This window comes from Thermobia domestica, chromosome 1, assembly GCF_964235325.1.
Source record: "Thermobia domestica chromosome 1, izTheDome1.hap1.1, whole genome shotgun sequence".
Classification (NCBI taxonomy): Eukaryota; Metazoa; Arthropoda; class Insecta; order Zygentoma; family Lepismatidae; genus Thermobia; species Thermobia domestica.
Genome location: NC_137454.1, coordinates 143,315,349 through 143,459,527, shown reverse-complemented (window position 1 = coordinate 143,459,527; position 144,179 = coordinate 143,315,349). Strand labels below are relative to the sequence as shown.

At 35.6% G+C, this 144,179-nt stretch overlaps 1 protein-coding gene across 1 annotated transcript; it reads left to right on the top strand.

Moving 5' to 3' along the window:
• The first annotated feature begins 72,463 nt into the window (after nucleotides 1-72,463).
• Nucleotides 72,464-137,478, top strand: LOC145666011 (uncharacterized). Its single transcript, XM_081733128.1, has 2 exons — nucleotides 72,464-73,839; nucleotides 137,307-137,478. Exons 1-2 carry the CDS (start codon nucleotides 72,464-72,466, stop codon nucleotides 137,476-137,478), a joined length of 1,548 nt encoding a protein of 515 aa, XP_081589254.1.
• Nucleotides 137,479-144,179: the final 6,701 nt, after the last annotated feature.

Genomic DNA, 144,179 nt, shown 5'->3' with positions numbered 1-144,179 from the left:
AATAACACGAATTCCCTGTTTTTAGTCGACATTTAATTTCTTCGTGAATATGATTTTCATCTGTTAATATTGATCCTAGATATTTGAAAGTATCCACTTTATCAAAAGTATTATTTAATATTTTAACACATACATAATTTGTCGTATTACGGTCCCGACGCACTTCCATGTATTTAGTTTTCTCTGCATTTACTTCTAAACCCATGTCCATGCAAGCGCGTCTAATAAGACCTCTGCATTTCTTTCTATTTTTCTCCTATAATCCCCTACTAAATTTACATAATCAGCGTACGCATAACCTGGTGAACACCGTTCAGCTCTAGGCCCTGGTTGCTATCTTTGATTTTCCTTATAGCGTATTCCAGGACAAAGTTGAATAATAATGGCGACAACGCATCTTCTTGTTTCAGGCCATTCTTAACGTGAAAGCTCGTGGCCAAAAATTTTCCTACCCGGACTTTACTTTGGAATTCATTTAAACATGCCTTAATTGATCTAATTAGCTTTTTCGGTATTCCAAATTCTGTAAGAACGTTGTACAATGTTTCTCTCCTAACCGAGTTATAAGCCTTTCTAAAATCAATAAATAGTTGATGTACCGGACTACTGTATTCCCACTTTTTTTCGCGTATTTGGCAAATGGTAAATATTTGGTCGATAGTTGATCGATTTCGTCTAAATCCACACTGATAATCTCGAATAATTTCATCTGCGTATGGGGTTAATCTTGCTAATAGAATGTTTGAAAGGATTTTATAGGATGTTAACAGAAGAGAGATGCCTCGATAATTATTACAGTCAGTTTTGTCGCCTTTCTTGTGGATTGGAACAATGATTGATTCTTCCCACTCTTGTGACAATTCTTCCTTGTTGTAGATAAGGAGAATGAGTTTGTGTATCTTGTTCCACAATTTTTTGCCTCCAGCTAAAATTAACTCAGCCGGAATTTCGTTTACACCCGAGATTTGTGTTTCTTTAATTTCTTTATAGCGATTTTTACTTCTATTCGATTGGGTTCTGGAATATATGGTTCTGCGGTGTGTATCTTCCTTTCTCCACGCACATTAGTTTTTGGCTGCGTGTTAAGCAAATCGTCAAAGAAATCTTTCCATCTATTTAAAATGTTATCTGTATCAGTGAGAACTCTTCCATCAGCTTTCTTTCATATATAAGAACGAGGTTGATAGCCTTTCTTAAATTCGTTGATCCCTTTATACATGTCCCGAATGTTTTTATTTTTACTATTATCTTCAAGTTCCTAAGTTTTAGCTTTCAAAATATCGCGTTTCTTTGTTCTAAAAGTTTTGGAAGTTCCTCGCCTGATGTCTACGAAATTTTGTGTAGTTATTTCATTCGGATTTTGTAGCCAACGTAATTTTGCCTGTTTTCTCTTCTCTGCTAGTTCGAACCATGGTTTGTTCCTACGTATTTCCGCGTGTCCCAATTTTTCTTTTGAAAGAGAATGGTTCGTAAGCAAAGAAAAGAATTCAATTGCTGGAATATTTTTCTCTATAATCTTAAGGTTACATCTATTAAGTAAAGAGTATGACATGCGTCAGATTTCTGAAACGATTTCTGTAATGTTGTTGAGATTATAATCATTTTGCTCAAAGAGTATTGTTGCGTCATACATAATTGATATTTTTTCTTCATAGTTTTGGGGAAGTCGTCATTTATATTATTATATTACTATAAAACAATTTTAACGTGGATCTTTGTGGATGCCTAATTAGAAACATACCAATTATAAATATGCATGTATTCAGATTTCAGAATGTTTTCACGGCAGTGATTTGTAATACTGATATGTACTACTACTTCATCTACGTCACCTAATATATAATATACTCTACAACAGTTGATCAGATTCATCTACCGTAATATGAGTTTCATCTCCTTTATCTAGAATAAGCCTGAAATCTGCCCACCTTCCAATGTTGAAGACAACCAATGGCGTATTTAGGATTTTCTTTCGAGGGCTACGCCCAACACAAGGAAGAAAGTGGGCAATTGCCCACCTGAGTTTGAGAATTAAATATATTTTAATTTATGCATAAATTGAAGTTATAATGAAGAAGAATTACATATCGATAAATCCTATCTGATATGATACAAAAATTTAGAAGTGAATCTAACCCTTTATTCTATTCATACAAGAAAAAGAAAACATCCTCTTGGCCGTCCTAATTTCCCGGGCTAATTATTCCCCCGTTTTGATTTTCTTTAATTCAAACATTTCCTTCTTTTAAAAATAACTAAACGATATAATTGTTCCTTTGTTGTAATAACTAAAGTCCTGTCATGTGATATCCGCGCATGTTGGTGTGGAACATCAGTTTCGCTTATCAACTCCTTTTAGTTTTGGTATTACTGATGACGGCCAACTTGAATCACAACTGACAACGGTCGATAAAGTATGATAGGCGAAACGAAAGTAGTAACGTCAAGAAAAATAAACAGAAAAATAGGAAGAATGACAGAAAGAACAATTAAGTACCCAGTTCTTATATGGAATGAAATTTGACAAATACAGTATTATTTCTGAACAAAAAGCATAAGAAAATGGAAAGTCAATGACATTCTTAGAAATGGTAAGAAGGATTATTGTTGTACGTGGAATGCGTAAAACTAACAAATTATTTCGAGTGGAGAATGAGCCTGATAGCCTCCTAAATACGTCACTGAAGACAATTGTGCTCCCCTGATCCTTCACAGCATTGTTTTTCAACTTCATAAATATTTTGAACATCGCTTATATATATATATATATATATATATATATATATATATATATATATATATATATATATATATATATATATATATGGGAACGTCTTACCCGTCCCCCCCAATGTTGAAGACAGATTTGCGTCTATGATTAATACTAGCAGTCAAACCCGTGTTCCCCGCACCGAAGACGCGTACGCTAACTTTATAGCCGCAAGGGAGTTCAACGACATCACACTCTTGTTTTTATTAATATATATTCTTTCATTTCTTTTCACTCTCTCACTCAGTGTTTCTTTTTTAAAGAATTAATTTACTTTAATATATTGCTCTGGAGAAGCAAAATATTTCTTAACCTGTTCGCTGCCACTTGACGCCATATAGCATCATTCATACCTATTGCTGTGTCCCATTGACGCCATTTGGCGTCAAGAGGTAGTTCTCACTGTAGACATTCTCTGTAAAGTGGCACCCAGGTATTAGAAGTCTGCACGGGCTCAAGCCGAGCCCGCGGGCTTACACCCGACCCGGCCCACAGGCCGGACTCGGTTCTACAAAAAATATATCACCTCGTGCCCGGGCCTTATACTTTTTAAATATACAACTAAATTTCTCGGGCCTTTTCGGGAATAACTTTGTAAATTCTGTACAACGATATTTATTGGACCGTCTTTTCTGGAGAACGTTTAAAACACAACTGCAAAATTAAACTTCTAATTGCTGTAAATAAAAATACAATTTTGCGTTAATTATTAAGTTTCTGTAATTCGGGCTTATTTCGGGCTCATTTGGTTATCACGCGAGCTCGGGTCTAAATTCTAAAACATATTTCGGACTCACATTGTAATTTCACGGGCCGGGTAGGGCCCGGGCTAAAAATTCCGGCTCGCGCAGACCTCTAGCAGGTATATAGCTTTTATTCTCTGGTGGCACACATGGTTTGCTTGGTGATTGTCTTTAATGTGCTTGATTTCCACTAGATGTAGCTAGTGTGTGCAAAAGGTTAAATGTTGGAAGATTGTAAGTGGCACATTGGATTGGGGTACTGAAATCAAGGTGGTAGCGAAAGAGTTAAAATTCCTTAAAATTTGAAAGTTAAAAATATTACCTAATAAACACCACGTTCCGAATTCTGTTGATTATACCTTTCAGTTTTACCTACTATCGTCTAGTTTTACCTACTTTCGTTTTCAAGTTCTTTTTCTTATAGAAAAAAATGTCTTTTCCTTCTGATTCCTACTAAGTTCGTAATTACGTGTCATCAAACTATTAGTGCCCTTGTTCATGGGTTTGATTCCCGGTTAGAACACTGAATATTTGTAAGTCAACTTCGGAACTATCTGAATTAAGATGTGAAAGGTTTTGTTTTTAAAAAAATCAGTAATAATAAATATTGAATCCAATCAGATGACCACATAACAGCCAAATAAGAACAAACCGTAAACAGGCCATCAGGCTGTAGTGCAGTATATTTTTTCAGCAATGAATATCATTAGAACACAAATATACCTCCTGCATGTACAGGGAACTTCTCTCATACTTTGTTAACTTTATTCTTAATTACAAATAATAAAGACTAAAAATAGCACTCAAAGGATAATTAAACGGCAGCACTTTTCTGAAAGGTAGGGAATAACTAATACTGTACTTACCCGAATACAAAACGAGATTTGTTTTTCAAACCAGTCATTCGAAAAATAAGGGATCATCCTACATTCCCAAATTAAACTTCGGTAATTGAGGTCAATCTTTTCAAGATGTGTAGCAGCTTATACCGAACGTTAACATTTTTTTCTCATTGCTGTTTTAATTTTTAATTCAAACGTTGCATTTTCCTCATTGTTACCACAAAAATGCATGTACAGTAAACTTCCGTTTTTGTTTTTGTTTACTTTACCGGTATTTGTTCTATTATTACCAGAGGTAAAAATGGAATTGAAAAGATAAGAGGAACGCATGACATCACGCCGTCCTCCGTGCTTACTTTTGCCCATTGTAATTTTTTAGGATGTGGAGGGATGCCGTAGATATTTTCTGTAAGTGGGGTAACGGCGTCTCTCCGCGTTCCCCTCACTTTTACCCCTGATTATTACCTTAATTTAGGCAACAATTAATTAGCATAAATTTACAATATGTAATTTTCTAAACGTATCTTAAGATTTCTTATAGACCCCTACCAATGAAACAATTTGTAGTTTTGATTATTATGAAAGCCATTAAAAATAAGAAAATTGTCAAGAAGCCTACTTGAACTACAGGATCCTTTATGGGGCGTTTACCCTTAGTCGATTTAGTCGCACGACTAAATCGACTCGCTGCATTTGCCACTAAATCGAAGCAACTAGGCCGAATCAGATTGACGGATGTGTTCAATTATTTCAACCACAGAAAATAGAACGTCTTTTAATTCAGTTGCCAGTCGATTAGTCGCCTTCGATCAACAAGCGATTAAGTTGAAGTCCCGTTTACACGGTCGATTAAGTTGAAAGTGACGTCAATTCAACTGAATCGAACGCAAATCGACTAAGTGTAAACGCCCCATTACAGTCAGGTAAATATGGTATGTTAAGTTTATTATTATCACAGCAATTTCCTCGATCACAATCAGTGTTTTTTTTATATAGAAAAATTGTTGCGGGGAGTACACTTAGTATTCAAAAGGGCACATATTCACACGCTACTATTCATTTTCACACGCTACTATTCTATTTATTATAGACATATTATTTTTTTCTATTCCTGGGGATGGGAGTCAGAGCTCCTGAGGGGCAATGGCATCCAAAAACATATCTGGAAGGAACATTGATCACGATTATAACAAAACCTTACCTACCCTTACAAATAACTTGTTGTACCAAGCAAGTAACTTTCTCGAATAACATAGAATAGTAACGCCTATCAATCTAAGGAATGCCTTGTAACAGATCACTTTGACCGTGTTACATTGCTGTGTGTATTGTGTTAATTTTGTTTAAAATTGTGTTTTGTTCTGTTCCTTATTACCATTATTCTTATTCTTATTAAGTTTGGTTGTACTAATTCTGATCTGCACCGGTGATTTAATGTGCAGATAAATAGAAAGTCGGAACACTTTATGGAGTTGACTTGTCCATAAAAGTTGAAGTCGACTGCAAAATATATTAATACTTCTATTGCAAATAAGAGGAAGAAAAGAGTAATTTATCTTTATAAATGATATTTATTATCCGTTGTACTATTATTATTGATGTTATATAAAACCTGAAGAAAATAAATCAGATATCTAGTTATCTAATAAGTTTGAGGAGAAGAGAAGTAACTGTAATCTATTTCATTCTAATAATTTAGGTAAAGGAAGAAGAAAAGATTTAATAATAAATATAATTTAGAAGAAAAAAATAATATAAATATTGTATTATCGCCTAGCAACGCTTGAGTGAAGTTCTATTTTGTATTCGAAATTAATGATATAATTTGAGACACTTGAGTCAGATTTCCGATGTACCTACCAGGCTCCAGGTATTGGTATAAAGGCAATATCTGCTAGAATTTAACAACAGATAAAGGTCAGTAAATTAAATTTATAAATTTGGAGGAAGTTTTCGAGACACCAGATTGTTGAAGATTTTTTCTTCGGGCTTCTTATTGTAACAAGTTCCGGGGACAGGAATAAGAGAACGCATTGCTAAATTGGACTTCTTAAGTTATCTATAGTGATTTGGTTTGACAGCATAATGGACAGCTTAAATATAATGCATCAGTAAACGTTTAAAGCATCATGTACTAAGGACTTTATCGTGGGGAATGACGTAACAGGCCACCTATGCAAATTCTTTAAATTAACCAATGATTTTTTTTTAAGATTTGTAGATCATAGCGATGAAAATTCACAGTTGCATTCCTTTTAGCAAATTATTATCGAGAAATATATACGTATAAAATTAACTTCTCCTATTTTAGAACATATTACATTCTTAATATTCACACTGTAATACACTGAAATATATTGCACAAAAGGCTGATCACGCTTGTATAAATAAATTTACTATACTTTGAAATGTTGATAGTGTGGAATGCATATGTAATTCTTGTTTCCTTTGGTTGTTACGATGTTATAAAGACAGACTGTCATTATAAAAGCTATAGAGATATTCACCAAATTATGTAAGCATGTCGATTATTGCAAGAACTATAAAAATGTTTCACTTTCTCATTTTTTAAAAAAAAAAATCAAATAAAGGCGATAAGAGGTCAGCTAATGTTTATTTATGATTTTCTATATTGAAGCTAAATGTCAATGACTTTTACAGAATCTAAATAATACAATATAACAAGGCTTCGTATATGGGAGCGCCATTTGAGACAGCGTCCTGGGTATTTTCTGACTTTATTTCTTAACTGAGGTTTTCCTTTTCTATTTATCCGAAAGGAGTCAATATACGAAAGGAGACGGTTTGGGTCATTGGATTCCATAACTCCATAGTTCAAAATTTATATTACAACAGTATCCCTAGTTGTTGAAAGCTTGTAATATCATTATTTAAATAGTAATAATAAGCTAATTTTAGTATCCCGCTTTATTAGTCACGATCTGTTTTTTTTCTTTGTAAAGTTATTGTTTCTTTTTCTCTGGTTATAAAAAGTAGCAAAAGTAGTAATAACAATCTCGAATGAATTTTTTTATATTTTGTTTCATTGGCGACCACAGCTGTAGGATTTTGTTTTAGATGGTCGTGACCTGTAGCGAAGCCTTGTTTTCCTTAATTGATATTATTTGGGAATAATAAAGCAGATTATAGAATTTGCGTAGGTACTATGTAGACTCCCACGGTGAATCCGAAGTACATGATGCTAATTTATGAAATATGAATACGATGAAAAGATTTGTTGATCTTGAAGTGGACAATATTGATCCCGACGTCAGCAATTGTTGTAGAAAGAAAAAAAACTAAGGGTTACACACAACTTGTGAATTGTGTGCAATGTGTTAGATGGTATCATACGAGGTGTATGAGGTTATTACCAACCACAATTGACAAAATAGTTCGGGAAGAAAAAGACTGGTTTTGCCCACAATGTTGTGCGTTGGAAATAGATGATGATGTGGCTATCGAACGGGGAATGTTAGGTGAAGGTGAAGACGGAAGCGATTCAACGACAGCGGAAAACAATAGTAATGGTAACGTTCCACAGGAACAAAGTGATAGTACCGCTGATAAACATATAACTGAGGCGCGAGTGGAACCCGGATATGAGCTGCTGCGTATTCTAATGTTGGAGTTAACCGATAAGTTCACAGATAAGATCTCAGAGATGAAAAATGAATTAGCGGGTAGTATGTCCGAAATGGAAAATAAATTTGTAAATAATATGTCGGATATGAAAAGTGAATTATCGGGTACTATGTCCGAAATGGAAAATAAATTTGTAAATAATATGTCGGGTATGAAGAGTGAATTGTCCGGTAATATATCTGAAATGGAAAAAAAGTTTGTAAATAATATATCCGAGATGAAGGATGAGCTTACTAACTATTTTAGTAGTAAATTGTCATCCGAAATGGAACTGTTAAACGATAGGTTTAGTTCGTTAACAGTAGATATCTCTAATGTTAAGGCGGAGATTAAGTCTTTGCAAGAGACTACTGATATGCGAATTAATGTAGTTACAGCAGATGTAGGTGAACTTAAATCTAATTATACACGAGATCTAAAAGCTGTGCAGGAAGCAACTGTGAATGTTCAAGAAACGGTAGGTGAAATAACGCGAAAGGTAGAAACAATCGATGTTGAATGTCGCGAGCGCAATAAAACTTTGGAAGAAAAGATGAATGAGAGATTTATTGATATTCAAAGAACAAATGAAAATTTAATTCGTGAAAATGTGAAGAGAATTGAACAAGATTTGCATCAACAATTAAATGAAAAGTTGTTGCATCATGAAAGAGAAGATTCTGAAAACTTCCCACCCAACCAGGTACATTCTAGGAACGTGCCATTTAAGTTCCATATGTACCGTTTACGTACCTGGTACTTGAAAAATGTACATTTCATATGCATAGCACGTGTCGCTAGGTACGTGCCTTTCGAGGAATTTCTGACACTTGAAAGGTACTTTTACATGCTTCACTGGAATGTGAGGAATGTGAATGGCACATACCCCATGTACCATGGCATGGTTGTGCGTAAGTTTCGTATTGCGACTAGGGTTGCCAATTTAGCCACTTTGTGACGAGATCTGGCCATTTTGAGAACGTCGTTAGTCACATAATTTCCAAAGAGCCAATAGTGGCTTTTTAGCCATATGCTTTTCACTTCTATAGCCACTTTCTGAGTTTAGCCACATTGTAATATATTGTGTGTGTCATTTTGCAATTTTCTGACGTTTGATGCGTTCTCTAGGTTGTAACATTCTAAACCCCACTGGCAGAATTGTCCGCATAAAATTAGCATTGATGGTTATATTGTGACGTTACACAGCAGAGAATTAGTTCAAAACCTGTACGTTAAAACTAGACGTTAAATAAAATTTTCGGGAAGACGTAAGTGTAAGTATAAACTAACTCCTTAAAGAAATTCAGCCTGATAATATAGACATCCTTCAGGAAATGGTTATCCTTCCTTTTCCATTATTATTTGGCTATGAAACAAATGCCGGAGACATATACAACCGCTATATACAACAGTGTGGTGTTGGAATGTGTAATGATTAAGATGTGATGTTTTATTTTATTTTTTTGAAAGTTCAACACTTCCAATGTACCCGTAAAAATGTACTAAAGAAATAGTGCCCATGTTTTTTAAATATTCAATTAGAACTGGACAATCTACATGAAATTTGCAATCGATCAGTGAAAACGTCATCTTTCTAGAGCCTGTAGTTTCTGAGATCTCATTGTCGAGAAACATATATGTGTATTTTAAAAGAGCTCCAAAGATGGCAGCACAATTCATTTGCATGTATTTCGGAGAAGGCTTACTAAAGGCAAAGGCCTTTGAACAATAATTTAAAAGGATAAACTTTGTGACAAATATTTATTTCAGTAATTTATTTAAACTACACTCTTTTAAAAATATTTGTCTTTGTTATAAACGTGAAATCACAAATAACCGTAAATCAAAGGTTTGAATGCTAAGATTATAGGTTAGAGCTCGGTCGCTCGTAAATGTTACTGTAGTATTTTACTAGATAGTTAAATTGCCACACAGATGCCGGAGGAGGGCATATATTTTCAGAGTTAGTTGCTTGGCTTTTTTTAAAAGTACAAGCTTCTAAATTCGAACGTAAAAATGAAGCGTTAAGGTTTTAGTATTTAAGTACTCGCACCCCCAGTTGCATAGCACTGCCCTAAGGAACATTTCTGACATGCCTAGTACATTCCTGGCACATGCTAATGCCAAGTAAATGTGTCAAGTACATACACGGTACGTGATATACACATAATAGATACATTCCTCGGTATGTGTCATGCACGTACTTTTGGGCGGAAGTAACCTTATTCCTTACATGTGTATTTCACATGATTGCTCTATTCACGTACCTATCATGTACATTCCAATGTATCTCGAGGAACATTCTTTACACATGATCAGTATGTACTTGTGTTGGGTGGGTTAGGTAAGGACGTAAGTAACATAGAAAAAAGAAAAAGAGTAGAAAAGTTTAAGAATACAGATGAAAGAGTTTTCAAGACTATTCCTAGGAATCTAGGTGAGGTTAGAGTAACTGGATCTAGTTCTAATATGAAACCAAATGAAAGTGGAATTGAGTCCCAGATACCTATAAGGGGAAAAGAAAATGTGTCAGATACTGATACAGATATGGAATTAGAGACTAGAGTTAAAGAAATATACTCTGCTTCTAATTCGGAGAGTGAAGATATTAGATTAAATTTTGATGGCAGTAGAAAAAAGGATACTAAGAGTAATGAAAAAATATACAAAATTAATACTTCGAAGCGATGTAGCTGTAGTAGGGATGACTTTGATGAGCGAACTGGAAGTGAAATACAAACTAAATTAGGTGATAATGGATTAATAGGTATTAGGAATGTTACTATTTCTCCAGAACGAGATTTAATTACTAGTAATATGCAACCGAGATCTTATTTCAGAGATTTGAAGAATTTCCCTCGATTTAGTGGAAGGATGACGGAAGCAAGAAATTTTCTCGAAGATTTGTTACAAACCATGGACATGTTCAATTTACATGATAAGGAAAAATTGTTTATAGTATCCAAATGTCTGGAAAAGTCAGCCAAATCATGGTACAGAAGTGTTGTGGACCAAATTCAAACTTTTGAAAATTTTGTAACTGTTCAAGGCACAATACGTATCCCCTAGAATAGAGAGGGCCCAAAAGAGAAAATTATACTCACTTCGTTATGATAAGACTAAATACTCTTCGTTGTTGGATTTCGTATGGGACATAATTGATAATTACCACTCTATAGTCAGTTCTCCATGTGACCAAGAATTAAAGGATCTCATTATAGACTGCCTACCGACCGAAGAGGCTAGAATTTTAAAGTTGGGATCAATCAACACCATACAGGAATTGACGCTACGTTTAGCGGATTTGGAATGTCATCCAACGAATGTGAATGATAGCCCTATAGGGAATAGATTCCAGGGAAAACGACCGAATATAAGACAAATAAGGCTTGATCAAGCGAAAAGAACGAAGATTGATCATTCGGTGCAGACTGAGCCCGTTTCGGAAGTAAATGGGAATAGAAAAAATATTTTCCCAGAGAGTAGATTGCCACAATGGAGTGAAGGAATCAATAATAGAAATAATAATGGAAGAAGACAACCGATAAACAACAGAGGATGGAGTAGTAGGGGCTGGATACAAAATAATAATTATAGCAGAAGAAATTCATCCGAAGCTACAGTGATCACAGACTATGGAAGAGGTTTACCTCCACCTCTACCTCCTCCTTTGTATGTCCCCAAAGGAGCGTATAACCCCTATATTCCGATTACTGTGTGCGCTTCAACTCCGCAACTTACTCCAATGAACAATCCTGTAATGACATCAGTGACATCGGTGCTGAATCCTCCGTATTCCATAGTAGGAGTAACGCCAATAGGATTAAATTATACTCCTACTAACAAAGGTTTTGCATCCGATAACTATTCGGAAAACTTACCAAGCAGTCACCCTTAAGGGGAGATAATGGTGTCTGCTCATTAGGTTTTCTCTCCTCAGCCGAATCAAAATTAGATGATAATGATGAAACTAAAGCAATAAAATTCTATGCACGTTTTGTGTTACGAGAGGAGACTGAGGATAAAAATTATAATATGTATGAAATATTTTCTGCGCCAACAATCGATTGTGAAATAGGAGGGCAACAGATAAATTGTGTGTTAGATACAGGCGCTGAAGTAAATTTGTTAAATTATAAAGTATGGAAGAATATTCAAGAAATTTTCCCATCTGCTAAGTTAAAACAGGTACCAACTTTCAATTTAAAAGCATTTGCAGGAAAGGATCAATTTAATGTGAAGGGTTTTCAAACCTTAACACTGAAGATACAGAACAATTTATTTGATGTACCAATTTTTGTTAAGGACATGACAGCTGATTTATTATTGGGATCCCCATTTTTCATAAAATTTGATACCAAGTTAGACAGCGAAAAGAAGAAAATATACTTGAGAGATAACAACGGAGAAGATATAGTTATAGATATCGTTTATCCTAAAGTATTATCTATAAAACTGAACAAAAATTGTGAAATTAATGAGGTGTGCGGGGATCATCCTGCAGAGAATGGAGAAATATCGGAAATCGAAATACGAAATTACGTAAAGGAACGGGACGATCTAGATGATGATATAAAAGATAAATTATTAACTCTTTTGTTGAAGTACAAACACCTTTTCAGTGAGTATCCAAGATTAATCAAGTGTGAACCATATAAGATCGAACTAGTAGACCGAGAACCTGTAATAGGGAAGTTGTACCCCATACCGCAATCTATGAGAGAAGACTTTCAAAAGGAATTAGAAAAGTGGATTAGACTGGGAATTGCAGAAGAACGGTCAAGTGCATATCGGAACCCAGTTCACTGTGTTCGAAAAACGTCTGGTGGAGTTAGGCCAGTTATAGATCTGCGACTTCTAAATAAAAAAGTCATCACGCCAAAGACTCAGGTAGAACCCATTGGAGAAATTCTAAATAGAATTTCAGGTGCTAAGATATTTGGTTCTATGGACGCTACCATGGGATATTATGGAATTCAATTACATCCAGATTATTACGAATGTACAAGCTTTGTATATTTAGGCCGACAGTTCGTCTTTTGCCGGCTACCCATGGGTTTAAAGTTGTCGCCTTCGATTTTCCAAAATGTGATGAACAGCTATTTTGGTTTGGACACCAGAGAGTTCATTGTAGTTTACCTAGATGATCTAATGTGTTTTAGTTCAAATATGGAAGATCATTTTGTTCATCTGGAGAAAACGTTCAAAATTTTAACAGCGGGAAACTTTTCGTTAAACTTTAAGAAGTGTCATTTTCTTCAATCAGAAATTTTATTTCTGGGACATGTGGTTAATGGTCAAACAATCAAACCTAATCCAAAACATAACGAAGCTATCCGTTACTTTCCAGTTCCGAAGACCAAAAGAAAATTAAAATCATTTCTTGGAATCCTATCGTGGAGACGAAAGTTCATCCCGGATTTTGCAGCGTTAACCGGACCATTCTATAATATGTTGAAAAAAGATGTAAAGTTCCAACTTAGTCCAGAACTTCTAGAACTGTTTGAGAATCTCAAATTATTGTTATGTGAACCTCCTGCATTGAGTCAGCCAAATTTTGAAAAGATATTTCATCTGTTTTCGGATGCGACTTTTGAAAATTTAGCTGGGTATCCATCACAATATGATGACGAAAATGAAGAATTTCTGGTCATTGGTTATGCCAGTAGAAGACTAAAATCCTATGAGATAACATATTCCATTTTTCAGTTAGAATTGGCAGCAGTATTATTTCTCTGTGAACATTTTTCATACTATATTTTAGGTAGACACACGGTGGTTCATTGCGATAATAAGGCTGTCACCTATGCGTTCACACTGCTAAATTTAGATGCAAGGACAACTAGACTTCTGTTAAAACTTCAGAGGTTCGATCTCTCGTTCGAGCATATAAAGGGCACAGAAAACAAAATTGCTGATATTTTGAGCAGGAATGCCCCCGAAATACCTGAAGAGGAAGTTACTTGTCAAATTAATTTTATTATGAACGATGACTGGCTAAGTCAAGAGGAGCTTAGGAAGAATCAGAATAATGATAATTATTGTAAGAAATTAGTTGATAAGTTAAAATCCGATCCCAACGAGAATAATGTTCGATTATATAATGATTTTCTCTTTGTGAAAGATAGAAAATACAATAATAAATGGTTGTTAGTAATTCCAGAAAATCTTATTAATAAGGTAGTACAAACAGTACATGAGACTGGCCATTTTGGAGTGAGTAAATGTTTATCAGCCGTAAGAAAATTATTTTTCTGGAAGAAGCAGAAACAGTCTTTCATGAAACACATCAAAAATTGTGATATATGCGCCAAAACTAAATTCACTAACCGGGTCATTGCAAGAGAGGATATTCACATTGACGCAGGTAAACCTCACCAGAAATTATGCATCGATTTGGTAGGGAAGTTACCCTGTAGCTATGGATATTATTACATTTTATCAATAGTAGATGTATATACACGTTTTGTCTGCTACTTCCCACTGAAATCGGCTACCTCATCTGAGATTATCAAAACGTTAGAGAAAGAATATTTCTGTCTTCTCCCATATCCTACATACATTATATCTGATAAAGGATCTCAGTTCGTTTCGAAACTGTGGAGACTATTCTGTGACAAACGTAATATTAAACACATAATGACCACTCCGTAAAACCCAAAAGCAAATGGTATAGTGGAGCGTACGCATAAAGAGCTAAACAGAATTATCCGGTTGATGTGTCATAATAACCATACTAAATGGAAGGATAGCTTGAAGCTCGCCCAAGATTTGATTAACCACTCGTACAATAGTAGCAGAGGATGTACCCCGGCAGAATTGTTTCTTTCATATTCAAATAGCGACAAATTTAAGGAGAATATTCCTTGGCCACCTGAGGAAAGCAAAATAGATATGAAGAATCAATACCTACAGATCGAACCTAGAACCTCAACTAAACGGTTGAAAAGAAGTGGAAAGAAACCACACTCTGTGATTACAATCAGCGAAGGAAATTTGGTAATGGTAAAAACGTATCCATTATCTGACGCTTACAACAAAATAATTCATAAATATCTGCCCACGTATACTGGACCCTATATAGTGACCAAAGTTAACCACAATAATGTGGAACTTAAAGATTTAAAAGGTAAAGAAGTACCGAAACAAAATTTTACGAACATTAAGTTATTTGATTGTTCAGAAGAAAAGCGAGAAGAGTTACTGAAAGATTTTAAGTAAAAAAAATTAATTTTAAATAATTTTTTTTCAGGTGCCCGGGAAAAATGTAACAGATCACTTTGACCGTGTTACATTGCTGTGTGTATTGTGTTAATTTTGTTTAAAATTGTGTTTTGTTCTGTTCCTTATTACCATTATTCTTATTCTTATTAAGTTTGGTTGTACTAATTCTGATCTGCACCGGTGATTTAATGTGCAGATAAATAGAAAGTCGGAACACTTTATGGAGTTGACTTGTCCATAAAAGTTGAAGTCGACTGCAAAATATATTAATACTTCTATTGCAAATAAGAGGAAGAAAAGAGTAATTTATCTTTATAAATGATATTTATTATCCGTTGTACTATTATTATTGATGTTATATAAAACCTGAAGAAAATAAATCAGATATCTAGTTATCTAATAAGTTTGAGGAGAAGAGAAGTAACTGTAATCTATTTCATTCTAATAATTTAGGTAAAGGAAGAAGAAAAGATTTAATAATAAATATAATTTAGAAGAAAAAAATAATATAAATATTGTATTATCGCCTAGCAACGCTTGAGTGAAGTTCTATTTTGTATTCGAAATTAATGATATAATTTGAGACACTTGAGTCAGATTTCCGATGTACCTACCAGGCTCCAGGTATTGGTATAAAGGCAATATCTGCTAGAATTTAACAACAGATAAAGGTCAGTAAATTAAATTTATAAATTTGGAGGAAGTTTTCGAGACACCAGATTGTTGAAGATTTTTTCTTCGGGCTTCTTATTGTAACAAGTTCCGGGGACAGGAATAAGAGAACGCATTGCTAAATTGGACTTCTTAAGTTATCTATAGTGATTTGGTATGACAGCATAATGGACAGCTTAAATATGCATCAGTAAACGTTTATAGCATCATGTACTAAGGACTTTATCGTGGGGAATGACGTAACAGGCCACCTATGCAAATTCTTTAAATTAACCAATGATTTTTTTAAGATTTGTAGATCATAGCGATGAAAATTCACAGTTGCATTCCTTTTAGCAAATTATTATCGAGAAATATATACGTATAAAATTAACTTCTCCTATTTTAGAACATATTACATTCTTAATATTCACACTGTAATACACTGAAATATATTGCACAAAAGGCTGATCACGCTTGTATAAATAAATTTACTATACTTTGAAATGTTGATAGTGTGGAATGCATATGTAATTCTTGTTTCCTTTGGTTGTTACGATGTTATAAAGACAGACTGCCATTATAAAAGCTATAGAGATATTCACCAAATTATGTAAGCATGTCGATTATTGCAAGAACTATAAAAATGTTTCACTTTCTCATTTTTTTAGAAAAAATCAAATAAAGGCGATAAGAGGTCAGCTAATGTTTATTTATGATTTTCTATATTGAAGCTAAATGTCAATGACTTTTACAGAATCTAAATAATACAATATAACAAGGCTTCGTATATGGGAGCGCCATTTGAGACAGCGTCCTGGGTATTTTCTGACTTTATTTCTTAACTGAGGTTTTCCTTTTCTATTTATCCGAAAGGAGTCAATATACGAAAGGAGACGGTTTGGGTCATTGGATTCCATAACTCCATAGTTCAAAATTTATATTACAACAGTATCCCTAGTTGTTGAAAGCTTGTAATATCATTATTTAAATAGTAATAATAAGCTAATTTTAGTATCCCGCTTTATTAGTCACGATCTGTTTTTTTTCTTTGTAAAGTTATTGTTTCTTTTTCTCTGGTTATAAAAAGTAGCAAAAGTAGTAATAACAATCTCGAATGAATTTTTTTATATTTTGTTTCAGCCTATCCTAATTTCTTCTAAATACTATTCTGCAATATGTCACTAGCTCGTTGCCACATTCAGCTATGCACGCTTTCTTTAACGTTGTAGTTTTCTCGTACCCATCCAGTACCTTAAGCCTATTTATTATACATCATAAAATATTTCCATTAAAGTTTGTATCAAACTTTTCTTTTATTGTAATTTGTAAAATAAGTTGGCTAGAACTTTTGCACGTGCTATAAACGATCAAGTGTAAAGAGTTCCTTGCTCATTTGTTTCTATTTCTTCATTCAATTGTTAGTTTGCTTCAACGTATGTCTTTGTTTTATGGTTGCACATGCTGGCGTAGCTATAGTGAATAAGAATAAGGTTTTAGAAATGAACGAAATTAGTAGCTAAGGTCCCGCTGATGACTTCTGATCGCAGGCACACGAAGCTGTTTTCAACGTTATATTCCTAATTAACTGTGGTTATACGTAAACCTTAGTTGCTCACAATTCTGTATCATTTCAGTCCTATACTACTAATTATTATTCGCAGGTAATTTAGTGAACAAGAAAGAAAGCATAGAAATAAAAAGTAACATGAATCTCTTTATTTGTTAATCTGATGCTTAAATTTCGTCTACTTTTGTTAATTTTCCCGTAAATTTTGAAATTTTGGGAGGCGGTCAAGATCTGCACGGGCTCGGGCCTGCAAAGCATATGCGGGCCCGGGCCGAACTCGGGCCATAGATTTTTAAATATACAGCCATATTTCCTCGGCCTTTTTGGGCCTAACTTTATAAATATACTGCACAATGATATTTATTGGACGTTCATTATGGAGAGCATTTAAAGCACAGCTGCAAAATTAAACCTCTAATTACTGTAAATAAAAATACAATGTGCATTAATTATTAACTTTCTGTAATTCGATCTTATTTCGGGCTCACTTGATTATCACATAAGTTCGGGCCGAGCTTGGGCCTAAATGCTAAAACATATTTCGGACTCGGGTTGGGCCTCACATTATGAATTCACGGGGCAGGCCGGGCCCGGGCTAAAAATTTCGGCCCGTGCAGACCTCTAATCTGCTGTACTTAGCCCTAATACTCTTTAGTTTTATGGTTATGTAAAAGAGAATGTTGCTTGCATGCATCAACAAGAATTTCAACCGCTTCCCGCGTCCACACCATACTCAATTTTAGTGCCATTTCTCAGTTTTTTTGATTTTCCTTTGTTTTCCTTGATGCAATATTGGATAGCAATAGAACAAATTTTATTTAAGAATAATTACAACATACGTTGTAAGCAGCCCAAAAATTGCTTACAACTTGGGACCATTAACTTCAAATTTAACTTTGATGAAATATTTGATGGAATATTTGATTATTTATTTATTTATTTAACAATCACCAGATACAGCTCAGAGGCCATTTTACTGGATATCCAACAACAACAACAATAACAATGGAAAGGATTTGGGAAGGTATCGGCCAGGGCCTGTTTAGTAGGTACCATCCCGGCATTTGCCTGGTAGGACTGAGGGAAACCCTGGAAAACCTCAATCAGGATGGTCGGCAGCGGGATTCGAACCCACGACCTCCCGAATGCGAAGCCAACGCTCTACCACTTGAGCTACTTCGCTCGGTAAACAGGCGTATGTATGTATGTATTATGTATAACAGGCATTAGACAAACATTACACAAAGAATTTTCTGAATAATTACATCACAATATCAAGTTAATAGGTTAATCCCTACCTAGTTGAATCGAACGCGAGTTTGTATTTTTCGACTAAACATGTTTTTCTGTGTATTATCTATTCGTACATCCACCGTAACTTCCGTAAAATCTTCCATTTTAATTAAACCTGCCGTGTGTTTACTTTCAATCTCAATAAATAAGTGTATTACTTATGGTTCAATTTCATATTTAATAAGGGAATAAAATCAACTCCAAGAGGACATTTACGTATATGTAATGTCACAAAATTTACTGCAATAACTTCCGTAAACAATATGAGATATTGACGTCGTATAGTGTACTGTTCTACAGCGATTCTCAATCATTAAACCGGTAAAGAACAAGAATGTGCATTTACCTCACAAAAAAAGTTAAACGAAACACCTTTCATAAAAATTCTCCGATTTTAATTAAAAATAAGAATTTTTGGGAATTTTTAAAAATTAACCTCCTTCCTTTCGCTTTGGGTTGAAATCAGTCAAGGAAGAGATTTCTATATAATCAGTTTAAAAAAAAAGAAAAGAAAAGAAAAAACTGTAACTTTCTTTAATGCTATCCGGTTTTCATGAAAAGTAGTGTGTGCTTTCTTCGTGTCTTCTTATGTGTTCTATTCCTTGGGGTTGAAATAAATCAGGAACAAGAAGATGAATATTTCCCCCAAATTTAAGAAAGTGTCTCCGTGTAAATTTCGCTTTACAAATCCCAGTCTTCATTAAATATGACATACTAAGTTTTCTTTCGTGATTAAGAATTATTCCTGGTTGTGGTTAAATGCGGTCAAGAGTATAAGTTGTAAAATCTTCCCCTCACCAAGCTTAAAGGGAAAAATTTTCGCCTCTGTTGTAAACGGCACTTTTATTGATTTAATTAATTTCTTTATTACATCCCTTTTGGCTTGCTGAAAAAAAGAATCCAATCTAATTTCATAATGAAAACAAAAGTAAATATTAAAGCAATAGAAGTTAATTACACTTTGTGCTATTGCAAATTGTCACCTCAAGGGAAACAAATTTATGGAAATGAAGCGAGCGAAAACGAGACCAAATGCAATTAAACACCCGGATTGTGGCAGTAACGTATGTATGTATATGTGTGCCATAGTGCATTGCGGCGGAAGAGCCCTATGGAATCGCCCCGTCTTCCTTGCAGAACCGAAACTGTGGTGTTCCTCACCGATGAAATTCCATTTTCGGAAATGTAGCTTTATTTCGTTTGTATGAAGATATTAACAATGGTTCGTGTAGTTATAGATACTTGCTAATTATTTGTTAAAAAATCACATTGAAACTAACTTAACAATGGAATGCACAGAGGGATGCTATGAGAGCTCACCAGTTCTTTGCTTACTTAAAGAAATTGCACTGAATGTTCTGGCATACTTTGCTCTTGTGTATTCTTACTGGAAGTCATCAAGTACTTTTGTGCTAATGTGTTTATGTCAAATTGAATTTTTAGTTCATTTTTTCATGGCTTATTTACTTCGGGATTCGCTGGTACTTCATTTGTGTATCACCTAGTGACTGCTTTTGATTTGAAGTTCTGTTTGATTCTTTAAAAGGGCTACATAAATATGTATTTTTATCGCTGTGGATTATTTGGACCCAATTGATTATAACTTTGGAAATGCTACATAGGTATACGTAATATTGTTAATGAAGTAAGTGACTGTGACAGTTTTAAAGACCTACGTGAAAATTGCGAACTAACTTCCCTGTATATAAGTGACGTCAACCGCATGGCAGGGTTACCAGAGGTATTGGTTTCACTTAAAATTTCTTTCATATGCAGTTTTTCAAGAAAATCAAGAGAATATCCTGAACCAAATCAAATTTTGTGGAATCAGTCGTGTACATCTACTCTAAGTTGTTGTGCCTTAAATGTGTAAAATTATTTAACATGGGATGAAATACTAAAGCACTTAAATGACTACAAACTTAACTTTCTCATATGAATGTAGAACGTAAAGAACATCAAATAGTATATAATAAGAATATCAAATAATACAAAACAATATTAATGTAGTACGTTCATAGCAGTGGTGTAGCCAGAAAAGCATCATGAGGTTAGTGGTCCGATTGCGAATGGAACCAGGGATCAGACACTACGAAGTCATGTGCGTTAACAATTCAGCTAGAAGGTCAATAAATTAAAAAAAAAAAAAAAAAGAAAAGAAATCGAGCAACCTGTTCCTTTCTTGATATTTTTAGTCGCACTCGCTGGGGAGTAAGTTTTGTGTTTAACATGTCTGTACAATACTTGTGATAAATTATAAGAAAAGTGGTATTATCGGGGATCACAAACAGAATATACTGAATATTGACAGAATCAATTTCTTATATCACTATATTAAGAGGACATAGGCTGAAGCGCGTCAACTTTTTCCCTACACTATTGGCTTATGATGTGGATTTATGGATATACTTTGAAGTGAAAATGAAATTAAATCTTTTAGTTTTACATATAATGGTTGTGCCGGCTAAGCTAAAGCAGGGGCGGATCCTGGACGAACTTTCGGGTGGGGCGGTGGGTTGTAATAGGCCTACTGCTACTTAGAGCTACTTTTAAGAGCTCCAAATTCTGGGACGGGTTTTATGTATATATAAAATAAGAAAGTGTTCTCTTCTGGGGGGCGATCGCTGCGATCGCCCCTTCTGAATCCGCCCATGAGCTAAAGGAAACGGCAATGATGAGAAAAAAGAATGTGGTGATGGAATGAATAAAGTGGGAGGAAACGGAAGAACTCTGAGAAAACCCACGGACACGGTGTTTGTCCATCACAAAGTCCACTTGGTCGAGCTGGGATCAACGAGCTACCCCACGCACTAGCGTGCGCAGGACATTGGGAATGTGGGTGCCAGATCTAAAGTAGTACCACCATATGGAATGTCGTCCTTCCCCCTTTCCCCTAAGAAAAGATAGCATCATTGCACCCGACGCTGCGTCGGCGACGCACGGCACACATGCAGACGGGAAATAATTTACACGTAATCTCTTCTCAGTTTGTAATAATACTACATATAAAAGTTTGTCTAATGGGGGTGCCAAGGCACCCATGGCACCCACCTTGCGCACGCCTATGACCCCACGTCAGAAATGAACGCTCTACTATAAGCCACTGCGGCCTCTGTATATACTTTGAATAGTATGGTTGAATAAAATATACGAGTCTTAATAACAGTTCTCATACTTCTGTCTGTCGCATAGGCAATTGTGTCTGTTATTTTATTAATTTCAATATGAGTCCATTTTATCGTTTCTTTTCTACAATGCTTTAACCCTTTATACGTAGTCCTAATATCGGAATAGATTACTTTGTGTGGTGATTTTTTTTTTTCGTTTTTATTTTCCAAATCACAACAATCACTATAACAATATTATAGCATAACAAACCAAAAAATAGATTTTGTATATTGACTTTTAATGCTCGTATGTTCTGGCCGTATGTTCATCCTTCTTCTTCTGACAACCCTTTCAACCAATAACAGCATATAAACACACAGCAGCGCCTCCACGAAACAAACCCACGAACTCGTCAGATAGGTTATAGCAGTATTTCTTCCAGGCATAATTTCGGGGGCTTTGCTTCCTAGTAGCAAAGAAAAAGAAATTATTGCTATTGCTAATATACTAAAATAGTGTCCCAGTGCAGCATCGTCACATTTTGATTTTGTCCTTTCCCGGTGTTTTTTGGAAGAAAGCTTGTTTTTTTTTTTTAGTTTTACGTCCCACGGTTATGCCAGTTAGGCTAAAGGAGACGGTGATGATGAGTAATGAATGAAATGGTGGAATGAAGAAAGTGGGAGGAAACGGGAGAACCCCGAGAAAACCCACGCACACAGTGTTTGTCCACCACAAAGTTCACTTGGCGGGAGCAGGGTTTGAACAAGAAAGCTTGGTGGTAGTGCAAAAAAAAAAAAAAATGTATGAGAGTAACAGCGTAATATTAGGACCTGCAATGCAGGCAGCCACACATTTTATTTTCTGATTCAAAGAGGTCAGGTTGTGTGTTTTGAAAGGTAGTCCTAATCATTTATTATGAGTAAAACGAAGGAATTATTAAAATATAAAATAATTTCATATTTTAATTTTACGCTGAGTTCGGTCCAGTTTTAAAGAATGTTCACTGTCTCAAAAGCTGCTGAATATCGTGTTTTTTTTCTCTCTCTCTCTCTCTCTCTATCAAGCAAAATATTTTCCTTTCTTTTAGTATTGTCATAACGTACCAACGCTGAAATGAGGAGATTCCAACATTAAAAACTAGAAAGTATGGCTAATGAAAAACTGAAGGGTAAATGCAGTTAACAATGTGCTAAACTGTAATACACCTAATTATATGACACTTCTTCCCACTCCACCTACGGAAAGAATCTCCATTCATTTTCTATCACTGCCATATAAGTAACTATTGTAAAATGAATTCTTTATGACCTGTAGGCTAAAGTAGATGTTGAGGACGATAGTGTATGAAATGGTGAAATGAAGAAAGTGTGACGAAACGGGAGGGTCCCAAGGAAACCAATTTAAGGTATTTGTCCATCACAAAACCCACTTAACACGAGCTGGGATCGAATCACGGACTTAAGTAACTTTTAACCTTTTATATGCCAATGTTCCACTTTTGGATCTTTTTGCTTTCCAATGCGTAGCTGTCGTAGTTTTTCTCAAAAAGAAAGAAATATGTGCATGTTTGTTCGAAATATACCAGTTAAGTCGACTATCTTGAAAACTATCGGTTCTTGTCGTTTTTGAATGATCTATTTAATTTGAAACTGAGAATGTTTTTGTTTTTTACAACTTCTTTTTCTTTATATGGACGGCCTTTATTTGTTTTAAAAACTCTGAAGTTTACTTATTTATGACTTAAAATGAGAATGTGTTGCTCAGCTTTAATTTACATCGCGATTAGCTGGGTATATTTTCTTTAGAATGTTCCATTTTGGGAACATTGGGCTGTAAGAATATACATTTATTTTTTGTCAATAAGCTTTTTCCAAACTCTCGCTTTTTTCCGTCTGATTACTGAACGTTGCTATATACATATTAGAGACCTTCATGGGCCGGGCTTGGGCGGGCCGACTCTGTTATTTCTTTGGGCCGGGCCGGGCCGGGCTTGGGCGGGCCGACACTGATTTCTCTTCAGGTCGGGCCGGGCTGGGGCCGATTAATTGCAATTCTTTAATAATTATTGACTTTCGTTAAACGATAATTAGAATAAAGGCAAACATTGAAGAAGTGTGTCCGTGAAAATGATACAAAATCAAACTTTAAAAATTTATCGGGCCCGGGCCGGGCTTGGGCCAAGAATTTTCAAAAACTTATCGGGCCGGGCCGGGCTCGGGCCGAAAATCTTCAAAATTTTTCGGGCCCGGGCTGGGCCGGGCCTAGGTACATTCGGACTGGATTGGGCTCGGGCCGAAAAATTCGGCCCGTGCAGGTCTCTAATACATATATGAGTTTTGGTACAAGCTTGTCATCAAGGTTCTTTTATTTATAGTGTTGAAACTTGACACACAATTTTTTTTTCTAAATAAAATTGGGCCTTCTAATTTTTTTTTTTTTTTTTTTTTTTTAGGTATTCAACATATGTTTCGTTTCACAATTTATTAATGGCTCGCACTATGTAGATACACGTGATTTATTCATTTCATATTTTGTTCAGGCTTATATTACTTGCAACAAATTATCTAAATTCAATATAAGCAAAGACCTGTTTTACTGACATGCATAGTTTATCGGAGTTATGTGTAATTCTAATTTGTTTATACGAGTTTGCGAAAATGTCCAGGATTCCTACAATAGAAGAGACAATTAGTTATTTGGAAACATTTTAGATGACGAACACTCAAATGTTCATTGTCTCTGAAGGAAAGGAGAATAACCTTACAGATGAAGAAGGAATACTTATCTGTGAGGATGGTTTGCTATTAAGAAGAAATTTCAGCAGATGCATTTGGGTGATTATGTGACTTTGTAATTGGTAATATTGATGAAAATATTGTAGAAATATCTGTAACAAACTCTTGATGAGACTTCATGGTGACAAGGAAGTAGTGAATCGCCCAGAAATAACCACAAAGGACTTTTTCATTCAAAAATACCTATAAGCAAAATGAGCTGTGTGTTTCAAATAAGTACACCGAATCGTATTCGACTCCTTACCGCATATATACCAAGATTGGGAAGTGAAAAGATGGTGGAATTGTTTGCAAATGTCTTAAACAATGCAATAATAACAAATACTTGTCTCACTGAGAATGATACAACAATAATAATAATAATAAGACGACTCGCCTTGATTTCTAGATGGTGGTTACACTATATCTGATTTATCAGAAGCTCAGATGTGTCAATACCAGAATCCGGACTACATTTCGGAAAAGTGCTAAGAATATCTGATAACAATTTCACAAAAGTTAGGAAAGCAAGGAAGATGTGCTTCTCGGAAGCATTATAGCATTCTAAATTTTACAGAGAAGTGATCACTTCGAAACTCCTTCAGTCTGTATCATAGAAAAACTGTAAAAGAGTGAGGTGTGCAAAAAAGGTTTGTTTTGCGCTTTGTTGTTTTCCACTATTAGATATGTATACTGGATTTCCAGTTTACGTAGAGAAATCAATCTTACTTAATGGGTCAATTTAGTACACAAGAATAGAATTAATTTACTTTGTAAATGTAATGAAGGTCTATAAAAACAAATACTGTGAAAACAAACTGCACAATGTATTAGAATTGAAGCAAATATATATTTATCATCAAGGGTGCCGATTTCTCCATAACTTTGGGGGGTCTCTTCATAATAAATACATATAACAATAAAATATATATATAAAATATATATTCATAAAAAATGCATGGGAGCCCACATGAGCTTTGAGGGGCCAGCATGAGCCTGGGCCTCCCCGGACTCCCAGGATCGGCTCCCTTGTTTATAATATATTTCTTGATACTATGAATTCATTTGTAAAGTTATTACGCAGTTTTAAGTAGGCCTAAATAAGTTAGACATAGTAATATAAATTTTACGAAATAACAATAGCAATAATAATAATAATAATAACAATAATAATAATAATTTTTGTGAACAAAATCTTACAAAACACAGAAAAGTGTAAAAAATTTGAAAGACAAATAGGATTTTATATTATATATATATATATATATATATATATATATATATATATATATATATATATATATATATATATATATATATATATATATATTAGGGTGGTCCTTAATTTTTTATTTCTAAATTTCTTTGGATGCACCCCCTAAAATGGTTTCATATGAGACCAAATTAAATCAGGAGAAAAATTAGATCCATTGAATAATATTAAATGGTGCCTCAAGAGACCTAAAGTATTGAATCCGATTACAATACATAGCATATGGGAAAAATCTGGAATAAACTTTTGTAAATTAGAAACGGCTCAAGGGAATGCGAAGATATCCTGTATAATGGAACTAGAGGAAGAAACACACCTATTGTTGTATAGTATTGTCATAGCGGCCATCTTGAAGTTCGCAATCTTGGATTCAGGTCAAAATTTTCAAATGAGAAGAGGATCATGTGACATATCGATTTGAGGTAGCGTTTTACCAGAAGCACAAATCTTGCACTATTTTAAAGATAGCTTTAGTTGTCTAAGAATTATTACCTGTGAATTTTTTTTTTTTTTTACAGATAATAATTTATACACGTTTAAACGTAAAGACATGAATTTGGTGCGAAAAGAACTAAAGGGATATGCATGGCTTCAAAAGAAAGGGGAACGCTAAAGAAAAATACACTTCTGAAGATTATTTGTTAGAATTTTATACACCAAAAGACATGGAAGTAAGTATTTCAAGAAATGAAGAGGAAAACTCAGTTGAGTATATTAGAGAAAATGTAAATAGGAATGCGTGTGTGCTTTTGGACCCTGCAAGGGATGTAAAAGGGGAAAAACTAATTTTATTAATCCTACTCCAAGACAAGTTGCTGCTCTTGATCTATACAAGGTCACTGATACAGTAACAATACATATTCTGACAGCGGCAGCAGAAGCATTAAACCATAATGTAGAGGAACTAGTAATAAATAAGTCTTCCATTCACCGATGCTGAGAGAAAATCCGTAACGGAGTTGCACAGGACCACCGGAGTGTATCAAGTGCATTAGTTGTGCAATGAGACGGAAACCTACTGCCGAATTTGACTGGTAGAAAGACTCAACAGTTTATCAATAATTATTACAGGAGATGGTCATGAGAGGCTAATTGGTGTTCTCAGTTTGTCATTATCAAGAGGAGAACATATTGCTTCTACTACAGTTCATTAGCTTGAAGAATTGAATTTCGTAAAGTTCATGCACTCACTTTGTTGTAACAGTACTCCCTGCAATATGCGTCGTGTCGTCATCGGTGCCTGCATTCTGCTAGAGAAGAAGCTCCAAAACAATCTTCTATATATTCCTTGAAGACACTACATTTATGAATTGGTTTTAAAATGTGTGTTTGACAATTGTTGTGTTTCGTTTGCATGTGGACTGGATGTTCCGCTTTTTAAACGTTTCCAGAACGAGTGGTCTAAAGTAGATATACCAACTTTATTCCAGGAATTGATTATGATGATGTAAGGAACAATATTTCCGATGTAAGAAATGAAGTGTTAAATTTTGCTACCAAACTTGTAGAAGCAGGACACTGTATAGAGAGTTTTTAGAGAGAATTTTTAGAACTGAAAAATCATATTCTTGGGTGGCATGCCTCCTCGAGGCGTTTTCTTTCGTTTATCTGGAGGAATTCAGCATGTAAGGTGAATGAGAAAAGCTATCTACTATTTAAAAATACTTCTCTTTTGCCAACTATTTCGTTTACTGAAGAAAATAGAAACGGGTCTTCGGAGAGTATGCATTTTTCTGATACGACTTGATTTAAATGTGATCAAGCATTCCATTCACCATTACAAGGCCTGCAATTTTTGAAAGGTTTGTACAGTTATAAACAAATAGATACTGAATTGTCTGAAGTGACTCTTTCTAAACTTTCTTGGCATCTCTTGTTACTTGACGGATAAATACGTAGCATTGGGCTTTCTTGATGAAGAAGTTAGCATAATGGAAAAGCAAAAATTGGTTGGAAGGATTAAAAACTGTAAGGGGAAACCGTGAAGCAGCAAAGAGGCTTGACGCAAGAGGTGATACCAGTGTTGGGCAAAATCAATTGAAAGTAATTGCTCTGAAAATCAATTGCAATTGATTTCAATTTGTAATTGACAATTAATTTCAATTGCAATTGAATTCAATTATAAAATTTGCAATTAAATTTTCGTCAATTCTTAATTGTTAATTGGTCACCAGGCAATTGAAACTTTTAATTGTTAATTGTCAATTGCAAAGGGTGCAATTGAAACATTTAATTGTTAATTGCAATTTACAATTGAAACTTGTAATTGTTAATTGCAATTGAAATCGGCAATTAAAACTGAAGATAAGAAGATGTGTGTATATTGTGTTGTCCACTTGTTACTGTTTTACAAATTTCAAATAAGGTACTTATAAGAAATGCTGAATACCTATCATCCCTTTCCCCCCTGGGAAGAAAGCTGTGAAACTAAATATTTTTTAAATATATTATGTTTATGGTTCTATCCCCCTCGAAAGAAATCTATATGCTCGTCATGCATAAAACAGGAATGGGCACGAGCGAGTTCGAGCGAGTTTTCTTTAAAACTCGACTCGACTCGAAGCACACATCTTTGAGCTCGACTCGAGATTTCGGCTCGAAAAATTTCCTCCAACTCGACTCGAATTCGGATCGAGTATCCAGTCGAGTCGAGCCAATTCGAGCTAAATCCTTTGTGTGGTTCCAAGTACTACTATCTTCAAGTATACTACATAGACAATATAATTATCAATGATACTACTACTACTACTATAACTAATTATTATTATAATACCGTGTACCTGTATAAACATGGAATATAGGAAGTTTGTATCGGAATACTAAAAGTTAGCTGACTGTCGACCTCGGTCGTCAAGAAATCTTCAGGAGGCAAGGACATCGGTCACGAGGTTCTTGGTTTGAGTTCAGGAGGAGCAAGTATTCGGGCTCGAGCCAAACATTGTTAAAAGTTATGGGACTCCAGCCAAACATGTTCAAAACTGCTCGACCCGGGTTTAGGGTTGTCAACGACTCAAGCGGCTCGCTCACAGCTCATTCACTTATCAAGCCGAACCGAGAAGTGAGCCGAGCCAACAGCTCATCCAACCGAGCCAGCTCGAGCCGATGGCTCACACGAGCCGAACCGAACCGAGCTGATTGCTTACCCCAACCGAGCCGGTTCGAGCCATCGGCTCAGTTAAGCTGACTCGAACCCAGCCTATGGACTCTTTTCAACGGAGCTGGTTCGAGCCATTGGCTCCAATCGAGCCGAGTCGATAACTCATCTTTACCGAGCAGGTTCAAGCCATTGGCTCAATTGAGCCCAGTCGATGGGTAATCCCAACCAAGCCAGCTCAAGCTGTACGCTCAGTTGAACCTAGCCGAGCCGGTTGACATCACTATTCCGGTTGGGCTTCTACTTTGGTTAAAAAATTGGACCGTGCAGTTCTCAGCCTTGATGGTAAGAACAACAAAAAATGATATGAAATCTTTAGTTTTACGTCCCACGCTTATGCCGGTTAGGCTACAGGAGACGGTGATAAAGGGAAATGAATGAAATGAAGAAAGTGGGAGGAAACGGGAGAACCCCGAGAAAATCCACGAGCACGGAGTTTGTCCACCATAAAGTCCAAACTGCGCCAGCTGGGATCGAACCAGGGACCTCAAGCACCGGAGGTGAACGCTCTACCACTGACCCACCGCGATGTTGGTAAGAACTACAGTATATACTTATATTGGTGCTCACGGCGTCATTAACTTGTTCCGCCACCAACGAATTTCGAGGTACTTTGTTTTGCATCTTTTGTGCGTGTTTTGTGTCGCTTTATGCGCCTATTCCCACATTTGTGCATCACCGGAAGCGGGTCAAAATGGGCCTACAAATATGGCGGAACAAGTTATTGCTCTTCCGTCACCAATGAATTTCGAGGTTGTTTCCTTCACATCGTTTTGTGCCATTTTGTGCGTCTACTTCCGGTTTGTGCGTCATGGAAAGTAGGTTAAAATGAGTCCCCAAGGTGAGACGAAAATGACCAAGAGTTCCGCCACTGTTGAATCTCGAGGTCGTTAATTTCACATCACGTACCCTTTTGTGCGTCTATTTCGACGTTTTGTGCGTCACTGGAAGACGGTCAAAATGGGCCTCGAAGATGGGACGAAAATGACCCACTGCTCCGCCATTACCGAATTTCGAGGTCCTTTCTTTTGCATCGACTACTGAATTTTCGTGATGTTTCGTGCTCCCATTTGCACGTTTTGTGCGTCACCAGAAGTAGGTCAAAATGGGCTTCCAAGCTGGGACGAAAATGACCCACTGTTCCGCCACTATCGAATTTCGAGGTCGTTAATTTCACATCGCGTACCCTTTTGTGCGCCTATTTCGACGTTTTGTGCGTCACTGGAAGACGGTCAAAATGGGTCTCGAAGGTGGGACGAAAATGACCCACTGTTCCGCCACTACCGAATTTCGTGGTTCTTCCTTTCGCATCGACTAGTGAATGTTTCGTGCCGTTTCGTGCCCTTATTTCCACGTTTTGCGCGTCACCAGAAGTGTGTCAAAATGGGCCTCCAAAGTGTGACCAAACTGACCCATTGTTCCGACACTATCGAATTTCTAGGTCGTTTCTTTCCCATCGTTTAGTGCCTATTTTTAAAAAAGTTTTCTGTGCCTACTTCCTCGTCTTGTGCGTCACCGGAAGTGAGTTAAACGGGCCTTTAAAGTGGGAGTTAAATGGCTCACTGTTCCGCCACTATCGAATTTCGGGGTTGGTTCTTTCGCATCGTTTAGTGTGTATTTTGTACTGTTCTGTTCGCCTACTTCCACGTTTTGAGCATCACCAGAAATGCGTCAAAATGGTCCATCAATGTGTGAGGTAATAGAGCCATTGTTCCGCCACTATCGAATTTGGAGGTCGTTTCTTTCGCATCGTATAGTGCCTGCTTTGTACCGTTTTGTGCTCCTATTTCCACTTTAGTGCGACAACGAAAATGGGTCAAAATGGCCTACAAGTATAGCGGAATAACTTAATGCTGTTCCGTCACCATCAAATGTCGAGGTCGTTTCCTTCACACTTTTTATGCATGATTTGTGTCGCTTTGTACATCAGTGGAAGAGGGTCAAAATGGACCTTGAAAGTGGAATGAATATGTCTTTTTCTGCCATATCTGTAGGTCGTCTTTGACCCACTTTCGTTGACCTACAAAACGTGAAAATATGCGCAGAATCGGTAAAACTATGCACTAAACAATGCGAAAAAGCGACCTTGAAATTCGATACTGGTGGGAGAGTGGATCATTTTTCTTCCCACATTGAATGCCCATTTTGACCCACTACCATTGATTCACAAAACGTGGAAATAGGCTTACAAAACGGTAGAAAACACGCACAAGACGATGTGAAGGAAACGACCTCGAAATCGTTCCTGACGGAACAGCATTAACTTGTTCCGCCATATTTGTAGGATAACATTGACCCATTTCCGGTGACGCAGAAAACGAGGAAATAGGCGCACAAAACGACACAAAAATGGAAATTTAGCTTAATTACATGGAAATTTTAAGTTTGTAAGCTTAATTATATGGAAAATTTTATACATTTTTCCTTTACGTTGGTCTACTTTACGTTGATTTGGGACTTTTAAATTTTATTCATTTTTTCCACTGAAAAGTATCTATAATTCAACAAAGAAATAAATTAATTATAATTATAACAATTATCTATATAATTGAATTCATTGTAATTTGGTCCACAACAAACACTTTACCATTTCGTACTAGCTGTTATGCCCGCTCTTCGCACGGATCAAATAAAATATCAATGTAAACAAACTGAACAACGGGAGAACAATTAAGAAACATATCTAAAATTGGATATATTTTGTGTGACTATATATCCAACAACGTACATGTGTTTTTTCATTGGAAAGGCCGATGGGGGCTGAATTTGAACGTAAACACTATCGGGGATGTCACTATACGTCTGAGCAACCCCGATAAATATGGATTCGACATAAATTCTACTACTTTTACATGTCCCGATGAACGCCCCTGAGACCCCCTTGGTTCGTATTGTAAAAAAATCTCCTCTGGCCCCCACCAACCCCCAACCAGTGCCGCGAAAACTATGAATGTGACACTAACATCTGCCATTTTCTACTACTTTTTACATATGCCAGTAAAAGTCCCTATAATCCTCTGGTTCCAATTTTGAAAAAACAATGCCTCTGGCCCGCAGCCAATGGGGGCTATATTTGGAAGTCAACGCTTGTGGAAGTATCACCATTCATTTCAGCGACAGCGAAAACTATGGATTTGACACTAATATCGGTCACTTTCCATTATTTTTACATGTCTCGCAATTCCCCACCCCCGGTGACTCCCGGCCCGCATACAATGGTGGCTAAATTTGAAAATCATCGCTAATGAAAGTATCACCGTTGATCTCAGCCACCGCGAAAACTACGGATTTGACATCGGTCATTGTGGATTATTTTTACATATCTCGTGATCCCCTTTATAATGCCCCCGTTTCTTAGCTGATGGGGGCTAAATGTGAAAGTAAACGCGGTCTTGAGTTTCACCATTGAGCTCAGCTACCCCGAAAACTATGGATTTGACACTAATATCGGCCATTTTCGATTGCTTTTACGTTTCGGTATCCCTCCCCCCGTTGACCCACGGCCCGCAGCCGAATACGGTGAATTTAGAAGTTAATGCGATCGAAGTTTCACCATTGATCTCAGCGACCGCGAAAACTATGAAATCGACACTGATATCGGTAATTTTCTACTACTTTTACATGTCCCGGTAAACGCCCCCCTGAGACCTCCTGGTTCGAATTTTGACGAAAACGCTTTGCTTTGGTGTGGGACGTGGACCAAGGTATCTTTGACCAAAATTTGGTAACTCTCGGTCGAATTGTCTGTTCCCCAGGCCGGTCCCGGTAAACGTCCCCTAGAGACCCCCTAGTTCAAAATAAAAAAAAACTCTTCGTCATGGTCTGGGGCCTAGACCAAGCTACCCGTGACCAAATTTTGAAAAGTTTCGGTCCACTCGTCTGGTCCACAGGTCGCACAAAGATAGATAGACAGACAGACACACGAACAAACTCTATTTATTTATATTAGAAAGGTCAGATCCGCCGTTATTGTATTAGTGCGGTGCTTGAGCGATTGATCGTAGAAATTCAAACTCCGATGAGTGATAATTTTATAGGTTTGTTTTATTACAAGTTTAAACTCTTTACTCAGTAGAGAAGATGGCGTGAATCATGGGTCAGAGTTGATGACAATGGGTTTTGGTGGGTCTGTGGATCACAGTGGGTGAGAGTGGTTCATGATGGGTGGTGGGTCAGAGTGGGTCACGGTAGGTCGTGGGTCACTACGGGTGGTGAGTCAATTGGTCGTGGCTAAAGTTTTCATTGCCCCATGCCCTCTCTGAACTACAGTATTGAAAATTAATCAGAGAAAATCAATTGCAATTGATCAATCAATTGAAAGTAATTGCTGTGGAAATCAATTGCAATTGAATTAATTGCCAATTAATTTCAATTGCAATTGAATTACAGAATTCAATTGCAATTATTTTCCACTGCAATTACTTTCAATCGATTGATCAATTGCAATTGATTCTCCTTTATTAATGGCCAACTGCAATTAACAATTAACCATTACTTACTTCAATAGTTAATTGTAATTAACAATTAAATTTACAGATTAATTGTTAATTGTTAATTCAATTGAAATTTGCCCAACACTGGGTGATACCATAAAAAATAATAGTCTATGAATCATCTTGATGGGAAACCTTATTTCCAGTTCATGGGGAAACAAAGATTTAACTTTCTCTAGCAGCTTATTTCCAATTTATGTAAAATACTTCCAAAATTCTCACAAATCTGTGGTCCGTAACTATAATAACATAACATTACATCGTAGCATTTCGTTTTTCACACGTAATAACTCTTACATGATTATAGGCAGCGTAAAATTAACGCCAGATTTGTGCTTCTGGGAAAACGCTACCTGAGAACGATATGTCACATGACGCTCCTCCTATTTGAAAATTTTGTCCTGGCTTCAAGATGGCCGCCATGATAATGCTATCCAAGATTAGTTTAGTCTCTTCCTCTAGTTCCATTATCCAGGGTATCTTCCCATTCCCTTAAGCTGTTTCTAAATTACAAGGATTTATTCCAGATTTGCCCCATATACTATATATTGTAAACGAATTCAAAACTTTAGTTTGCTTGAGGCACCATTTAAAATTATTCAATCAACCTAATTTTTCTCCTGGCTTAATTTGGTCATATCTGGAACCATTTTAGGGGGTTCGCCCAAGGAAATTCCTAAATGTATTTTTTCCATATAAATAAGAACCACCCTAATATATATATATATATATATATATATATATATATATATATATATATATATATATATATATATATATATATATATATATATATATATATATATATATATATATAAACTAGCAGAATATCTCTCACGACGACTGCAATACCGTCACAACTCAAAAAGCATTTGAATGTGTTGGTTATACAGTGTACATTCACTTTAATGTTATTCACTAGTGAGACTAGCGGTCTGACTCAGCTTCTAGTAAATTGAGAATTTTTGAGTTGTGATGGGGTTGCAGCCATGGTGCGACCTGTTCTTCGCACGGGGAGAATACGTTTCATTTTGGACGTAAAGAGAAATTAGGACTGAATTCGGTTTAAACGGCATCGGAAGTGTCACTGTTCGTCTCAGCGACCTCGAAAGCTATGGATTCGACACTACTATAGGTTATTTTCGATCATTTATATATATATATATATATATATATATATATATATATATATATATATATATATATATATATATATATATATATATATATATATATATATTCCCCTCCCCCTCTTTAATCGAGATCGATCGTGTGGTTCAAATGGTGCAAAGTCACATAGTGACTTTCTGTATATATATTTGCATTTGATAAAAGTACTTCTTCCTGGAGCATCTCGTTCTCCCCCGTTAAGACTCTTGTCGTGCGATCAGCACATTAAGTCCTCGGTTATTTTCAATCATAGTTTCCCATCTGTACTTCACTTTTCCCCCCAACTTTTCCGTTTTTTTTTACGCTTCCTTAACCACAGTCACTGCTCAACAAGTGTTCTTTCCTTTCCTTCCAATTAATCTGACAATTGTTACAGGCAAAAATGAAAAATTTGCTTTTATGTACACAAGATCTCTCTTTACTACTGCGTCCTACACAAGCTTCTTCAAAGCTGAGACACACACTATTATATACTCTCACCAGGAAATTCTTCAACAATAGGCGCAATAGCATCAAAGTTTTCAGCGTAATACAGAGCTGACTCAATCCATGTTCCCCAACGTGTTAAAACAGGCTGTGGAGGAAGAGGGATGTCGGGAAGTTTTTCCCTGAAAAACACAATTGTGGATGGAGCCTTACAGAGGGTTTTCTTTATGTTTGAAATTAGGTTATTTACTTCAGAGAATACACTTCTGACGGTTTCAGAAATCCTGTGAAAAGCATGTGCCATATTGGTAACATGAATTAAGTTGGGATAGAAGGTTTCAGATGTTTAGAGACAGCAATCATGTAGGAGGCAGCGTCGGTACAGAGAAGAATTTTGGAATCATCTACACCACTTTTGTTTACAACGTAAGCAATTGACTGGTCATTTACGTTCTGGATTTCTTTAGGATTTTCTTACTTTAGGTTTGAAAAGGGCAAAAATAGGCGCTAACACTTTTTTTTAAGGACACTTTAGGTCATTAAAACATTGTTTCAATAGGCCAAAATTTTCATAAATCGTAAAAGATCCAAAGTTCTATTGTCGAACTGTGAAAAGAAAAAAAGTAGGCATTTGCCCTAAAATCCGAAGTCTAATTATGACTCAGATTTCGTGCTGTAACATATAAGAAGAACATGTGGAGACTATTAGTATGATATATGATCTATTTGTTTACCCGATATTGTATATAAACAAATCACAAAATAAAATGAGAAACAAGTTCTAATTTCAACCTACTATTACCTTCTGTATTTTGTCATATGATTTTTTTAAAATATACATTCCAGGGCCTACAGAAAGAACAGAGGCTCTCATATAACGTATAAGAATGCCGAGAAGTGAGATTCTATTACTTCAAGAAAAGAGAAGCTGAAGAAAACTCTCTCTCTCACACACACACAGGAAATAATTTTTGGAAGTCCAGCATGTGAAAAGGCTTTCATATCGTTCAAAACATGATAAAACCCTTACGAAGAAAACGAAAAAAAAATCCCCCTATAGATGCTTTATTCTTCATCATGTAGAGAGAAGTGAAGGAAGTGGCATACTGAATGAAAAATAAAAATCCTCAAATGATGTTCTTCTAATGCTGTTTCATATTACTCAGCAGCTCACAGACCATCTTTTGGATGTTCTTCCTGTGACAGGACATGGCATAACATGGACAGCTCGCGGCCTCTGTTGGATAGCATCGCATGCGCCTTCCTTCAAGAAGTTGCTTTATATATATATATATATATATATATATATATATATATAGAGAGAGAGAGAGAGAGAGAGAGAAGAATGTGAAGAGGAAAGATCCCTGCTTTTTGGACTCTCTCCAGGGACATCACGAATGATTTATACTCGACTGAAAATTTCATTTTTATTGCTTCTGATGACCAAAAATGGTGGAAACAAGATTTACGCCAAGTCCTATCTATAGAATACCAGATATGTCAAAATTTCGTTATTAAAAAAAAAAATAATATTATTTTGTAAATATATATATATATATATATATATATATATATATATATATATATATATATATATATATATATATATATATATATATATATATATATATATATATATATATATATATATATATATATATATATATATATATCACTTTTTATTTCTGGAATGAGATTTTTGTTGCTATGGTTTTTGATACTTCTTATATTGTAGAAATCAGTCTAGCAAATGTGAAGTTCATTTGCTCACAGGTGGGTCAAGTTGACAGGATGAAGGTTTTTGAAATCAGAGAATTTTAGAAAACAGAGGATATGTCAATTTATTAACTTTTTTTTTTTTTACTTCTGTAGTAACAGCTAGTTCCACCATATTACTTGGCTCAATAAAAACGAATATATAAAGTGCAGTTTTTGTTTAGTTAAAGAAAACATATAAAAAGCTCTAAAATAAAGTAATTTGTTTTCTTTTTTCTGTGTGGAGGGGCAACGTTTGCCCTTGGTTGGTTTATACAACGATAGATCATCCTACGAAAACTCATTCCTCTTGTGAGTGATTCAAGCTATAAAAGAAAAAAATGTTAAAAATACATTAACTTGAGACAGAATATCCTTCTAAGAGCATGACAAAATGTGTGCGCCAGAGCGTTTAATTGTTTACACGTTTAGTTTCCTTAGAGTACATCATACATATATATTTTTAAATATATCTGTATGTTATATATAGAAACTTACTTTCAGTCGCAAATATATTTGCCAGTTTTGACAATGACAATAATTTGAATTTTGTTTCTCAGAAACATTCGGTCTTGTGGAACGAGATATGTATAGTATGAGGGGTAACCTAACGTAGTATCAACCACTTTGAAAATAAAAATCACCATTTCAACTCCTCTTTGCCTTTGTATCCGCTTCCCTGCAGTGATACTTGAAGTCTAGTTTTATATATAAATATATTGGTGAAAACATTTTCCATCCATAGCTGGTGGAAGTTTTGAACACATGGGTATGAAAGCAGTACTGTGAAAATATTGGTATCTATATTGAGCACGATCGGAGAAATGACCCTGGAATAATTTTCTCTCGGGGCATCCCCCGACATTATCACTGGTACTCATTATAACACCCATCTCTTTTAACACTGAGTGTACGGGGATTTTTCCAATATGGATTGGTTGGATATTCAAATATTTGACATTCGTTGCATGAATCTTTTGCGTCAGGGAATCTGACACCGCTGAGTAAAGGTTCAAGGTGCATAAAATCAAATGTTCTAGTAGTGGCAAGTTACGAGTTTTTAGGTTATAATCAATACTGTAGTCCTAAAAATTTTCAGAGGGTATACGCTGTTTTCTGATTGTGTATGATTGTCATAATAGATATAGAAGGAATTTTGAAAGAACAATGTAAAACACATACATTAATTCAATTCAAATATAAAATATACATTACTGTTTTATAGCCTAAAAACATTTCATGCCGTTATCTTAATGACCTTCTTACTTAAATCACCATTTCCCAAGACTCCCAGCAACAATTCATGGGACCATTCCATCCATTCCTGCTGGGTGTGCCTGCCCTTCACTACTCCGTCCCGTGGCTCCGGGTCCTTGCGTCATCCATTTGCCATAAACAGGCCATCGCAAGGTTGGCATACACAAAAAGCAGTCCACATTCAAGGCTTATTTTTATATTGTGCTCGATGGTAGGTCGATGTCGGGCTGCAGTTCCGAAGAACTATGTGAGTGCCACATCCCGACGCCAAGTTATCATTGGAGTTCTGGCGTAATTAAATGAATATGAACAAAACAAAAGTAGAAAGCACTATACGTTTTGAAGGGTTTGGGTACAAAACCTCGCGTCGACAACGTCGCGGACCAAAACCTCGCCTCCCAAAATCTCGCCGGGCCGAAACCTCACCTGCCCAAAACCTCGCCGCCCAAATCCTCGTGGGACAAAATCTCGCCTGGCCAAAACCTCGCCGCCCAAAACGTCGCGGGCCAAAATCTCGCGGGCCCAAAACCTCGCCTGGCCAAAACCTCGCCGGCCAAAACCTCGCGCCCCAAAATATCGCCATACCCAAAATCTCGCCTGACCAAAATGAAAATGTTCCAACAGATGATAAGGATGACGGTATAAAAGATGCTGTTTCAGAAAAAGTATCACGGGTATTTGACCAAGTCCCGCGATACCATATGAGAATTCTATTTCTGTATTAGAGGATTTCAATGTGAAGGTAGGGCGACAGGATGTTTTTAAACTGGTTATAAGGAAAGAAAGTCTGCATAAGGAAAGTAATGACAACTAACGGGGTTAGTTTCGTGAACTTTGGAACATTCAAAAACTTAAAATTTTAACAAAAATCTAATAATATTTATGAAAGCATGAAATAATATATGAGTTTTTACGACGTCCCTTGATTATGTCTTGTAGGTTAAAGGAGACGTGGATGACCAGGATGAAGGAATTGATCAAATAAAGAAAGTGGGAGGAAACGGGAATAACAAGAGAAAGCCCACGCACACGATGTTTTGTATCTTCTTCTTCTTCTTCTTCTTCTTCTTCTTATTATTATTATTATTATTATTATTATTATTATTATTATTATTATTATTATTATTTGTAATGTGGAATTGCATGTTAAGAAACTCATTGGGTAAATTTTAAAGAAAAGTTTCATTCGCGGCGAGGTTTTGGCCACGCGATGTTTTGGGTGGCGAGGTTTTGGCCCGGCGAGATTTTGTCCCGCGAGGTTTTGGCCACGCGAGGTTTTAGCCCGGCGAGATTTTGTCCCGCGAGGTTTTGGGCGGCGATGTTTCGGCCGCGAGATTTTGTCCGTATCCCGTTTTGAAGCAGAAGGTACACACTCATTACTAAGATTAAGCAGAGGATATACGGCGTGTACCGCCGTGTACCCTCAACTACAGTCCTGGTTATAATTTAGGTCATATTTTGCTATTGTTTAGGGCATAAATGCCTACATAGTTTCAAATATTTATGTCATAGAAATTCGAGGCCTATTCAAGAGCAATAAGATTTTAAGAAAGAATAACCAATGTCCTTCGAAATTATTGGACTTTTTTCATTAATTTCGAAATTTGAGGGTCTGTTGATTTTATTTATTTCTGCTTGAATTTTCTAGTAAATATCCTCTCACGTGTTATTGCGTGCAATATTTTATGTTTCTCTTATATATATATATATATATATATATATATATATATATATATATATATATATATATATATATAATCTTTACCTTCAATTTTGAATTAAGGACTACATAATACATTTATTTCATATATTTTTTTAAAATAAAAGATACTGAACCTGCTATTACTTCTATGATTCTACTATATCTAGTAGACTACACGGATATTAACTATTGCATCCGCAACATTTCTATTATCATCTGCGTTCGCAATATTTCTGTCTTTATCTGTTATTGATGACATATATTTAGTCTCAAACATAAGCAACGATGTGCATTGCAAAAACGATGAAAATTATAACAAATATACAATGTCCTTGAATTTAGTATATTTACAAAGGTATGATAAGAAACTTATGTTTTATCTTATGTTTTATTTAAATAGTAACTTTTAGCCTTTCCGAAACTCTACGCGTAACTTAAATGAGAGTCTAATAAAGAGTTTGTTATTGTATTTGCAAAAAACGCAAAACTTCTCCCTGAATGTTACGCGTCGTGTGATGATACTTTCTGCATAAAACAGTTATTTTATTTTTATTTTTATTTATTTATTTATTTTGTATTTTTGTATTTTTACTTGATTAGCTTTATGCTCTACATAAACCCGAGAAAACATTCACCGAAATGTTCCAACTCAATAAATGTAATTGCATTTAATAATTGAAATAAAACATTTTTTTTTTCTAGATCAATAATTAATTAAACGAACATTAACCATTAACCAAAATTCACGCATGTGCATCATTTGACACAATCGATTTCCAGTTATGTTTTCTTTGCCAGCGAATTTCAGTTTTACCAATTCATACATTTAAAATTAAGCAGATGTGTCAGTTCGCGTAATATTAGCAAGTGCATGTTGAATATCATATACCACATGTTCATTAGCGTGTTAGTTAGCAATCATATATAGACAATCATTTGTAAACTTCTAATGCAGTTATAGTATATCATACATTAACTATGATAACTAGTATTATACTCATGGTTGCTAACTGCGTGGGATTTTCCTGCCTTTATCTGCTACAGTATTATTTTAACATTAATTTAATACACATTATCATCAAATACATATCAGATCACTTAAATATTAATTTCTTATGATAATGAGAAACGCACGGTTGTTAACTACATTGAATTTCATCTAACACATACAGTACTTACAAACAATACAAGGTTATAAAGGTTTGCAAGGGATGCTATATTACCCAACTTTTTAACGTCTAGTTACGTACCTTGATAGTAAGTTTAATTAGATAGTATAGCGGTCACCAAATTGTCACCACCTGTCATTTTACTAAATTATACATATTCAAAAACGGCGCATCAGAGCACAGTGTAATTTATTTGCATTGAAATGAAAGACAAAGAAGAGTATTTTGATATTTTCTTACAAAATTGATAATGATGATGATAAAAGATGGTGTACTAAAATGAGAGACCGAGTTTAATTATAGTAATGAGAAATTAGTAATCTGCACGTTGACCCTCCTGGCCAGACTAGATTAGTGAAATTTTAACTTTTTATAACTGAAGGCTTAGATCAAAAAAATTTTGTAATTAAATTTAAGAAGAATTGAATATGGCAATGCAAGGCTAATGTGTGCTGAATAATTAGAGAATCTGAAATTCCTTTTTCTTAATTTCAATTTCAAATGAACATAAATAAGAATTACTTGCTTACATAAATGTAGGAGCAGACCACGGATTTAAAACTGACAGGACTGCACTTTAACTATCATATTAGTCACGCGCTGGAAAGCTTTAAAATCTTTCTGAGTAGAGACGGGATCTTGGGAACGCATCTCCTCACAGCTTCCTCTATCGCTTTTCGTGACGTCGATGCGGTTTGGATCAATGAGTGACTCTGCTTTCTGACGTCCTCGGCTCCTTCCTTATCGTTGGCGTTCTTAGGACTTTACTCCTCTGGACTGAATACGGGATGGAAATCAGCTGCTTATCGCACAACCAGAGGCACTGGCGGATCCACGGAGGGGGCGGAGGGGGCGACCGCCCCCCCCCCCAAAGATCTTTCTTTTTTTATATTTCCAGCATTTATCATTGGCAAATATAAATATTGCCTTTTCACGACCGATCCAGTTTGTGTAACAAGCCTAGGAGAGTCTAATCAAAATATGTGGTATTAATAATACTTAATACAGACATATTTTAATTATGAATACTTTTGTCCCTAGTTACTTAGGCAGACACCTTAAACCCCAAAAGAGCAATTATATGATTAATTCGTTGGACGAATAGCTGTAGGAAGGAGGGTAAGACAGCTCACTCTTTGAATTAAAGACGTATATTTTAAAATTATGTCCTAGGAAAAGGATATGAAAATGAAATTCTGGTCCCGAAACTTCAATTACCTTTACCTGAATAAAGAGAAATGTAGGAAAAGAGCTGGGGGTGATTCACTAAAATGCCTTACGAGGTGTTTGAATTTTGTGATAGAGTTTTAGCTCAATTCAATTCTATATGAAAGATACAGAAGGAAGAACGCTAAATATTGAGCCATAGTAACACGTATGCGCATTGGCTATATTGGGCGAGCCCGTATTCCAAGCAAATTGGGGGTCTGGAGGCGAAGGCTAGTATAATATAATTTTATTGTTGTTATAGGAATAACTATAATTATACTATGCTTCTGAAAGCTACATTTAACAAATTACTTAATAGAGCCAATTTCTAACCTCCTGTTCTTAGTCTAGTCTGTTGCTTTTTTTTCTTGACATACTCAATTATACCACTGCAATAGCGGTGAACTTGGACAAAATACCCTATACGGTGCTCATGGTCCCTGGTTCGTTTCCCGGTTGGAGTACATTTGAACAAAACAAGTGGTTCGGATTCTACTATAATCAGTAAGTGAACGTCTCCTTTAGTCGCCATGTCGTTACCGCTCAAGTAACAAACCAAAATCCCTTTGCATACACTTTTGTAACAGTGTCCTATATTTGTCTTCTCGCTCTCTTCTGTTTAACGCCAAGTGAACTTTGTGGTGGACAAACACCGTGTGCGTGGGTTTTCTCGGGGTTCTCCCGTTTCCTCCCACTTTCTTCATTCCACCATTTCATTCATTACTCATCATCACCGTCTCCTTTAGCCTAACCGGCATAACCGTGGGACGTAAAACTTAAAGATTTTTTCTCTTCTGTTTAAGTGAAAAATTCCTGAACGTACCAGCAATTGAATTCCTGATACATTCATCTTTAAATACATCAATTGAATACAGAAGTTTTTTTCTTGAGAAATGAACAATTCTATGAATACATAATGCCAAGGTTTATCAGTAACTTCCAACATCTCGTGAATCCTGGGTTTTATACCGATCATAGAAAAGTTTTCCTCACCTTTGATACATCAAAAGATTTTGGTACGATTTATTGAGCCGCAATCCGAACACACATTTAAGAAAACCTCAACAATGTTGAAAAATTGAAGTCGTGGTGAAATATTGAGATTCACAAAACGAAACGCATCGAAAATCCAAGAACATTTTGCCCATCAGGAAATGTTCTTCGCATAACGCTATAGTTCAAAGATTATGTCCCTCTCAGAGAGGACAATGAAAAAATATAATGGATAGGAGTCGACGATCGGAACATATCCTTGCATTCTATTGAATAGTGAAATCGATAGATTTAAGTCAAGCTTCATGTTTTCCTGCGATCACTTTAGTGCAACAAAGGAAAGCTATATTTATCTACACAGAGGAGATATGGAGGGGGCTTTATGGCAGATAACAGATGACAAGATAACTTTTAACCGTGTGACCCTACTCTGTTACATTGACAACGATAAAATATTTTTTGCGTGACTGTAATTTTAACATATTTCAAATTCAACCCGTTATATATTAATTTACGGTGGTTTTGTTAGTGTGTGTGTTTGTGTTGAAGTTGAGTAAGAAACTAAAGAACGTGACTCTGTTGTCACTTTTGGTGAAGCGACCGAGACTGGAAGAGGCAGTATAAACATGTGAAAATCCTGTAATGAGAAATTCATGCAATTCGGGGAGGCACATGGAAACAGGGTGTATGTGTGGCTTTCAATTATTTCGAAATACATGCTTTGTTTATCATACTTTGGCTAAAATCATGGAATTGAATCAAATCGAAATAAGTAAGCGCTTTACAGGCTTATACCACAACTCACCATGACACCCCTCCCAAATATCAATATCAACAAAATATGAAGAAAGCTTGTTCCTTTTAGCACCGATGTTATGTGAAAAGTACATCTGTAGTTTTAGGTGGAATCCGAATCACTGTAATGCGCCCAGAGAACAAACGATATTGCCACTAGTAGAAAGTGCCTACTCTTGAATAAATTTCTAATTGCTATTTTCATACTAATTTGAGGACCCTGAATCCAATTGAACTATTTTAACGCATATCCGTTCATGGAGTCACGAGAATGGAGTATGCATATCCATCCATTGATGTCATTTTTCTCGTCGCTTCATACACCAGTGTTGAAACATCCTTCCATTGGCCTCAGTGTCCTCAAATTAGTATAAAAAAGAGCAATTCGAAACGTATTCAACCATCGAACTTTTACATTGCATAAATGGAAGTTAAAAAATTCCAGTTTTGAGGTTATTTGGCTAGTGACCCCAGAACGGATTTGTTTAAAAATAGATGCATTGGATTTAGCGATTAAAAAAAAAAAATAAACAAAATAAAACTTTTTTTTTTCAAGCGAGGGCACTTTTAACCAGTGCTATTGGCGTTAGTTAGTCCTTTCAAGGCTGTAACACCAGGACCTCATGAATAAAGAAAACGTAGTGAGTTATACATTAGGGTGGAGTGAAAAATTGAAGTTTGCACATCGGTATTCTAATAGTGCGGGATTGTTGCTCCTTAGTAACTATTTTAAAAATCAATATTTGTTTTTGTTGAAATCTAATATCTTTGGGTGCCACCAGCATGGTTAACTCTTTCCTTCCGCAAAATTTTCCGAATTTTAGGTTGGCGAGCAAGGAGGAATGGTTAATATTCTGTCAAATAATTGTCTTATAAACTTGAACTAAAAAGAATTGAAATGGAGAGTATGCGTTTTTATTCTGCCAAAGCATTTTACAATACGGAGACTGAAAATATTTCAAATATTCGTTGGAAGTGAAAATTTTCACTACATTTTCTAGACTGGAATTTCAACAAAGAGAAAAACTAGTTATAGTGCATATAATCAGTTTACTCTGACATAATGAAATGACTGAATATTGTAAGGTTCTGCATGTCTTCATATCATGCAATAACCATGTGTGTACTACACGTGTTGACAGTAAACAAATACAACGCAGACGACAGTACCGAAAAGGAGTCGCCCACAATCGCCAGCAGTCGGCAGAACATAGATCACCGAAGGTAGCCGACATTTTAGGATAAAAGGAGCACTCCTCAACAAGCATCAATCTATCCAGGTTGATCAAACCATCTAAAGCCCTAAGGCGCCCGGCCATTGGGTTCCCTTTCTCTCTCACGACGCCCGGTCACCCAGAGACACACCTAATCACACAAAACTTATCCCCTCTCACGAGGCCCGGTCAAAGAGAGGAACCTCACCTACAAAGCCTTACGACGCCTGGTCATTGGGTTCCTTCCACTTTCTTACCTAAAATTATTAGAGGAACTACTTATTGTAATATATTTCTGTATTCAAGAGGATCTTTTATAATAAAAGGTGATGGGAAAGTCCAACTTACCATGTACAATAATTGCTCTAGCTTACATAAACTGAGAAAGTTTTACAATATTTTCAAAAGAAAGATGTTAAATCTGGAAAGGCTTCGAGCTGTAGGATGTGATGGGACTGCTACAAATACTGGCAGAAAGGGTGGGATAATACGACGTTTAAAGGAGTCTGTTCAGAGACCTTTGCAATGGTTGGTTTGTCTGCTGCACGTAAATGAGCTCTCTTTAAGGCATTTGATAGAAGCAATTGATGGTAAGACAACAGGTCCTCATGCATTTTCTGGACAGATTGGAAAATCATTATCAAATTGTGAAAACCAACCAGTTGTGGAATAGATGTAATTGAGAGCCATCTTTCAGATTTCGAGAATTATAATGATCTCAATGCGAATCAGAAGTATTTGTGTGAGATTTGCAGGGCTGTTTCAAATGGACATTTTCCTGATTTTTTGGCAAAACGCTATCTAGGAAACTTTTCGCACGTCAGGTGGTTTACTACAGCAAACAGAATTCTTCGATTGTATGTAGCTACACCAAACCCTTCAGCAGTATTAAAAGTGCTCTCTCAGTATGTTGTAAGTGTATGCGCCAGTCTGGTTCAGCATAAAACAGAAACCTTTTTCCATAGATGGATCAAGACATTTCTTCAAAATGATCCAGTTATCGCGCTTCCTTCTTGAAAAATACAAGGCTGTCATTGATCCTGTATTTCAAAGAAATGGATACTTTGCACACCCTGAAAACATTCTCCTCTCTATGATGACAGATTAGAAGAAACATATCAGAGAACTGGACTTACGACGAGTCCTTAAGGCAAAAACTCGCAAATGCCTGGAATCAGAAATTACGACATTCCATTACTCAATTTGGAAGCTGAAGACTACACAGAACTGATAAACTGGACAGATTTAGCTATAACTTTCCTTCCATTTATTATGGATCTCACTGCTGCGGATATTTATAGAGTCGTTCAAGGTGATACCACAAATATCTTCCATGCCATAGCCAAGGTGTAGAACGATGTGTAAAATTGGTGACAGAAGTATCGTCTTCTGTTTGTAGTGTAAGTGTACGAAATGGATACATAAGAGCAAGACTCGAGTCCAGAAGCCTGTCTTCAACACAAAGTCAGAATTTCCTACAGTGTAATGTATGTTGACATGTATCTCCACATATTTTGATATGAAGTTTTCCTAGCTCATTTTCAAGAATAGAAAGTAATGTGTTTTGTCATGTTTTCACATATTATTTGCATATTAAGATTTCCTAGGGTATTTTCAAACTGAGATCAAAAATGTTCATGTCATTACAGGACTTTTCTTATATTTGTAATTAATCTAGAAATTGTGTGTAGATGTCTATTGTAACATATACTACACACAAGTTTGTACTGAGTGATGTATTTTTGTCATCTTTTTCTCACATATCATATTATAAAGCTTTCTTAGCTTATATTCAAACAGACAAGAATGACAAATCGCCTCACTAACTTGTCTAATATTATTAATATATTTATCAATGATGCCCGTAGTCGAATATATACGTAGGGTAATACAGACTACACATACATCCAGTCCAATTTTATGTACAAAGTAGTGTTCTTTTTTATGTTTGTTCATATATTTTTATAAAAATTTTCCAACTGATTTTCAAACTAAGCTAAGAAACAAAAAAGCTGATGTTATGAAACTTCTGTAATATTTGTAATAATTATAAAGATGCTGTATTCGAATATAGCATATATGTAAGACACTTTAGTTTAATTTTTCCATTCAAGTATAAAAATGTAAGTGTAAAAATGTAAGTACGTTACAACTATCTTTTCGAGCCCTCTATATCTATAGCACTAAAAGGAAATGACTCAACGGATTGAGGTTCTGTGATACAACACTATTGTATAACAACTTTTCCGTACAAAAAAGTTTGCCTCATTTCACAATACTGTTAAGAATACATATTACAGCCAAATTTCAAGTCCATATAGCACCCAAAGGAAATGACTCAGGAGACTAATATTTCTGTGGTACACTACTTTAATGATAAGGCAACTTTTCCGCTCTATTAGAAAAAAAATAATACAGAAAAAAATAATTCTGTCCCTTTTACCAATACGATTAAAAATATTGGATTTCAGTCAAACTTCAAGTCCCGTGTGGCACCCAAAGGAATTAATTAACGAGACTAATATTTTTGTGGCACAGTACTCTAATAGTAAGGCAACTTTTCCGCCCTATTAGAAAAATTAAAACCCCCCAAAATTTTTTGACCTCTATTTCACTCCACCCTATTATACATGTCTTATACCTCGTGATAGGCACGTACGTTGGACTATTTCGGGAGGGAGTCCAAATTTAAAATGAGAATAAATTATATTCAAATTTGTAAAATAACCACCAAAATTAGACGAAATTTACAGAAAAATCGAGATTTTGTGGAAGGGATCCGGACTCCCTGGGTCTATTCCCTGCGTAGTCCCTGCCTTGTGATGTGATACTTCAACATCTCTACTTCCCTCTCCCTCTCTCTCTCTCTCTCTCTCTGTCATTTTTGTAAAGGAATATTTACGAAGTGCAAGAAAGAATTTTATAGAGTTTTAGACGGATCTTTAAGTAGACTGAGAAGAAGAATATAAAGAGTAATCTTATGCAAACAAATTGGTACTTAATTACTTAATTGGTACAGCGCAAGGGAGAATGCACTTGCGTTCTTTTGTTACTGCGGCAATGAATCTACGGGTTCATTAAGCCGTAAGAAAGAACATACTTTCATTTGTAAAAGCACACATACACACACACAAATTCGGGTCCCAAATTGGAATCTGGGAATCAGGTTTACACCCCCTCCAACCCCGGATTGGTATGCGTCCCATACTTGCTAACTAAAATTTTAGTCACCTTGAAGTTGTCTCATCTTCCAGGAAGCGAACTGCCCCCTCCAAACGATCCTTCTGGATCCGCTAGTGACCAGAGGTCGTCTTCTACAGTGACGGTGTCGTAGATTAGAAGAAGTATTCGACGACGGATTCCATGGAAAAGAATGTTCTGCGCTAAACTCAGAGGGTGAAGTGTAGACTGAACGACGGATCTGTTCGAACTGCACCAAATGATTCGACTGACAAACTCATTTTCTAAGCTTCATTTTATTCCTTGCCATTTCCATGTTCTAATATTTCCTTCTTACTTTCACTGCTAAGAAAATCGGTCCTTTCTGGAACAGCCTTAAAATTTGTTTGGTTTCTACTTTTCTTTGTTTCAAAATACCACGGATTATATTATCATTGTTTGTTCACCGGATATTATATTCCAGTTTATATGAAATGTGATTTTCACAAAATTAAACATTTCTTTTCAAACTATAATTTCGCCCGTTCTGGCCTATTTCGCCCGCCCGCGTTGAACATCTAACTTTCGAATCAATGACATTTTTTGTGTAATATCATTATGTTTCCCAATTCGCATCCACTTGATATAAACAAGGAATATTTTATATCAAACGTGTGTGAAAAAGATTGAACTGCATTAATTCACTTGTCAAAGAACGATGGACAAATACGTCAAGTGGTAATTGAAATCCGTAAAACTAACCGTGTTGCCTCATTGTAAATACTAACAGCAAGGGGTACGTTATACCTCCAACTAGTGCTCTCAACGGGTCGGGTCGGGTCGGGTTGAAGACCGACCCGACCGGACCCGTGACCCGAATTGACTGACCCGACCCGTGATCCGACCCGATTGACCTGACCCGACAACCGGACCCGAGCTGACCCGATTGACCCGACAACCCGACCCGAGTAGCCTGATCCGACAACCCGATCCTTTTGAGAGCACTATGGTCACGACACTGGGTGAACGCCAAAAGCACTCCTATTGGGAATTAAACCCGGATCACGTGTACCGGTCTTACACGTTAACCACTAGCTAGATCAAACGGGGGATTTGTATATGCATCTTAATAAATATTTGGCACTTTCGAGGTTTGGTTATTTCTTTTTATAACTGATACCAATGTCCGACGTGGGAGAATTTTTTTTTCTTGCTTTAGTTCTATGTGACGAAATTTTCCTTCAAGGTCAGTGTTCTCACCTGCTCGGACGGCAGTAGCAAGTCTCTTGGCGGAGGCAAAAGGAAATCTTTTAACTACAATGATAAGGATTGAGAAAACGGGAGAACACCTGTGATTTTTTCCAACCCTTCAACTTTCATTCCAAAATAGGTTCTTATGATTCCGGGACCCTCGCCACTTTGATTTTTCTTTCTCGGTAATTAAAACGTATTTTACAGTATATATAGTTGCAAGTAAGAAGATACATAATATGAATTTTGTAATTTAAAATTTAAAAATACAGTATGATAATTAATTATAAAGTACTAATTTTATTTCATCACTTTCAGCCCAACAAATGAAATTCAAACAATTCGCACCCTGGGTCTTGGTCATCAGTACTGCGTCTTATTCTTTGTCTTGCACAGTCAAGTCTTGGTCCTGCATTTCGTAGTCTTGGTGGTCTTTTATGCTATACAAGAGCCAAGAATGCTCGCCTCATCGGTACAAATGAAGACCAAGTGTGATTTTGATTATGGTCTTTCATACTATACGGAAAGCAAGAAAATATGCTCATCGCTACTTGGTGATCACCAAAACAAGAAGAAGAGCAACATTACTATGCACTTCGTCTTGCATATCCAATCTTTATCTTGTTCTTGTATCGATGTTCCTGGGCTTGGTGAAATAAAATGAAATATTTAGTTTAAGGTTCCTCGATTCTGCACCGAGGCTAAGGGACATGGTGACCATGAGAAATGAATGAAATGGTGGAATGAAGAAAGTGCGAGGAAACAGGAGAACCCCGAGAAAAACCACTACACAACGTTTCTTCACCACAAAGCCAACTTAGCACAGCTGGGATCGAAGCATGGATACCATGCACCAGAGATGAATTCTCTACCACTGAGCCACCGCGGAACTGCTTGGGCTTGGTCGTCCATATCCAATCTTTCTTTGGCCTTTCTTAAACAACTTCTAGTTTTATTCTAAATCCAGACTCCATATTGGTGTAGATATTAATATTACAGTCGATTGGTAAAATCAATCTTCCACATTTAAAAATTAAAGTACACACAAGTACAAAAATAAGCATTTACCATAAAAACACTAGCTGCAAGTGTTCAAAATAGATTTATGGTTTCTATAAAATCAATTGAAAATTGCTATTTTTAATTAGGCAGCTAGTGTAAAACAGCAGCTCTCGACTCCCGAGCTCGACAACTGAGCTCAACTAAACTCAGTTGACCAAAGTTAACTGACCCGACTGACCCGACCAGACAACCCGACCCGAGCTGACCCGATTGACCCGACCCGAGTTGACCTGACCCGGCCCGACCCATAACCCGACCCTAGCTGACCCGACCCGACCCGTTTTAGAGCACTACCTCCAACGCATCTAATTAAAGGTTAAGCAACATTTTCTTAATTTTACAAAGATTGTCTATGAGTCCAATACGAGAACCACGCCAACGAACGCCAATTGTGAAATTGATTGTCTTAGATTCTGCTCTTATATTAAGTTCTGCCGAAAGGCAGGATGGCTTCTCTGGATAATTGCAGCTTGCGTAGATCGTGAAGTAACATGGCCAAATGATACGAGGCAGATGATTCCTAATTCAGATTAGTCCAGTAAAGATAGGATTGAGAAAGGAACAAATTAGTAACAAGCTGAAAATTGGTATGGAAGTAGGGGGATGTGTCAGGAATAACATACTAAAAGTCCCCTAAAATCCCACTGTAGCTTTTCCCGCAATTTTGAAAAATGTCCGCCATCTTTAGATGACGACAAGGAATTTATGGAAATCGTCACCCTTTATGTTTATTCTTCTAGCCACCGTTCTAATTATCACAAAGCCATGATTCATATATGGTTGGAAAGCTTGAAAGACAGAAAATCTAAGTAAATAACATATATGCCCATCGTGCTAAATTTCTAGAAGAAGAGGAAGAAGAAAACAGCTTTTTTTATTTTAAAAAATATATTTTCAGAAATCATGAGAAGTTTGCAACACTGACAGTTATTGTACACCAACGAAACACCATCAACAGATACTCTTGATATTTATCTCAATCATAGCCAACAATGACACAAATCGGTGCAATACAAGCCGAGAAAAAAAATATAACTTATGTTACTTTCTGATCTCTTTGTACAAAAGTGCATAAGGTGACATACACTTTCACGGTTCTAGTCAGCTTCTTTTATCACATAGAACCAAGAGTTATATAGCATTAGAAATCTTAAAAAACGTAATTTCGAACGAGGTAACACTTATACTAATCAACCCCAATTCGTGGCAGAAGCGCAAACCCCAAAATTTCGGGACAAAACGTGATTTTCGCATAAATTCTTTAAAACTTGCAACACTGACAATTATCGTATGTTAACAAAACTCAGCCACCGTTTTCACTATTGTCATTATTAATTTACTTTTAAAATGGCCAACGTTTTTCCCAATGGAGTAAGCTTTTATGATACATAGTTTTACATCACTTAAATATAGCACAAAAATCATTTATTGACAGCATTAGAAAGTAGCAGAAATTGGTAGTCTCCTATTCATAGGAAAATCGTAATTCACACACTTAAAATCACTCTCAACTACAATAGTCATTTGAATGTAATTTTTTAAAAATGTCTTGTTTAAACTAGAATGCAATTTTCCTCCTAGCATTCTTCAAATCAACTTAGTATTTACATTAGACGTTAGTATGCACTTTAAGAACATTTTTGTAACTAGTCCATTCGGACTTTTTTTTATTAGAAATCAATGAGGTTATCATTATCTCGTTCATCTCTATGGTCTTCAACATTTGGTTCTGCATTCACACATCCAATTCCTCGAGAATGACATAAATTAGAGCACACAATTCCTGCTTTCCGACAAGCATACATAGTTTCACAGCCCTTTTTACAGTTACAGGATATTATACGGAGCGGGTTCCTTGGTCATTCTTGCTGGTACGAGGATACCTCCTAATGTTGTCCATTCATATTCAGTCGCTCCCATATCATTGAGCAATACCTGGGTTCAAAAAAAGTACACTGTCAAAGAATGAATGGAATATACCACTTTTAACGTACACACGCAAAGGTAATGGTCTTTCGGATTTAATCATTGAAGATATAAGATACCTTCGTGTTCTGAATATCCAAACTGAAATCCACCTTCTGTACGATGTAACATGGATGATTCTCAAGTGGTTGAAGACACTAACTTGCCCGAATGGGAATGGATTTATGCAGCTGGTGACAAGCAACAACCATAAGTATCAAACATATTAAGTAGTAATTCAACCTTTCATCAATCTTCAACCAATAAGCATGGGTGCTGCATACTCGGCGCTTATGTTTGCCAGCAAAGAATGTACAGAAAATAAGCAAAAAAGCGTGCTTAGTCACTTTGGATCAACCTTTGTACTCTAAAGCATGTGACATTGTAGCAGCATGTAGAAATTCTGGTGAATTACCGTCAGTAGTTGTTAGACTTCGGGTTTTTTCACTCTATAATGTCATTTATGGAAACAGTTGCATATATAATGAAAGGTAGTGGCATTTAAGAACTTGGGTCCTGTGTGTATGCCAGTAACTCCATGCCACAGATAAAGCCAGGCCATTCTTATTGCTCGTGCTTTGCGAGCAATTTTTTTCTTTTTTAACACAACACGCCCCTTAGCAGTTGCAATATATACTGTTTAATTAATTAATCAGACGGCACTGAGGAGTTTGTGCGTCAGTTGCGTGATGTTTGTATTCCTCTGATGACTGAAGAAGATATCGATACTGATGTAGTTGTTCAACATTCATATTCAATCAAGATTGCAAACGACCTGAAGTTATTCATTGACGCTGCTGCAGAAACAAGCCGTATCTCTAAGTTATTCGCTCTGTACTTTCAGCTTGTAGAAATTATGCGTCTTTTAATTCGAAAGAATTGGAGACTTGAATCTTCATCATCACTGCATGTAAGAAATGTTACCATACTTCTATGCAGCTGAACACATTTTGTATGCCAAATACGCACATCTGTACTTACAAGAAATGTTGCGGTTGGAGGATGAAATGGATCTTCATCAGTTCCAGCTATTTGCAGGAGACGGTTACTTCACTATTCGTAGAAAATATATATTTTGGAGTGGTACATGGTCTGATATGACGATTGAGCAGGTTTTAGCGAGAGCAATGAAGAGCAGTGGTGGACTGACGCATGGGAGAGGCATGACTGAAAAGATAATATCTGGGTGTGTGAAGTGTGCCAGCAGCGTGCCACTTACGAGAATGTCTTGAAAAATTATTAAACAAAGATAGGCATGAACTTCACACTGGTCGGCATGTGGACCTGTACCAAAGAAGTCAATCGCGTGATATATTACATCTAAAGAAGTTCTTGCGTTGGTTTTGCCAGCATTCTCCATTCCCTTCATATCCGGAGCTCGCGTCCCTAAGCACTGGCATGGTAGGTAATGAAATGGTCAACTGATAAATCTAAGGAAATCGGATTGGCTGCTGTGGAAGGAATGTTTGGACAGACTTTGGGAAATGAAAAAGATAAAGACATCCCACTATCCGTAATGCACAATGTAGTGCGTATCCGTGATGAGCTACTGGCTGTAAACACCATACTTCAACTGAATCATATGAGTAGAAGTCCGAAAAAGAACTCCAGCAGTGTTTTGCTTACGAGCGTCCACCCTATTCACTTTCTCTCTTCACAGAAATGTCTAAGAGAAAAACGAAAAAGCCCGCTTTGTACGACATGTTTGAATATCGGACAAATTTTAAAACAAATTAAAAACACTGCGTACGTTATAGATGGAGGCTTGCTTCTACATCATGTTGTTTGGCCACAACATGGAACATACCTTGACGTGCACAACTCGTATGTGTGCTATGCACTCACAAACCCTGGAACGAAAGCAACAATTATTTTTTTTATGGGTATTGCACTGAAAACTGTACAAAAGCCGCTGAGCGGGAGCAACGTGAGTCAAAGGTTCAATCAACTTTGGTGTTATTCACAAATGAAACCATATTATTAACAAAAAAGGATAAATTCTTAGGTAATTTCAAAAATAAGGATTGTTTCGCCCGTGAGTTGATGGTTCATTTGACACAAGCTGGAATTCAAACCCAGCAAGCAAGGAGTGATGCTGACGCACTTATAGCTAAAACTGCTGTAGCCAAGCCTTTAAATCCTTGTCGGCATATCATGCTAACTTGCGACGATGTTGACATTTTAATCATTTTGCTTGAACAAGGTAATAATCGGTACGACATCACATTTCGAAATAATCAGTACGACATTTGTACAAGACGTGAGTAAAGAATTTAGTACTAAGAAATTGTAAGATACACAGACAAATATACTAACTGTTTTGCTCAGTTACCATGCTTTAACTGGATGTGACACATCATGTGGTTTGTATCGACAAGGAAAGAAAAAGCAATTGCGATTACTTCAAAAACGGGAAGATTTATGCCGATAACTTGAAGTTTTGAACCATGATAATGCTAGTGTACAATCTATGAAGCTGGCACATCATTTCTACTAACACACTACGATTCGCCAGCAATAGTAACCTTACTGGATGAATTCCAGTATCATTCATACATCCTTGCAGTAAGTCGCTCCCAATTCAGAACGAAATACAATTGACAAAACTGCCACCCACATGCTGCGAAACACCATATCATCAGGTTCAATAGTACCGTGGAAATAATTTGCGAGCGACAGAATGTGGATTGACAACATTAGGAGGTATCCTCGTACCAGCAAGAATGACCAAGGAACCCGCTCCGTATAATATCCTGTAACTGTAAAAAGGGCTGTGAAACTATGTACGCTTGTCGGAAAGCAGAAATTGTGTGCTCTAATTTATGTCATTCTCGAGGAATTGGATGTGTGAATGCAGAACCAAATGTTGAAGACCATAGAGATGAACGAGATAATGATAACCTCATTGATTTCTAATAAAAAAAAGTCCGAATGGACTAGTTACAAAAATGTTCTTAAAGTGCATACTAACGTCTAATGTAAATACTAAGTTGATTTGAAGAATGCTAGAAGGAAAATTGCATTCTAGTTTAAACAAGACATTTTTAAAAAATTACATTCAAATGACTATTGTAGTTGAGAGTGATTTTAAGTGTGTGAATTACGATTTTCCTATGAATAGGAGACTACCAATTTCTGCTACTTTCTAATGCTGTCAATAAATGATTTTTGTGCTATATTTAAGTGATGTAAAACTATGTATCATAAAAGCTTACTCCATTGGGAAAAACGTTGGCCATTTTAAAAGTAAATTAATAATGACAATAGTGAAAACGGTGGCTGAGTTTTGTTAACATACGATAATTGTCAGTGTTGCAAGTTTTAAAGAATTTATGCGAAAATCACGTTTTGTCCCGAAATTTTGGGGTTTGCGCTTCTGCCACAAATTGGGGTTGATTAGTATAAGTGTTACCTCGTTCGAAATTACGTTTTTTAAGATTTCTAATGCTATATAACTCTTGGTTCTATGTGATAAAAGAAGCTGACTAGAACCGTGAAAGTGTATGTCACCTTATGCACTTTTGTACAAAGAGATCAGAAAGTAACATAAGTTATATTTTTTTTCTCGGCTTGTATTGCACCGATTTGTGTCATTGTTGGCTATGATTGAGATAAATATCAAGAGTATCTGTTGATGGTGTTTCGTTGGTGTACAATAATTGTCAGTGTTGCAAACTTCTGATGATTTCTGAAAATATCTTTTTTTAAATAAAAAAAGCTGTTTTCTTCTTCCTCTTCTTCTAGAAATTTAGCACGATGGGCATATATGTTATTTACTTAGATTTTCTGTCTTTCAAGCTTTCCAACCATATATGAATCATGGCTTTGTGATAATTAGAACGGTGGCTAGAAGAATAAACATAAAGGGTGACGATTTCCATAAATTCCTTGTCGTCATCTAAAGATGGCGGACATTTTTCAAAATTGCGGGAAAAGCTACAGTGGGATTTTAGGGGACTTTTAGTATGTTATTCCTGACACATCCCCCTACTTTCATACGAATTTTCAGCTTGTTACTAATTTGTTCCTTTCTTGGCAGAAAAATGGGCTATCTTTACTGGACTAGATGTACTGCTGAGCCTTCCCGAGAAGCAATTTAAAGCGCCTTTATGGAAGAATTACTTACGCCTTCGCAACTGACACTAGTGCAATAAGAGTCATCATTGCTTTCCATGTGATCGCACAACCACAAAACACTCAATTGTTGTAAACAGATCTTCACTCAAAAGTTTCTCTCATATGATTACCCTGACATCTGCTCATCGCCGAGAACGTCTTCGGTGGTATCGTAGGCTTCGGAGGTAGACTACAATGAAAAAACGAATAGAAGGTAGTAATATGCATGTGCGCAGGTGTTTACTGAGTGATAAGTCAAGCCATACAGGAACCATACCTGGCCTTTTAGAAATGACGGGGGAGGAATAATCATATATCCCACTTCCGTCTTGACTTCATTAAGGAGAAGATGTCTGGCACGCCGTACATCCAATTCAGAAATCAGATTTTATCTTATTCTTTGCGAGACAGCAGAACATTGGTCATGGTCTATTTGGTAAACGTTTTCTATTCTGACCTACTAAGTATCCAGACCTGAACCCTATAGAGCACGTGTAGGACATGCTGGAACAACGCCTGACAGTCAGTGGAACTCTGGTATGGACTATTGCCAAGCTTCTCAGATTTCACGAGCGAGCGTGGGATACCATAACCAGATAAATTTTCAGTACCTACAGACTATCTGCTCGAACAGCTATGCTCTTAAGGTCAGCAATGTATATCATGTTATACAACATATTCAGGACATTCTACGAGCGCCATATTGGGAATTACTTTCCATTATTGTTTTCCTCTGTACCAACTTCAGACCAGATCTGTAAGTCCATACTAGGTGTTCTTAAATGCGTTTTCACCAGTATGTATTTACAAATTAGCAAATAAAAATTATTTAAACTGTCTTGAATCTTGAATCGTTGTTTAAATCACAACGTAAAGAATTCAAATATTTCTATTTCTGAGCGTCACATCTATTGACAAAATTTTGAATTTGTAACATTGAATCTAATGCGTCTTTTTTTGATTGACTGCGTAGATAGAATTTAATGATAATTTTCTAACACCGAGGTTATGTGAGTATAGCACCAACAGTTCAAAGTAGGATCCATTCTATCGTACCGATCTTTCTGTTGCTTTGCCATCATGACGAGATCAAACCCTCTACCACATTATACAAAAACGTATGAGTATTAGGAGCTTTTTCACGAAACGCTACCAACATGAACTCTGTGATTTAGTTATATGCAGTGGCGTATTTAGGGGTGACTATCGGGCTCAAGTCCCTCGAAATAAATTTGTTATTGCGAAACTTTATTAAAATTTGTAGGCCCAAAAGGAAAAATATCATTATGAGTTGTAGATACCCCTCCCGAAAAGATCCTAAATACGTCACTAGTTATGTGTATATAGAAAAAACAGTACAACAGTAATGATACCAACAGACCTCCATTATTTGAATTTAAATTTTACAAAATGAAATGATAGTCCATAATTATGAAATCACTGTGTCATGGTATGATAACCAGAAAGGCAATGTGCAAAATGTTAAGGATATTTTGAAATCTTTACCATTTCAAAGTATCTTTTAAACAGAAAATAAAATACTTCTTTATCCATATTTCTCTGCGTGTTGTGGAGAAAGATTTAAAAAAAGAAAAAAAAAGAAACTTCCTCGAAACACAAAGACGTGAAGAAAAGTCCTTTTATGACATTTTGATGATTTAAACATGCATAAATGCATCAGCTGTTGCTGCATTATTCAGATAGTTATGTTAAAAGCTGTTGCTTTGCGCGGCTGCAAGGCATGAATCAAAAAAAGGAGCAACCAACTTGACTTTCGTCTTTCCCGTTCGCCAACCAACGCGTCACAAAACTATGCTCAACATCTCTTTTCTCTCTTCTCACACGTTCAACCGCCCACGTACAACGCATACATAGACCCTTCTCTACTCAGATCCCAGCTCGTAAGAGTACACATGCTCATCAATCAATATAGAAAGAGTTATCTATAGAGCACTGAATATATAAATGATGAGAACGTTATACAAAATAAAGAGACAGAGCGTTAAAAAAAAGTGTACAGAGTAGTTACAAATAATTCACTAGGTTTAAAGGAACTGTGTTTCATAAAATATTACACGTAAAAAATAGTGAGTGATACATAACAAGAAACTGAAACTGTATAATTTTACTTATACTATAACAAATATGCTATATGTTCTCCTTTCGTCACACATCATTCGCCTAGTTCGAGTTATAAAGATTGTAGCATATTCCATTGATGATTACCAAAGTAGGGGGCGCGGTGGCTCAGTGGTAGAGCGTTCACCTCCGGTGCTTGGGGTCCCTAGTTCGATCCCAGCTCGCGCCGTCTAAACTTTGTGGTGGACAAACATCGTGCTCGTGGGTTTTCTCGGGGTTCTCCCGTTTCCTCCCACCTTCTTCATTCCACCATTTCACTCATTTCTCATTATCACCGTCTCCTTTATCCTAACCGGCATAACTGTGGGACGTAAAACTTAAAGATTTCATTTCATTTTTTTTCATTACCAAAGTATAAACACAGTGGTAATGAGCCTCCTGAGTGCATAATGTCTTTAAGATACATCCACACAGAGGATCATAATCGGTATAAAAGGATGACTGGGGCATTATCATCACATTGCCCAATCTGTTGGTGTGAGAGTTCTTTCTTCAGTTAATGAAGCCTTCAACGAACCAATGAGGTTGTTGCTTGTTAAATGACTTCGTGATTTGTTTGTTCTGTTTCGCATTTCTTCCAAACGCACTGTGCACTGCGAGTAAACTAAAATCATGATGTTATGTGGTCGATGACAGGGAAATCGGCATACAGGGTGAACGTTTGTATTTGGAGAAACGATAACTCGTTACGTTATCAACATAAACGATTGAAATTTATAGCTCTCGAATTACAGCGTTTTAAACCAGGAATAAACATTTGTGCTAACCCATTTATTAAGAGTAACCAAACAAAATTATAAATGCAAAATAAATAATGTATCATCTTGAACAGGATAGCGATTTTTATAAAGGGTTCTAAATAAAGAATGAGAACTTAATTTATCATTCAGTAGAGATTTTAAACAAGTCTCAGGATCACCTAACTCCGTCTTCAAACTTTTGACAAAATCTATATCATTACATGCTACATACTTCCATTCACAAATAGCTTTATAGTGAACATTATTATCTTTCATTAATCGCATTCAGAAGCCATGATCAACGTGGATATTTTTTTATCAAATATATAGCTGTCATAGTAGAAAGAATCAATTGACCTATAGATGCTGTATGTCTGTTCTGTTATAATGTGTTCTCTTGAATGCAGAGCTGTATGTAAGCCTGATGAGGTTCTAAGCTTTTGAAGGCAATGGAACCATTTATATGTCCACCTGTCCTTTGCCAATGACAAAAAGTCACTTTCTTAATATGTGCTATATGGTAATGTATGCACCTAATAGGACTGCAGAATGCAGGCATCTTATATACAGAAATGAGGAAAATTAGTGATATTTTAGCAGCAGGCTAGCAAAAGGGGGCCCATAACTTACACAATAGTTTACATGACACAAAACACTTTTTTTGTAGTAGATTTTATTTTATTTCTTTTTTACTCTTATATTCCGGAAATGTTCAGCCAGTTTTCTCTTTAAATTTTTTGGGCCCCGAAGAGAGTGAAGCCTATAGCTTGTTTAGCTTATATGTAAATCCGGCACTGGTTGAATGTACATCTTGCAAACGTGATTTGTTTTCATTCTTCGAAGAGAAACACTAAAAGCATTGTGATTTGTAATCCGTTTTTCAAAACTTAGGATTCACAAGAGTCCTTTATGGTTCGTAAACGATTATGAACAAAAAAAAAATAAAATAAAATTAAAAAAAAATAAAAAAAAATAAGAACAGTAAATGTTGTAAGTTATAGATTGTTAATACAAAATCTGTAATGAAATTTTATAGTATACTAGTATAGTAGATGCAAAACGACAAATTGTCTGCATATTTTAACACTCGATAGCGCAGAAGTGATGTCTATTAGCGTCAGAGAAGCAAGGGATAGCCCAAATTCCCACATCCTTTACCATGGCGGTTTATTAGAAGAACTGAGATGCCGTTTGGCGTTTATTAGTAGGATGTACATTTGTGAAATGTTTGCTTTTCATCAGATCTACGCCAGTATTAAGAGCTCTTCGAGCTCTTCCAAAATAACAATATCAAAAACAATCTCTTTCTCAGTGAGTTCGAGTGTTCATTCATATTAACTTGAATGACTTTCCTACAAGTTTCTCCTTGTTAAGTTTCTAGGTAGATCAACTGAACAAAACTTGAGAACACATTATATATTTCTAATATTTCTATTGACTAAATTAAAATTTAACACTGAACACAGAATTTGCATTTTACAAGGGCAACATTTTCCTTGTTGTTCAATTTTAAGTATCATCTGTATTTATAACCAATGAAATAGGCTATTGAACGGTATAGTGATGAATTTCCTAATTTTGCAAAATGTTTTACCGATAGAAACAAAACCTGGCTCAAAATTCTATATAACAAAAAGTTTACTTTTTCTTTTAAAATACAGATGAATTAGAAGTTAATTATGCGTCACTGTTATAATTATGTAAGTTCCTTGCGTTACTGCTAGGAATCTATGACTGTCACTACAGTATTAGAAGAAGATACAATATGTGCTAGTTAATAATGAACTATTTACATATACGTATGTAATAAATAAATAAATAAATAAATAAGCAATCTGTTCTAGAAGTATCAGTTACTATTGGTAACAACAGACAATTATCGACGCCACAAAAATTCATTTGTTTTCGATTTTCTTGAAAACTTTATCCTCAACCATGTTATTTCCTAAAGTTCGATACCATTTATCGATTAATATACATCTCATCTTTAGAAATATTTTAGTTAAACAAGAAGGGAGTTAAATTTCATGAGTTAATTTTCTATATGTGTATAACCATACTGTCTACTGTCGCGTTCTTAGTGTCATAATGTAAATCGATATCGATAATCTAATCGATAGTACGTAGCATGATTATTGTACAATATCATCTTAAGTTTACCAGAAAAACTTAGTTTTTTTTTTATTTTCTCAAAACCTACGCATGAGGACTTAAACCCATATTATATCCGGTATTTATATATATATGCATAATCTTTTTACTTTTTTATTCATTAAATGCAAATAGTATTGTATTAGTATTGTAGAAGTATTTGTTACATAATTACAATAGTATCATGTTAACAGCAGTCATGCAATGTTTCAAATACTGCCGGATAATTATTTCACACTGGAATCATTAACAATAAAAGGAAGGGAGGTTCTATTACCTCACCCTTCATCAAAAAGACTGTATTCTTAACTATAGTTAGAATTAAACAAATATGAATTTTCTTTGGAGAATTGATGTCTCTATTTAATTCAATGCATAAAACTTAACATACAATTCCAAAGAATATGTTCTTAAATGATATACGTGTATTCAGTTTTTTATCAATAAGATTTTACAAGATCTCGTACATAATAACTGAAGATTCTAGACAGTTTGAACGCTTTAAAAATATTGACTGTAATTACACTTTTTTCAAGCAACAATCTTCAAGCACGGTTCATTTGGGACAAACAACAATCTTCAACTACGGTTCATTTGGTACGTATATTACATCTCTGACATCAGGCACTGTTTATTGCATAATTCATAAGAGGATATTTTGTAACTGACAGATTTTCTGATAGGTCGTAGTGACATCTGCCGATAAATTACAGTCACGTAGCTTCTCGTATAAATTGGCGCTTCCGTATATTTTACTGTCTGTCTGTTACATTATGCACTTGCCTCACATAACATAGAAATTCACTTACAGCGTTGCTTTCTCTGTTTTTATATAAACAATATTCAGTAGGCGTATGTTATGTTACCCTTATGTCTGCATTTCTGAACTTCTACGAACTCTTTTTTTTTTTAATATAAAAACAACAAAACAGTTGAATAAGTACCTAAAGCTAAAGCAACATATAGGAAGAAGAAATTTATATGGAGATGAACTACCATCAAGTTCATGAAGTTATAAGATTATCAACATCAATTGTATGGAAGAGCAAACAGCAAATGTACATGTTTTCCTTTTTCTATTTTGAGCCAAGCATGTAGCTGCTGGAAATTTATTACTGGAAGCGGTACTTAGGCTGCTTGAAGATCGTTGTTTTTATTTAAGCATCTTCGTTTGCTTCAAAAGTAGAGTTCATCAACTTTCTTTGCCATGTTTTCTTTTTTCTTGCATACAATACAAAACATAATATTGTTTCACTTTACCGCTAAGCAACAGCGATATTATTTTAGTCAGCAACATTGCTACACCGATTGAAAAGGAGCTTAGCTATTATTACTGGATCACATTAGACGAGAGAACCGTGTCTTCGAAGATATTTTTTGGCTTAATTTCTTTCTAACTCAGCGTAGGTGAACCTTTGTTTTTTTAATGAGACCGTTTAAAGACACACTTATATTTAATTTTGGGAGAACATTTTAATGTTAGCCAGAGGTAAAGATGAATAAATCAAGACAACATAAGGTGATAATTTCCTTACGTAAGAAACTAGGAACTGACTACTATAGCGAAGTTTACAGAATGAGAGTTAGAATTTTTATTTGTCATATGACTCTGTAACAAGTTCTTTTATATTTGTTATGGTTTTTATGAAGATATTTACCTCTCACGTGTCTGAGATTGAGTAAGGTAGTGAGCAATGCATTTTTGAAAAGGTTAACAACACAATGATCTACTGAATGTAGAATTTTGTACTGACACTTATTGTCATTTCAACACAGCTAATAATGAGGTTTTTTTTGTTTATAAATTTATGCTTTAAAATCGTTTGATTTGTTCTTATTTAAACAAATGGCCTCTTACATGTAAATAATCTTCGAAAATAATTAGTTTGATGTTGTTAAAAATCTAAATTAATATTTTATTAAAAGTGAATCCGTTATACCGTAATGTTGTGATGGAGGTAGTCAAGGGCGCCGATTTCTCTGTAAATTTGGGAGGGGGCACTCAGACGCAGAAGGTATATTATATATATATATATATATATATATATATATATATATATATATATATATATATATATATATATATGAGGATGTTAAGACAAATTGCATTTAAATTATGCCAAATATTGTATATTCATAAACACACTAGGGGGCTCACATGAACTTTGAGGAGGCCCGGGCCCCCGGCCCCCCAGGATCGGCGCTCTTGGAGGTAGTGTATTTAAACAAATAACCTAGTTGATTGTTTTCGGAGGTTTCTTTCAATTTCTTTTAATTACTAACTGTATAAAACTATTTAACTTCTAGATTCTAGCTTCAAAGTGAAAATACTGTATATATCCATAAATAGTAAAACTCGTGTTGTCAATACAACAAACACGCCATGGTGATTAGATGGCCAGCGCTTTTGATTGTGATAGAATAGATCTATGTTCGATTCTTTGTAGGAGTTCCTGTGTTTCGGATTCTCTGTTAAACTCACGTCTCATTTATCTTCAGTGCTGAAAGAGGACACTAAACTCTAAAGGAGCGAACGAAACACCAACACAAAACAAAGCGTAAAATATCTTTATAAAATATAGAAACAATGATATCTGACCCAGAGGCGTTTCAAATCTCTATGTAGAATATGTAGATCTTACTATTGAGTGAAAAATAATATGATCAGTTTCCTATATTTACAGGAAATTCATTGAACCTTGTTGAGTAAGCAGATACTTTTTTGGTTATTATTTCATGTAAACAATATATGAAATCTCCTAAGATGTGGGAGAGATTGTTATCTGACTCGAAAATGACCAAAGCCATACATAAGTGTTCTAGTAGCTTGTTTATAAGTGTTACATTTACACCGAAGCCGATCTTACGTAGTATAATGATAACATTTATTATATCTACTATATTAAAATTATGACCAAGAATCATAATTTTTATGCCAAACGAAATGAAATAAAAATAAAAATAAATGAAATCTTTAAGTCTTACATTCCACAGTTATGCAGGCTAGGCTAAATGTGACGACGATGATGAGAAATGAATGAAATGATGGAATAAAGAAAGTAGGAGGAAACGGGAGAAACTCGAGTGAACCCAAGCACACGATATGTGTCCATTACAAAGTGAAATAAAAAATCGGTTGCTAAGTACGACACCTCTAGGATCTAAAAGGATAAAGTTGGTGTTATCAACGGTAATGAAAAGATATAATGTAACTATTTAGGACCATTAATCTTGAAATGCCTTTGAAACATCTAAACTAATTAATTTTTAAGAAAATGTTGAAATTTTGTGCGATGCAAATATCAGAAGTGGAACACTGATCAACATACTCTGGAATACTACTATTAACAGTGTTGATAACCCAACATAAAGTTATATTTTTTTCCGAATGGTAGGCAACTATAACATGTTATTACACATTTAGAAAAAATCTCCACTAATACTTACTATAACGCACTTACTATTTATTGTTATAAACTAAGAACGCTACAGCATCACATGTTTAGTTAAAAAAAAATATTGAAAGGACATACAACAGTAAGAACGTAAGTGAGACGTGCGGGGGCTGCACATCGAAAGTATCTTAGTATCGAATACTATGATCAGGATCTGATGTAAGTATTTCGAATGAATACAAGAATGGTTACAAAGAGTTGACAACTGGAAACCAGTGTTTAGATAATGAGTCACATCCAATCAAGTAGCTGGTTTTCCATAGACGTAGACATCATAACACCATTTACAACAATTTGATTTTTCAAACCGTTCTGGATATATGATAAACATCAGTCATGTTTGCAAAACTGTTTAAAATTATGTAGACCCTAATTTCGAACTTGTTTCATTTATAAAATTGCTACAAAATGTTGCAAGACCAAAAGAATGTAACCACCATTTTAAATATTCCCAACAAATACATTACTTTAAGCACAATAGCAATGATTTTTCATATATCCGGAACGGTTTGAGCTATCATATTGCTGTAAGCGGCATTAGGATCTTTACGTATATTATACTTAAAATTATAAGTAGTTTTATTTATTTATTTATTTATTTATTTTTGGAATAAAAGCTTAAGAATGATGTCAAATTTATTCCTATTCATTCAAAGTATGTCATATTATGACCATAGCATTTGCCACTAATGTATTCTCGGTGTGTATCGTCCCGTCTGTCTCTCTAGCGTTATTGTTGCTGTAAAAAACCGCCAAAATACTGATGTTTGTGATATTGTAACGTCCTTAGTTTTCAACACTGAATAATAAATGTAATATATTTTCGTTTAATATATGGATTTGAAATATGTAATAGCACGACGTAGTACAATTTGGAAAAATATAACTTTATGTTTAGTTGGCAACACTGTTAATCTGCTAGCATTCTAGAATATTTCAAACAAGGTTCCGTGTTGATATTTGTATCGTACAAAATTTCAGTGGTTTTATGTCGATTATTGTAAAAGATATTGTGAAAGTTGTTTCAAGGTAAATGGTTCTCCTTGTTTACAGCTTTACACATATACAACGAACTAGAATACATTTTATTAATTTTGCTTTATAATATAGTTAATTAATATCATCGTAGAACAAACTAGTACCAGAATAGTTCGTAAATTTTCCACCATTTGATGTTACCTTAAGGAGGTGGTTCCCAACCGGTGTATTGCGACACACTAGTGTTTTACGCAGTCGCATAAGATGTGTCGCGAAATTTTAGAATTTATAAACCATGAAGTATCCCATAATTAGTAAAAAAAAAATTGAGACAGACTGTACCAGTCAAGTGTCTAGCAGCAGGAACAATGCTGAGTATTACCTAGAGTCACTATTTTATAGAAACTTATAGTCTCACACTAGAATGGTGGATCACTAGGTGCTCTCGATGCTATGCTAAACACTGTTTGAATACAGCGGCATTGCCACATAGTGTCGAATGCTTATTGATGTCAGATAATAAAGGAAGTAATCATGAAATTCTGCTTGGATACTTACTGGGGAAATTAGTTTCGACTCTTACCGCAATTCACAGCAAAGTACCGCTTCTCGAACTGCAACGCTATCCTCTTAATTCTGACTACCACAGTAAACGTGCAAATTTGGCAAAAACGCATTATGGCGTTCTGCGCAAGTTTCTTCTCAAAATCTGTTTCCTTAAATATAATTTAATATTTAAATAAAATGTGAAACGTAACACGAAAAACGGTCAAACAATATATGTATTTCGTAATGAGATCGATACTTTAAAGTACTTTACACATACAAATAAACATTTCATAAAACTGAGCGCTTCTATTATGATCTAGCAGCAAGTGACATCTTGTGTACTCATTGTGAAACGATTCAAATATTTTCTTTTATTTGTTATCTTTTTCAATATCAGAAGACATTATAAAATGAATCAGTGTTTTGTATTGTAGCTGAAACGTAGCTCTATCTTATAGTACAATAATTATAATATGTAACGTTTCATTGCACAGTGGTTAAGGGCAGTGGCGGCGGTTGGACGTTAAAAGTGGGGGGGCAAGAATAATATGAATATTTCTATATCAATGTTAATATACAAATTTCCCTGGTTGAAACTATATACATTAATAGGCCATTTCAGAAAAGTGGGGGGGCAACTGCCCCCCTTTGCCCCCCCTAATCGCCGCCCATGGTTAAGGGAATGATCTAAAATATGTACTGACTTCCGGATGGTGATCCACCTTAAATAAGAAGTCAAACAAATGTGTCGCGATGTCGTGCACGTGCAATAATGTGTGTCGATAGAAAAAAAAAAAAACACTGCTTTAAAGTATCGAAAACTTTTGGAAAGAGTTCTCAACTAGGTAATTGTATTGTTTAAAATTTACTAAATAGTGACATATGGTAAAGATATTCATCCAAGATTTCATTTCATCTGAATTTAATTTATTCAGGAAAAGTTATTTATAAAACAAATTTTATAAATGGAATACGCATTACTTTTAAGGTGCATATTGAACTATTAAGCCGGAGGCTGCAAGCAAATTTGTATTTGCACACGAAACTGTGCGGACTTCATAAAAAAAAAAAAAAAAAAAAAAAAAAAGACCTAATTTTTCTTTATCTCTAGTCTTCATATCTCGTGGTCAGACACATCGTGCGAAAGCTGAAAATGTATGCTCTGAAACCTTATATATATACATTATACTGTATACCCACACGCATTCATAACCTTATCCCCACCTGCCTAATAAATTTCACGGAATAGCCGTTGCACTCCAACAGTGGTACTTGCTGCACAAAGTGTGCGGTGAAACAAAGCGGCCAGAAGTTCAAAATGGGAGGAAGTTAGCGAACACAAGGAAGGCGGGGTACTTGCAGCTACAAATCTTAGTGAACAGCATCCGAAAAAGACAATGGGAGGATTGCGTTCGCTCTTTGTGGATTTGGGAAAGAGTGGCGCGGGGGAAAAAAATTGGCAATGAACTCTTATTGGTGACCACGAGATGGTCCACCTTTCTCTTTTACCGTTATTTTCACACTCTATCCTCCTCTTTCTTTCTCTCTTTCTCTCTACTTTTACATCTTCCTCGCCTTCTCTCTCAAAAGGAAAACCTCGATTATGAAAGCAAGGGAAACCAGGCCCGTATCCGGGGGGTCTAGGGGGACCGTCCCCCTAAATTTTTGCTGCCCCCCCTAAAATTTTCACGGTAGGCTTGCAAATGAACTATAATATGCTGATGAACTATAATATGGTTGTATCGCCCCCCTTAACTTTAGCCGGGTCCCCCTACATTTTTTGGCTGGTTATCGGCATGAGGAAAACTACTACAAATAACTCAACCTATACGACAACAGATTTGCATGCTGTAGCCTGCAAAATGTGCTTAAAAAAGGTTAATTTATACCGTTGCGAGTAAAGTATTATTGAATATAGCCTACAGTATATGTCACAGATTGGCGTCTACTTATCTTAAACACATTAATCGCCACATACGCTCCATGGGACCGAAAGGTGGTTCGGTCGCATGGGACCGACATATCTACTCCGTTTCGTTACTTTCTTAGGAGAAAATGAAATGAAATCTTTAGTTTTACGTCCCACGATTATGCCGGTTAGGCTAAAGGACACGGTGATGATGAAAGATGAATGAAATGGTGGAATGAAGAAAGTGGGTGGAAACGGGTGAACCCTGAGAAAAACCTTGCACACGGTGTTTGTCCACCACAAAGTTCATTTGGTGGGAGCAGGGTTTGAACCCGGAATCCCAAGCACCAGAGCTGAATGCTCTACCATTGAGCCACTGAAGCCCCTACTTTCTTAGGAGGCCGTAAGTGCGATCTTGTTGAGATTCCCCATTAGAAGGGACCGACGCGGTCCCTTCGAAGGGTTTTGTGCTAACGGGACAGTAACATTGCATTTTATTTATTTTTTTTATTTACAAAATTATATGGCAGCCTATTAAAAAAATTCACCGAGGCACTCAACGTGTTAATATAGGTCAATAGTGTCCAATTCTAATGAATCCGAGGGCCATAAACATGTTTACTAGTAACATGTTTGCAGCTAAATTAAAGAATAATAAGTTACCCCTTTTTCCTTTCTTCCTTCACTCCCTAACCTTACCTGCACCCTATAACAACGTATATTCAAGAATCTCCGAGTTTCACCATATTTATTTACATAACCAACAATGTGTTCTCTCGCGTAACTTCTACAATCCAAAAATAAGCTTGTCTGTAAATAATATGTACAAAAATATATTGTTTCAAATATAAGAATAGGATTCCTAATTTTTTCTTTAATTAAAAGGGATACTTTGTTACAATCTTACAGCTATTGTGAATGAATAAAATATGTTTGGATTTAATTACATTTTATTACACCAAACAGTTATAAAACGATTGCAAAGTTAAGTGAGTTCTTAACTAAAACTGTACATGGTAAGTAATGTGTTTTTCTGGTTATTTTAACGGGATTAATTCACCAGGATTACTGATCAATGGTGAAAGAACAGCACAAGAAAAAAAAAATGTTGCAATTTATCTCGAACGTCTTCCTCGCCGCTCGACTACTGTAGTACAGTATATTGCAGTAGGGGTGTTCGATAAGGCTGAGGACCTATCGAACTTCGGGACTGAAAATTTATCGAATTGTCATCGGTTACTCGAAACCTTTCGAGTAATTTAAATTATCGAAGTTTCGGGTATTATCGAAATTTCGAGTATTATCGAAGTTTCGGGTATTATCGAAATTTCGAGTATTATCGAAGTTTCGGGTATTATCGACATTTCGAGTATTATCGAAGTTTCGGGTATTATCAAAATTTCGAGTATTATCGAAGTTTCGGGTATTATCAAAATTTCGAGTATTATCGAAGTTTCGGGTATTATCAAAAGTAGTGATGGACAGTTCGGTTCCTTCACCTCTCCAATGATTCCTTCTTGCAGCCAAACTAGTCAAACAACTTTTTTTATCTGATAAGTTATTGCAAAGTTGTACTTGTGAGGAGAAAGGAAAGCGTGCACAAAGGGATTGCTTTTTCGTCCCCTCCCCGCCCCCCCACACAGAAAGCCTTCAATTTTCCCTGAATTTTATCTCTTGTTTGTTATTTGCTAACAGCTAGTGTATTAGTGTTGCCAGAGATACGGTCTTAAACGTACAAATAAGGTAATTTGCTCTTCATACAATATAGTATACGCCCAACACCTCAACCATATTAATCACGCACGGTGTTGCTAAAATGTTATAGCAAAATTTTATTTTTAAGCCAAATGTATTATCTTCTGTCGTGTTTGCTTTCTCTTAATGGTCACTAGTTCACACATTGCCGTAATCAGATATGATGATGCTTTGGGCGCAAACTCCCCCTTTAGCCTTTCAGTAAAATAAATGTTAGTCAAATCAGTGGTGATTTCAGGGGTTGTTTAGGAGGAATATTTTCCCACAAACATATCTCTGATCATGTTCACCGTGGTTTACCAGTATTTTTGCTACCCTCCGTGTATTCAAAATCTCCCGGGGTAGGATTACCATAATTTCTGGATATTTTAAAGAATGGTGTGTGTGTTTATTCATACTTTTCCAGAGGTTCTGCCTCTGAAGCGCCACCTACCTAGAACGGTGACGAGTTTTGTAGTAAACCTTCCTACTCCTGATCCTGGACTTTTCTCCGCGTTTTTACAGGACATTGTTCATCAGACTTATCTCAGCCAAGGGTGTACAGTGTCACTGCATTAATAGGGGAACTGTCTTACCTGGACTACTATCCAAACGGGTAGTCCCACCTTGAGATCACTCACACATCTCATCATACATTAGTCTCACTAGCTTTTGCATCTGGGCAGTTGCCCATCGGACGGACTTTTAAGATGGCGGATTCACGCAACACCTCAGGCAAACGCTCGAACAGCCGGCATATGTCTCTACCTTCTGTCGTCGACGAACCTCCTGTGTGTCCCACGCAGGTGAGGCCACGGAAGGGATCGTCAAAGGCGCAGACAAACGCTACAACAGTTCGCACACGAAGAGACTCTCATACTTCAGTTGCATCTATTGAATCCACAACCTCCGTCCGCTCCAGGTCACCTCAATCTAAAGACAGCTATGCTGCACGTGTTCAGGATTCACCTCCAAAGAAAAAACATCACCACGAAGATTCCGCTAGTGACACTATGGATATAATGTTAGGAGCATCCACATCGTCCACTTCACCTATCTCATCAACCTTTTCCATACTACTTCGAAATTACGATAGTAAGTTTTCCAACGAGAAGTTTGTCTCACTTCAATTACGGAAATATTTACCACGTGCTGCTCTCAAGGAAATAGTTCATACCCGGAATGGTTACATTCTCAAGACAGCAGACCCAGATCTTTACACCACTATTCGTAACAAAGTACCACTCGATACTTTTGGTGCAAACGCTGAGATCACTCGCCTTTCCGATTCAGCACGCAAACAACCACCTCCACCCCGACGGCCCTCACTTCTCTCTGTGGTTATCCGCGGAGTAGATCCGTCATACACTGACGATGAAATCCATGAGGAACTGAAACTCGATGGTTACACCGTTACTAAAGTTCTTAGGATTCGTAACGACCGTGGGCCCACCTACATGGTCCGAATTCTTACACCTCATCAGGAGACTATAGACGATCTCCTTGCACATGGGGCATACATCTATAATCGAAAACATAGAGTCGAACCATCACGATCGTTAGCACCATTGCCAGTCCGCTGTGAACGCTGTCAGGAATATAATACACATACCACTTCTGAATGTAAAAACAATTATAAGTGCGGGTACTGTGCAGGACCCCATTCAACACGTCTCTGTACCAATTTACACCAACCAGCGAAGTGCTCCACATGTCCCGATAACCACCCCACTTATAGTTATAAGTGTAAAGCAAAGCCGGAACCAACACCAGCCCATCCTGAACTTGTTGTACCACTCCGTACAACACCTGCCGCCCCTTCAACTCCGCCTGCTACTGACGCTCCTGTCACCTTAAACCAACTGCTCACATTTTTTACTCTGGCACTCCAAAATATTCACCCTTTCATACGGCCACACATTCTACAGCAAATTACTCTAGCAGCTAAATCAACATTTCATATCAATTTCACAGCTACTTATTCTGGTAATACAGTACACTTTCATGCATCTCCAAACACTCAGCTCGGATAATCACCCTTACATTATGGCTTTAAACTTTCTGTACTTGAATATCAGATCATTCTCTACTAATAAACTCCTGTTTGAAACTCTACTTCTGGAGGAACATATCACAGTTTTTCTGTTAAACGAAACATTTTTGACAAAGAGAACTCCATGTCGCATACCCGGCTACACCATTCTTAGGGCAGACAGTCACATTCCAGCACAACGAGCGAATGGAGGCGTAGCAATTGGTTTCTCTCCGCATCTCCCCTATCGTCAGCACGATTGTCCCATCAATATGTTACCTGAACATCTCATCAGCACTCTATACTTCAAATCTCTCAGCATCACAATTGCAACCATTTACGTACGTCCTGGTCACCCTCTTCCGACTCAGTTTGTTCAATATATTTCAAACACTTACCGTCACTATATTATCATGGCCGATTTTAATCTGCACAGTCGCTCACAACTAGATCGTATGAATTTCGAAACTTTTATAACTACGCACACAACTGGGATCATACATCCACTCCCAAAGCCTACTCGGCCCATTTCCAACACAACACCGGACATTGTCATCACCTCAGCAAATCTTTCCACCCATAGTCTCATCACTGTTCTCGATACAATAGATAGCGATCACGCTCCTGTTCAATTTACCCTTCAGTTACAAGCCACTGCATCACCTCGCTCGCAATTGCCTTCTCGCCTATGTTACCGCTTCGATAAAGCAAACTGGACACATTATCGCAGCTATCTGACTCAACATACAGCACACCTGACATCACCCACTACTGAAGATGAACTTTACGCTACAATGGATACTATTACAACTACCATCCAGGATGCCAGTAAACTCTCTATCCCAACTAGTAAAAGCATTCCATACCAACCACGTCTACCACCACACTATGTGACTATGATATCCCGCTCCCGCCAACTTTTCAGAGATTACCTTCGTACCGGAAACCCTGAAGCTTTACATCATCATAAACAAATGCAACGTACAGTGCACAACTACATCAAAGCGTACAAACTCAGATGCTGGGTTAAAACCTGCAATAACCTATCAAACACCAGTCATCCAACAAAGTACTGGAAAAGGTTCAATGCTTTATGCGGCAAGTCCAGTAGCACTCCATACCCCATATTGATTGGAAACTCCGCTGCTCCTACAGACACAGACACAGCAAATGCTTTTGCCGATCACCTCCAGACAATTTTCACTCCGCCCCCTTCTGAGGACCGGCCACACATTGCTGATCGGGTAAACCCATCAACCCCATTTTTACAGCCTAGTCATCTGCATGTTCTCAATCCCAATCAACCTGTTACCGCACCCATCACCGTCACGGAGATCACCGATACCATACGATATAAACGAAATACAGCACCAGGTCTCGATAATATAACGTATCGCCAGATCCGGGAATGTCCTTTTGCACTACTACATCTTCTTGCAAACGTTTTCACTTTCATTCTGCGCACTGGATACTTCCCTATGCCTTGGAAGACTTCAAAAACGCTCATGTTTCCGAAACCACACAAACCACCTCATGAACTATCTTCTTACAGGCCGATTCAACTCACAACAACCTTTAGCAAAATTCTTGAGCGCATTCTTGTTAAACGCCTCCATAACTATCTCTTAGACAGAAACATCCTACCTTTCAGCCAAGCGGGTTTCCGCCCTTCATTTTCTATAAATGACCAAGTCTTACGCCTCACAAGCCTAATTAGTACACACTATAATTCAGTGCACCCATCATGCCTCGTCCTCTTCGACTTGGAAAAAGCATTTGATAAAGTGTGGCATATTGGACTTATTTATAAGCTTATTAGACTTCAGCTACCTACCGCCTACATACGTCTCATCTTTAACTTTCTCTCCGGCCGTCTTACATACGTCGCCATCCGAAATTGCCTATCGCATCCGATTTTCTTACTCTCAGGAGTCCCTCAAGGTTCCGCTCTCTCACCTCTATTGTACATCCTATTTGTAGCTGATATGCCACGCCTTCCAAATTTCGTTCATGCCTTCCAGTATGCAGACGACACCGCTTTCCTCGCATTAGGCACATCCATTCAACATATAAACGGCATCCTACAAACCGCCATAGATAACTTTTGCCGCTGGTGTCAACACTGGAAACTTAAAATTAATGCTACAAAGACACAAGCCATCGTTTTCATCCCGAAGAAGAAAACATCTAAAGTACGCAGAAATCGCCGTTCTCTCTCCTTACATGTTGACCATGTTCCGTTACAAGCTACCAGGACAGTAACCTATTTAGGCATCACTTTTGACAGTCACCTTACATGGATGCACCATCTTAAAACGATAACGACAAAGGCTTACAATAGACTAAACTTGCTTAAACGTCTCGTGGGTACGACTTGGGGTCTAACACCTTCTACTGTCTTAAACACCTACAAGGTTTTTCTGCGTCCTACCTTAACGTATGGATTCACAGCCTGGATCGCTGCTTCCGACACATTCTACAATAAACTACTTGTCCTTGAACGACACGCCTTCCGGATAGCTTTTCGTATAGTATTGCCCAGCCCAACACGTGATCTCTATTCCCGTATCTCATTCCCAACGTTGCAATATTACCTTGAAACTCTCCGACTCTCCTACATCCGTAGCCGCTTTCAAGCTCATCATCCCCTTCTCTTTGACACAATGCAATACTTAACATTACATACCACACCTTCACGATATGTACACACTCCCTTATCCCTTCTTTTCACACTATATCATTACACACTTCCACCCGATGATCCCTCACTTTTGCTTATCAATGATTACATCACTCATGTTCATCGTCCTCTCATATTCCCATCATTTCATGCACAGTGATTTCCTCTGTCTACTAACTTGGGTTCCCACCGTCTTTCATCATAGCCTAGAGTCCCCCTAGGCAAGAAGATAACCGCATTCGTCTGCTAACATTACATCCTTTGTGTTGTCCTGTGCATCGCACCTCACTTCATCCTTCACTCCCATCAACAAATAATTACAGACTCATATATTAAGATATATATTTTCTCTAATTGTCTTTATTTCAAATTTGTCTCTTTTCACCTGTTCTAGTTGTTTCATATTATGTTTCTTATTATGTATGTTTCTCCGTGACTATCCTATATACTGAAAACATCATTTTCATTCTTTTTAGTATTATTTTTTTCTGCAATTCCTAACAACTGCTTGACTGTATGTATTAATCTGTATCACTGTATTAACTGTTTGTCAATTGTGATCATTCCTTATCCACGCCAAATGTTAGGGAACGCAAAGTTCCTTAAGTCCAGCAATTAAATGAATAAAGATATAATACAGCACTTAGACCATCCATAGACCTTGAAACCTAAGTCTTCCCACACCACTTCCCTAAAACAGGGCATAACCCTGTAAAAGGTAGCTAGCCTTGGCTAGCATTGAAAAAAAAAATGTGTTTATTGAGAAGTTAAGAAAAGTCTAATCTTAACTTCCTAAAATGCTTATGCTTATTTTCTATACTTAAAATATACTTTTTTATATTATTGTCTTAATTATTTTCGTGAGTAAAATATTCTTGCGAAGAACACCTTATCGTTATTGATTTTTTCATAAATATCAGCACAAGACAGAATTGCAAGCCAAGCACTTGACCAAACACAGCGAAATTTCCCAGTCTTCCATTTTCGCTAAAATTTCGGGCATTAGTTAATCCCAGACAATTTTCCGGATTGGGCTTGAATCTAGGACGTATGATAAGACTACGCGGGGGAAACCTTGAAATCATCACTAAGTTTAATGAAGGTGAAAAACGGAAATAAATCTATTTCCTCGACAGTGAATATACAGTATACCATATGTTCTATACAGTTGGTTTGTACATTATGATGAATCCACACACTAGCGGATCCAGAAGCGTCGTTTGGTGGAGGCAAATTGCTTCCTGGACGAATAATGTAGGTTTTAAAAACGTAAGAGTTTTGCATCGATTTAGAATAACGTGGTGCATTATTTTATATAGAGTGTTTCAAAACAACACCGCCAACGTTTGGGTTGCCACATTACCTAATTTTAGCGGATACCACCAGATTTTCAGGTCTTATATTCGTCCCCCGCTTAATCATCTCTTAATCATGAAAACCCACTCGCTTTTTCGGATTGGAGAAAAATCTAAGACGACTTTGTTGATAAAGTGTTGTTATATTCAACGTAAACCGCTACATTTCTGTGTCAATCTCAATCGCGAATGGACAGATGACAGAAACAAGATGAACGCAAAAACTGTCAAATTATTTCTACTGGTTTTGTACAATATGAAAGATGTATCATGCGTAGAATTTTATGATAAGATTTTATGCCATCGAGATTTTTAAAGGAAGTTAAAGGGAATGAAAAATGTAAAAAATTTGGCATAATCATACACATTTTGGTTCAACCCATGAATACTAATGTATGATCTCATGGGTGCGTATTTCTTTGATAACATTCTGTCCAGTTCAACTAGTCTTTATATATTCAGAAATGATTGCAAATTGAACCTACGGATCCTTAGCATATTGTTTAGATTAGATTCATTATTAGTATTTTTTTTTCTTTTAAAATGTTTATACTGTATTTCATATATTGTGAAACTGTGGTATTTTCGTATGTTAGTATGATTTCAAGTAGAAATCTTTGAAAATGATCAGAAATTTTATAAGAGATGGACCAAGATTCCTCAATATGTTTTAGCTTTCTTACGATAAAAGTTTAAAAATTATTTTGTATTCCTTAGAGAGAAAACCGTATGAACAACATCTGCCATATATCGCTTGCTTTTTTTTTTTTTTTTTTTTTTTGAAAACTTGTCTTAGAGAAATCCTTATTAGAGATATTTTACTGTAATACTTATTTAATACTTACTTTACAATTCGAGACTCACATTTGTTGAACTTCATAAAATATTAAAGGCAAAAACTAAATTTTCTTTACTTTAGTTTTGTTAGAAAAGTACATTTGAAGTGTCACTTAACAAAGAAATCACTAAAAAAATGGTCAGAAGAATCGTCAGTATTTCTAATACACAAATTCACATCAGTACTTTCGGTTTAGAATATCCCCGCTTTTCTAATTTCAAAATATGGCAACCCTATCCTGAGGCCAAGATAAAACAAAAAGACCAACCTGGGTGCACAAATGCTTCCTTTTGGAGTTATAGGATGCCGAAAACATGAATAAATGAACTTTATAGGTCCATAGCTCCAATACTATAGGATCTACCGTAGTCCGGTCAAGATTTTATTTAGGAACTAGTATGTGCCCTATCCAAATATCCAAGTTTCAGAATGATCCAAATATCCCATATGATCTTTTCCCTGACATTTTCACTTCAGTAACTTGAACACAATTTCCAGTGCCGTTTCAGCTTGAATTAACAGTGTAACCTTGTTTCCCATAGAAAAATCTGATTACAACCGAAGTGCAATGTAATCGTAATCTGTTTTAAAGACATTGGCTTCTTGTTTCTTAAAAGAAAGAAACAATGATAAGTAGTCTATTGTATGTAGGACACAACAGGAGAGATAGGGTCTAATATTTCTTTCAACAACTGTAAAGCAAGTAACTGCACGACCATCTTTCTTTGAAAGGCTGTTTGCAACAATATGCGAAGCGGCTGAGAGAACTCTTGAGGAAATAATGTTTTCTATTTTTCCTTAAGAAGTGATCGGAAGTTATTTTAATTTCATATGGAAATTGAATCAGAGCCATTGAAATGTAAGTCAGAGGATGTGTGTTTTTCTCCTTTCCCCTTCATCCCTTTTGTCCCTCCCTGGTTCGATCCCCGACCAAGTAAGTTTGTGGTGGACAACATCGTGTCCGTGGGTTTTCTCGGCGTACTCCCGTTTCCTTCCACATTCCCATTCCACCAATTATTCCATCATCATTCACTTGCCTTAATCATACTTCTCCCTTAGCTTAACAGACATAATAGTAGGTCATTAAACTGGAAGATTTCACTTCATTTCATTTTCCTTTAGTCTTCGTTCTGTCATATGTAAAGTTCTCTCTTGTGCATAGCACCATGCCATGAGAGCATGTAGGGAGTGTGCCCTCAGTCGTAGATGAATGTGGTGTTGTCGGCACCACGTTTCGACCGCATCCCCCCCTCCCAGGTACGCATTGAATCTGAGGTTGGTAATGCCCAGAGCCGCACGGCATCTTATGCACAAAATCAAATATCGTAAAGTAACCATGAGCAACAGATACCTGACATATGCATTTAGACCAATCCTCTTTAAAATCGGATAATTCATTCGAAAGTTATCGTAGTTTTCACACGCCTACGCCCAAAGTAAGAACAAATACTTCAATACGGGAAAAATCCCCTTGTGGTATGGCAACCAAAACAATAGGTGTCTGGTGAAAGCAAAAGAGAGCATTTTAAAATGAGTTCCATCAAAATCGGACAATCCGTTCGAAAGTTATCGTCGGATGCCACATGCAAACAGACAGAGACAGGACGGCCTGTAATAGGGAGCTTCGCACCCAAAATTCTCAAGGTTTGTTTCACGACAATCTCAAATAGACCTACTCGTAGGCATTCGAGCGCCGGAGAGTAAATTTTCGAAACGCAAGTTTGATAAGTCTTCAGCCTTATCGACTTTCCTTACCTCTACCTATATCAGTGGCTATCTCTATACAGAACTTTAAATTAAACCCTCGAAATCATATTAAAATTATTTTTCTGCCTGCCCCGTTATTGGCGCAATCGGCAAAGTGACTATTAGTAGACTAATGGTGTCTTGGATTCTAATTCCATTCAGGTGATGCATGTTTTCTCTTCCTCTTTCTCTCTTCTGACAGACTGCTTAAACCTTATACAGATCTATGGGGAAAAAACTTTTCCTTCACTTCACTGCTAAGGAGAGAACTTTTAAAATAAACACTCTGCATATATGTAATACATATTATATACAACTATGATAACCTCGAATTCATTGTTTCTTCCGAACACTCCGATAATCCCGAACTTTTCAAAATATTCAAGCGACTCGACAAATGCGATCATATTGATATATTTCTGTATTTGCTGCTTTCAAACAATTCGAGATTCTCGAAGAGTTCGAGTGTCTCGAAGTTGTCTAATGTTTCTTACATTTCGAGTGTCTCGAACATTTCGGGAGTCTCGGTCATTTCGGGAGTCTCGAACATTTCGGGAGTCTCGAACATTTCGGGAGTCTCGATCATTTCGAGAGTCTCGAACATTTCGGGAGTCTCGATCATTTCGAGAGTCTCGAACATTTCGGGAGTCTCGAAAGTTCGATAATTCGATAAAATTAAAATTCTTTATCGATGAAACGGTTTTGAAATTTTATCGAATTATTATCGATTACTCGATTATCGGAACAGCCCTATATTGCAGTCGGAGCGTTGGCTATTCCGGATACATGTCTACATAACGAATATAGTAGGATTAAATAGTTTCTAGTATGCCCTGTAGTTGCCTGTTTAAAATGTATGTTTTTAAGAAACTAATTATTATTACAATTGGGTGCAGGAAGTTCCTCTTATCATAGTGTTGGATCAACTGAGGGAAAACATGTCATTGCGTGTATAACACATTTGATGAAGATGTATGAAAGAGTAAACGAGAACATACTATCATCGTATTCATGGGAGGAGTTACCGGGGAGAGGGGAGGCTTGGAAGAAATTTAGAAAAGAATTGCCCCCTCTTATCAAGCGTTACACAGGATAATAATATTGGAAAATAGGAAACAATATAGGTATTATGGCCCGCATATAAAACAGATACTACATTTGCATAATGCTTATACCTTTTCCTAGCTTTATATCGCATTCTTTTATTTGTGGTGTTTGAAATTTTCAATGTGGATGTGTAACAACGAAACTTTGACTTTGTGGTGTGGGTTGTCCTTCCGCTCAATACTTCATCGTAAACAATCAACAGTCACGCGTCAAATCTTTAATCTTAATCCATGTGGAATGATGCAACTGTGAATGCGATTTGGTATACTGCAGCGGTTCTCTCTTCTCGAGTAAATATAAACTTCTGCAACAATGAGTAGAAAGTCCAGTGACACTAAGATTTTTTTTTTCCTTTTTAAGGAAACTCTCAAGAGGCACGAACTGTGAAAATGAACTGAAAACTTCTCAACCTGATTGTCCGAAAACGTGCAATGAGGTAAGTAAAGAAACTCAGTCTGTTCAAGACAGGGGCAGATCCAGGACGGACTTCTGGGGGGGGGGGGGGGGAGCGATGGGTTGTAATATTGCTACTCAGAGCTACTTTTAAGAGCTCCAAACTCTGGGATGGGTTTTATTTATATAAAATAAGCAAATTTCTTCTTCTGGGAGGGGGACGATCGCCCCAATCGCCCCCCGGATCCGCCTCTGGTTCAAGATATTTCTACCATTGTTTATAGTTCTGAGAAATCAGATCTAGATTCCTATCCACTTTGGACTAAATAAATAGCGAAGAGGAGATATTTTTATAAGAAGTGAAGTTTACGAAGTGATCACAACTTTAACTAGTGTATTGATAGTTAGGCTAAACATGCAATGAATTTTCTTAAATATATTGGAGCATATCAAGAGAAAACGTTGCCTGCGTTTTATTGCATCAACAAGAAATAACCACAAGCAAGGGCGCCGATCCTGGGGGGCGGGGGCCCTGGCCCCCCTATTGTATTTATGAATATACAATATTTGGTATAATTTGAATGCAATTTGTCTTAAAATCCTCATATATATATATATATATACCTTCTGAATCTGAATGTGTCCCCCAAATTTACAGAGAAATCAGCTCCCTTGGCCACGAGATCTGCGAAGTCAGGTCAGTCAGCAGGACCTCGAGGGTGCAAGACATCAAAAGGAAATCGCCCCAAGTAATAATGGAACAAGTGAAAGCAGTGTTAATCCTCGGAAGTCCTAAAAAGGTTAGTGGGCCTAATCGTAGAGACTGTCACGAAAGTTGTCATGCACCAGATTCAACAAATTCTAGACTTTAATCAGAAAAAAATCGTAAAATACGAAATGAAATTAAAGAAAAAGACGAAGAAACTGGCTGTTTGAATTAAAAATGGTGGAAATTGAATAGTACCAAAGGGAGAGATAACTTTCGAATTTTTGAGATAACGGAAAAGACAAGTGAAAATACAGGCAATGTGACAATTCTTTGTTTTTAAACAAGGTTAAAGTAACATTAGAAGCAGGTGAAATAAGCAGAAGCCATCGTATCGGGTCGAGATCAGAAAGCAAACCCCGTCCCATCATCATAATATTTTCGACATAACACACACGATCACAAATTTTCAGTGAATAAAAGAAGTTTAAACGAATTGGTGTAACCATTAGAGAAGAGAACAGTTTAACTATGAACAAGTACATACACAAGACGGAAAGATTGTAGTAGTGATAAGTGAAAAATACACATCTTTATCGGACGCAACTATTACTGTGAACATAATGTGTTATTTTAAAATTTTAGTTACTATAGTACCAGGGACGTAGCCAGAGTTCTGAGTTTGGGGGGGGGGCATATTTACAAATGGAATAACCCATATTATATATATATATATATATACTGTAGTGTACTCATAATTCGCGGAAAATATCGTTTGGAATACTCACCAATAGATTGCCCTAAATTAAACTTTAACTACTCTTTCGGAGGTTAGAAATGTGAACCTCTCTTGCGAAATGCGATAATGAAACAATAATTAAAAATTATGTATTAATAATGTTTAGGTATGCAAGGACATTATAAAACGCAATACTTCATACAAATACTTTTTGGTAATTTATACATACCTTTTTGCTTTGTATGTACCTTTATATACTTTGTAGCTTGAGAAAATAGAAATAATATAGTAACAGACGTTCACTACCCAAAAAATGCGATGAGTTCTATGAGGCTACCTAAAGTAAACACACAAGCTATCGAGACGTATATTTTACTGTTACTTTTCAAAGATCCTGACTTCCTTCATATATTATACTGTAAACAATTACTGTCACATTTACTGACCGATTACCGACAATTCTGGCTGCCTACCGGTTACCCTAAAATTTACAGTATTACTGTAAAATTTATGGTTATAAGTTAGGCCACAAAAAGGTCGTATGTATGCCCTATTACCATAACTTAAATACTATTACCGTAAATTTAAGGGTACTCTGTTGGCAACCAGAATTGATGGTAATCGGTCAATAAATGTGTCCGTAATTGTTTACAGTGTAGTACATTTTCTTGTTTACAAAATCGTTGTCTTCCGTGCGTCTCAATCCAAGAGGTTACTACAATTATTTGAACTTCCGTGAACATAAAAAAATCTAATCAGCGAAGTACATATATAATAAAATAATAATTGGTAAAATATTGGCCTAATATTACAACACTATTTTCTTTAATGCTGTTCTTGCATCATCTGAGAACGTTTTGCCACATTGTATTTACAAATTACTTGCTGAACACAAACTGTGACGCCTATGCAACGACTTTGCGAATATATCAATAATTTTATCTTCTTCATGCTTAGAGGCTATCTATTGTTCTATTTCAAGTGCGACTAACGCTGATGTTCTATCCTAACCAGACTTACAACTAAGATATGATTTGAACCTTTCATGCACGCTCAAAGAACACTCACAAGAAGCTGATGACACAGGTAGCGTCAAGGCTATTTTCACCAAATTCGTAGTTGGGGGAAAATTGGCTTGGACAGAGCAGCATACAGGTCCGAGATATTTGTAATTTCTTTCTCCTTCATAAGAGATTCTACATATTTTTTATAACAATGAATTCATGTTCAGGAAAATCTATTTCGAATTGCGTAGCAGACTCTTCCGTTGCCTCCTTCATCAAGAACAGTTTTGATTTAGGATGACACGCTTGAATGCCACGAATTACAGATATATTTTCCTTACAGAATCGTCTGTCAAACTCGTTCGCAATGTTTTCAACCACTGGATATAGGAGTTCTGTACGAAAATTCGCTTCAGTATAAACCTGTGTTCTTTTCTTCGGAATACTACCCGGAACCAGAAAATCTTTTATACTACTATCATTTCGCTTTTCTCTGCTCTTTGGTTGATTAAAACTTTCTATACCATTTTGTTTGACAAACTCCTATGCTTTAGTGTAGAGACGCAATGAATGTTCCTTTGTTCTAAGTTCTTTTATGGCTTCAACAACCGAACAAATAAGTAGCTGGGCGTTTGCTAGGGTAATACGTATCTTCTCCTTGTAGAAAATTATTCAGGCCACTAGTAATTCCCAAGATCTTACTAAAAACAATCAAGCATGAAACAGTGGCAAATGATTTCAGTTTGTTCGCAATACCCTCAGCTTCAGTAGTCTTCTTAGCATCCTTTCCCTCTAATGCAAAGATTATAGCTCCATTATTCTTTTTTATAGCATTCAATGAATGAACATGTGAAGCGCAACGAATGTCTAAAATCAGACATACTGGACTGCTCCAAACCTAACACTGTCTGAGCCTGCTGTATTCGTCTATGAGCTTTTACGACGTAGAAATAATTATGCAAAGTCTGCAATAAATCAAAAAATGTATTTACTTGTTCGAACGAACACACTTCTACAATAAATTTAATTGATGTGCATTGCAATGAATATTCAGCGCGAGGGGATAAGACTTTCGAAATTACTTTTGCACACCACCTATGTGGCCTCTCATAACGCTCGCCCCATCGTAAGCTTGCCCAATGCATTTTGAGTCCTTATTAACACCTACCGGTACAGAAGCCAAAGTTTCGATAATTGTTTTCGATATGTATTCAGCATTTACCTCACGAAGTTTGACAAATTTCAAAAAGTGCTCTATCGGTTTAGAATTTTTCACATATCTCACATAAACACTAAGTTGTTCAGAAACATTAACATCTCGCGTTTCATAGCCATAACGCTGAATTTTCTAGCGGCACTTACAATGACGTTGATGATTTCCTCACCGCAGCACAAGATAACTTCATTTGGAATTTCTGGAGATACACAAGTGATATTCCCTGGCGCTGTATAATTCTATAAAAAAGAATCAAAACGTCGTAACAACTCAAATGTTTGCAAGAAATTCCCTTTATTTAAACTGCTGTCATCTTCATCGTTGCCTGGGAAGCCAATCCCTATCGACCCAAATGGATCACAATCACCACTATCTTTTCTATAGGCTTTAAGCACTCTCGACGGGTTCTTATTTTTTTCCAGATGTATCGTTTTGCAGATTAAGGACATCTCCAGTTTCTTTGGACCTCTGAAAGCAGTCATTCATATGAATGTTTTGCTGTGAGATGCTAGCACCTTCCTTATCAACACTGTCCGAATGAATATTTTCCTAAGCAACAACACACACCTTATCAGTTTCACTGAAGGTACTCACCAATTGCTTATCACTTTTTTCGTGTGAAATAAAATATCCAGATTTTATAAATCTCTCCATATTTAAATTAATTTCAAGAACACATGCATAGCAAACATAACAGTGTGGATTCCACGTTCAGTAAGAAAATAGACTCTTTCCCGCTCAGCCACAGTTGCCAGCGCCAGAGTAAACCTACACTCAGTACCTTCTCGTAAAACAATTAAAAGATACTATAAGATACTATGTTGCAAAACCCAGCAATGTGGGAGAAGTATTCTCCTAGCCTTTGAGTCGAATCAACTTTTCATTTTTTTTTTCTTAGTCGGTTATACAAAGTGCATTCGTATAGCTTTTTAGCCTTAGTACTTCAAGGCGACTATAAGGCTGGAATCACTCTAAGGGTTGGAAGAACCTCGCAATGTTAACGAAGGTGACGGTGTAAAAGTTATTACCGTTCACTTTTAATGTTTAAGAAATACCTATAAATGGATTTTTAAAAAATTCTTAGAAATATGAATAATTTCAGTTTACTATGGATATTTTTTTCATTTATTGTCGGATAAAAACAATTTGTAACATATAATTTTAAATAAATATTTGGGGGGGGGGCATGCCAAGATTTGGGGAGGCCGGTGCCCCCCCTTAGCTACGTCCCTGTATAGTACTAATACAGACTGCTATTTTTTTCTGTTTTTGTTTTTCATATGTGTCTATTTAGTGTGTGAGTGGTGTGTAATGTATTGTTTATCTTCATTACATATATATCTAAATTTGCAATATTCCACCATTCCTCTAAATGTTAATGTATACAATAGTGACATTGTAATAGCGCTAGTGAAATATGATAGCTTGAAATCATTGGTATCATATGTACGTTGCTTGCTGGCAAATCATAAGTTTATTTTACTTAAAAGTTCAATCGGAAGTTTAAGTTATTTTAATGTTAAAAGATACAAATAGTGACATCGCTAGAAAAGGTTACCCATTTCATTCATAACGGAACTTAGCAACATATCTATGAGTTTGCAATCTTCACTACTACCTTTTCCTGCTTACCTATGCAAACCAACGTGGTCTGTCATGAAGGAGGATTGGTCTGCCAACAAATACCCTCAAGCGCTTTAGTCTATCTCTCTCGAGCACTTTCGACGAATTTCTTGCGTTTTTCTCGCCTCTTGATGTGCACTGCATTTTAGTTAGTGAAATATGGTTTAAACCTTCCTTAGACGACAGTCTGGTTAGATTACCAGGGAATACACTATATAGGAAAGACAATTAATAAAAGATGAGTAGGTATTTACGTTGAAGAAAACTTACCAGTAGAGGTTCTTTCTGAATCAGATAACACCTAACGAAACTGAATACCTGTTAATGGAAGTAACATTCGGTGAACAACAGGTATTTGTCTCAGTGGCGTATGGGACACATTTGTCGTTATACGAACATTTTTCCGAAAGCTATCAAAGTATCTATATGGTTATCAACACATCTTTATCGCCGCGGATTTCAATTACGACCTTTCTCAAAATTCTCATGAACTAAGTGAGTTTCGTGACATTGTCTCATCATACGATCTGCAGATATTACCTTTTGAGGCGACCTGTCATACAGCAAGCAGACTCATAGCTAGATGTAATATTAACTATTAAACCAGAAAGAATTATTAACAATGGACAGACACCTAAGAACACCACACGACGTGACGTATTTTTCTTATACTTTAGCAATTCCTAAGTACCAGCCAAAAATGATTAAGCACAGATATCTTAAACGCATTAGTGTGGATGCACAAAACTAAGATGCAGCCGCTACTCCATAGTTTCTTGTCAGTTTTTTTGCTTATGTAGAAGATAAATACATTAAATAAATTATATAATAAACATGCCCCTAATAACGAAAAGTGAATGCAGACCATCATAACCTTGGATTAATTCCGAAATATTTTCTCTAATGAAACAACATGACTCATTATGTAAGAAATATAAACAGCAGAGATTTACTAACCTCCTAAATGCAAATTTCCTTCATCAATAATATAAATATGTACTGTAAGAAACAGGTGTACTCAAGAAATAAGAAAAGCAAAGATTAAGTTTACTAGCGATTTGCTTCACTCCGTAAAAGCTCCCAAGTAGCTTTGAAATAAACTGAAATTGTAAAAAAATGGAAAAGTCCATAGTTCTTGATGGAAATTTGGTGAAATGATGGGTGGAGAAACATCGTTGTTGGTGAAAATTTGAAGTGATGAGTAAAAAAACGTTTTTGATTAAATGAAAACTATCTTCATTGATAATTATACAGGGTTTTCATAAAGTCTGGACGGATTTAATTTGCTTATAATTTTCATAAAAATTCTCATAATGAAATCAAATAAAGTGCAAACGGTAGCGGAAGGATTAAATTTTTAGTTGGCAACACTGTTACATAAGCGGCAACTCCGAACATGTTGAGAGAGGGAGGGCAAGGGTCAGTTTCTTACCAAATTCCATCCATTGTTGTTTTCATTGTTGTTTCAATGTTGACTGTTAAAAGTAAGTTGTAAGCTGTATTGGTGTGTGTGTCTTTTAAAGAAATAAATAAATGAAAAACTCCTCTGAGAAGACTATTTTTTTTACCGTATCAAAGATGGCGTCGGTGAAAGAGAAAGCGCAATGTGTTCTGTGGTACGCAGAGCTAAAATCACCAATTCTTGTGTGTCGAAAGTTCACCAAAGAGTTCAAAAAGCCGGCACCGACTGAGAGTGCAATCCGAAAGTGGCATGCTAAGTTCTTGGAGACAGGAAGCGTCCTGGACCGTCCTCGAAGTGGGAGGCCGCCAACATCGCCTGCAACAGTGAGCAGGGTAAGGGAAAGCATCATCAACAGCCCACAGAAGTGGACGTAAATGGCGCCCAGTTGGAGGTGTGGCGGTGAATGAACTGAGCTGGTGCAGATTACAGGTAAAAATTTAATCCTTCCGCTACCGTTTGCACTTTATTTGATTTCATTATGAGCATTTTTATGAAAATTATAAGCAAATTAAATCCGTCCAGACTTTATGAAAACCCTGTACTACATAGAACACATAATTTTAATATTTTTGTACCAGATTCTATGCATCTAAATATTTGGTCACTTCAAAAATACGTCTTAATTGAACATCGAAAAATGTAAATGAATATCACCAATTTGTTGCTATTTCAAGGCATGGATGACTGATATATAAATCAATTGAATTTGACAACATTCATAATCACAATTAGAAAATGTCAGGCTTCCTTGGTTTGCCAGGAGTACTTTAAACTTCAAGAATGAGCGTTCTATGTCTACAGACAAAAAATATGCATACTTTGTTTCCACTGCAAACTTCAGATCCTTCACATTAATTGGATCATCATTTTCTAAGAGGTGAAGGTTTTCGCCAATCTACTAAGTCTGAGTTTTGATGATCCCTGCAGACTATCTTTTGCAGCTTCAAGTATGTTCAAGGCAGTGCATTGGTCCTGTTTGGATATGCACTGTGCCTCTAACTTAAGAATGTGTGTGTGTGTGTGTGTGGATAACTTACACGAAGATAAAACATAAAATATTTGAGTTTATAGCTTCAACCAGTTTTTCTACGCTATAAAGTTCTCTGCTTCGCATCACTACATTTGCAATGGATATTGTGGAATTGTAGATACTTTTTCTAACATTAAGACCTTTTATTTTACCAACGATAATTTGTGATTTTACCCACTTTAGCCGGAAGTAGCTAAATTTCATAGTTTCACCAATTTTTCTTAAATTGTCACGTTGTTATTTACATTCCGCGCAATGTATGAGGGGCTGGAGGACTTTTTCATTTCTCCACCTCAGCATTCGTAAACTTATGTTACTATGTCTTTCGCGTGTTGTTGTAGATAATGAGAAGACGCAATAAATCAACGTTAATACTGGCGGGAAACGAGAGAGATCTGAGATCTACATCGGTACAATATGTAGGAATAACGATGAAAACTTAAAATTTGGAGAGCATTTCGTGATTAGAGATTGCGTGGAAAAGTTCTTGTTTTAATGGAATTTGGTGGAAATAAATTTTAAGTTTGGATTCTCTACTAATGCTGCAACATTACTTATAAAACTATGCACTGTTACAGCATTGTTTGTAGTATTGACAGTTAAAATCTCATATGCTGAGACAGTTTGAACCGAGAATCACACCTGATTCCTGAACATATATACTGATATATATTAATGAATGGAAAAAACAACATATTTAAGCTTAATTTTATACACCACATCCTCTGTAGGTACGAATTAAATAACACAAAGAGTGAATGATTGAACCAGGATACGAACCCTGGAACTCCGGCATACCGTCCCAATGCATTAACCATTACACCAGTGTGCTTCTCAGAACAGCCGCACACCTTACTCCTGAAGTCGGTGCTATTCGCTCAGTCAGACTAGTGATGGGCAGTGAGAATATTCCCAGTGAGAAGGAAAATAAAAAATGGGAATATTCCCGGGTTTTTTCCCTGGCATTTAAATTCCCGGAAAGGAATTTATTTCCATTTCTTTCCTTTATCTTCCAAATTATAAGAACCATATTACTAATTACTTTATTTTCATTTATTATGATTTACTTCTAGATTTTAAATTATTTGGAGGTTTTAAAAAATTAAGATTCGTTGACTGTACTTTATATAACTAATAATATGATTTTTAAGCTCCATTTCCATTTGCACTAAAAGGTAGAAAAGTACTAATTTACAAACGATGAAAAGGAACCAGTTTGTAAAGTAATGTAGAGATTATGTAGAAATAGAGATGAAGTACTATAAATAAACCCCGAACCACCGTTAATAATAGACATCGGTCTGTCTCCTCTCTCTGACTCGAATTTCTGAAGAGGTATTCGGACTTCACTTACATGTGAATTAACGCATGAAATTTCGAGAAATGGGTAGGAAGAGAGGTCCTGTATGGCAATGTTACGTGCAAAATTCTAAAGATAAGTCAGTATCTTTCAAATATTGTGAACATAAATATTTATGGTTGATAAAATGGTGTGGTATGTATCTTTTGGCAGTTACCCAACCTAATTTGTTTATAACCTTTAAAGATTTAATATGTTTATAATATCAGTAGTAGAGTCAAATTTAGAAAATCCACTTAGGCCTACATATTAATTTAAAGTGGTTAGCGGTTTAAAAGTATGTGGACTTACTATACAATTTTTTCACACATAATTACATCCATAGAACACATTGAAAATAAATATACATTTATGCGAACTCTCTAAATATAATAAAATATTAATAAAATAGCATAATACCGTTCAGAATATACATTTTAAAGACTCCTCTGGGGACAACAGCAAAAATATACTGTGATATAGAAACGAATTTAACTTTGAAATCATAATATAGTAATAGAATGCATTTTCCTTTGTGATTGTACATAAATTCGCGGAAAATTCCCATTTCTGGGAATCTTCCCGAAAAATATCTTCTCGGGAATTTCCCATATATATGAAATTACAATTGTCAAAAGGTCTCAATAGATGGAAACTGGATTGTCCAAACACAGCAGCTAGGTTGTGATACAAACCATGTGGTCTGAGTGCAGAGCACCGACTTCGGGAGTGAGAAGATGTGTGGCTGTACTTGGAAGCAGATTGGGTGGCGTAGTATGGCACGGGTATGCCAGAGATCCCGGGTTCAAGTTATGGCCCGGTCATTCGCGTTTTTACTCGTTGTGTGCTAAATATAATGATAGTTTTATTACTTTCGGTTCGGCTTTGATTATTGAGGGGCTCTGGTAGAGCGCAAGCCTCCGGTGTGAGAGGTTCTGATTTAATCCCAGATTATGCGAGTTTGCGGGGGCCAACATTGTGTCTAAGCGTATTCTAAGAGATGTCCCGTTACTTTCCACTAATTCTCATTCTACCAATTCTTTCATAAACATAGCCTAAAAGGTATAATCATGAGACGTAGAAATAAAAGAAGTTTTGGTTATCTTCTTCAGACGTTCATTTTATTTCTCTGTAAGACTACTGGCATACGAAAGGAAACACACGATGTAATATAAAATGAATTTAAAAGAAAAATTAATACTCTTGTTACTTCCTAGAACAGCTTATTTTTAAAAATTCGTCAAATATATATCATTCATGGATATACTGTATATAGTAATTAGTAATAATGATCCTGGCTTCTTCGCAGATGACAATGTTTGACTGATTACTTCCTGGAAGCACAGATTATTTAAAGAGTAAAAAAAAAAAAAAAAAAAAAAAATAAAAATAAAAAAGAGGGAAAGTTCGTTTCACTTGTAGCAGTGACATGTACTAAGTGGACACTCGTGTAGGATGAAATCTCTGCTTTTTGTTTCAAAATCTGTTCAAGCAACACTGGCCATTCGCTCGTCTTAGTGTCTCTCGTTAATGCAATGTTGCTAGGCCCTACAAAATTGACACCGGAAAAAAATATTGTCAATATACGCCCAATAAAAATACATTAAGAAAACCAAGTAATGTAAGTTCAGAACAAAGTAGCTACAAGTCCACACACACACAACTTTGTTTCTTGTAAATACAACTTCAGATTTTCGTTTGAATTTTAAACAATGACCTTGTCAATAAAAAGAATCAAGTTTTCTTTAACTTCTTTGTTTGAAATTTAAACAGTCTCTTCAGTACAAATGTTACTTGCGACGAGAAAGTGCAATCTAGCTAGTGATTCGAAAGGTATTAATACAAGAAATATGTGTAATAACCATTGAATTGCTTGGAAGCTCCTAAAGTAACAGTGAGTATTAAAGTTACAGAAAACAAAGAGTATCCCACATTGTTCCATACTAATACTCTACTTAAAGTGTCCTTGGTAAACATTATAGTTTGCAATAAGATAGTTAATGGTGCAAATAAGTAAAGGAAAAAATGTTTAAGGAACTATAAATAATCAACGATAAAACAGAATATCGCGACAACAACGATGGATAAGATGATGTAAATAGCTAAAATACATTTTCTGCGACATCGTGCACTATTACTGAATCATTCTGTCATCAGTAAAATTTATGTTATTTCTGTATAGTCTACCTGAATATAAAATAATACATGAATCAAAAAATAGTAAGAAAAAAGACGTTTTAAATTCTGCCCTGAAAGTTGGAATAGGATGGCAGAAGCTTAAAATGTGTATGTAACAAAGAAATCGTAGAGCATCAAATAGGAATATGGCATACTAGCAACAGACACTTTTTTTTGATCTCTCGACCATTTGACTGACACCCATATACCATCTGTAGAACATCGTGAACTGATTAATTAGAATTTAACCTCCCTTTCTAGCATGAGAGACCGCAACAGATGGAACCTATGTCCTAGGTTAGTATCCGAACTACTAATCATTGTTGATATGGCGCTACGGTGATCGAACTTGGAACTGAGTGCACTGAAAACATTCGCGTCTGTACCTTAGTCACGAACGGATACTATAAGCAATCATGAATGTTGTCGCGCATAATAGGAATACTCTCTATACACTATAGACTTCTAGCAGTTCGGTATTATTATATTCATGAAAATACAATACTAGCATTTGTATGTCTTTTACTATTAGTCATTAACAATTTGATTTCGGAGTATCTACTTTTTTTTTTTTTTTTTTTTTTTTTTTTTTTTTTTTTTTTTTTTTTTTTAGAATAAGGACATCTATGCAGGTCGTATGAATGTTAAATTCAATGAACGTACTAGTATAATTTGGGTTTCATAATGGTTCTGGATTTTTAGACAATAATATTCTCATGAAGAAATTTAATTGTATCTATACTACCCATAGCAGAGAAATAGTTTAGCTTAAGAGCAGTACTATTAATCAAATTTTAGGCGTAAGATACAAATAGTACAAACTTGATGCGCATTATACAACAAAAACTTTATCAACAACAGCTTCTGAATACAATTGCATATTAAAAATGTGTTTCATCAAATTAATAAAGTTTACACTTATTCACTCATTGTTAAGTTCAATTTTGATAATTACTTATTTCTCTTTATAAGATAATTCCTTTGGAAATTACATATTCCCACCTTTCCCTAACTGAGGGACTGCCAGAGCTTGCTTAGAATATAAAAAAAAAATATACATATATCCATAAGTACTACTATATAAGAAACTAACATTTTGCTTTAACGGGCTGGACGGAACGTCCAAACAGAAACAAAAGCTTCCATGAAAAATCAGTATTATACTAAGTCAATCCTGTCAATTTGTGAGATGGAATCATCTTACGGTGTTCCCATACCTCTTTTGTTTACAAAATTAGCTAGAATTCTACGTCATGTTTATTTTCTACGTGAGTGATGTACTCCATTTACTGTATATGTCTCAATTATATTATCAACATGCTCTCTAGTAACATATACATATATGAAATTTCCATTGTGTAACTTTCTCATCTGTTTGCTCATCTCTTTCAGCGTAAACCTTTGTTTTTGAAACTGTTACACTTCTTTCCCTTACTTATAGAATAGTGTCTAAATACTAGGGAAATATTCTAGGAATTACAAAACTCATTTGACAATAACACTATGCAGGTTCAACCAACATCAAAAGTTGCGAGGGAAGCAAAAGCAAAAGATTAGGATCGTTTTCCCGTCTTAATTAAGAGAAGTTATACTATAAATCAACAGAATGAACAACAAATTTACATATGATAGTGGCAACCCTGAATGACCTGATCCTCTATATATCCCACCGAGACTAACGGGAAGCTCAGCCACAAGGATTACATATTTATTACGGATCTGCAATTGAAGCACGTTCTCACTAGATGTCATCAGTGCGTTAGGATTCTCTAGCTTCCCCACTCCCCCTCCTCATAGATCTTTATTTTTATTTTTAAATCTGTGAAATAAAAGAAAAAGAGAGACAGGTCACGTAGGATACAAATGGTCGTTTTCAAAGCTGGTGTTAGAACAAAAAAAGAAGAAAAAGTGGGATTTAATCTGGAAGTTTTTAAATTGCATTAACTTTTTCTCTTCCCTCTTTAGGATTAGCAAGGATTAAGATATTTAAGTTCGAGCTCAACACTTAACGAAAAAAGTAACTTTTATATCCTCTAGAACAACTATAAATATATGATCATAAATCAACTAATGGACAGCAAAATTCATCAAATATAAAGTTTTAAAAAGAAATTATAAAGATGAAAATTATGCGGTATATTTTCACGGATTTTTTAAAATTTGCCGCATAATATATAACGATCTGTAGATGTAACGGTTTACATAGATACATTTACTTATTTACTAGCTGAAATACCGATTCTTCGCATGGGCCAGATAAAATATCTATGTAAACAAAGTGAACAACGAAAGAAAAAAACAGTTAGTCATTTTCTACTACTTTTACATATCCCGATAAACGCCCCCTGAGATCCTCTGGTTTGAAACGCCTCTGGTCCCCAACCGATGCGGGCTGTACTTGGAAATCAACGCCTGTGGAAATTTTACCATTGATCTCAGCGACCACGAAAAGTATGAATTTTACACTAATATTGGTCAATTTTTACTACTTTTACATGTCCCGGTAAACGCCCTGCTAAGACCCTGCTCTGGTTCGACCTTAAAAAAAAAAAAAAAAAAAAAAAAAAAAAAAACGCTCCGTCTTGGTCTGGTGCCTGGACCAAGGTACCCATGACCAAAAGTTGGTAATTCTCGGTCCACTCATCTGATACACAGGTCGCACATAGCCAGAAACACAAAAACCTCTTTATTTTATTTATGTTGATTAGATTAGATTAGATGTAATGTTATACTGTCTATATATACTACAAGATTGGTGTCATACTCATAGAAACCTGTATGTCTATGCATATACACTCTATGGAAGATTTCAGATCTGGATCTTCATTCATATGAATTTCATATGCATGAATATTATTTTGGTGATTAGCTGTGGGATTTAAATCACAGAGGTGACAATTACTTCAACTGAAACAAAATAGTCCTGTAACTCCATAATTAAAGAGATACAGTTTTATACCTAGTAGTATAATTCGAAACTTGTTTAAACTCTCAACAAACATCTGTGGCATTTATTAAAGTATTAAACTTATCCATCTCACATTATCTGTATTATTATTTTACGTAAACACACAAGTGTAGCTGCATAATTATCAGTCGCATCTTGTAATTCGGAAATTCATAATATCCCTATCCGACAGAATTGTTTTTTCAATTCCTCAGGCGAGCTTGAGATGTTATCTCTAAATTTATAGGCCCTGGCTAACTTCTTTACCTTTTCTAATTGTTAAGTGTTGCAATATATAGAGGCTTCTGCAGCTTTATCCGAAACTCTGTACGCCGTATACAAATGTTTTCAAAATAATGAGAACAATTTTAGTTTGAAATTCTCAAAATGTGTGAGATGATAACACTGAGAATAAACAAGTTAGCATTTCTTGGATTCCACGATAAGCTGTAAGTCTACGTCCCAGTTAGTCGCAATGATGAAAGGGATCCTAACACACAAAAAATACAATAACAACGAAAACGTCTGTTCAAGCAAACAAACGATGGTGATACAAAGTTACTTCTGTATTAGATAGTGGTGTAATCTCTTAAAATTTTGAATGCTTGCTCTCTCTCTCTCTCTGTAATGTTTAGTGAGAAAACGAGTAACAAACTGTGACGTCAGAGACCGTCGAGTTGAGAGTGACTGTTCTGTATCCTCATACTTACTAACTGTACATCAATAAAACTTGACAAATATATTGTCTGTATGTTCCTTAATCTGGGGCCAGAACAAAAAAGAATGTAATTTTGGAATCCAGTTTCTTCATCATCAGGACATGTATGGAATCGTTTATCCGTTCATTATTTAATTTCACTTATAAATTTTGTGCCATAGTCTTTTGTTGAGGAAACGAAAATAAAATGTTGGGAGGTCCCTGATCGGAATTCCGCTGCTGGCCATCCTGATTTGCATTTTTCCAGAGATTTTCTTCAGGATTATCAAAGAAAAAGTCGGAAGTATAGGTACTGGTTATCCTTTTTCCTAAATACATTCCCCGGTTTAATAAAATATCTTCACAGTTGTGTCTGAAAATCTGATAATAAATAAATAAATAATGCATAAAGATACATATTTCCTAGTAACATAAGAATTGTGCTCGGGACAACATATTTTGTAACCCTCCAGTTACAGTGTAATGTTATGTAGTATTAATTTTTTTTAAACCCTGGTCCCTGTCTCAATAGTTTTGAATCCCACTGAATAACAATAGAACGCATGATCGTGTTTTTCTGTATAAATTTCTTTAGTTTACATCTTGAATCCGTTTTGTCTTCGTTTAAATAAAATTAGTTTGAGAATAAAGTTTGAGAATAATTAAGAAAAATAGGCCAGTCAATAAGGAATGATTTAGGGTCGAATAAGGGAAATAATGGTGGAAAGCTGGAACAAATTTTATTTTCTTTATATAAGTGTCCGTAACAACATACTAATTTTGCACCACTCTGCCGTCCCAGATTTGGCCGCCATCTTGGAAAAATGGTGCCAAAAATTAGTTTTTTTTTTTTTTTTTTGTAAATATCTCGCATGATAAGCATTTTAGAGCAAAACATGTTATTACAAAAAATAATCTACATTAAATTCAATACAAGAAATGTTCTCTTCATTTTTTCTATAGGATTCGCCGTTTAGATGTTATAGGCGTGGCAAATTACGGATTTTTCTTTCAACATTGCTTTGTAGCAGAATTTTAACGAAAATTTTCTGATACTATTTTGTCTTAGTGATTTTTTAATATAAAATATAAATTAATATATTTTCATTCATTGCAGGTATGACTAAGGATAAGTAATCAGGTCTCTTAGATCATCTATGTTCAAGATGTCAGCTTAAAAATATTTTATCTGTGAGATACTTCTCTGTGATGGTGTTACATGTATAGTAAAAGAAAAGGGTCTGAAAACATTAGTAGACTGCAGTATTAAAGTGAAAGATGGAAACGAATGTCAACTTAAGGGACTGAGAAGTATTACACTTCATGAAAAGTGTAGAAAAGTTTACACAAAAGCAAGAAATAGCAAAGCGTTGCTGTCACAACGTACTTCATTACCTACGTCGATAACTCTTAGGTCAGTAGTACTAAGATTTAATTTTCAAGAAGCCTGCCTGTCTTGTAGAGAATATACATCAGATGAATTTTTAAAGAGATAGAGTAAATAACTTGTGAGTGAACGTGAGAGTGTACATCGCGTCGAAACCATCCAAGAAGATTCTATTATGGAAGTTAACAAGGAAGAGTGTCAATTTTCATTCAGTGAAATTTTTCCAGATTCAAACGATGCACTGCTAACTGAAAAAAAAACAAGAACTAAACTGAAAGAAAATCACGCAGAATATATTATTATATCAACAAACAAAAACATAAAGCCCATAGTTTGTTTCTGTGATACATGGCATAAAATTTTCACGGATGCATGGCATGATCGTCAAAAGCGTAAGTATATGGACGAAGAGAAGTTGAGAATCATAATGACAGCCGGGCAAATAATTGCTGATGATATCAAATCCTAGGTTTACGAAACTGATAATCAGCAGATAATCTTTGAATGACGTTAACTGATTGATTCCTGGGACCTTAAAATGCCTTCTCGACACTATTATCTTAAAAAACAAGACAGGGAATAGCACAAAATGGGAAAGAAAAAGTATAACAATTTCTCACGTCATAATTGCAGTAGCTACACAAAAATATATTTTATCCACATCGCAGGTAGGACTTGCGGTGCATCTTAATCAAGAGTATGGTAGTAAGCATCTTCTTAATGTTCTCTCTTCATTAGGACTGTATGCACCATATGCTGAGGTAGCTCTCTTTCAAGTTTCGGTTCTTCTGCACCCTGCATTCTTTGTTTGTTGATATAATATCTTCTGAGTAATTTTCTTTCAATTTAGTTCTTATTGCTTTTTCAGTTGGCAGTGCATCATTATAATCTTGAAAAATTTCACTAAATGAAAATTGGCACTCTTCCTTTTAGCTTCAAAGAAGTTCAGAGCATAAGCCATGGCATCTGAAACAATATTATCTTTCGGATGACCACGTTTCATTCCAGAAGAAATCTTGTAGAACTTTTTCATGAATGAGGAATGATATCTGGCTTCAGAAGCAACTAAATCATGAACATTGCCAATAGTAATACTAACTTCTTTGTCCCAGTCGTCATTTTTTTCTGTCGGCTGTTTCCATAATAGAATCTTAAACTTAAATGGTTTCGACGCGATATACACTCTCACGTTCACTCACAAGTTATTTACTCTATCTCTTTAAAAATTCATCTGATGTATATTCTCTACAAGACAGGCAGGCTTCTTGAAAATTAAATCTTAGTACTACTGACCTAAGAGTTATCGACGTAGGTAATGAAGTACGTTGTGACAGCAACGCTTTGCTATTTCTTGCTTTTGTGTAAACTTTTCTACACTTTTCATGAAGTGTAACACTTCTCAGTCCCTTAAGTTAACATTCGTTTCCATCTTTCACTTTAATACTGCAGTCTACTAATGTTTTCAGACCCTTTTCTTTTACTATACATGTAACACCATCACAGAGAAGTATCTCACAGATAAAATATTTTTAAGCTGACATCTTGAACATAGATGATCTAAGAGACCTGATTACTTATCCTTAGTCATACCTGCAATGAATGAAAATATATTAATTTATATTTTATATTAAAAAAATCACTAAGACAAAATAGTATCAAAAAATTTTCGTTAAAGTTCTGCTACAAAGCAATGCTGAAAGAAAAATCCGTAATTTGCCACGCCTATAACATCTAAGCGGCGAATCCTATAGAAAAAAATGAAGAGAACATTTCTTGTATTGAATTTAATGTAGATTATTTTTTGTAATAACATGTTTTGCTCTAAAATGCTTATCATGCGAGATATTTACAAAAAAAACTAATTTTTGGCGCCATTTTTCCAAGATGGGGCCAAATCCGGGGTGGTAGAGTGATGCAAAATTAGTATGTTGTTACGGACACTTATATAAAGAAAATAAAATTTGTTCCAGCTTTCCACCATTTTTTTCCTTATTCGACCCTAAATCATCCCTTATTGACTGGCCTATTTTTCTTAATTATTCTCAAACTTTATTCTCAAACTAATTTTATTTAAACGAAGACAAAACGGATTCAAGATGTAAACTAAAGAAATTTATACAGTAAAACACGATCATGCGTTCTATTGTTATTCAGTGGGATTCAAAACTATTGAGACAAGGACCAGGGTTAAAAAAAAAATAATACTACATACACTGTAACTGGAGGGTCCAGTCATCTTTGCTATGTGTGGTTTCGGATTGGATCACCAAAAAAGTTAGACTAAGTCTGATACTTCGCATAGTTCGCATCTTATTTTAAGTACATTCTGTTTCTTATAATGTTCATAACGTCGTAATGCATTACATAAACATATATCCAGTGCCGTAACATGGATTAAGCTTATTCCTGAGTTCTCAGCGGCGCATGCGATCTTTATTCGAAAAACCTAATCGTGCGTTCATTACGTTGAATTTTATATTGATTGAAAATTACTTGCGAAACATGGACATACATATTGTATAAGTATACAGGTAATTCTAGCTATCTGTATCTGCTTTCTCTCTCTCGGCAGAACAAGTGATTCTCATCTTTCTAGTTTTCTTTTGTATTAATTTTCGTGGTTTGGTGCAACATCAAGGATTGAATAGTCAAAAATATTTTTTTGCGCTGTACGACTTTCATTAAATATTAGACCCAATTTTACCCTACATTACTTAGTAAAAGTTTATATATATATATATATATATATATATATATATATATATATATATATATATATATATATATATATATATATATATATATATCCTAAGTCACTGTTTAATTGAGTTAAGAATACCTCTTTAATAGACTATGTTCTTTCTAGTGGTGTAATAGTGTACTGGTGTAAGTCTAAAACCATCCTACTACTTCGTAACTACTTAGTATAGTTTGGAAAACAATACTATAAGTCTTAATTAAGGAAGCGATTTTCCGCTTCTCCTGCAAAATTATGAGATTATGACTTGGTTTAGTTTATCTCTGAGGTCCAGATATAATAAAATCATCATGATCAGAATCAACCATTATCAATCCACTGCTGGATGAAGGTCTTTCCAAGTCTTCTCCACAACTATCTATCTTGGGCAATTCTTTTCCAGATTACTCCCCAGTGGTTCTTGATTTCCTCACACTTTCTTGTATGCGAACGTTTCCTAGGCTGTTTTTATCTCGTGGTATCCAGCCTAGAATTGTTTTCGTCAAACGATCATAATTTCTGCTTGCAATACGTCCAGTACATTTTCCAGCTCATGTTAAAATTAATTCATTAGTACCAGTCATTAGCTGCCAAATAATTCATTTGTATATAGTTCAAATCCGCTACATTTCGAGGACAGACACGCCAGTTTTTGATCGTCGGATCTGGCAACACTGGCTCAATGATTTAAATCAACACAATGTGAAGACCTCCATTTGGTATAGCAGCTATCACGCTTGACTTCAATTCGCGTAGTCCCTAGTTCGATTCCCGGTGGGGGTAAAATTGAACGACCGAAGTGGCTCGGATTCCATTGTAATCATTAGCTCCACGTCTCCTTTAGCCGCCCTAGCATAATCGTGGGCGTTCAACTAAAACAACCCAAACTAAAAATCAACACAATGTGTAATACTAACTGGAAGTCATTGAGTAACTACATATAGCTATATGGTATAGATCGACTTTTAGGTGGTCGGTGGCCAAACTAAAACAAATGAAATGTAATTAGGGTGTAATTAGAACTTAATTAAGCACGATTTTAATCTAAAGTGCACACTAGTCCTAAGGCTTAGGGGAAACGACTAGTGTTGCTGAAATGTTATCAGTTACATTTAATTTCAGTTACAATTTGCATTTACATGTATTGTTGGAACGAAAACTTTAACATTATAAGTAGCCCAAAGACTATGAAAAATGTGCACCATAAAACAAATTACGAGTAATTTTAAAATATTTTGCAGTTTAGCTATGTTATTTGCAATATATTTAGAATAATATTTAGCAATTTATTTAAGTGGGCAACACTGCTTAAAATAATGTAACTGCGACTTGTTGTAATTAAAGCCATCAGAAAACTTTGTTGTAAGTTTGCTTGTGTTGCAAGCTTGTACTTTGCTTGTATCGTTATAGAAGCAAAGGAAAGGAGCAATCATTATAAAAATTTATCACAAATACGTCATTTTAAGCAGTATAACAATCACTGCCCATGTGTTTGGTATCTCTGAAATGGTTTGCAACAACAATTGTTGTAAATGGCATTATGATCATTTAACTCTTTTGGAAGCATGTACATGATCAGACATGAAGTGTCAACACGTTTTTGAAGTAAAGTGTTCAGAAAACTTTAAATTTTCCATTTCTTGTAACTTTGTTTCTTCATTCATTCGAAATACATTACACTATGATCATAGTATTTGGCGCTAAGATACAATTCATGCGCATTGAACCGTCCATACCATTTGAGTTATTAGAGATCTCCAAAATATTAAATATTAGTGATACTGTATTGCCCGTTGTTACACTGAATAACGCATGTGATATTGTGGTTTTATTTCATATCTAAATTAGAGATATGTAATACCATATGTAGTGCAATTTGAGAAAATACAATTTTATATTGCTTATTAAACACTGCTTGTTTATCTAGTGGTATAGCATATATATATATATATATATATATATATATATATATATATATATATATATATATATAGAGAGAGAGAGAGAGAGAGAGAGAGAAGGTTATATACATCAACAGATCAGAGGTTTTGTTTCGGGAGAGGCTTGAGGAACGAGTAAGAAACATTTGAGTTGTACGTGGAATGCAAAAGAATGATCACAAATTTATTTCGGGAGGGACTTGAGCCCGGTAACCACCCCTAAATACACCACTGTACATCAGTCAGTCGTTCCCATTTTATCTAACACAGCAGCGAAACAAATTTTGAGAAAAAGGCAATTTTAATAGCTATCAATATCAATATTCGAGACGAGACCGAGACTTTCGAGACTGACCTTAGTCTCGTCACGATTTATAGAGGTCTGTATCGGTCTCGGTCTCGTTTCCGTATATAAACGTCCGTCTCGGTCTCGGTACCATCCCTATAAGTAGAATTATATATGTGAGTGAGTGTAAATAAACAAGTAAGATACTCGTGCCCATATACAGTGCTAAGAGTAGGTAATTTCAGTCCGCGAAACTGATGAAGGAGTATCATTCACGGAATAATATTTAGCGAGAAATGTAAATCAGTAAATAGTACTAAATTTTGCTTGTATATACTCTATAACAGATTACAAAGTGTAAGTATAGTGTGACGTCTGTGCTAGTGAAAGTGAATTTTGAATCATGGGAAGCTATGTTTGCAGTGGCCAGTGTTTGAAAATTTTTTATCTAAGTAGCTTTTAGTACTCAAGTACTTACTTAGTAGCGTATATAGATTTGAATGTATAAGACGTAACTGCTATAGGCAGTTCTGGGCGTTTTAATAAATGGGTGTCTTAAGGATGTACCTCTATGAAATAAATATATGAATAAATGTATACAAATAAATAATTATATATATGTAGTAAGTGTCGTCGAGTAATATTACACCTCATAGTGTAAGTAAGCTCAGTTCCTTCTCTCTTTTGCCATTGGTTAGGGTCGCGTTTTATATAGTTGCATGAATGTTAGTGTATAATAGTAAATGTTGAAGCAGTGGCCCCGGTATCAAAAGTCCGTACGGAAGGGAATTTCACATATATGATTGGCTATATTTACACCTTGCAACTTGACTGTATTATCGTAATTACTTAAAAAAGAAATGATAGCATCGCTAGTGGAATAAATTAGTCGAATAGTGAAAGAAATATTGTTGTTGAGAACGATTAGTATTTCGTATTCTTTTATAATTCTCCTTCATTTACGCATATCAGTGACTTAATAAATCCAATGTATGAATGTTGCATACAGTAACAGCATACTTGGCCTGACGATACAAGCAGTGTTTGTTTATTAAATATTTCAGTGCATCTCAAGATAAATTACAGAATATTATAATTTATTATTGAAATGTTTTGCAGTTAAAGACGATTGTAAGCAGTACACATGCACCCTTGACACTTGACTCGCACTCCCACCGGTTCGTTGTTTACTTTTTTGAGGTAGTGTTGTTTATACAGGGTTAAGTTGTTATTGTTTGTATAGGTGATAGCACAGACGAAGGCGAATAATATGATTACTACGGTAAAACTTTTATTTTCCCATACCAGGATGCTAATGTAATTTGTCCATAAATCTTAATCTTCCTTACTTCTAAACGATGTAGCAATTGAAATGGGATATCAAGACGTCACAAATCTTGTGGACTGGTAGTGACTGGCAAGATTCGGCTTATATTAACTTGCCATTACAACATTTCTTTATTTAATTATTTTTTAAAATTTTGGTTATCCAAGTTTAGAATTGTCGATACTCTTCTGACTTTTAAACTATTTTCCTCTGCATCTTAAACTGAAATCTTCTTAGATATCCTAAGGAGTCGGATATTTTTTGTTGTATAGAAATTTCTAAATTAAGAGACCAATCATCCTTTCGGTAAATCCGGCCGTATCCGGCTTTCGTGTAATCTTCATAAGCTTGGCCAGATACAGTGGGTGGTAAGAATTTCATAAAGTTTTTATCCTTTTTGAGATTCTTATCGAGGGCACGGACTCGTTCTGGTGCATGGGGAGATATTTTAGGCCACGCATTTAGTAGGCCACCCGTTTCGACATATTAAGATATATGTTTGGCTTTGAAGTCGACGATTTGAAGCATTTTTTAAGATTCGACTACCTTTCTTGTAGTCTCTAGTTTTCTATTTTACTTTCTTCTGTACACTTCTGTCCTCTTCTTCTAACTATCCTCCTGTTCCTTCTGTAGATTTTTATTATTTTTTTTTCGTAACCTATTCCCGTTTAATTTGACAATTTATATAACCACTTAGTATAATTGATTTGAATCTTGAGATATTATCTGGATACTTGTTTTTATTTGCACGAGATGTTGTGAGTTATAATTTGTAGGGTTATATACCTCCGTCGTATGCCGAGGGATACTTTACCATCGCCAGCTTTGACCTGCTGTAGTCGTGAACGATTATCCGGTGAATGATTTATTCATATTTTTCATTTTCTGTACAGTGAAACAATTTTAAAATATTTTACGGATTTTTTAAATCCATTATATCAGTACGTAAGATTTCGGGTCCCACTAACAGTCGTGGTCATCGAATTCAGTTTTAGAGATGAAGATGAATCTTTAATGATCATGTTCCGTAGGCCCATGAAATTATTGCTAAGTTCTTTTAAACCTTTGTCATTATGTATTGCGAACTTCAAAATTTTCAATACTGCAAACAAGTTTGCAATATCTATTCATTATTATATATCACATTCACGCCTGGCTGCGACTCTTGCTAATTCCGAATTCCAAACCATTAAGGGTTGATTAAGATGTGAGCATGTTTTGGTGCGGCTACTCATTTTACCCTGTATGTGATATGTTTACGTAACTTTGAAATTATAGAGCACGGGATAATTAACTGCTAATTGTATAAGATGATTAAATATATGCATATTGAAATATAAATGTGTGATAGATGTACGTTTTATTACGAAAAGTGTACTATAATATTAAGATACGTCGTTTCGATGTAAACTAAAGGTTTCGTTACTTTCCCCTATCGGTTGCGATATAATTGATATGTTCTGTTGCTATAATTTTCGTAACTTCGACAAATATAAAATTTGCATTTGTAGAGTATACTGTCTTTGTGATTAAGTTTTATTTCTTTCCTTGTGATGTAATCTAACCTATCTATGTGTCTAACACGTCTATGTGTCACATTACTATCTGCATGTTGGGTGTTGTAAGAGACAGGTTTCCCGACTTATGGTTAACTTTATATGTATTCATAAAACATTGTGAAATCTAAAGTCTTTGATATAATTACATCTCTATTCCTTTGCCGTGACATATGAATCTCCAAAATCAGATAGTATCATTTATCCAAGTGAAGTTATCGTGATTGTTTCGTAACAGCGATGAGTAATTTTTAACAATATAGTTTAAAGTTTTCTGTGACAAATCCACCTACGGCATCCCTCATAGTAAAGGGTCTTCACAACTCTTTGTACTCTAAATTATATTAACTTAACTTTGATCTTTCAAAATTGTCAATGTACCTCGACTTTGATTATATGTCCAAATAAGTGTCGAAAATAAACTAAATCTGTTCAGAACCTAATTGTGGAAACTAAGTAGCTGTAAAGACTTATATAATATATTTTAATGGCTATGCATACGTAATATGGATCAGTTACGAAATAACTAAATTTTTATAGTATGTGTACTTTCAAGGAAGATACAGCGTGTGTGAACACCTGATGAGTGAAAAAATAGACAAGCTAAAAAAAAATTATACAATTTAAAGCAACGAGAAAATAGACTCGTATAGTGATTTTTTCTAAGACTACAGCGAAAGAGATTCGAACTCTTATTATGAATGTCCAACTTTCGTAATAAGTTATATTAAATTTCGTAACCTGAATATGTCCTATTATATGGATGTGTGATTGAATGAATGGTAATTCTAGTCTTAAGTACAGAACCATAAAATTTAGTGTAAACTAATAAACTTTGTTATGTGTATACTTTTATTGGAAATTGTGGTTACGTATGATTAACGACCTAGGTCATTAAAGTTACTAATCTTTGATTAATTGGAAACGGCTCTATAAGGCAAGCCGAAGCAATGGAATGGAACTTGACATAATAACTGTTGAGTCCAAAGACTTCAAGAACTCCAATTCATGGATAATAAGCTTATCACCTGGATTTTTTCCTTGACTAACTTAAATACGACTTTGATTCATTGTGCAAGATTCAGTAAGCGAATAAAGATTACTTCATAATCAGAAACAACGAATAGGACAATAAACTTAACATTTCTCACCATCTGGGCTGGGTCTAGGTAACTCCGACTTGTGTATTTACCTGGATCCAGGTCAGAGTTGTATTGGTAAACATGTGTCTTACAACGAACAGTTCAAACTCGATTCTCAAGTAATAGAACGGAAATGTAAAGAATCTTTTGTACTTATTATACTTTGTTTATAATGGTTTCTTTATTATATTTTGATGATTATTTCGTCTTTTCTTAGTCTCTATCTCTCGATTCCTTCTTCTTTTATGTTCTTTCGTCTTCACCAAAAACCATTCAATTCACCTTTCCTTTAATATTGTATTCTTACCTTTTACTATCTCTGAGACCTTCCAAACCCTATACCTTTTATTCTTCTTCTTCCTCTACTTCCTTTACCTTCCCCTTGATTTCCTTATATCTCTCTTAGTGTTTCTCTATATTATTAAAACTGAAGGAAGTCGTGACTGGGAGTGGTCGCCATATGCGCGGTGAATAAGTTTAATTCGTTTTATCTTCGGAGGTCCGATATTGAATAAAAATTAAAGAAATACATATAAATATTAAATTTAGCAATCAACTCACTTCGTTTATTAAATTAAGATACCTGATGATTGAGTATTCACAAGTGCAAGATGGCGACCACTTTTTTTTTTTTTTTTTTTTTTTTTACGTTCCCTACATTTCCGTTTTTCTACTTTAAGTAAGGCGTTCCAATCGCTGCTACTCGTGAGCTCTGCATAAACTATGATTCTAGAGCAAAATGCGAATAGTACTGAGCACTCCTAATTACTGGTCATTCGCTGTTAGCATATACACGTGCGTGTGTGTTTCTGAATTTATGACTGTTTGTATTCATAATGAAATGACTTCATTAAACTTCATGAATATTCGTCTCACGCAGTTTGCTTTTATTCTTTTCTTTTTTTGTTGCTCTCCCTCTACTACTATTTTCGAATGAAAAAAGATAACTCCTGTTTCCAATGTGTATTACAGACATATATTTGAGCAGGTGTATAGGATGACACAACAAACTTCCTCCTAGTTTTAGAATTCACAAAGAAAATTACTAATACATAGGTATTGTTCCATTTAAAGCACATACAGATTTTCTTTGCTATATTGTATTTCTAATAGGGTCAGAAAGGATAAATTACTTGGGTCGAATAAGTATTTTAATGAAAAAAGACTGGTGTACGATTGTGTACGATTGTGACCACTAAATTTTATGTACGATTGTGACCACTGAAGTTTATAAAACTGACTGTCGTAGGATAGTCGGCACCAGAAAAAAGTAAAGTGTAATAGATTATGTAATATAACTGAAAGTAGCGTAATCGTTCTACTCAATCGGCATTTCTGTGTGTATGGGCATGTTCTTCGTCCCCGCAATCCGTATTCCTTAAGGTTGGAAATGAGTCAAGAATGATGCTTTAAATCTCGCCCCCCCCCCTCCCAACGCTCTTCGATTTCACTTCTTCGAAAACATATTCTACAATAGCTTTCGTAAATAAGAGATACGGGCTACGAACTAAATTTTATCACTCTCACATTTTAAATTAAATTTTTATACTATAATTATTACGAAAACGTTTATCTGCGAAATATAAACAAAATTATAATAAGCACTTTCAAAAACGGTATTGAAGGAAACGTTCAAGAATAAACTGCCCCTTTGTGGATTTTTCATGCGGTTACTAATGACGAAACAGTGCGTAATTCAGTGTATCGATAAAGAAGTCCCAACATGCGCATTGAATTCTTAAGTATTGAGGAGACGTGGTCAGAGAATGTGAGTTTTGAATCAAAGATGACACCAAGATCATTATGACTAGCAGAATGTGTGATAGTAGAATCATTGATATGGTATGTGGAGGGAACAGGAGACTTTATCAAAGTAATAGTAATACTGTCACATTTCTTACTGTTGAGTTTCAAGTGCCATATTTCACAACAACCTATAAGGTAATTTATGTCTTCCTGTAGGGTAATTGTGTCATGGAGACATAATATTTCTCTGCATAACTTACAATCGTCAGCAACAAGCAGAAGACCACTAGGTTGAGCTGATAAGAGCATGTAGAGATCATCCATATACAGGACAAATAGCTGGGGCCCAAGTACACTCCCCTGAGGCACCCCTGAGATCACGGGTTGGGATTAAAAGTCTCCCCTGAAAGAACAACTCTTTGTTTACGGTCCTTGCCATCTACATTAAATCTACTGGAGAGCTGATGAAGAAGATGAATGTGACTGACAGAATCAAAGGCCTTCGAGAGATCAAAGTAGATAACATCTAACTGAGTATTGTTATTCATACATTTGACTGAACAGGAAAGAAAATTACTTAAGTTGAGAGATTTGAGCTTTTCGGTAAAAGGCCGTGCTGAGAACTGTGGATGTAAGGTGAGGTGAATCTAAGTAGCCTTTGATTATTTTTCGCAGATAATTGATATTACAGAAAGAAGACATATTCGCCTATAGGAGGATGCATGATCTTTAAGTTCTGACTTATATATTGGGATCAGGTGAGCTAGTTTCCAACTGGTAGGATAATATCCTTCTTTGGAGCATCTATTGAATAAAATAGATAGAGGAACCGTAAAAACTGAAGCAGTTTTGTTGAGAAAGAGAGGATCAATGTTATCGGGTCCAAGTGATCTATGTAGAGATAACGATTGCAAGAGAGCTAGAACTTCGCTCGGGGTGGTAGAGAGATTGGATAAGGTGTCCGAACAGATGAGGCGGAGAGGGGGAATATGGGGCAGAGAAGGAAGGGAAGTAAATGTTTTGCAGAAGTAGTTATTAAAGAGGTCGGGTCTTTGATTATCACTCGCTTCAGTATTTTCATCTTGAACTATTGCCGGTATGCCTGGAGATTTTGATCCAGATTTAATTAAAGACCAAAAGAGTTTAGGGTTGCTGACAGTAAAATCAACAATTGAGTCCATGTATTCAAAATGCTTACGCCGCTTTACCTTCTAATTTTAGCAAAGTTTTTGTATGTGTAGTCACTCGGATGTGATTTCCATAGAGTCCACGCAACATTTTGTTTTTAAGATCACGTACAGGGTGCGGCACGTAAAACCGGCCCGTAAAGTGAACACATAAAATGAAATGTAATGTATTGAATATGATTAACTACAACACATAAATGAAATGTAATGTATTGAATATGACTACTCACCTTCACAGCACCCTTCACAGCAGGTGCTGAAAGTTTCCTCCGCCCATTTCAACACACATGTGAGCACGATTGAGGAGATTCATATATACCCTTGTCAGTTCTTGTGTTGTAATGCTGTTGGTGACATCCTGGATCCTGGTCTTGAGTTCTTCAATTATGTGTGGATTTGTTTCGTATACTCTTCCCTTTAACAGTCCCCATAAGTAAAAGCCACACGTGGGCAAGTCTGGTGACCGAGGAAGCCACAAGCCTTTGCTGATTGTCCTCTCTGGTGTAAACATCTCATGCACAAGGGACAATGATGCAGTTGTCGAGAATGTTGCCTTTTTCTCAACTGGTTTCGACAAGTTTCACTGGCTGCGGCTGCACGTGACTGCTGCAGGTCACGTAAGTCGACCCGACCTCGACACGCCATCTCTTGGTAGGAAGGTAGATTATTTAAGTGTTGCCAAAAACACAATATACCAGAATATTACGTCGGGCCGGTTTTACGTGCCGCACCCTATAGTTCATTGTCGTACCAGACCAGAAACCTGTTCAATTTTGATGCTTTCACCGGCACAAAGTCCTTTATGGCTTAGTGGACAACAGATGTAAATAAGTCTAGAGCGTCGTCAACAGTTCTTACTTCTAATAAACACCAAGGAAACAGTTCAATAGCCAGACAGTTTTCACTCCAGGGGACTTTCTTCCAAAGAAGTTCTAACCAACTTTTGCGGGGCTGGTTTGTAGTAGTAGAGGGGAGGAAATCGAAAGAAACGTCTAAGGAATCGTGATCTCAGGGAAAAAGATTTCTGCATGGGACAACACAATAAGGTTCTAAGTTAGAGAGAATATAGTCAAGATTGCTATTTTTCCGGGTATTATGCATATTATGTTGACCTAGACCAAGTCCATGAATAAAATTGAGTTGAGTTGATTTTGAGTTTAACATCCCGTTCAGCAGCGAGGCTATAGGAGACGTGGACCTACTGATTAACGTGGAATCCGAACCACATGCGCTCCCGCCGGGTCTCCCACGCTAAAGGGGCGGAGCTAACCGCTTAGCCACGAAGAAGCTCATGAATAAAATTGTCCAGGAAATAATTGTCGTTTCTATCTTTAGCAATGCCATGCTTGCTGTCCTGCCATGTGATGAAAAGGTTCAAATCACCCAATAGAATGACGTCACCTTGTGACAACGCATGTAACAGTGTCATGGCAAGCTTCTAAGATCTGCTGAGGGTGTTTTTGTGCGGCCAATAGAAGCACCCAATAAACACAGAGCGACGCTTTGGAATAAAAATTTCCACCTAAATAAGTTCACAGTCCCGTTCGAGATCCAGTCTTCTCTTGATTTTTCACTTATTATTTATACAAATCATCATCACTCCAGCTCCACGAGTTATGCGGTCTTTACGATAAATGGAGAAATTATTAGAAAGGTTAATTTCACTGTCGTTCACTGATTCATTCAGCCATGATTCGGTCACTGCAAAACAATCCAGTTCCCTTATCTCACCTAGGTTCAATGAGCACTCAAGCAATTTGTTTTTAATACTAAGAACATTTTGGTAATATTTGTTAAAAAAACTGGTGTAATCTGGACGGGGTGGGCCAGGGTTTATATCAATATCACCACAGTTCTCAACACGGCTGAGACTCGGCACGTGCCTTATTCTCATCTTCGGAAGATAAGACTTGTTTCTGGTTGAAATCCTTCAGAAATAAAGGAGTAAAATAAGCCGGTTTACCCCATGTTACAAGTATGTGTAGAAGTGTGTGTACTCATATATACAAGTAGTGTAATAACAAAACAATTATTCACTATAAACCCAGTGTTACGAGATGTAAAGATAAGAAGTAGCGAGGTGGTGTTCCTAAAGAAGATGATCTGAACTATTTATAGCTTAAACATAAAACGAATTATCTTACATCTCTACACTTTTACAAATCATATTTGTATATATACAGTGAAACCTGTCTATGTTGGCCACCATCAGTTCCATTGAAAAGTGGCCAACTTAGACAGGTGGCCAACCTACAGAAAATAAGTGTGATTGGTGTATTTTTGAGATAGGATTTCTAGTATTACTTGATTGTAAAATTTTAATAAGCAATGGCAGCATAGCTGCATTTAAATAATGTATATAGAGTAATCATAACAATGTAGAATAACAGTAATAGAAAAAAGTACTACAGTATCTTTAATATATGTACCTTTATCTTCCTGAAAACTAGTCTGGTACACTTAGGTTTTCGGATTGAAAGCGCAATAACACAAACAACCGTATAATAGAAACATATTCACCCAGTTTATTGAAATTGATATTGTAGCATACTGAGTTATTTAGATTGAAAACACGGCCGCAGTGGTTCAGTGGTAGAGCGTTCACTTCTGGTGCATGGGGTCTCTGCTTCAATCCCAGTTCGCGTCAAGTGAACTTCGTGGTGGACATATACCGTGTGCGTTGGTTTCTTTGGGATTCTCCCGTTGCCTCCCACTTTCTTCATTCCACCATTTTACTCATTTCTCATTATCGCAGTCTCCTTTAGCCTACCCGGCATAAACGTGGGACGTAAAGATTTCATTTCAGATTGAAAACAAGAAAAGCAAAATTGTAAATTGAACAATTTATGTGCAGTTTATATGTCTTTTTTTTTTTTCGACAGTGACAAATATTTTCTGTAGATACCTTTCGAAAAAATAGCAAATCAGTTATTATACAAATTTATTCATCGTTTTTCATTCTAAACGTACTTTTATTGTTTTCAGCACATATATACGTTCTAATTTTGTAGTTAACTACTTCTTGTATATGAACTACAAGTGTTTCCCTCGGAGAAAAAGATGTTCTGAGAAAATCTGAAGGCAATTCATATCTCAAAACTTCCGCTACCTTTCGACAAGCCGTCAGATGCCAATACTTGACAATTGATATGGTTAGCTTTAACCTTGAGAATTTTCCGGAATTACTAAAGTTCCCCACTGATGAAAGGAGCTGATACAGCTAATGGTTTTTCCAAAACAGACAGGGTAAACAAATACGTATAACCATTTCCTGAATTCCTGTATGTGCTTTTTCATATTCACATCTTCCTTCACCAATCCATTATGAGGATAGTATTCTGAACAAATCGTGGAAATTGATGTTTCTTTGTGTCCAGTCACAAATACAGAACATCTGCCTCTCATATGGGAATACGAAAGAGTTAAGAAAAATAACAAAACGGTATTTTGCGTGGCCAAGATACGCAGGTAAATTTATCATCATAGGGCAAACATTGCTTCAATGTGGCCAACTTCCAAGATAGACAAGTGGCCAACTTACAAAGTAATAAGTAACGAATGTCTTACGGAAAAATGCAGGTTCACCACAAACCAAGCCAAGATAAGCAGGTGGCCAACTTAGAGAGGTGGCCAAGTTCACAGGTTTTACTGTATATGATCTTATTGATTTAATGGAAACACCTGAAAGAAATATGTCAGATGTCTGGGTTGGCAACGGTCAGGAGGCAACCGGAGTTTCGGAGTGTTAACGATGGTGTGTTAGGCAAACTCCATACTACATCAGGAGCAGTAGAACTGCAGTGTGCAATGAACTGGTCAGACAATGATAGTTTGAAAGTATTACCAAGAAGACATGTTTGCTTAAGTCAATCTTATTGACTCTGAAATACACTTTACAATGTTTACAGTACACGTTTTTACTGTTATTCGTCATTTCTTTAATTCATGTATTAAATTTTTCAGCTGGAAGCCAAAGTTTTGAAAGTTTTTTTTTTTTTTTTTGCACTTATTTCAGTTACTCATTGTGCTAATATGGGTAATACTGTAACATAATTAAATTTGCAATGTTCACGTTTACCCATCTCCGTTCAATTATTAGACCTAGGCATGAACTGAAACAGCAACATGATCAGTGATACTGCAACAGTACAAACTCAACAGAACTCTAGTGTTGTCAGTTCTACAGATCAAATAGTAGTGAAACAAGAATTGAACCAATGTCGAATAGGTTAATTTTAGTAACAATATTGTTCACTGTGAACATAAAACTCAACAAACAGAACTTTTATGGTGTTATATAAAATCAATAATTTATACTTTCATATATAAGAATAAGAAAGTAGCGGATTCTTAAAAGTTATAAGTTATAACATACAGATAATTAAAAGTATCCCAAAAAGTAGCGTGTCACCTAATTTGAAATTTTGAAATTTCCCGCCCAAGGGCACTTAAAAATCGCCCAACCCGCTACTTGCAGAACAATCTGGCAACACTGTATAAACCTGCTTTAAAAAATATTTGATTTTGAAGCAATGGACTGTGTATTTCCTTGTGGACTTTGATTATCCCCAGCAGTTAAAAACTCAAAAGCTTTATATATTGATACATATTACTCACCAAGTCATAGAAGTAATTCCTTTCATTAGCAACCCACCTATAGAAACTTTCCTATAACCTTGCATCTCTTCTTTCGAAATGGTAACCAAACCGTTTCTCAGTGTTTTCTAAATCCGCTAAGGTAAATGTAAAAGCTCGACTGTAAATCAATAGATGATGGCAGCGTGTGACCCCTATCTTTTCATCTTCGAGATTATGCACAGTTCATTTCATTGTTAAAAGAGTTTCATTATTGGAATCATGTTTCTGAAGGAGGTAATTCTTAAGAACAGCTACTTCTCATCTCCAGTGCACGATGATACTTCTTACTGTTGCACTACCTACAGAAATGAATCTACAAGTGGTAATAAAACGCAGAACAAACCCAGATCATGTTGTATTCACACTCCAATATGGAGTGAGAATACAGCGTGATCTGGGTTTCTTATGTGTTGTATTTGCAACAGTAAGAAGTATCCACGTGCACGGAACATGCAATATGCGTTCAATTGCCCCCACACATACTCATACATTAAGTACAAGGGCACTACAGAAACACGCATTAAGTACAAGGGTACATTTCAGAAATGCAACGAGAAAAAGTTCGAGGAAGCATTCATTTTCACATACCTCAAATGGTTGGAGGATACAATCGAGTGACTTCCAACAGGAAGTTGTGAAACCGCGTTTTGGGGATCCTTTTTTTTTTTTTTTTTTTTTTAAGACAGGAGGCCAGATGTCCGATGAAATGGTGTCTTTTGTTCCCATATCTCGGGATGCTGTCCTTTGCGTCTCGCCACAACCGCTCGATATTTTGCGTATGAACGCCAGTAACGGGATCTACAAAATTCAGGCTATGATTCACACTGAAGTGCTGAAATCCAACCTCAGCCAACCTATCATATGACTTCCAGCTATGAATGGTTGTACCAGGTTTCCCTCACTGTTGAAGAACGCTCAACAGCTCTTCAGCAGTTCTGTTCTTCACGACACACATGAATACATTGCCAGAACCAACCTCATAACCTCCAAAAACCCATGTGCCATCGATCACACGACCGCAGTGATTTTTGCGTTTCCCGAACTTGGACTCATCTAACTGAACTGTTATTCCTGGCCCCCAAGTCTAGTAGATGAATCCATAGCCCAGCAGACGCAAACCTCACGACAAAATCTAAACCAATCGACACATGTTGGTGTGGAAATATTCAGATTCATAGTAGCATTACTGATGTTTGGACGATTATTCAAATACCAGTAACCCATAAGGCGCATCACCGTTAAAAAATCGAGTTTAGCCCTAGAAAAAAAAAAACGTTCCCTTGAAAAGTGAGGAGGAAAAGGAGCACTTCATTTTCCTCCTCGAATTTCCAATGAAACGTGTTTTCTGACAACGAAACATTCCTTTCCCTACAAAAAACCGCGTCCCTACAACATTGGGAACACAACTTACCTATAGGAAGAACGCCATGCTCCTGCAGAACTCTTATACTGTCATCTCTTCTTTCCTTTGTCGTTATTTTCACTATTGCATACTCTGAAAAAGAGCATTCTAAACACGGCGGCATGGCCATGAGGATCCCGCCCGCCATTTTTTTGTCTTCTTGCTCTTCCTTCTTACACACTACAGCTGTCGCCCCCTACATCAATGAACACATGCACAGTTCCATTCATGACGTGGCATTGAACATTTGAAAAGCGGTACTCGTCAAAGTAAATAAACAAACTTCAAAACATAACGAGAGCGGAATACACACACGTTTTCTTTTATTTAAAATCACTCATTAACAAATTAGAACTCACTCTATTACCTACTTTTTAACATGCTAGATACTTAATGAATAATTCCTAAAAGTATGGCGTTTCTCGTCCTTTCCTAAACGGGAAGCGAGGCTCCTTAAGTATAACCCTGAAGGATAAAATTAGGTGCTCTCAAGGAGAAAAACAACAAAATATCTATTATACGAAGTGAGTTCAAAAACGTTATTTTTAACTAGCGGGTCAAAGGGCATGCTTTAGCTACCGTACGTACAAAGCGGCATATCTTTCTAAAAGATCACCTTCTACTGGCTTCCGATCTATGCGCTAGTTGTCGAGTTACAACCGATTCAGTGAGGTCATTCATAAACTACTCGTCAGGTTAGTGAAAAAACCAACAATGTAGGAGTTGGAAAAACAGCGTGTCTGTGAAAATTTGCGTAAAATTGAGGAGAATTTTCAGGGAAATGTTCCAAATTCTTATGACTGCATGAACCGAACGCAGTGCTATGATTGGTTTAAGTGTTTTAAGGAGGGCAGACATTCAGTTGCTGAAGAATCAAGGACTGAACTTCCGTTGTGTCCCACGCACCCTTTTATCCGGACTTGGGCCGGCAGACTTTTATCTATTTGCCACACTGTAAGACCACCTGGAAAGGATATTGTTTCCAGTCTAAATAGGAAATTCGAGAAAATGGGAATAGAAAATGGTCATTACCACTGCCTCTCGCAAAAGTTGGCTTCTAGCAGGCGTTCCAAAAGTAGGGATGGGCAAAACCGGTTTTTATAAAAACCGAAAACCGGTTTCTATAAAAACCGAAACCCGAAAAACCGACAGTTCGGTTTTCTCCAAAACCGGTTCGGTTTTCACCGAAACTGGTTTCGGTGAAAACTTTTCGAAAACACATAAAACTATTTCTGTGGAAATGGATTCGGTTTCCGGAGAACAACGAAACACCAGTCTGGTCAGAAATAGAACAAATTTTGGAAAAAAACGGAATCGGTTTTGAAGAAAACCGAAACCGGACCAGCTAAAAAAACGAACCGGTTTTGGAGAAAACCGATAACCGGTTTCGGTGAAAAACCGAACCGGTTTTGAAGAAAACCGAAACCGTTTTTTTTTTAATTTTCAAAAACCGGTTTTTGTGCCCAGCACTATCCAAAAATGGAAAAAAATATAACGGTCTATTTATCTACATATCTATCTGTATGTAATCCGGCCCTATATATATATATATATATATATATATATATATATATATATATATATATATATATAGATAGATAGATAGATAGATATAGATATATATATAAGACATAAATAGATACGAGGGTTCGCTGAAAAGTTCATACAAATACAAATTTTCATATTAATAAAAAATCTTCGTGTTTTTCAGGTGCCTGAAATGATCATGTGTGCCTAACCAGCGAATTTCACGAACATCGAGATCAGAGCTGTCGTAATTTTTGTTACATCAAGCAAAGTCACCAAAGAAAGACATGATGACCACTATGATTCTGAAGCAAAACAACAGCCAACGGAGTGGCAGAACTGAAGTTCCCATCGACCCCAAGAAATTCAAGAGAAAGAAGTCGGTTGGAAAAGTGTTTGCAACCTTCTTCGACGGTAAGTATGGAGTCGTACTTATAAGTTACCTGCCCAAGGGTCAGATATTTAATGCAGCGTAATACAAAAGTGAAAGACAAATTGAAAGTGCAACGCCGAGAAAAATTGAAAAAAAAAAAAAAACTGTGTCTTCAGAGCAATGTGTCTGTTCATCGAGCACTGCAAACGCAAACGACATTACATGGTCTAGGCTTTCAATGTCTAGATCATCCTCCTTAATCCCCAGATCTCTGTCAAGTTATTAAGTATTCTCCAAATTCAAACAACATTTGAAACAACGCCATTTTGGACCTGATAAGGAGGTGATCAGTGTTGTAAGGAACAGTGATGTATAGTGATGTAAGGAACAGTCAACAGAATTTTTTTAACTGGCCTGCAACGGGGGGAGTATGTAGATAACTGTAAAATTGATCATTCTGGATTGGGCTACGATCTTTGCAGCAGCCCTCGTATATTATATATAAATATGTATTTTGTGTGTGTGTGTGAACTACATTAGTTAAATACATGCAACATTCGGATAAATATTTGTTTTTAATCTGTTTCTTTGAACAATCGATAAGAAATTGAAATGCAGCAACTAAAAATGTAGGCAATGCATGCAAAGTACAACATATCGTATGAATTAAAATAAGAACTCTACGATGTCGTAATGCACGAGAGAAAGAAGTGAGACAGACCTATTTGATGATAAGAGAACTGTTGCTTGGAACAACACCGCATACACTGGAAATCTGAACAATTTTATGTACCATTAGAAATGTTTGCATGTTACCTACCAACCCTCTTTCTCAACTGAGCGCGACGAGCTGCAATATATTTATGAATGTTATATGTAGTCCACTATGTAAATGCACTTAATGTGCATGATAACCGTCTTTTGTTTGGACGCCGGGTTGAATGACAGTGTTTTCAACTCGTGGAAAGTTTTATGAGAGTATATTGTATATCTATATGAGGTAGCGATACAAGTTTGGCTTATTATTTAAGTTAAATGTTATTTCTTACACTATTTATGTAGCGAAAGGGACGATAAGTGCAAGAAATTATTAGAAGTACGTAAATATCCCACTCATGGATTCGCAGTATGGCTCCATTACCAGATGAAGCGATATGTATCTGTATTTAAAAAATGCAAGGAGTTTTTTTTTCTATATTTATGATTCGCTACTTAATGGGGAAAACTATCTTTTTCTTATTCTCGTGTTTTAGTAGTTGCATACTTTCTCATTTATTTCCCTTCTTGTCAAATTGTAGAGAGAGCATAGTGGCTCAGTGGCAGAGCGCTTACCTCTGGTTCTTGAGGTTTCTGGTTTGATCCACAGCAAAGTAAGTTTGTTGGAAGAACACCGTGTTCATGAGCTTTCTTATGATTCTTCCGTTTCCTCCCACAATCTCATTTCACCGATTCTTCTATCACCATTCACTTGCCTTAATCATCCTTCTTCCTAACGGGCATAATCGTGAAACGTTAAACTGAAGGATTTTTCGTTATAAAATAACAAACAAACACAGTTTTTATTTGATAATAATGTCAGTTTAAGATTAGCATTATGTTCTCTATTTACTGGGATGAATATATTTGTGAGAGCAAAAAGAACCTTTGGTGAACCAAGAAGATGGTGATAGTAATAGTTTAAATCAGAGAGCTTAATACCAATAATCATAGTTATATTAGATAAGTAAGAGAGAAGCGTGGTTATTGAGTAAAGGGCCTATTTGAATTAAAATACGAAAGACATTCACCACATATTTCCCGTGCGTAGCAGAACCTTAAATTTCTGTTCAGCTTTCAAATTGTTCTTTGTATACAAGGTTGGAGTTTTTCGTTATTATTAATTTATACAACATTTGCCGGGAATGTGAATATTTCTTAGCAAGGCAATTAGCAACACCTATTTACCTGAACTGATATAATGATATGTAAACAATAAATAAAGTTCCAGAGCTGTGTAAGTGCATATGCTTCTCTGAAGTGTTTGTATGTGTTTAAGACGCAATGTTTGTATACTTCGGGCGCAATATCATTTTCTTCGTCCGTCACATCTGCGAGTGGAATAACTTCCTTATTCGGAGAAGTAAATAACGGGGCTATTTGAGTCAATCGAAGTTTGAGGAAAGCATGAGACAGAAATTTTGTGTTTAAACAATGGCGCATCATAAGATATATGTAGGACAGCTTGTAAAGTGAACAATTTTTAAACTTCCTTGATTGATAACTTTCATAGTATGATGATTTTAGTTTTTAACTTACTAATGGGTACAAAACTACAGTAATTTCGATAAAATACTCTTCTCTAAAATATGTATTTTCAATTAGTTTTCATTCAGTAAGTTAGTACAAAACTTAGAAATTATTTGTCTTATAATACATCAATGATACATGTCATGTAACAAATAATACATCAATGATTCAAATGGCCCCTTCAGAGATGTATGTATGTTATGTTACAAACACAAGTCATTTTGCCTAAAATTAAAAAAAAAAAACAACTGTATACCTAAAGTTTTAATTAAGAAATTTGATAAGAACTGCTTAAAACATTACTTCAAAAATTAAGAAATATCTTTGCTGTCCATAGGGGTCCACCCAAAGGGGAGGCTCCACCCCAAATTTCCTCACTCAACACACATGTGTACACCTTCTCAATATAGCTATACTTGTTTAACAGGGAAATAATTGATTTAGCATGAAAATTTGGTCTTACACTTCATCTGTACTCTTTCTCTTATAAAAACAATCTAGTCCTATCATTTTTTTCTGAAAATATAGGTGGAAGTATTTTACAATTACTTATGGTCTTTTCGGGTGGAAAATAATACCCGTTCAATACTACATAGACGTAATGGCTTGAAGCATTGGATTCCCGCCCCCCAAACCTTCAACCTCTACCAACAAAAATTTCTGGGTGCTCGCCTGTCTCTAGACGATCCAGCTTGTGATTATTTGTGATTCGTACTGTCCGATCTAGTTTTTTTTTTTTTTTTTTTTAAAAGAAATCATATAACTTATTGGACGATTTACTTGACTTCTAACATCTTAATAAAATGTAACTTTGCTAAAGAGATGCTGTCATGTATCAAGGACTATTTCAAAAAGTAAATTTTTACTCTTCCATCCTAGGGCTACTGTCTCATATTTGTGTAATCATTTATCAGTAAACAATAAAATAAGTTTAAAACCAGCTTCCTAAGAATTAGACCCACATTTTACGTTAATGTTTTACTTATTATAAAATTGTATGTACTCAAACTGTACAATGTACATTATTTTATGTTTCCTGTAATTGAGACAGACATTATAAAGTTTATCTTCAAATGTGTAAAATATTTTGATTCTTGGACTTTATTTCTTCCCTAATAACAACGTATTTATAAAGCACTGGTCTGTACCAAGAACCCAGAAAATATAAATAAGAGGTTATTTTGATATAAACAATGTTTTAATGCTACGGATGGAGCAGGAAATGAAAATTATAGAGTTATGGTCTGTCCGTTTTTCTTATTTATCCAGTCTGCCCTTCCGTCACATTAGGCCGGATAATCGAGAGTCTACTGTATTAATTGTTTTTCGAAAAAAAAAATGTAAGATCATATTTACTGTTGGAGAAAATCGCCCGGCATAGTCTAATGGGTAGTGCTCTTAGTTCGCAATCGGGAAATCCCAACTAAGAATCCGATGACCGGCTATCCTGACTAAGGTTTTTTTTTCTAGAGTTATTTTTAGCGCTAAAACGCGAATGCGAGATTCGTATCTCTAAGTAATTATGGCTATAACGTTCTCCATTATACAATCTTTGCCTGCTATAATTAAATAATAAACTAATCAGTGAGCAAGACAAACTAATTTTATTATAAAACTAATACGTTGTGACAAGTGTTTATTTGGCAAAAGTTTCACAAAATGTTAATTTCATAATAAAAGTGGTTTGGTTTGCTCAGCTATTATTTCTTTACTTAATAATACTCGTAGTACCTGGCCGACTTTCTTCATATTCGTGATGACTCCAACATTTTTAGTCTAGCAAGCTGTACCTGGATTTTTTAAAGTTAAGACTATGTCACAGATGTTGCCAGCATAATAATTACTGGTGATGAATTTTTGGCTTATTAATATTATCTACATATCATCATTTAAGATGTGATACCTCGTATGACCAATTTTTGCGATTTTGAGATTTTGACATAAATCTGATCAGAACAACATAACCCACGTTCTAGCAAAAACTCGTACGTCACAAGAAATCGATTGCTGAGAAGCAGTAGACTAGAGTGTTGGGTTGCATGTCGATTATTGGCAATTTAAGGTAATACCTCGTATGGTAGCGAGTTCAATGTTTTATAGCCATTTGTGTTGTGATGAGAGCAGCTGCGTCAACGTTTGTTTAAAGGATTAGGCACTTTTTTTAGAATGTCTGAAATACGATAGGTGAAGTTTTTTTCGTTCCCTGAAAAAGTAAGCAATTGAACATACGAGGTATCACATCTTAAACGACGATATATCATATTCGGTTTTTGCAAATCCGTAAAAATCGATTTTAAAACTTGTTCTCACTCACAAGGAGACTTACGGAAGTGTTACTCACTGATTTGAATGAAACTTTGCATGCTTGTAGAATATCGAAAAATAATCGACACGTATATTTTTCTTTCTGCAATGGTGAAGATTTAATGGTAGAAACACCCTTTGAACATTAGGGGTGATCTCCAGGCATAGACAGAAAACAATTATTTAATATAGAAGAAAAGATACTGCCAGGGAGGTTTTAGGACAGCTGATTTAGAATATGACGTCAAAATTACAAAATTCGAAATGGAGGATCCAATATAATGATTACAATTATAAAATGTCTTCTGGTTTGAATTTCTCTGCACTTATCCAAGAACAATTATAGTCAGCAGCGTGTACTACGAGAAGGTTGCAGACCAATTTGAAATCCATGATTTGAAACCCCTTTATTTTAACGGAATGCTTGATTAAAGTGTGTCTCTACACCTCTCCCTATTCGGGGTGCTTATGTATAGTGAGCCTCTCGACTCTTACAAATTCAGAACTTCACATATCCTCAATTGTTATAATTATGAATTTATTGAGAAAACCCTTCACAGTAATGATATTTCGTAAAAAAAAAAAAAAAAAAAAAAAAGTGTGTGGTGCATAAACATTGTTTACACCAAGCTCACCTTATTACAGCTATAACTGTGACAAATCGCAAAATGCAGCACAATCTTCTTCCAAATAACTATATTTGAATCACGCATATCTAATAAGATTTGCAAATCTTTGAGAAAAGTGATTATGAACCAGTGATTTGGATCTGAGTTATATTATTACGGAGATGTAAATTATATTATAGTTGTAGAGGACAATATCAGTAAAATGTTTCAAGAAGTTTTTCCACGGCCTAAAGACTAACACACCAAGAGGATGAATCCTACCAGTTGTTAGTGCCGATGGATTCTATTTTGAGGTACCCTTTTGTTCTTAAAATAGGTTCAAAACTTGATTAATTGTGACCACTCCCCGAATCTTATAACAAAATGGACTTTGTAATAGACGCTGGAAGATAAACCTGTTGAAATCATAATCTCACAAGACCTAATGTTAATTTTCACGAATTTGATGCTTTCACAAGGACGTTTTCAGATTAAAAGAGGCTGTTTTGGACTATAGGGCCAAATGTTCTATTTTTTTCCTGCAAAATAATTAACAGTGGTGATTACAGAACACCATTTTTAGAAATTAAAGGCTGTATGATGTAGCTGTGAGTCATAGATTTATTCACTGGGTCACTCTTTCTACTGTTTGTATTTCTGTATACGCTATAGTGAGAGGTGCAGAAACTTAATTTAATTAACCATCCCACTAAAATGAGTACAGGAAGGTATTTCAAATTGGTCTGCAACCTCTTCGCAGTAATCTCTGCCAACTATAATTGTTCTTGCCTAACTGCAGAAAATTTCAAACCAGAAGGCATTTTATAATTGTAATCACTATATTGGATCCGCCATTTTGAATGTTGTAATTTTGACGTCAGATTCTGAATCAGCTGTCGTAACCCCGCCACCCTGGTAGTATGTGTTCTTCTAAATTAAATGGTTGTTTTCGGTCTGTGCTTAGAGACCACTCCTAACTTTCAAAAGGTGATTTCCGCCCTTAAATCTTCACCATTGCCAATATATATATATATATATATATATATATATATATATATATATATATATATCGATTATTTTTCGATGTTCTACACGTGCGCAAAATTTCATTCAAATCGGTGAAAGTCTCGTGGTCAGTTAGCTGTAACCCCTGTATGTTAGATGACCGTGCTTCGTTTATTGGTAAAGATGGTTTCATACAAGACAGGCTTATATCGACCTTAGAAATTAAAGGTTCGCCGAACCGAGTTTAAATCAATTTATCCCAAACATGTAAAGTGAAAGGACGTATGGTCCAGTTATTTAAAACTTAAATGGTCTGTGACGTCACAGTTTGTTGCTTCGCTTCTCTGATAACAACACGAAGAAGAGAAGAATCAAGTAGATAACAACCCAAGGTTGATTGAAAAAGGACAACGGTGACAGGTGTACTACACCTAGATGCAGTAACGTACGCAGGGTGTGGGTTTTGGAAGATTTATATCCCCTCCAAATCCCGACTTTTCTGTAAATCTGTATAATTTGATTTTGTAAGTTTTACTATACGTCAAGCATCGGCCTTCTGGAAATGACTGTTCTAAACCGAACAAAATGGATGGTATATTTTTCACGTCCCAATATAATTATATTCTACGTCTTGATGAATAGTCTCCACTGGTTTTTTTTTTTTTTTTTTTTTTTTTTTTTTTTTTTTTTTTTACAAGTAATGATAGACCTGATCTATCCTCTGATTGGTAGATATTTTTTGTTCTTTGTACTTCGTTTATACTTTGAGAACGATTCTAAGTTTGTACTTCTACCGTATCAAAGAACTTCCCGATTGGGGGGAGGGAATAGATTCGGGTGGAGACCGTACATAGTAGTGGGGATCGTGTTGTTGAACAGTGATGTACATGTCCTTTTCACTGTATATCATGGGGTGGTCGGGAGAGTATCGTGATTTTTTTGTCTGTTTGTTGGAGAGTCTTTCTAAAAAAAAATGGCGGGTTGTCGGTAGCAATACAACGTGAATTTCACGTCGGTTTCGTGCTTTTTATCAAAAATGGAGGCCAACAATTGAGAAACATTTTGTTCACAGTATATTGATTTAAAACGGCATAAAAATTGCTGTATTCTCTTTGGTTTAGAATTTAACATCGTAATTAAGGAGTGATCTTAATGTGAAAATAAAGGTTTGCATTTACTAATTTTGAAGAACTTAGTTGAACCTGATTCAAAAATATTTGCGGTTTTAGAAATGTACTTATTTAAACATTGAGTGCGCTGAAACAACTGTTTTAAATACACCTTTGTCAGTACTACAATACATAGTATTCGTACCTGTTCTTCAGGTACGATATATAGTATCTGTTCTTCAGGCAGTATTCAATTTGGTTGATTAATGCATCAATGTTTTTCACTTTTTCATAACTACACATATTTATGAGTCATTCCCCCTCCCTTTTACATGCAATTGAATAGGTCCCTAGAGTCAAAAGCGAAAGAATGTCTGTTGTACAAACCAAAATAAAAAATTTGGCACCAATTAGAACATAAAACTTTTGTTCAATGTCCTTTAAGTTGTATGCGCAAAAATGTCAGCAGCAACAACCGGTAACCAGCCCAAACAGCATCTAACAATAATAAGCCGTGTGACCGGTTAGATTCCAGCTTGTTCACTAGCACAATGAATTATTTAAATCAATTCAATATATGAAAGGAAAGCAACTAAATAAAATTAATCCTCCCATACTAAGGATCACTGATTTGATCTCAGTCTACTGTATGTGTGCTTTCGTGGTGGATGCCAACATGTTCGTGGCTAACATATATGATTAGTGTATATGTCTTCAGCATAGGAGGTCCTCGTTCTGTTCTTGGTGAGAGTTCATATGGATAGGTTCTCACGTTAGGCTCTAGATCCTCGTCGCATATAGCCCCAGTGCTGAAACAGATCCAATTTAATCTTTCATTTTCTTAGCATACATCTATGAACTATCTATCTTAACCGATAGAGCACAATTACAAGATATTAAATTTAAAAAAAAGCATATTAATTCATTTCTATAAGCAACAGTAACTTTAAATCAAACAAATGTTTTGTTCTGCAGAATTTACTATCTTGCAACTAAGAATAAATAAGTTCCTTGTTGCTACATGCAGATGTAGTTTTCATCTATTTTTCTTATTTTTCTGACAAAAAAAATTGCTTTCAAGTGTTTAGTGCCCCTTATACTAAACGAAACTTATGAATATCTAAACAAAAAGTGAACTTGTTTCTCATTAAATGAACGTAGTATAGAGTAATGACATTCACACCACAAAGTTTCTATTAAAAGACATCTGCTTCTTTAATGAATATTTTTCTCATAATTACGTGTTATCAGGAATATATTAATGAGAAAAGAACTCTTACCTTTTCTTCTTTCGAAAACAAAAGGAGTTTTTAAAAAGTTAGCAACACTTATCGTTCTTTAAGGTTTCTTTGTCATGCTTAAGCATGCGATATGGGCGTGCATAATCTCCAAGGCGTTTTATAAGACGACCATGAATCTATTACAATATTGCTTGGCTATGTACGTAGTAGCGTGAGAGGTGACCTCATTTCCTTTCTAATCAGTGTTTTCTTGTTGATCAAATCACTGTTGTTCTTTTTTTATTTTATTTTTTTAACGGATAATAAAACAAAACAATAAAATGACAATGAAAACGTAAAATGCGAAAAATTTTATACACGACATAATTCACTAGACACGCAAACAGTAGCTTGGCTGCCATTTTGAACATGAGTCAGTTCACAATGCCCTTGTAATATACATAGGTTGCGTAGTATACATACACATCATGATGTACACTGATGTTTGATGCAATCATTAATATGTACGTGTATTTCCAGCGCTCCTCGAAATATGTGCAGTGAAACTGCACTTATCCGGATTAATGAGCTTATTATCCGGATTAATGACACATAAATGGGATATGCAGAAATTCGGATAATTCGGGAAATCAGCAAAGTGAGTTTATGTTAACAGATTTAAAAGATCTCTAAAACTGTTCTTGTTTAATAAAAAGGTTGATCTAATACAGTGATCGCTAGATTTATGGACCCTCTGAGCCGGAGAATACCAACTTCTTTTTTTTTTTTTTTTTTTTTTTTTTTTTTAATGTTACATTTGTTTATTGTCTATAAACTTACATTACTAGTTAATATAAAATCAGACTATGCAAGTTAGCAAATGTCTAATATATACATGAAAAACATAACGTGCATAACCCCAAGCGTATACAATCAACTGTGATATGAGGCTGGCAATGACAGTTGCGAGGAAGAAACAAGCAGTTATAGTCGTTAATGCCCCCTGTCGTTAGCGTCAGCCCACTGGAGGAATCAAGCTTAGCGAAACGGTGCGTCAACGTGATATACCGAAACTGTCCACGCGTGCTCCTAGTAGCTCGATTGACGGCTTGGCGATCACTGGTCTAATATATATGTTGAAAATAAGGTTATTTTTACTACAAGTAATTAGAAAAATACAGAAAAATTCAATTAAATAAAATTTTAACATTAATTTCAATAGGAAATTGTGTTTTTATGAACAAATGCATATGAAGTTTGTATTTCATTTATTATTTTTTTTAGAAAATGTGAATCCTAATTTTTAATTTCCTGCTATCGATCCGAATACTTACTGATCCGGATGACTGAAGTTCGAATAATTAAAAGTTCCTGTATTGCAATATTATTTATGTGGTTGCGAAATTATTGTGTATATAACGTTTCTTTAATGAATGTGAGGTGATTTTTTTTTTTACAAGAATTTGAGTTGAGTTGATTTTGAGTTTAACGTTCCTTTCAGCAGCGAGGCTATATGAGACGGGACCTACTGATTAACGTGGAATCCGAACCACATGAGCTCGTGCCGGGAATCGAACCCGGGTCTCCCACGCCAAGTGCGCGTACGCTAACTGCTTAGCCATGAAGGAGCTCTAACAAGAATTTGAGTAAAAGTTTACTGTACAGTGGTGAATGTTGGGGATTCTTACTTACGAAATCATGTAATCTGAAGATATTTGTTAAAGCTAGTTCAAGGAAAAGCATTCAGGCAATTATGCTTCGTTCAGAAATTTGTAATTCTGAATACTTCTACTTAACAGTTTATTTAATTTTTGCTTGAATAGGAGGTGCAAAACTAATGTTCAACGTGAGATTAAAATTATCGTTTTCCCCCAGGAATCAATCTAAAGGTTTATGCAGAACAATCAGTTCCTTCCTAACCAGGAGAAAAGTCACGTGAGTACTTTAACTTAATGCATTCTAAAGACTAATATCTACACGCAATATATTTTACATTAAAGTTTCATTGGTATTGAACGTTTGTGACCATTTTCATACTAAAATTCATCTATATGCTTCTTGGTTAGCACAAAAAATGAAATCGATTACGTAAAAAACAGTCAAGGAAAAATAAAACAGAGGAATGCAATGAGTAGTTGTACATTACACCGCAAAAAAATACAGAAAACTAGATACAGTAGGACACTGTACACATTACCGATACTCTTTGAACACCTCCAGATGACACATATTCATCCCTTGTAGATACTGTGTTATCCAAGTATGTCCCAGATGTCTGTACAAATTGTGCAAAATGTATGTCGTCACTTTGTTTTCGAACTTTTTGCCGAATGTCATACTAGATACTGTTTTTACAGAAGAAACGCTTTTGGACACTCTAAGCACACTTTGTAAACACTATCTCATCAATTTCCTCCTCAACATCTGTACTAAAAGTGTTTCAATGGTGTTTTATTTTTCACAGTGTAGTGACTTCAGAAAATGAGTCCCCACATATGTGAGGTAATTTTCTCTAAATGAGTTGAATCAGCTTGAAATAATGGAATGAATTAAGGATGATATGAAATAATTTCCCTGTAGTGAGTCAAGACCAATGTGAGGTAATATTTCTCAAATGAATTAAGACCTATATGAGGCAATTTCCCTGAAATTACATACACTTAATATGAGGTAGTTTCCCTTAAATGAGTGAACATTGCTGTATGGAAATTTTCCTGAAATCAGTCAAGGTTAATATAAGGTAATCTAGCTCAAACGAATCAAAGCTGTTGCGAGGTAATTTCCTGAAATAAGTGAAGATGTGAGATAGTTTCTCTTAAATTTCTCACAAATAGCAGATAATGTTTGCTCCCCAGGAACAAAATAAGCTACAACTGGTGATAGTTATTCCTAGATTATTCGTATTCGCTAACATAGCTAAAGCTACATTGGGAAAAGATTAACAAGAAAACAATCTTTCCAAACACCAAAATTTAGTTAATATGAATTACTATATTACTATTATGTTATTTCTTAGACTGGAAAGACTCTTAAGTCCCCTCGCTGTGCCACCGGTTGCACTCATTTTTGAATAGTTAATGAAAACAAAAGACGAGGAAATGACCTCATTTTACATTGAAAACCAGGAGTTTTACATAACTTATATGTGGATTGCGGGATCTATGACAACTATATCCTAAAATAATTTCAATTTGTTGCCACGATATTTACACAATTTCTCACAAGCAGAAATAGGTTGTTCTCTCCTGTATCTTTGAATTTTACCTACGAAATTACGTACAGTATTTCTCCATTATCTCAATACATCTCATTGGCGGAAGTCACTTCACAGAACTCAAAATCTGTGAGCAATTACCCCCCGCTCTCCCCAAGTGACGCCCTTGGTTGAGTTGTCAGTGTGAATAATATGAATCTACAGCTTAATATGGGAGAGTGATTAAAATTGGAGTACTCTACCAGTTCTCCTGAATACTTTATTTCGTACATTGCCTAACTCTTCTCAGGTATTATTAACAATGCAAAGTATGCAATATGAAGTATTTCCCACTTTGCCCAGAGGTTTTAGACATTGTATATGATGTCTAGGTATTGTTAACAATACTTGGTTTCCTACTTGCCGGTAACATACAGTATACACTGTTTTGCTATGTATAGTACATATTTAATGTTTACTTGTAAAATATTCTATCTAGTGGGATTTTGTCCTAACCTCGGTGATGCTCTCACCCCTGGTATGAGGGGTCCCTAGTTCGATCCCAGGCCATACAAGTTTGTGGTGAACAACATCGTGTTCTTTAGTTTTCTAGCGATTCTGACGATTCCTTTCATTATAATTATTCACTTTCATTAATGATCCATCTCCCTTAGCTTATAAAGCATATTCGTAGGATATAAAACTAGACATCTAATTTCATTTAGTAATCAGCCAATTGTAACTAGTTTGTTATCATTACTGTGTTACCATATCTATTTATTTGTTGGTTTAAATTAACTCGTGTGTTCAAAACACTTCAGTCGATCTGTAAATGTTCACATGGACTAATTTACGAATATGTTCCATTGGTTAAAGAAAACGAAGTAACACCGAAGATATTATTGTAAAATAATATTGTTAATGTGTAAAATAGTTCGATAATATCACTGGGAAATTCTCAGAAAGGTCGTGGATATGATTATCATCTTAAGTTTGGCATCCTAGTGTTGAATTCAGTCGAGAGTTTTTTCCTTGAGGAATTTTCTAATGGATAAATTTCATCATGTTCTAGAAGTTGGATTCCAGCAATTAGCGTTCTACTATCAAATCACTGTGCTTTTATATCGTTGATTTTTCTTAAGAATGAATAATATACGCTTCGTACGGTGGGTTGGGTACACAGACACGGAGACATTAATTCGTGTAGTAATTCAGGTTGTAAACAATATCCACTTACGTAAAGATATTAAATAAAATTACTATGACAACTGACTTCGTGTGTTCATATGTGTAGCATGCATTACAACTTTTGAAAAAGAACTGAAAAATTTGGTACTGCTAAGGAAAGTAACACTAGTGGTTTAGTAAATACTATGTATCCATTGATTTTATTACTAAGTAATACTTCAGAAGCGTATGTTACATACTTTGTTGTATAATCTTAGCAAATTAGTATACTATAACCTTGTTCTTAGATATTCGAGTATATTTAATTACAGTAGGAACCGTCTCATCCGCCCTCTGCTGGTCCGCCACTCTGGTTGATCCAACCGTCCTCGAGCCGAACTTGTCCTGACTCTTCGGTGACTTATGAGACCTATTGTCGTTTACTACCATCGCGGCATTGATTGTTTACATGCTGTTACATCCGCTTTATTACTCCGTCATCATTTGTGTCGTTTCTTTCGTTAGGGGTGTTTTCTGTACTGTACTGAGCAGTTCTTATTGCTTACTGTTTGCTTTTACTGTAGAGAACAGTACACTCACTTTTGACTTCAGAGATTCTTTACTTTACGGATTATAAGGGTTCTACTGTAACTAATTATAAGCAAAAAAGTTTAAAAAATAAGTTCTGTTACATTTTCATTCTTCGTTTTATCAGCAACATCTTTAGACATTTGAATAAAAATGCATCGTATCTTTCTCTATCCGGTTTCCCTACTGAGCTGCAAAGACAGTTTCCTCTGAACCGACAGATAAGGTACAATCCGCGGCAAAAAACCTGCAACATGAGGATGTAAGTTTATTGTGAAACTACACCTAACAGCACAGGGAATGAACATAACGTCTAAGTGGAACAAATCACGCCAGGATAAACCTCGGCCTCCTCCCGTGCACACTTACTTTGGAGCAAAAGACTTCGTCATTTCACAATAAACTTATATGCTCATGTTGCAGGTTTTTTGCCGCGGATTGTACAAACATGACGATGATTATTTTAAGCGCATGAATAAAAGACTTAAATTCAATCGCAAATATCGACTAGTTAGAATCAATACATGAGCGAAAGGAAGCGTTTTTTATAATCAGCTAGCTCTGAAGTATTTTATAGCGCAAAAAATTATATCAGTGGAAATTAGGGTTGCCACATTTTAAAATTAGAAAAGCGGGGAGTTCTAAGCCGCAAGTACTGATGTGAACTAGAGCACTACAAATACTGACTTGAGATCCTCCGGATCATTCTTTTTAAGTGACACCTACAAAAAAGTGATATATGGCAGATATTGTTCATACGGTTTCCTCTCTAAGAAACACAAAATAATTTATATGAAGTCATGAATAATTCAAGTATGTTTGTTACAACATCCACAAACGAATATTCATTCGTGCAGAACTCTCAGTAGATACATTACATTAAAAACACATCAACTACACAAGGAAACCCATTGTGCATTAGAGCAAATCTCTTATTAGCAAACGGCTCTGCGCACGCGCACTGTAGCTCACAGTTTGAACCTGAACGCGAGTCGAAATGTAACTCAATCGCGATTAAGATTGACATAGAGATGTAGCGGTTTACGTTGAATATAACAACACTTTATCAACAAAGTCGTCTTAGATTTTTTTTCAATCCAAAAAAGCGGGTGGGTTTTTGTAATTAAGAGATGATTAAGTGGGGGATGAATGTAGGACCTGAAAACCGGGTGGTACCTTTTAAAATCGGGTAATATGGCAACCTTAGTGGAAATGCCCATTGTAGATTTTGACCATTTCCAGTTTGAATGGACAGATAAATGTAAAGATGGAACGCTCAATCTGTATCAGAATATAGTTTCTTCCTATCTCTTACATTTTATCTCCTATGACAATTAATATTGAAATCACATTTCTGGCACTTCCGATTTTAGTAGTGACAAGAGCACAAATGGGTCCTATTCTTGGGACACTAATTTCATATCAAAAACACTACTAGTTATCTTTAACCGTTTTTTGTTATATGACAATCAATGTGGAAACTGGTAGATTCCTACCATTGGGACTCTGATTCCGTATCATGGAAACATTTTTAGCCATGTCTTCTCGTTTTTGCTTTGATATCTGTCAACAGATAACCGGATGGACTAACATAGTCATTACAAGACTTTGATATCAGTGCATAACATACTGTACTGTAGTTTGGAAGCCTAATAATAATAATTTGCATTTCCAGATTCAATTTGATTAATCTTGTGTTCACTGATTGCGGTTAATTAAGGATAACATCTGTTATTATGTAATTTTGCAATTGTAATCTAGAAACCACGTCCACTTTAAATGTCTCCAATTATTCAGTAAATAATAATTTATGAGAACAAACATCCTATTTTCTAACAAAAGTTTAGAAGTTATGAGATTAATCATGCTGGTAACACAAGAACCATCTGTTGAGCACAAAATACATGTTCCAACACGAAACCAACCATCATTTGTTACGTGTAACAACAATTAAATAAACCGTATTTGGCAGTAATCACATGATGTACAACAATTAAACAACATGACAATGTTTAGTCAAAAATAACACGAGATTTTAATTGGACAAATGACAAATATGTAGAGTGGCTCGTTTGACATATTTCTCTCCCGTTCTTCCATCTCTTTTCCATTTGATCATTTATAAAAATCCTTTCTACTCTATCCCTGTCCTCTCAATAGCTAATGACGCCAACTCAGAAAGGATGACATTTTCTTAACATTTTCCAGTTTGGGACCACTTTGAAAAGTAATACATTTCAAGAAACCTACAAGTAATTAGCTAAAAAAAATCCTATGTTATTCCAGAAAAAAATCAAATATCTTATACTTACGCAATAAGTGTAACTGACGGGCACCTCTCCCTCTCTCTCTGCCTTTTCTTTTCCTTTCATATTCTAATGAGGTTGTGCTCAATTTCAATGATTTACTCGTAAGTCGTATTTTTTAAAATCGTTTACTCTATGATTTCCACTTAAATCCAAAAATATTGTTTCGCCCACAAAGTTACTATGCTCTTGAACCACCCAATAATCTCGATCAAATTTTCAACATAGATGAGGTTCACGCCTGAAATCATTTCAGTTTTACGGTAGAACTTAGGGTCGGGAGGGGGATATATATATTTCCACATAGATTATGTTTGGGCATGGGATGTTTCTTTTAATCATTTCACTTTGACGCTGCAACGTAAGGAAGGGAAAGGAGGGAAATATATAAAAATGATCGAAAATGACCGATATTAGTGTTGAAAACATAGTTTTCGGGGTCGCTCAGACGAACATATAATAATGAAGAGCATTGTGAGCTACTCAATGTTTCAACCCAAATTTCAGATTATTCGCTTTCATTATAGCTCCCAGCAGGCACTTAGCCAAGATTTCCTGAAGGGGAAGGGGTCAGTGACATGAAATACTGTCATCATCACACCAGGGGCTCGATCATTCTAAACTATTTTACTGAAACATATATTGGTTAGTTTAGCCAGGATTTCGTAACGGGGGAAGGGGGGGGGGCATGATATGAAATTCTGAAGGCTCAGGAGCTTGATCAATGTAAATTACTTTACTATCAACATATATTGGTTTGTCAGGATATGTTGGTAAGTATTTTAATAACAATAATGAAGAAATCTCGAGTAATAAAAGAATAAAAAAAGTATTGGGAAATATTTTACAATATTTAAGTTCCTTTCTTGGTTCATTCAAATATAACAATTTTCCTTTCATTTTGATCTCAACTATTATGAAAAGTACATATTCACTATTATAAAAAGTACATACTCAATAACGTCTTGTAAAATATTTTACAATATCTGCGTTTCTTTTTCTGTTGAATCAAATGCTAATAGAACTCCTTTTCCATATAAGTTTTTATTATTCCGTCAACTACTGTCGGTTCCAAATGACAGGTTAAAGGAGCAGTAGAAAATTGTTTTTGAAATAACATGTTTGATTCTGCAAGAATGCGATGACGAAAAATTATGATAAAAAATGTCCACACTGTTACTCAACGGCACTATGCTTGAAATCTCCCTGACTAGTATTGAGAAATTCTGAGAATTCTGTAACTTTTCTAGAAATTTCCAATGAGTATACGAGCACAGAAATGATTTTAAAACACTGTGCTATTTACACATTTATATATATATTTGCGTATATTCATTGGAGACATCTGAAGTTCAGGTACATCTTGAACACTCTTAGGACAGTTATTATTAACCACTGTTAGGAGATATTCTAAACATTTTTTGGCTACTAATTGAATATGTTAAACAATGATCAAAATAAAATAGTCTTTAGTAGGAGATGTGCAAACATTTTTTTAGTGTGATGGCTGCTACCTTAGTTTGCGATTGCATAGTTGTGCAACCGTGTATTTTTTAATCAAAATGAAAGTGTTTGATGTCTTAAGAGTATTGTTTGGGTAAATGTAAGACTACTCTTTAAAGCAAGATTATATTGATTCTGTTTTAAAAAAAATAAAATTCAAAAAGAGTAGTTTACTTTTATAGTTGTATATAAGCAACATCCAGTAATATTGACCATATAGCAGAGAACCTTCTAACTCTTAACATGGAAAAGTACATTTATACGCGCATTACTCCTTCTTCTCGTATTGTTAACAAGTGTTTCAAGTCACTTCACAATCACTCCAGCAGTTCGTCTCCATAGCAGTGTTTGTAGTTTAAGGGAAATTTTCGTAATCTAGGGAAATTACGTGGGTTAACTTACCAAAAAGGAAAAAAAAGGATTTTTTTGATAAAACTTGAAAATTTAGGGAAATTCTCGCGCTGACTGATTGACCAATATAAATGCTTAACATTTTTGATTTTTTAGAAGTAAACCAATACAATGGCAATATAATATTAATTTATTCATATGTATGTATGTATGTTCAAAGTAGCATAACTTGAGCCTAATTCTGGATGGATGTATTTATTTGTATTTTGTGCTAATAAAATAGAAGCAAAAACTTGGTTGAACAAAAAATGTGGATAGTACTTCCTGTAATGTAGCTAAATTAAGCTTATCACTTAACTTCTGTCATGGAAATTGACTCATCGAACTAGGGAAATATTGATAAGAAAAGGGAAATTATTGTGTCATTTGAGGGAATTTTTCTTAAGGAAACCTACGAACACTACTCCATAGTGGTCACGAATTTATCCACTGAGCGGCACTTGACTCTACTCGTTTCTTTTTATCCCTTGTAAACAAGTGATGGAAGAGTGACAGTTACTTTATGCCTTGTAGTATTGTTGTACTTAATTTTAAATACTGTTTAAACTTACATTTATCAGCAATCTTGTAATTATTACAGTTTTTATAGTGAATTCATTAGATGTAGGCAGCCAAGTAGATGTGATTTATATTGACTTTGTAAAAGCTTTTGATGAAGTTAATCATAACATATTGCTAGAAAAATTAAAGCTTTTCCACTTTTCTCCGTCCCTGATTAAATTCTTCTCATCATACCTATCTAATCGTAAACAATCCGTTCTTTTTAATGCATACAAATCTAAAGAATATATTATATCAGGGTTCAAATTAGGACCATTGTTATTTCTCTTGTTTATTAATGACTTACTTGACTGTATTCCTGACCATGAAAAATTACTATATGCCGATTATCTAAAAATATATGCTAAAATCAATTCTCTGGACGACAACATAAAGCTGCAGCAAGGTCTAGATCATATTGGTAACTGGTGCTCTTCGAATCAACTCGGGGTCAATGCAAGCAAGTGCAAAGTATTATCATACACTAGGAGCAAATCACTTCGTCACTTTGATTATGAAATTAATAAATATATAGTAAATAGGCATGATTCAGTTAAAGATCTTGGTGTTACGTTTGATGCTAAGTTAACGTTTGACAGTCACATTGTAAATATAACAAGTGAAGCATTCAAGCTATTAGGATTCATAATTAGAACGGGAAAATAATTTAAGAACTGTTCAACATTACAGAAGTTGTACAAAGCATATGTTCGCTAAAAGTTAGAGTATGCTTCTACTATTTGGAATCCGACTCACATAAAACATCGTAAGCAATTAGAAAGAATACAGACATTTTTTTTTACAAATTTCTAACATATAAAGAAACTCACATTTATCCTACTTATGACAGCTGTAAAACCATACTTGCTAACTTTCTTCTTCCTACAATAGAACAAAGGCGACATATGATTGATTTATTATTCATTCAAAAAGTAACGCAAAATATTTTGGATTGTCCTGATTTAGTTTCTTTATTGAATTTTCATGTCCCCACATTAAAAGTACGTAGAAACATTGGTCTTTATTACTGCAAAAAATCAAGAACTAATATAATAATGAAATCACCAATCTGGAGGACAACAGCTTTGTATAATAGAATGTGTTCAAATAACAATGAATTTGATATATGTGATATGTCGCCTAAGAAATTTAGAAATGCCATTATCATGAGTTATCAAGAGTTATGAACTCAAGTTATGTTATCAAGAGTTATGAACATATAAATTTACAACAGTGTAATTGGACTATAGCCTGTTGTGTTGACAATAAATAAATAAATAATAATTGTTCATTATGTTTGAAGAGTGACTTTTATAGTAATAAAATAATTTTTGTAAGTAACGACTCACTACTGTAATCTGTTAAATCCTAACAGTTCAGTGCGATACAATAATTCAACGATCCGCCAACATTCGCTCAGGGCTGGTAAGTTCATAATCGCTACCCTGGATTGTTATCACGTAGCTTACCCCCTAAATTTGTTTTTCGTATCAAAGTCCTACTTTAAAAGCGAGATGTATAATAGAACTGAAAATTATAGCAAACTAAATTTGGTTATATTTATAAGAAAACAATCATTTAAAGGAAACCGATCGGTTAGGAGCAAAGGAAAGTAAGTACTACATCATCAGGAAAAGTGAGTTTACAACATTAAGCATGTGTAGTTTAGGAAGAAACTTGATATAGAGAAAACAAATTGAAATCACACTCCTCTCTCTGACAAAATTTAAAGTACAAAACTCCAAATTGACAACACTATTCGTGTTATTTACACTCGAATGAAAAATGTTTGTCATGTCTACAACATGGTCGCGTAGCATGTATGAGGGCATGAACACAAATCAACATAGCTGATTAACTATTTAGCACGCGCTAAAGCAACTCGTTTTGGCCAGCTTTAAGGTATACCACGAAATATTTAGTAATGTTTACTGAAATTACACATTCAGTGTGAAGGCTCCAGTGATGTGAATATTTGCATTGAGCAACATCCTCATGTGCCCCACGCCCACAACTTACGAAATTGTGTGATGATCTTATATGTTTGTCTTCTCAAAATATGTAGCTATTAATACTTTATGTCTTTTCATAAATTGTTAGTAAATTTAAAATGTGTGTTTAATTTTCTTATTTACATGCTCAATAATTTATACAATGTATGTATTTATGCGTATGTGCGAGGGAGCATAAAGTTTTAATTATCACGAAGAAGTTATTAAGATATGTTGAAATTTTGTTAGTGTTATGTTTGGTTCTTATGTGCATGATGTTAAGGAAATTAGCTCCTAATGATTGTTATTTTTTAACAGGGTGTGTCAAAAATTACCAAAGTGCAAGATGGGTAAGAAGCGAGCATGGCGTGACCTTTCACAACAGATGCTGACGCTGTTAGAAGAGGATGAAGAGGATTTTTCCGGGCATCTGGTAACCATGGATGAAACGTGGACGTATATCAGTATGATCCGGAGACCAAAACCATGAGGATGCAGTGAAAGCACGTCGATTCTCCCCTCCCAAAAAGGCAAAAGTCAGGGGGGGAAATCATGCTGTCTGTTTTTTGGTCTGGTTTTAAAACTTTACATTAGATAACCACTTTCAAAGCAGGACTGAGAGAAATTGTGTTGATAAATAACAAGGTTATCTAATTCATGAGTGGTCACCAAAGATGACACAAAGTACATCATTGAAATTTATGAAGGGAATTCATGAAGTATTTAAGCCACTCAATAGATAAAATCTGTATAAAGCAGAGCCGGATCCAGGACGGACTTCTGGGAGGGGGGCGGTGGGTTGTAATACTGCTACTTTTAAGAGCTCCAAACTCTGGGATGGGTTTTATTTATATATAAAATAAGAAAGTTTCCTCTTCGGGGGGGGACGATTGCCACAATTGCCCCCTGGATCCGCCCCTGGTATAAAGAGGGTATAATTTAAACAAAAAGAAAGTACTACTGTGATAATATATATCACATGAAGAAGTTTGGTTTATCATTGTATACAACGTGAGAATTAAAGTTTATTTTTTTCTTAACGGCTCAAGAATGCATTTTCTCCCATCTTCCATTGCCTATTGAAAAACTTGAGTGTTGTCATGACAACCAAATTTTATGACATTTAAGGCTTACTAATGTATATTTTCTCAATTACTGGTAATATATTAAAGCCAGAAGTGGTAGTAGATTTCTATCACTTCCGGTTTTAGTAGGGAGATTAGGGTGGAGATGGAATACTTGGCACACTTAATTGGCTGTAGAAACCGCTTCGCGCTATCTATTACCGTTTTTACTCTATAGCGGTCAACGTTGAAACCGGAAGTGGTCGAAAGTTTCTGGCTATACATTATCGTTTTTACTCTATGTAGATCAATATTGAAACCGGAAGTTTTAGTGGATTTCTATCACTTCCGGTTTTAGCAGAGAGTAAAGGATTAAGACTCAATAAATTTTTGAGAGCCTTAATAGATTGCAGGAAACTGTCTGTTGCTATCAATTGCCGTTTTTGCTCAACACTAATAGTGTAATTTCAACCACTTCCGGTTTGCTCAGTAGTGTAATTTCTAGCACTTCTGCTTTTAACATCAACCACCATCAACAAACCCGATTGCTAACTTGTGATCTTGTACATCCTGGTCAAAATTAATGGTAATCCATCAAAAAGTTTTTGATACTTTGTGTCTCCTAGAGGTACAGACACATGAATAGACAGGGTAAATACTGTATATAAAGGAGATTTCGGACAATCAACTACTTAAAAATAAGGTTTTAACTTTAATCAAGGCTTGTCTATACAGAAGGAGCATTGGAATCCATAGCAATTAGAAAATTTAATAGTGATTTTGTGAGGGCAGAAAATAAAGAGAGTTTTCTTTTCTTTTTATTTTGTAAAGTACCTTAGTGAAATGGGCACCCATGCCTAATTAACAGATTTCACATTTAAGCTAGCTGCCTACAGTATATATAGATGATAAGGATTTGACTTACATTAGCAACTTAATACTCATATATATCTGTATCATACTCATGACGTTTCTGTGCTCTTTGCGGAATAATCACAGGGCGACTTTTGGATCAAATATTGTCCCATGACAGGCAGATACAATCCTACCATTGAAATCTAAGGAAAATCCTATATTTTTTTCCCATTACTTTTAAAGTTTTAACTGAAAACCTCAATGTTCTCCGACAGGTATAGGACCTATGGGAATTCATTATACTTTGTGTCATATATATATATAAAGCATATCATATCCAAGGGACTTCGTTTTCAAACGTCCCATAGGTCCTATAGCTGTCGGAGAACATTGAGGCTTTCAGTTAAAACTTTAAAAGTAATGGAAAAATCTATTCCTTAGATTTCCCTTAGATTTCAATGGTAGGGTTGTATCTGTCTGTCATGGGACAATAACTGATCCAAAAGTCGCCCTGTGATTATTCCGCAAAGAGCACAGAAACGTCCCACAGGACTTATGCAGGAAGTCATTTTCTAGGATATAAGCGGACACTTGGATTTCCATTGGTTACTATGGGCACCAACTTGCGAGAATGCGATTACCATGGGTATTCTGATTGATTCTTCAGGTCCAAAAGGTTTTGCAGCTAGTTATCAGTTTTCAGTTGTTTATTTGTTTTTAAAATATAATGGAAACTTATATAATGCTAACTAAAATTTTAAATTCTGAACGTAACTAACATTCAGGTAAAATAAATAAAAATAATTTCTAACTTTGATTATATTTTAATAGCTCACAGAAAGATGATATCGATGAACCCTCGTAGAACTATGTACTTTCTCCAATGAAAATTATATACCTAGGTATACATCTACAAATAACTTATAATCACATATATGATTATAGATGTTATCTTTGTTTGCTACCGGTCCATTTTTTCATATAGTTCAATCAAAAAGACCATGTATTATGTTTTAGCATTTATGCAGTAATAGGAACAAAATGCCTCACAAAATTAAATTGTCTTTGTCCTGCTTCAACAGGAAAAGAAGAGAGAAACAATTAGCGTATACTGAAATGTATGTCATATGAGTATAGCAATTAACTCTGAATTAATGAATCACATTTATGTACGTCGATAGATTGTTATCTGTACTTTTAGTAAATGAATGCAGAGTAGTAGAAATTTTCGGGGACAGCGTAGATTCCAGTTCCAACCAAACACCTAAACTAACCCACATATTGACTCTGGTTTTAACTGCGTTGCGGTAAATCGGCAAGGGAAAATTCTAGCGCAGAAACTAGTAAATCAACAGACCAAAACGGCCATGAGGGAATTACTCCTCCCCCACCTCTTTTTCCTCCTCTTCCTCCTCAACAGAGACAGACAATAGAGTGTGTGGGGTAGTAGTGGAACAGAGAGGAAGACCATATGACGTCTATTACACACGGCTAATTTCCACGTTCTAGCTACTGATCCTCATGTTCCGAGTGTTTGCACTTCCAATTCAGGTTATCAGTATTAGCTTGACCTAACGGTATGTTTTTTCGCGGTTATTTCTACACTTCTAATGTAAAAAGAACTTAAGTATTAGAAACTGCCTCTATTAACTGTTAAGTTTGTGTTTAACACCAACAAAGTTTTTTCTTCTACTTCCTTTGTTTAAATGCAAATTTGCCAGATCCAGTTCCATATTTAATCCCAGAAAATGAATCGATGGATGCTTGGCTTTTCCACCTATTTCATCGAGTGTGAATGTCTCGTATTCGATTCTTCCCACTATCATTTCTCGCTAAACAGTTTTTTCCTGTTTCATTGTCCCTAATTCTATACTAATGAAAGTAGTGAACAATGACTCAAATATTAGAGAGGGCAAGAGATAAAAAGCAATTTCAGTCGAAGTAAAGTTAAATACAAAATAAAAGAAATTATAATTTAAGAGCGTTTATATTTAGTGAGCGGGAAGAATCTCTGCTGTTTAAGTAGATTATGAAATAGGGAAATGAACTAAATTGTACAACTACAGTAGGATTTAAAATTACCCTCGAATATTAGTACATTATACATAATATCAATTCTAATTAAACGCCTTATGCACTAAGACACGTATATACAATGCGCACTTTTTGGATTAGCTTGCCTGAAATATCCCTTATCTAGAACAGTGAGATTAAATATTAAAACATTCTTTCTAAAGTATCGTTACTAATAGAGGAAAACCTTTTGTAGGTGTAATAATTTTCCACAAAATTTCGTTGTTCTAAGATAACTTGAATATAATTATTGCCATGTACCTAGGTATAATTTTTGATGATGCATTCAGGATTCTTATTAGAGAGAACTGCTGCAATCTGAAATAACACACACACACACACACACATATATATATGTGTGTGTGTGTGTGTGTGTGTGTCAGTCTATGTTCCTCCGTGTGTGGATTGAGGGGGTTAGCGCAACAGTGGTCTAACCCACATTTTTGAAAATGGAGAAAAATCAAGTGAAACTTAAACACACGTGTTTTTTTTTTTTTTTTTTTTGTACAATATATGTATGTACAATGTATTACACATTCAACCACTTATGCTTGCTTTTGTTATATTGTACAAAAAACCACATGTGTTTAAGTTTCACTGGATTTTTCTCCATTTTTAAAAATGTGGGTTAGACCACTGTTGCGCTAACCCACTCAATTCATCTCTCTGTTTTGCAATAAGTTTAGTAAAAACCATCTGACTTCAATTGAGGCTTAGTAAATAATTAATGCTTGGAACAAAAATTGAAATAATAGTAAAGAAGGGAGAGGATTTATCTTATTCAATGTATACAGATGTTCAATAATAATTTTAAAAACTCTAATGTTGACCAACCAGGGAGATCTTTTTTTTTTTTTTTTTTTTTTTGAAATTTAAGGATTACTTATATTATTAGAAAAATAGTTAGAGCCAAGAGAGTGAACTCATCTTTCAAAATGTTTTAACGATAATTTTCCTAAATTAGTTGTTTCTCTAAACCACTAACGGTAAGTTCCTTTGTGAAGCTTCCTAAAACTATCCGAAATGAAATGAAATCTTTAAGTTTTACGTCCCACGGATATGCCGGTTAGGCTAAAGGAGACGGTGATAATGAGAAATGTGTGAAATGGTGGAATGAAGAAAGTGGGAGGAAACGGAAGAACCCCGAGTAAACCCACGAGCACGGTGTTTGTCCACCACAAAGTTCACTTGGCGGGGGCTGGGATCGAACCCGGGATTAAAACTATCCGAGTTTGACGAAACATGGAGTGTATTTTCCTTGAAGCTTTCAGTAAGATTTATTATTAGAGTACGAAATCGGTTACGGACACTGGGGAACATTTATTCTGGTTCAATTCCCGGCGGGAGCTCATGTGGTTCGGATTCCACGTTAATCAGTAGGTCCACGTCTCATATAGCCTCGCTGCTGTAAAGGACGCTAAACTAAAATCAACTCAACTCAACATTTATTCTGCTTTTACAATGATGTTTCAGGATCGAGTTCCGTAAAATGTATCGATTTTAATGACCTCTTTTTCCTTTGAAACATAAGTATTACTAGTATATACAATATATCCCCTATACTCACTATATTACTGCTATATATACTATAGTAGTAATATAGTGAATAGGGGATATATGTATTGATCCCAGATTTGGGTACCCCACTCCAAAGGATCAAGATTAAGAAGATCCAGCAATTCAAATTTATTTTGGACATGCTCCAGTTTGCAAAATGGAAATCTTTCCTGTTGAAACCAACCTTCTCATTTAACACTATTTCTCACTTAATTTTGTTTATTTCTAGACTAATCGTTTTAGAACGATCCTGATAGTGTTAATTTTATATTTGATTCTACACATTAAATTAAGTTCTTTTGTGAACACCAAACGTGGGAACCAACGATTGAGTTTAAATGTCTACTATGGTCAGTGGCGGATCTAGAAGGTAAAAAACTGGGGGAGGGGCAGCCATAGTCCTGACTATGAAGGTATATCATTAGTTTGCCATAAACTTTCAAAATATATAAATAATAGATTCAATTATTTTTGTCATTCAAAAAATGGGAGCACAGGCCTCTGGCGCCGGGCTAGATCCTCCACTGACTATGGTGCTAAAAGTAGAAACACTTGGAAGTAACAGAAATTCCCCAGAGAATCAAAAATAACTTTTAACCTTAAAAAATATAACTTCCTACAACGCTAGATATATGGCTAGTTTTCACCACTGAAATTAAGCGATCTCTATCTTGCGAGAAAATAAAAAGGTATATTTTGAAGATGATGGAGAATGAGCTATTAATTGGGCTGATCCTTGGGTCAAACCATTATCCTGTAATAGCTACCGCAGAAGACGTGGGTGTGGTAGCAACAAGTGGAAATAGTAATAGTAATACTAATACTAATACTACTACTACTACTAATAATAATAATAATAATAATAATAAAGTTTTATTGAAGAACTTACTCATTTTATGATCGGGGAGCGGTGGCTCAGTGGTACAGCGTTCACCTCCGGTGCTTGGGGTCCTGGTTCGATATCAGCTCGCACCGTGTGGACTTTGTGGTGGACAAACACCGTGCTCGTGGGTTTTCTCGGGTTCTCCAGTTTTCTCCCACTTTCTTCATTCTACCATTTCATTCATTTCTCATCATTACCGTCTCCTTTAGCCTAACCGGTATAACCGTGGGACGCAAAACTAAAATATTTTATTTCATTTTATGATGTGCTGTAATAACATGCTAAATTTATTGTAAAATAAATATTAAAACTGGATTTGAAAGATTTGTTTTCTAAAACATTCTATCAATTTTTACTTCCATTTCTTTATCTTCTTCGCAACTTAAGAAACAATTATCAGTGCTATAAAACACTCATAATTATGTGTAAAATATTTTTGACATAAAACTTTCAGGGATACGTACCTCAGATTATGGAATACATATAGCTCAAAATATGACCATAACATTACTTTTTAAAAGCTGTTTACTAAAAGTAAAACGGGTTGAGATTACAAGACATGGCTTTCTGGTTGCCATGAAGGAGATAGAATCGAGAGAATATTTCTTTTAAGAAATAAAGGATGGACTAAATTGTTATAAATGTCTTCTGTACGGGAAACCCATCTTCGATCTATGGTGGGAGTACATGTGTCTCTTATCCCATGCTAAGCTGCACGTCCACGTGTTATATGCCCTCAGTGGTCAAAGGAATGGTAAA

Bases quoted from the DNA above. Each gene is read 5' to 3' on its own strand.
- LOC145666011 (XM_081733128.1), top strand. From the start codon at position 72,464: ATGGCTTTAAACTTTCTGTACTTGAATATCAGATCATTCTCTACTAAT. The intron at 73,840-137,306 runs GTATCGCCAGAT...ATTTTTTAACAG, and splicing joins CCAGGTCTCGATAATATAAC to GGTGTGTCAAAAATTACCAA.